Source organism: Crocodylus siamensis, chromosome 15, assembly GCF_052110815.1.
Source record: "Crocodylus siamensis isolate JL-2025a chromosome 15, ASM5211081v1, whole genome shotgun sequence".
NCBI classification, from domain to species: Eukaryota; Metazoa; Chordata; order Crocodylia; family Crocodylidae; genus Crocodylus; species Crocodylus siamensis.
The window spans coordinates 26,100,527-26,227,125 of NC_143409.1; the positions used below are offsets into that span (position 1 = coordinate 26,100,527).

The window sequence follows — 126,599 nt, forward strand, 5'->3', positions numbered from 1 at the left end:
CCTGCAGGCCTGAGCAATACTCTTATCCTCCTCCCTAGTCGTTTGTCCATGTTTCCACCTCTTGTAAGCTTCCCTTCTTTTGAGCTCACTGAAGAGTTCCCTGTTAGTCTTAGGCCATACTTGCTAGTCTTTCTGCACATTGGGATAGTTCTTGCCTGCACTCTCAGTAAGGTTTCTTTAAAGCACAATCAGTTTTCCTGCTCTCCTTCCCCCTAAGACTGGCCTCCTAGGGGATCCTGCCCATCAGTTCCCTGTGTCAAAGTCTGCTTTTCTGAAGTCCAGGGTCCTTACTCTGCTGCTCTCCTTCCTTCCTTCCCTCAGGATCCTGAACTCAATAATCTCATGGCCTCTGCTGCCCAAGCTGCCATCAATTTCTATGTTCCCCACCCATTCTTCCATTTGTGAGTAGCAGATCAAGAGCATGGTCACCAGTTGGCATCTCCAATGCTTGCACCAGGAAGTTGTTCTCAACATGTTCCTAAACCTTGCTGTGCACTACTGTTTTACCCTCCTAGCAGATGTCAAGGTGATTTAAGTCCCACGTGACAACCAAGGCCTGTGATCTGGAAATTTCCACTAGGTGTCTGAAGAAAGACTTATCCTCCTGATCTGGTTAGCTCAAGCAGACATTCATCAAGACATCACCTTTTATGCTCTCTCCTCTGACCCTAACTCAGAGACTTTCAACAGGCCTATCTTCAGTTTCATACTGGAGCTCTGGGCATTCAGAAAGTTTTTTGTTTTTTTTTTTTATATACAGAGCAACTCTTCCTCTTCTCCCCTGCCTGTCTTTCCTGAAGTTTACACCTATCCATAACAGTGCTCCAGCCATGCAAGCTATTCCACCAAGTCAGTTATTCCAGTCACATCATAGTTCCATGACTGTGTGAGGACTTCCAGTTCTTAGGCTCCATACATTTGTGTATAGACATCTGAGGTAAGTAGCCGATTGCCCTACTTTCCCAGGAAGAATGAGAAGGTCTCTTCCTGCCTCTGCTTCCTTCACGTCACCCACTTCCTCACTTACCTTAGGATTGTGAGTAGTAGTGAGGTGGTGAGTTAGGATTTTCTGCCAAACAGGTACAGCTTCTTTAGGCCTTTGTATTTTGCAGTGTTTATATGAGACTCATCTGTTTTCTGCACTAAGATGACCCATGAGCATAGGCTGATATGGCTCAATAAACACTTCGAAAGACATGAGAAAAATCTCTACTTGAAAAAGGCAAGGGTAGGTACCCTGGTGAGGGGTAGGAGCCAGTTTCCACAAGGAACAGATCTGAGGTGTTTTGTGCTCTTGGTCCTTAGGTCATTTCTCAGTCCTCTGGCTACATGTCCAGTGGCCTCGGCAATCCTTCTGAAGATGCTGAAGCTGAAGGTTGCATCACTTGTAGCACGTTTAATGCCAACCAACCAGAATGGTTATGTGGCTCCTTATTACAACCATTCTATTCCATTATAGGGCTTGGTGGCTCCCTCTCTTTTCCAGTAAGACGACACTGAGCTGCACCTGGAATTTCTGCCTTGAAGCTGAAGGTGTGCCAGTACTGTCTGCCTCCATGTCAGCAGAATCATTTTTGATGCCTGTGTTGACTTCAGTGCCTAGGTCTTACTGGTGAGATCTTCTCTGCATGTGTGAACATCATGTAAAACTGTTTCCCAAGCCTATTAATAGCCTCTATTGTTTCAGCAAATGAAGTTTCAGTCAATTGTTTTGTGACTTGTTTCTCCTCTAAGAGAATGATCAGCATACTGAATGAGCATGTATCCTGCATATAATTGATCCAAAAAAGCTTTACTTATTCTACAAAAGAAAGGAGGAAGCACAAAAAAGTTAGGATTTGAAGCAACACTTAGATCCATCACTTTGAAGAGCTCTTTAGAGTGGAAGTGAAGTCTGACTACCAAAATTAAATAAATATATGAATAAAATAAGTCCAGATAGATCACTTCATTTGCTATTATTTTCCACAGATGCAACTCATTTTGAAGGGTTTTTTGTTTGTTTGTTTTTTGAAGGATATGGACATTTAGCAAGGGCTTAAGTCTGGTTGGTTGAATACTTGCCTGCCTTCCTCCCCCTGTGACAGGCAGAAAAAGGGAAGTAAGGAAGAGCTGCAGGTACCTTACCTTTGAACAGGAGTGCAAGTAGCACAGGATCTTGCATACCTGACATGTATGCACACCTTCAAATGGATTTCACATGGATGTATACATTATACATGCACACTGAATCAAAATAAGCTAAAAAAGTTTTCTTTCATTTTTTTTCACTATGCTGAGAAATATAGCTTTGGTAGGAACAAAGGAAGCCAAGGGGGTGGCATAAATCTTTATCCCACAGAAGATTCAACCTGTATCATTTAAAAACAACACTAAAAAAGCATTTTTTACAATAAAGTCAGTTTGAACAAACTACAATAGCCTGTAAGCACAGGCAGGGCCATTGTATCATTTTTGCCGGACTTACGGTATTAAATAAATGAAACTGCACCTTATCCCTAGCTCAGTAAAATTTTTCCATCTGAAAACTGAAAGCAAAATTATCTGGAGGCCATCTCGAAGAATCGTTGTTGTAGTTCTTCTACAGAATTTAGCTTCTATTACATATTTAGGCTTGGCAGGATTTGATTTTTGTTAGTACAGTGTTGATAAACATCAGTTTAACTTCACACTTGCACACCACTGGGAAAAATATTTCCATTGTTATTAATCAAAATTTATAGAAAGAGGACACAAAAAAAATTATAGCTGATGAAGTATGTGATGACAGGGTGAGCAATCCTACAGATCCATGCCAACTGTAGTTTGGACTGCAACTCCCAGAAACCCCAGGGGACTGGGAACAAAGGGCGAGTGGACACAGGACTAATAGCAGCTCTGCTGCTCAGCTGGTGGCAGTCCTACTGTAGTTATAATGGGTCACAAAAGAAAATCTATAGAGGAATACTGCAGTGAATACCCTTAGAATTAAAAATGGTTAAAAGATTAGCAAGGAAGATGAGATTTTGTACTACAGCTTGTAAGACAGAAGTCACCTGACAGACAAATTGCGTTACTGAACATATGAACAGTCAGACTCATTTGAAATTAAAAGTCAAAGACAACACAAGCTATGATGGAAGCCTGCTTGGGAAGAATGAGACAATGGAAGGAAGCAGCAGTGGATTTTTCTCACTATCTGGTATGCGTGTTGTGCTTTGAGGCAATTACAATGAATGCAGTCCTGGGTTCAAGCTATTTATTTGTTCTGCTTTGCAAATATGCACCAACAGCTCACACTTGCTTAGAACTTCATTAGCTGGAAGAAAAATACTTGCCTTAAGTTATTGCCCACCACCAAGCAGTGATTATTGAGTGGTGAGAAATTTTCCTTAGTAATTGATGAAACCCCCAAGCTTGCAGAACAGCCAGCAATTAACACCCTTGCAGTAGTCTACAGTGATAAAAATAAGTCTGTAAATAAAATTCTATTAAAATCCACTGTTGTTCTTCGACACAGGGGTCACGTCAGTTTGTATTAAACATGTACGGCCTAACACGGGGAAACTGTACATCAATCAACAGTGACTCTGCAATGTACATGCAATGCCTAGTGAAAGATTTGGAAGAAATGCATTCACATCTGCTGCACATTCCATGTATTGTTTATCTTTTTTGCATGTGGCCATTGTTCATGCATTAAAAACAGACGATTTCTGTGACATCACAAATCTCTAGCACATTTTCCAGCAAGATTTAAACATGCCAACAAGCAAAGGCAAGTGTTTTTTTTACAGTCTGTGCCAGCAACAATGCATGTTCATTGGATTTGTGTGCGTACCCTCACCTCCCATGTTGTGCAATCTTGCTGGTTTTCCTGGCTTGCTGCAGCAAAATACATCCATACACATTGGGACAGTGTGACAGACTTTCTTACAAAACAACCAGACAGTCACTTCAAAGATAGCGGCAAAACCATGAGGGATGGTCAAGGATGATGGAAACCAGCAAGAACTGTACTGCAAATGATCTTTTGCTTGTGCATTTTGGGATAAATACATGCTGTTCATTTGCAAATGGAAACAGATGCACCCCCAATATATCACACTGATTCTCTCTTTAACAGCGATCTACAAGCTGTTGCTGATGTAAATAATACTTTGAAAAGAGTGGAACTTAGGGCAATGGGCTCTAAATGGCAGCCCCTTTCATCTGCAATGCATGCTTTTGCTTCAGAACTTCAAAGCAAACTGAAAGCAACCATATTCTGCAAAGTACCAGACGGACTCTGTGGATTGGGATCCATCTTTGCTGATGGTAAAGTGTTTGACCCATTAATCAAGGCTCAGATGTCACACAATCATAGTGGCTATGAAAATATTCTGCATATTTTCTCTTTCAAGGCAGAACAGTTCAAGCATGACTGACTTGTACATGGCATGTGAAACACCCTGTGATAGCAACATAACAGCATTTGATAACTGGAAAGTTGAGACCCAGTTAGTTACTGACTGTCTTGTCTGGTGTGGCATTACATGCACTCACAGTGCCAGACGCTTCAGTGTCTGTGGAAAGATCACTCAGCTTGTTTAGAAAAGTTCAAGACAAATGTTGTATGTGCCTCTCTGAAGACCAACACAGACAGCTCAACATTTTGTGCTACAATTAAGACAAACTCAAATTTTGAGAGCTTTCAAAATCTGAATTAGTCTGTTGGATCTAGCAAGTTAACCGTTCCAGTTATGGTAAAAAAAAAAGACCTGATATTTTTAAAATACATATTTTTTAATTTTAATTAAATGTTACTTAATTAACAGAATGGTTTTAAAACAGTACGATTTATTGATTTATGGATATTAACTTTTTATATTTTCACATGCAATTTTATAAGGCTTTTAACAGCATACTGTCATTAATAAATTGTCTGCCCCCCACACCTCTAATTTTGTGCAATCTTGAAAATTTAAATTGATAAAAATAAAAATCTTAAAAATAAATATTGGTATTATTATGCATTGAAAATGATAAAAAATAAAAATCAAATTCTGCCAAGCCTATACATAATTAAATAGCTATCAGACAATTTAACTCTAGAAATAAAAGGAGTTTGGGTGAAAGCACCAGGAATCACTTCTGATATTGAGAGGACCCTGTCTCATAGCAAGAAAATAGAAGCAACTGGGACTGCAGGCCATGTTTTAATGCTAACTATCAACATCCTGTGCAGTAAATACCTTCCAGAAAGGTAACTCAGTTATCCTCCAGTTTCTCCACTACAAAACTACAGGTCAGAATCCTTCCCTCAAATGCTTACCAAAATTTCAGATAAATAATTATGGCAGAGGTGTCAAAAATATTGCTTGCATGCTGGAACCAGCTCACAGAGCTATTTTATCTGGCCTGCTGGGCTACTGGAAAAGGGGTGGGAGTGGGGGCGGAGAGGAGGAAGAAGGAAAGCATGGCCTGACACTGAATGGCCATTGGTGGCATAAGGGTGAAGGAGAGCTGCACGGACACAGCCTTGTTTGCTCTGCTGTCACCATCCTCACCACTGTCCCCACTGCCATTCTGGGCTGGATCCAGCCTTAAAAGGAGTCCCGTAGTCTGGATCCAGTTTAGGGCACAGGATGAGTTTGACACACCTTATTTATGGTATTAAATCACAGCCACTTCTTTAAATCTTCTTTTCTATCAGGCAAAAGAGGTAATGAAATTAATTTTATTTCAAAATGTAAGTATACTCTTACTGTTTTTAAATCTCTACTTTCTATTTGCATTGTTACTACATTTCTCTTCCAGTTCTTTACCTGAAGGCTCTTGACAAGATTTGGTGAATCTGAAGCACATCATTACACAAAGCAGTAAACTGAGTTTCGACTTCCTTCTACCTTTCAACTGGAACAGGTAAAAGAAGAACAATTTTCTATAATTCTACGTTAGAGTGAAACTTGATCACTAATATGGTAAAATAACCATTTTTATAAATTATAATATATGCAACAGTTTAAGGTGTCAGTAAAACACACTACTTGGATTGACAGATTTGATTTGCAGCCATACAATGACCTATAAATAATGGCATATTCTCACCTTTTGGTGTTACCGCACACTGAAAAACAACCTTGAAAAAAGCACATCTTATACTTTAAAATGTCCAACCCCACGAAAATTAAGTACATTAAAAAAATCTAAAATAATACATGTCTACAAATAGCAACAAGTATGAACAGCTGACAAACTGGCAGTTTTCCTCAGAATTGGCCTAATCTTAAATTATATGACATAGCTACTATCTGTGTAATCTGAGCACTAGTTTTCTTAGTGGATATGGAATTAGATTTTACTAAAATAAAAAGCAAACATACATATTACATTGCAATTATCCATGTGGCTGTCATTTAAACCCTCAGCCTCTTTGAAATAACCATTAGAATAGTAAATAAACCTCACCAAAAAACAGCATGCTATTTTACGAGTGTAGATGTATTAGCTTTATGGTGGCTTGCAGGCACAAACAATTAGATTAAAGTCCTAGAAAATGAAACGTTTCACCGATAAGTATTTTCTGCCTTTTGTTTTCATCTGGTGCAACACTGAAAACATCAGCAAGCTAATGTGGGTGGCTAGCTTTGGTCAATAAAAACTTTGATACAATATTTTTATTTTAGTGTTTCAGAGCTGGCATTGTAATCCAATAAGCCAAAGCAATACAACATAAAGAGCCTCTTAGAGTTGGTCTATAGACATAAATTATGGAATGAAAATAAGGTTAATTTCTTCCACAGCTGTATTAAAGAGAAAACGTGTAACCGTCAGTGGGACTAGGTGTCTAGACCATATCATTACTTTGCCATTTTTTATCTCAGTTGCTTCTAACATTTACAGTACACTTTTTCAGGTCACACAGGAATCATAAAGCATTAACTTCTTTTTCTAGTGGTGTTGAATCTCAAGTGCACATTCTAAAGCTAAATGATCGGCAATGCATGTGGCTTTAGCAAATAAGCTCACAAAGCACAACATTTAAAGATTTATCAAAAGATCAACAACTAAATATACTCAGGCTTTAGTCTAAAAAGTAAAATTACTAAATACTTTATAAATCAGCAACAAAACTGCACTGGGGAAAGCTTACATTCTAACTTAATGAACTTTAAGGAAATGCAAATAAATTCTATGCCCTGGCTTGATGGTAACAGTTGGGGCAGTACTTTTTACTAATCAAAATAAATTAATAAATTATATTTATTTTGAAGTATCAAGGATCTTTTGGCTCCATCCTAAGGATCTCAAGGCTCTTCTATAGCATAGATTTTCTTCAGATTCACCAATTACTAATGTTACCCATGCACCTTTTGGTAGCATTTCATTTTCCTTTTCTCTCTCTCATTTTCTGAAAAATTAAATTTGGATTTAACTTTTTTCTTTTAAAAAGTTTTATTTATTTTTTAATCTGATGATACTTTACGTCTGTTAGAGAAGACAAAGGCTGTGTATATACATTCAAATAATCTGGGAGAATTCTCTCAGGTTTGTTCTCCTTGTAAAGAAACTTGCACAGAGCTACCTGTACAGACATTCAAATAACAAAGCCCTGAGGAGTGGAGAGCCTGCACTGTGCACACATCTCATCATGCTCTGCAGGCTTCCATAGTATGCCTGGCAACAGATCAAAGCAATGCATAGGGCAGCCCTGATTGGCTGACTCAGACTGCCCATGGCTGTCCTGTTTTTCCCTACAGTACAATGGGGAATGTTCTGGAACAGCAGAATCCAGTGAGTGACACTCTCTCTCAGGAGGAGGGGAAGAAGCTGGAGGACCATGTTCTTTTCTGAGAGAAGCCATAGTATGTATAGACATTTGCTCACCCAAGAGAAACTCTCCTGGGAGTTATTTAACAACCCTGGTTACTCCCAGGTTATATTTTCTTCTGGAATAGCCATTTTTACTCTAGAAGAAAAAGCCTGAACACCTGTACACTTGTGGTCTCTCCTGGGAAAGCAGCGACTCTCCCAAGAGAAAATGAATGTATATACAAGGCCAAAGTCTAAACAGTCTGCCTGCTTAGAGTCTCCCTATGCCTGAGGATGGGTGTCCATGCCTGCAAGCTTGCAAAGAACATTTTTTCCAACTTTTCACTTGGTTTAATAAAAGATATTACATTTACCCAAAATAACTTTGTCTGCTTAAACAGTTCACCTTGCACCCAGAATTAAATGTTGATGACAGTATTTAATTTGATTTGTTCCACATTTTTAATCAACACTTAGGAAAAGTTCTGCACAAGTGACTTTAGCCTTAACCACCCAGATAAGGTGAACCTCACACCAACTTTATAAGGGGAAACCTGAATCATGAATAATATAAATGTTTTGACCAGGTCACACAATAAATTGAGGGAAGGTTTCATAATAGTAGTTACATGCTTTAAAAAGGAGAGAATCTGGTGATTCACAAATGTGTATGTAAAATATTATTTAGGTAGATTAGTAAGGCAATAAAACAAAGGAAACAAATGTATTAGGGCACCAACAAAGACCTATGACAAAACTAAGACTTTATTATAGCTGCAGAAAGTTAAAATTGTCTCCAAATCTTGATAAAACGAGAGTATCTGAATTTCACATAAAGCTCACGATATATCTAACTTATCTCCTGTAAGAAGTACTTCACTCTTGAACAAGAGCACGTAAGTGCCACCTTCTTGTTTGCTTGGAAGGGCTATAGTCTGAGATGGTGAGTTGTTTAACCCTGAGTGTTACATTCTGTATGCAGCTGGAATTTCCACTTGGATCAAAAATCTACATAAGCCCCATAACCAATGCTTTTATGTTAATATCTTGCTATATACATACAGGTTACCAAAATATTACAGATCTCTAATACAAGTTTTTTTCCTCCACCTTCTCAGTAGGGGAGGAGGTGCTCTTAAATTTCAGTCATTTTCCCAAATTAAACCTATTTTAAAGAGCAAACTTTTGCATACAAGTTTGGCACATCACAAAAATGCATTTAAAAACAAACTACAACTTTCAGCTAAATCTTTTCTAACAGCTATACATACTAGTCAAATTATACATCTTGGATGAAGCAGAAAAACACACTAGTAAAATTTTCCCTTAGGTTCTGTCTCCACATAGCTTTCTAGAGTGCACATTGCTCAGACACCCCTTCAGTAACATAATGAGTCTTCTGACCTGATTAAACAAATTTTATCCCACCATTACTTACTAGGATACTGTACTTATTTTAGACTCTAAGTAGAATCACCAAACAAAATTTAAAAAACCCAAATAAACCAGGCAAGGACACTCGCATCCTGGACCTGGTTTTCACAAGTCTCAAGATTAATTGTTTCTTTTAGAGTCTAAAAGCAGGAGTAATAAAAAAAAAGAAAAGAAAAACAGTCTACAATGTAAAATAACTACCCTTCCTAGCTATTTTGTAAATATATATAGGAGTTGCCAAATATTTAAAGCTTTTATCATGTCTTGTCATAGTTAGCATTTTTTTAAAGTTCCAGTTCCTTGAGTAATCAATTTACAAGAGTTTCTCACCTTTATCAAAGGATACATAATAAGTTAGAAAATGTGCATTAGTCAAAGCTCAAAAAAGGCAGAAACTTTTATTATTAAAAAAAAAAAATTCTAAACTACTGGGGGGGGGGGGAGGGGAGAGTTGGGTTAGAGGCACAATCATTCGGAATTGTACGATTCACTTAATACTGAAGCAGTGCCTAAAGGCCTATGCAATGAAGCTAGAAGCTTTACTTATAAGCTAGCTATTCTATGCTTTCTAACTCAAAAAGACTATACAGTTCATAACAGACAGATAAGTAAGATCCCATTGAACCAGTCTAGTAGAGCAGAGGCACCAAATGACTAGGAAGATTTCCTCTTGTAATCTCACAGGTAGCATACCTTGTCAGAATATAGAAGGACAAAAATGATTTCTATGTACAGGCACTTGTGCATTTAATTTCAAACTCATTATATACACCATTCACTAAATTTAGGATAAATGATAGTTCTGCAGACAGAAACTAAAATATTTAAAGAAATTGTAAGACTGCACAAGGTAATCTGAAAATTAAAATTATTCACAAAGACAGTATTTTGTTGCAAATATTTACTCAAAAAGTAATATTTACAGCAGTGTTTAATAGCTGTTCAAAACATTTAACATTCATTAAAAACAAAACAAAGTCAAAGCATTCTAAAGGATTCAAAAAGAGCATTTTAATTAAGTTTGTTAATATTTCAGAGCAAGCTACTGTTAATCGTATTATGCATTCCAATACCTTGCTGCTAGCTACATAGCAAAAAAAACCAAAAAATGTTTTTCAGCAGCCATATTCTTGTACATAAATTAGACTACAAAATGTCCTGAAATCAAATTGTACATCTCTGCTTTATATGCCCTTGATTTTTGTAACAGTTAGCAAGTAGCAGCTGCAAAAATGGCAGAATACATGCCAGTCTGTTTCCAGTTCATTTCATTTAAGTTTCTACATTAAACCATACTTTGGTTTGACTTACAGGCCACTCTTATGGGTCTACCACTAATTAAAATCATTAAAACAACAGTAATGGCCTAACAGCTACAGTACTTTGAGCAGTATGTCCTACTTTATACAATGAGTACATCAGGTATTTCTGCACAGCTTGCACACTGAAAAATCCACAAATATATATTTATATTGTAATAATTCCACTTTCACTGAAAGTTTAATTAAGATAAGCTTACAGCCTGGCAGAATTACACCTGTACAGAGGTGCATAGATTCATACAGTTCTGGCTACATGCTTTGACAAACAGGAATGTGACGTCAAATCCAAAGTGGGTTTATGTTTATCCAAACTCTCAGTAGACCAATGCACCATTGTGTGAGCATGCTCTATTTCAGCACTACAATCTCATTTACTTAAAACCTTGCTGTTAAAAGGATTCCTGCATAGGGACTATCTCATCTTTTCTCCTTGGCTAACAGCAGATCACCTTACCCTAGGAAATACCACTGGAAAATATTTGTTGTTTCCATTTTTGAGTGTCAGCTTAGGAACACATTCTCTTCCAATCTTTCGGATACATGTGAATACATGCTATACTTTATACATTTAGAAATTCAGTAATCTAGGTTGTATATTTGTATAAACTGCCTTCTTCATAAAAAAAATTGCTCTCTTCTTTTTCTGTCAATACTCTGATCACCATCAATGAGCATACCCATCAAGAATGGCTCAAGGCATTGTTACCATTATTTATATTAAAGCTGAATAAAAGTTAATTTATATTTTCAGCTTTCTTCATTGTCATCTGTCTGGTTTACAGTTGTCTCTACACTGCTGGGACTGCTTCCTTTAGAACAGTCATCCGTTTGTTCAGAAACCAGTCCAGTTTTCTTTGATGAAGATGTAACATTACCTTTTTGAAGTATTTCTGTAGCTTCATGCTCTAGTACCTCTGAGGGAGTCAAAGGCTCCAAATGAATACTGCCTTGTTCACTAATGTCAGAACTAACAGATTCAGGTTCATCTCTTTTTCTTAAAAACTGCTCAAAACTAACATCTTCACCCAAAGTCAGTTTTAAGTCCTTGGTGTTCACAGTTGAAACTGTAGTTTCACCCAAGCTATCCTCTTTATTCTGTTCATTCAAGATGGCATTTTCTGAACTTGGAGAAGTTTTCAGTTCAGTTGTATCACAAGTATGCTTTTGTTTTTCTCTTATTACTTGATCACTGTTTTCTGAATCACAACATGGTCTTCCCTCACATGCTGAGTTCTTCAAGCAAGTGTCCTGGAGCACTATATTGGAGGCATCTTCCGTATTTGACATTGACGTATTTTCTTCAATCTTTTCCACTGATGAGCCTTTTTCACTTTGATTTCCATTGCATTCTTTTGCTTCCTTTGAAGTGTCATTTGCTTGGCTGCTGGAAAAAAAACCCCAAATAAACTTAGCATTCTTAGTTAACATAAAAGTATTTTAATATACAGGTCCTACACTGCAAAGTGACTCTCTATAGAAAAGACACAGTAGAGTTTCATATTTATTTTGTCTTGCCAACTTACATAGTAAAATATACTCTATTATAAGTGTTTCCTTCTTTACAGCCCTGCAAATTAAACCTTACATGTAACAGGCTAGTTTAGGGGTCAGCAACCTTTTACTAACAGTGGGCGGCAGACTGTATTCCAGATGAAGGCACAGGCCACCATACTGCTTCCAGCCATTTCAGATGTCCCTGTTCTGTAAAGGGCTGCTCTTTTCCCTCCCTAATGCAGTGTCAGCCAAAAAAATGTTCTGCTATAAAGTGTGGAGAACTAAAATTTGAGTGGATAATTTGCCAGTAACATTGATCAAAAGCTGTAGTGAGGGTGAGATGAAGCTGCTGGAAGGAACTGGTGTGCTGTTAAGTAAAATGTGGAAAGAGGAATGTGGGTTGGATTGGACAGTTGGGGTCAGCACTCTTAAAATACAGACTGGATCAGACCCTTGTGGGTCAGATCCAAGTTCTCCGTGGGCTCGATCCAGTCTGCAGGCCATAGTTTTCTTTCCTTCTTGCAATATAATACCCATCATGAAGATATAGCAGGACAAATAATGCCCTTCACTATACCCGTGTACTTCCATTTCTTTTTTTCCAAACTGCAATCTGTGAGACAACCTATTCTATTGCATAGTCTCTACTGAACTAATGCAAATCTAACTATTTTCAACTTATTAAACAATTCTGAAGGTGACAAACAAAAAAGCCTGCTCATGCAGCATCTTGACCAACTGGCTCTGTATAATGCCATCAGCAACAGAAACTTGCTTTAATCATTAAAGTGAGCAACTGTGAACCTCAATTCCCACAAGCAGCAAAACATTTTACATAGTCACTTTTAGGAGTAAGACTGTATTTTTAATTAACCCAAATATTAATGATGTAAGCAACGTCAATGAACAACTTACATAATAAATCACAAGTCGTAGCATATAAGACGAATCTTTAAAGGGTATTGGTTACACCTAGTTTTAATGTATCATTTAAAAAAATAGTATATACTCTTCTAAAATGGCGAGAAAAATCAGAATGCTCCAAACAAAAACTAAATTATCTCTTCAGAACTCAGTTTATATAGGAAGTCAAACACCAACAGCACATCTGATTTTCTAGTCCTATCATTCAGTTTAATCTGGTCATACATACTGATATATCACTGATTTAAGATACCCTTGTAAAAGTGCTTCCTATTCGTTATGGGACTACTCGCTTCATTGCTATACTTGCAGTGAGGAGTTGTATTCAGAACTTTTATTTGTTCAAGAAGCTTCATTTCTAATGTTTCCAGACTGGAAGAAGCCCACACTACCTGAAAATGTTGATTTGTGATAGATAAGGAAAAAGGGGAGATGGAAAACTTACACAGCTGGACTATTTGGAGGTTTCTCTCAATTCAGTTTTTTAAATTTTAAATTGTAAATAATCTCCGTATGGCATGCAGCCAAGGGATACATGAGGCATAACAGAATAATAGGAAGTATTTTTGCATTAAAAAACATTTGTATAATGTATTCAAGGAGTTTAAAAATGAGTTGAAACTACTTTTAGCTAAAATCACCTTTAATATTGGCTAAGCAATCCAGGTAGACCATTGCTAAACCCTTAAAAATAACTGGCAGTATTTGGATTGGTTGCCTAAGTCTAGCTAATACTGTTTTAGCATGAAGTGATTTAAAACCAAGTTTTAAACCTCTTCAGGAAACAGTTCAAATGCAGACCAACACCAAATGGCTTTTTATTTGTCTAGACAAGTATCAGTTTAGGGTGTTGTGGTTCTCCTGAAACAACAGATAAATAAGAAATAACAGTTTTTCTGGTATTTTGTTTTTATAATATTTGCAAACTGCAAATCCACACATATTATTTTACAAACTTTGCAACAATTTCATTGATCCCCTGTAATAAATTACACTGCAGTCTAGCTGAATGCTAGAAGAAAATAAGTGTTATTTTACCCTGGACACTACATATTACACCAAAATTTAGAAGTTGTTCTACTTTCAAACTTTAAGTTAAATCATAAATATCTAATCAGCTTGTAATTTATATTGCATTTAAAGGCAATAGGAATTTTTGTGCATAGTATAAGCCTGACAGAAATTCAGCGTTCAAGAACATTTTTTTGAAGTCTAGAAAAAAATAAGAGGCAATCAGAATTTAAGTTTCCCTATACTGTCACACCAATTGTCTCATTCATATTCTGGAGGAAATTATTCAAGAGGTAATTCAGCCTTCCTGCCCAACAAATCATCTTCTGCTGAAACTGTCAGACACATTACTACTTATCTGCCTTTACATTTGTATATTTGAACACCTTTATACATTTAACATTCAGTTTATTTTAAATCCATAATTACAAAATAAAAATAAAAAGGATTCCAACCCTCCCAACTCTGCCAAGGCACACTAGGAAGAGAGACAGACCTTGTAGAAGCTAAAGGATGAGAAGTTCCAGTCCAGGTTCTTCCACTCAGAATGCCATGGCTAAGGATATTAAATGTCCCTTAGGATACTAGATTCAATGTACTTATTCTTCAAAACATGAGTCAATATAGTAGAAAAGAACAAATGACTAGGCCTGTGCAAAGTGGCTAGTATTCACTTTGGATTCAGATTCAGCCAATTTGGGGGACACGGATTCGATTCAGTGATTCGAATCACTGTCCTGAATCAATTCGGCTGAATATGATTAAGAGATTTGGCTGCTGCAGCCAAATCTCCAAATCATACAGGTCCATCTCCTGCCTGCTTTCCCAGACCCGGGAATGGCTGCCCTGCCTGCCCCAGCTCCCAGCACTTGGGAGAAAAAAAAAGCCCCAACTCACCAGGTGCTGCCCAGTGGGAGGCCGATCCCTGCTGCTCTCCAGTGCCCTATGCCGTGTGGGGGGCTCTACATGATCCCCCGCCCACTGTCCCAGCCCCCGCATGGCTGCCCTGCCCACCCCAACTCCAGACCTTTAAAAAAAAAAAAAAAAAAAGACCCCAGAAACAAAAAAACCCCACCACTCACTGGTTTCTGCCTGGCATGGGGTGATCCCCACTGCATGAGCCCCTCCAAAACCCCAAGGCTGCTGCAGAAGCCGGGGAGTCCAGGGTTTTTTTTTCTTAAAGAGCTAGGGTGGGTGGGGCAGCCATGGGGGGACTGGGGCAGTGGGCACGGGTCAGGGGTCTCATGGCAGAGCCCCCCCACATGGCGTGGGGTAGTGGGGGGAAGCAGAGATCACTCCTTTGCCCAGTTGTACCAGGTGAGTCCAGGGTTTGTTTTTAAATGGCAGGAAACTGGGGTTGGGTGGGGCAGCCATGGGGCGGGGCTGGGGAAACAGACGGGGGGCTGGGGGAGCAGGCAGGGGATGGGGGTCCCCTCATGGTCCCCTCCCCCCTCTCCAGTCCCCTCCCCCCACAACTTACCAGCATGGAGTCTAACTAAAGCTTCCTGCTGTTGCGGGCAGAGGACTGCCTGAATCAAAGCTCTCCAAATCCTTTCTGAATAGATTCAGAGAGCTTCGAATCAATTCGGACCTTTTTATTAGTACTCTGATTCAATTTGGATTTAGAGATTCAGCCACCGAATTGGGCCGAATCTCCTCCACATCAAATCAGCACCTGAAGCTTCACACAGCCCTACAAATGACCCACTTTCTTTTGAAGATACTTTCTTTGGGAGAAACTATAGTGCAGCTTCCCAGAAACTCAAAATCTCAATCTGATTGGATTCAGAAAAGACACAAACAAAGAGGCAAGCGTTTTATACTCACAAGTTCTTTCTTGAAATCTGTTCAAGGAATCATATTGTAAAGCATGGAAAAATGACTCAAGACCACAGAGCCCAAGGTGATTCTGTGTAATACAGGGGTGGGCAAAATGCAGCCCAGGGGTCAGATGCAGCCCACCAGGCCACTCTATCCAGCCCACGGGGCCCCTAAAAAATTTAGAAAATGAATATTTATCTGCCCTGGGCTGCCTGTCGTGCAGCCCTCGATGGCTTGCCAAAACTCAGTAAGTGGCCCTTTGCCCAAAATAATTGCCTGCCCCTGGTATAATGGTATTAAGGCAGACGAAACTAAAAGAGATCACAATGGCAATGGTCAAATGTCCCATCATCAGGAGCATCCTGTCAACCAACAAAACTAGTCTAATTATTATGCTACATCACGGCCTAAAACTAGAATTGAAGGATCAAGAAAATTTGAGGACTCAAAATGAACAAGGAAGTAGACCAAATCAAGCAACTTGCTACTTATAGGCCACTTAATTATGGAACTTGAAGAACAGTGTCACTTACAAGCAAAAATTAGTACAACAAATGCAGATTAGAAGACAGGGAGAAGCAAATATATGATATACAAGTGATCATTGTACCAAGATTAGAATAACTTTATTAACTTGGGCTGGATTTGAGCAAGTGATGAGGAAATCATAGACCCTATAGTTCCTGAGCCACCTAGTTCAATTTTTATGTAAGCATTTTAAGTTAAATTAAAATTTCAGAGTTGTTGGGTCACACTGATATGTGGCCAGAGGAAGAGAGAAAGGCAAGGGAGAATGCTTTGCTTGGACAAGAAATTATTCAGCTACTATGTTAAAGCTTACAACAAATAGCTGACTCTTTAAAAATAAGAAATCACGAATTGTGTTGCTATAATTAAGCTAGATCTTTCTGGGAAATAGGATTTAAAGGCCTGACTTCAGGACTAATGTTGCATAACTGTTTATGCAAACCCAGGTAACAGCAAATATTTGACACCTAAGAATGTGATTTTTGATGTAATACATATTTCATACAAATAAACTCCAACTGTGGGTCTGTAGTTAAAAGTTGATGGCATAATCCATGTCCTGAATTACTGTTTCACAAACTGACATTCAGACACCACCAGAATTCTAAACTGCAGCAGTATTTTTTGTAGTGTAGTATGTTACAATTACCCAACAAGTTCATATTTACTTTCCCAAAGAGGAAAGAAGTATCTTTTCACAATGGTGAAAATACAGCTTTGTAAAAAAGCCATAAGTAATGCCCCAAACTTATACTGTTTAACTGTAGGAAGTGCGTTCCATTTTTCTGAAAATACTGTTAACTATTCAGATGCATCATTACAATAAATAATCCTCCATTCCAATATTTTGTACAGTTTATGTGGTACAATTATTCTGAAAGCCAACAGCCTAAGTTCCACATGTCTTGCTGAATAAATGTACTACAGCTGCTATTTGAAAATTACTTTTTCTTATAAAACTCTACTTTATGCAAAAACTAGTTAAAATATTTTCTCCTAATTACCTGAAAAATAACACAGCACAAGTGTTATTTTATGTACTTGAATTTCAAGAGATGCAGCTGTTCCTTATATTTACCTTTCAAAAGTTGATGTTTCTGTTTTTCCTTCAGATAAACTAGATCTTGATTTTTTCTGTAATAATTAATGATATTTTTAAATTTTACATCCATAACCGATTACACTAAAATGCAGTAGACAGAATTTTACACTGTGATTTCTTCAAATCTGCAAGTTATCGAAATCCAGTGGAGATCTTTGTATAGCTGTTTGCAACCAGTCTTTCACATTAAGGAACAAATTATTTTTTTTCCCTTTTTTTTTTTAATTGACACATTCCTGGAGCCCTCATTCATATGAATAATCCCAATGACATCTTACTTGAGTAAGGTCTGCAGAACTGAGTACTCACAGTTGGTGTACTCACATGTTTGGTGAAAAAAGAATCAGGAGGACTGCTGACAGTCAGGCAGTGATTAGTAGAATAGCAATAAAAGCAAAATTAAAGTTAATGCAATATAAAGTATTACACAGACCACTGAATAGTGTATGTTGGAAAAGTTATCTGATACGCAGGACTTGCACATAAATTTGTAAAGCTCTGGTTGTGAGTGCTTAGTACAACATTTCTACAAGAGAACCAACTGCCATCCATTGTAACTTATGCTGTTACACAATTTTTCATCAGCAGACAGTATAACAAATGAGTTATTCTCTCTCATATAAAATAACCAATTTTAAGATGTTAAAAGAATGGACAAATTACAGTTTGCTGTCTGGAAATAGCAAGTTTAATTAAAGCATCTGCTATAAAATAGATCCTACTAAGTTTCATCTAAATCACTGAAAAAGCAGGGCTTAAATGTTCTCCAACTATCAAGAAAGGGGTGAACTGATAGCTGATTTCTAAGAGTCATCTCCCTAGATTTTGACTGCTGTGCTGTTCTCAGGGAAGTCTAACTAGCCCATCTTGGTTCTTCCCAAGCTCCTGGCTCCTAGTTTCAGCTCCACTTCTGGTCTCAGACCCCCTGCTACTTATCAATCCAATAAACAGCACAGACCATGCACTGTAATTTACAAAATAGCAATCAGTCCAGGGCACAACAGAAAGTTAAAAAGAATCATAGATGATGCTGAAATGGTACATCACACCTGAGAACTACTGTTTCAGGGCTCCTTCAAAATCAGAAAACTAGCAGTGAATTGGTCTAAATTTCATTCATATTTTGAATTAAGTGCATCTTCTGCAACCACAAAGACAAAGAAGTTAATGTTCATGTTAAATGAAATCAAGCTCCAGGAGCCCATGGACAAATTACAAAGCAAAAACCTAGGTTCTAGAACATGTGGGGCTCCATCATACCACTGAAAACACATTTCTATACATTAAACAAAATTCAGTCTTTAGTAGAAAAACAGTGGACAACTATAAGAAAAGACAGCTAAAGCAAAGGAAGTTTTGCAAGGCTTACTTCAAGGAGCTCCTTTTACCTTTACCCCACTAGAACAGCTGTGCTCAACACCTGGCACACGGGACTTCAGGTGGGTCTGGAAATCTGGTGGCAGAGCAGTGGTGGCAGAATTGACTGCTGCTCCAGTGCTGCCAAATTTCTGGACCCGTGGGGAGTCCTGTGGGCTGGATAATGTGGCCCTGTGTGCTACATCATGCCAGTGTGCAGTTGAGTAGGCACACAGAGTTGCTCTGCACTCAGATCCAGGTGTATAGGGTTGGGCTGACACACGGGATTGCAACCCCAGACCAACCCCACATGCTGATCCCAAATTGGATCTGGCCCACAGATTAACGCCATACCACCCATCTGGCTTGCAGAGCCAGAAGGCTGAGCACCACTGCATTAGAAGATGGATTCCCAGCTTTCCCAAAGAATCATACATCTGTCCCCAAAACTATCATTTCCCCTTAGCCTGAGCAGGGAACTAGTGCTGCTTATAAAAGGAGTACCTACATTGTATTTTGAGCAAGAAGTGCACAACACTGTAAAATAAGCCTCACTCATTTGTGCCCACTCCAGGTACAATCAGGGCTGCACCAAGCTGGTTTCATCACAAATTTATAAGCCTGGGCATACTTGTAGGTTGGTATTATTTCTTTGGCTATATGCCAGTCTTGCTCAAAATGCTGTGCAGCCATTCCTACAGAAGGCCTATGCTTGGCCAGAGTTCCTCCTTTTCCACTCCCTGGCAATATTTTGGTAACAGCAAACTGTCTTTTCTGATGAAAAGGACAGACAGAAAGATAAGTTCAAACACCAAACTTGCTCAGAGCTCTGCAAATCAAGCTGCAAGAAAAAAATCTGTAAAGTGTTGAGAGTCTGGAATAAAAGTGGGTGAAGTAGATGTGTGCGCTATGATAACCTTCAGCTCCTCTGTATGCACAGAACAATCATGTGCATGCCTGGGAAAGGCTGTTTAAACTGGGAAACAAATGACTGATTTTCCTCAGTTCCCTAAAAAAAAAAAAAAAACCCCATAAAAAAGTGAAAAAAAGGGGAAAAAAAATAAAATGACCAATTCCCCTTAAGATTTAAGTAACATATGCAACACAACTAATAATAGCTTCATTAATCAGATACATAAGTACACTGAGTACCTGAACATAACCTGGAAGTTTCTGATGTAACGAATTTACATAACCTAATTGTCTCTCCAATGTCATGTCATTTTGTAGCAGAAAAAGGACAAGACTGGGTTCTTCATATCAAAGATGTGTTCTGGACATAATTATATAGCAGTATATACATATATTTAAATAGAAATATCACAGTCCCTCAAACAATTCTAGATGTTCAAAAATATTTTTATTCAGATATCTTTACACTATAAAAAATATTACCTCAGATTTAGCTTCTCTCTCTCTAATGGAGATTTCAGTCTTTAACCTAGTGGATAATGAATTAAGATTCAATGTTTTCAAATACTAACATTAATATTAAAGAGAGGTGAAAAATGGACAAATATACTTAAAATAAGAAAACATCCTGGCAACTTCAAATTAACTTTTATTGTTGAAATGCATTTTAATTTTGCTTAAAGTCTATTTCATATTTTCAAAAAGACATCTCAACATTTAAAAACATGTATTGTATACACACTGTAAAATTACATGTTTGTTTCATGTAATCTGTGCCTCTCTCACTGAGTGAAAAAAATTCTACAACTATTACTTCCAAGAAATCATTCTGGCTATGCTCATTGATTCTATTTGATGATAGATAATACATATATGCTCAGTGTTAGCAACCTTTTATATAATGAGGAAGTCAAGATATTAGCATATTAAAGTACTTAAGATTTTTAAAAACTTGCAACAATTTAAAAATTAAATCCGCACGTTTTTTAAAACGATTTCTCCATACACACAATACCAGTACTACCAAGTAGTCTTTAAACAGAAATTGAATATTTCCATCTTAAATTGTAGAATCTACTGTATCCAATACCCAGAAAAATCATGTGTGGATGTGCGTATGTGCATACATCTTCTTTGGAATACTGTACAATGTTGAAACTGACCTCTAACTATCACTTGGAGGATATTCTTCACCCAAAATACCTTCACAAGCACAATCCATACATTAGATTAGCTATAAATTATTTAAATTTATTGACTTCTAAAACCACATTAATTAAACAGCTTATCACAACATCACTGTGATTGATTTTCTGTGTTTATATAAGAAAATGTTACTGCAGAGATAGCAAGAAGTACATCACCTGTAAAACCTTGTTAAGTCATCAGTTTCAATATAAAATCTAACCTTTCAGAGGCTTTTTTTGTTTATAAAATTGCTTCTGGTTGTACATTCTTTGTTGATGCTGCATTAAAGTCAATTTTAATTTGCTGAAGTATGGTGCTATATCTATCACACCTGACCTGAGTAATAATGTTATTAATCAACAATTAAATGATTCATGACCTCAGTGGGGTTTAACGGCTGTTTCTACCATGTACATTATACTTAGCATAAGAAACAGATGTATTGATTTAAATTTCATGACAGATATCACTAACGTTAGAAACGATATAATTTATTGTAACTGCTGCTTTTTTCTTGACTAGCCCAAGAGAAAACCAGCATTAAACATCTTTCCAATAATCTTTAATATTCTCAGTGAACACTTTGTAAATAATGCCTGTTAATAACATCTTCATAATGTTAAAAATGACTTTGCTAGTGCTATACAGAATCCTATGTGATCATTTTAGCTATTATATTCTAATTTATTATATCAAATGTAGCATGCTCATGTAAGGGAACAAAAGATCACTTTGTTGTAGCACCTCTGTGTTAGCATAACCACAACGTATAACTAATTAACAGTAAGGAAAAAGTAAATCAAATGCCAAGGCTGCGTTCAATAAACAGACACCTAAACCACTTTTGGGGTCAGGGATTTAGAACATTCTTAAATATTTAATCATCAGTATCAATACCAATACAAGATAAAGCTACAGCTAACATTGGTTTATTTTTCTGCACTGAAATCATTAAAAAATGAGTATAATAAGCATGTTTTTCATAATAACTCATGTAAGAGACAGAGCAGTTAGACAAACAAGTTGAAAAGACCAGTCTTTTCAATTAATCTTGCATAGTCAAAAATCTTGGCATCTGAACAAGATTTTACTGGAAACCTTGAAGTGAAATGCAAGGTTTGCCATCAAATTCAATGCAAGAAGAACAAAATGTGGTATCTGTTCATTATATCCGTACTCCTTATTAAATCACGCTCTCATGGACTTCAGTAAACTATGCATTTAAGTACCTTAAAACTTTACACTTCATTTCTTCAGAAAAATTTCTGAAGTCACTTTTTCAAAATAGGCAACATCTCCCCTCACTCTCTTTGTTGTCTAGCAACAGGGCAGACACCCTCTGATTATCAAAATTAAATAGGACCATTGGGAAGCACAACTGACTATGAAATAAATCTGCTAAAGAGAGGTTGCAACTTCAGTCCCATTAAGAAAAATGAGATGACAAAATTATTTTTCAACTTCTATAAAATAAACTTTCAGTTCTGAAGCATGACCATTAACCTTAAGAATATTCTTCAAATATTCTTCAAAAATATACTATATACACAATTTCAGCAAGTTTTAACTATGGATATTTTGAAATCTACATTATTCTGCTATGATAATCAGGGGGAAAAAAGAAGCTTAATCACTAATAGTTCTTACAGATCCCATTTTAAAATTAATTTTGAATTAATATACTTGTGTATATTATTGTTCTTTACTCAAGAAGCAGTGTTAACACGAAGGAGAATGTTATATAAGGCTCATATATAACAAAGAGGTTAAATCCCTGCTAGAAGTGCAAATTGAACGCAATCTAATTATGCTGTTACCTTATTACGAATATCATTACAATTACTTCATCGTAAAATCTATTTTTTTAAATATACACATTATATTTATACACATTCACATATGAGAAATATATGCTATAAATGGATCATAGCTAGACTCATGAATTTGAAAAGTTGTGAAAAGTCATTTACTTTGGATAGTACTAGCAACAGGAACCTGACACCGACAGAGCACAGACAAAAACATTTTTACGATGGTACGGCCAGCCTCTGGTACTCTAAAGTATTCATTAACAGAATGAACAATGTTGAGCACATTGGTTTCAGAAACACAGTTTCTATAGACTACTCCCCATTTTATTCAGGGATAAACTAACTGTTGGCTAGATTCCACCAAGCTGAACAGCACAAGTAGAATTTAAGATGCTCTAGCTAACCTTATGCAGCACATACTATTATTAGCATTAAAGATGATTAAACTATACTTATATAGCATGCATTCACACTTCATGAAAGCATTTATATAAAAACAAGAATATGTCTTTTAGATGTACATGGAAAGTTTGTGCATATGTGTCTAAATCTAACTTAATATACCTGCTTATAACAGTGACTGTTCCAATCTTTTCCCACAACTCGAATGTATTACCATCTTAAAATATGACAGACTCATTCCTTATTGGCCCTTGGGGGGTAGACTGGGTACCACGCTAACACATTAATAAGGCTGGACAGGCAAGGGCAGGGACTGCAGCACTAGTAACTGGTTTAATTAGCATGGAAGGTCATTATTCCAACCCTTTGGCTGGAACAGCAATTATACAGGGAGCATGCAGCAGTCCTGTAGTACAACTCCTGGTTGATCTAAGTCTCTTCAATGACCCCCGTTCTATTCACACACTATCCAAACGGTCAGGTCTTATGCAGATGGCATTTATTCACTATCATGGGCAAATCAAGAATGCATGTAAACGTTTATAATGTCAGGACCCTAAATAATACAAAAAGGCCCAGTAAAAAATTAAGGCAGTACAGCACTGTAGCAGGGCACTAAGGTGCCTGCTACTGATAATGGTAACATGGGCTTAGTTGCCACTCAATAGGGCAGCACAGGTGTGAGTTGCTAACGCAACTGATTGCGTCAGCTGGCCGGAAGGGGGCAGGGCCTGGCCGTTATAAACAGAGGATGCTGAGGCCAGAGTTCAGTTCCCCTCTGGCAGCCTAAGGAGCAAGAGCTCTGCTACAGTGAGCAGGGCGGTGTTGTGCATTCGCGCGGATACAGGGTGGAGAGGACCCTGACAGGGATCAGAGAAGGTTAGCCAGGTTGGCTTAAGATTTATGTTGTAGCCGAGGGGCTTTGAGTTTCTGTTTGGGTTGATAGTTGTAATTACAAACCGGAGGACTGGGCGAGGCTGTAGGGGTGGAGGAGGCCTCATTAGGAGCTCCCCAGTAAGGTGGGGGTGTTCCTAGCGCCACAGGAGGCGCTGCATTTTGGGGTGTCCCAACCCCGGCCCAGTGCGGGCAGCTTCGGGAAGAGCTCAGTGTTGTGCGTAGACAGAAGCCCCAGTGAGGCATAGGCCCAAAAAGGTGGGTCTGGGGGCCAGGTAAGGCTAAGGCCGCCTGAGCCCCAATCGGGAGAAGCCCAGTGGGCATAGGACCCTAGAACGGGTCTGGGGGCCAGGTAAGGCTGAGGCCACCTGAGCCCCAATTCAGGGAAGCCCGAGTCAGGCATAGAAGGCCCCGGTGCGGGCAGAGAGCGCGAGCAAGGCCCCGGTGCGGGCAGAGAGCGTGAGAGGCGCGAGCAAGGCCCCAGTGCAGGCGGAGAGCGCGAGAGGCGTGAGCAAGGCCCCAGTGCAGGCGGAGAGCGCGAGAGGCGCGAGCATACTGGAGCAGGCCCCGGGAGAGGGCGCGTACATTGGATACTGGAGCAGGCCCCAGGAGAGGGCGCGTACATTGGATACTGGAGCAGGCCCGGGAGAGGGCGCGTATATTGGATACTGGAGCAGGCCCCGGAGAGGGCGCATATATTGGATACTGGAGCAGGCCCTGGAGAGGGCGCGTATATTGGATACTGGAGCAGGCCCCGGGAGAGGGCGCGTATATTGGATACTGGAGCAGGCCCGGGAGACGCCGCGTATACTGGATACTGGAGCAGGGCCCGGGAAAGGGCGCATATATTGGATACTGGAGCAGGCCCCGGGAGAAGGCGCGTATATTGGATACTGGAGCAGGCCCCGGGAGAAGGCGCGTATATTGGATACTGGAGCAGGCCCGGGAGACGCCGCGTATACTGGATACTGGAGCAGGCCCCAGGAAAGGGCGCATATATTGGATATTGGAGCAGGCCCGGGAGAGGGCGCGTATACTGGATATTGGAGCAGGCCCGGGAGAGGGCGCGTATACTGGATATTGGAGCAGGCCCCGGGAGAGGGCGCGTATATTGGATATTGGAGCAGGCCCGGGAGAGGGCGCGTATATTGGATACTGGAGCAGGCCCCAGTGTAGCAACAAGGCCGCGAGAGAAGCGAGGGAGCACCCATGAGGGTACAGGTGGGCAATTGGCCAGAGCCCCAGTACAACAAGGCAGGAAGGCAGCCTCCCATTAATAATATTCCACCAAGACATGGCGGGCGAGATAGAGGGTGCATTCAAGACCCGAGTTGGCACAGGTAGGTAGGGGTGTTAGGGGAGGTCACAGCACCCCTAGAGGGCACCCTGCCACAAGCACCTTCTCTGCTATGGTTAAAATGAATAATTATTTCTCATTTAAAGGCTGGTTATCATAAATGTGCTATAAGTCACATGCTTATGCAGACTGCCTTGAAATTTTTTGTGCCTCGTGAAAGCAGAGAGACAATCAGTGATCCAAATTTGGGATCATTTGATCAGTGGTTCATAGGACACAGTATCTCCTGCTCAAAAAATCCTCAGAATTTAATACGGACAGATCCTAACCACATTTCTGTGCATACCTGGGGCTCTACAGCTTCTAATAGCACCCAAAATGTTCTTACAGTTCTCACTCAGCATCTCAAATACTGAATTCCATCCACTGTTATGCTCAGGAAGCAACATTGTTTAGCTGTCTACACAGATACGTGTCTAAGTCTCATGTGCCAGTGTGCATGCACTAAATTGCCAAGAGGGTTTATAGCTCACCATGATCCACATGTGCCAAGTATCTCAAAGAGACAGTGCTGCTGCCACTGAATCTGAGGTACACTCAGACAATGTAAATTAAAATCCTATCAAGCCAAAATCCTAGAAAGATCTGAAGGGAGGTTTCTAAAACTAGCCTCTCAGAGGCTTTTATTTGGGGGAAATGTAATCTGAGTATAAAAGATAAATCAGGAAGTGCTCAAAATATTTTCAAAAAAATGCAGGCTAGATAGAAAAGCTAGGCAGCACCTGAGATTAGTGTGCTGTTAGTAAAATGTAGACCAAATCGCACCTTTGAAGACTAGATCCAACTTCTTTGTAGGCTGCATTTGGCCTACAGGCCATAAATTGCCAACCCCTAGCCTAAACAACTACTAACACATATGACAAGCGTCTTTTTCACTCCGGCAAAAAAACCCCAAATCCAGACAAAATAAAAACTTGACTAATGCCCCATAGTAATCTGGCATTTTTCCAGAACATCAACTTCTGTGACACTCAAAGCTCTGAAAACTAGGAAAATGAAAGTAAAAGTACACACTCGTGGAATCTGACTCTTCTCTCTTTGAGAAATGCCCCAAGTATGCTTACATTGGATAGATTCATATTCTATTTTTGTAAAGAGCGAATACTGTTCACAAAACAGAGCAAGACAAGTGAACCAGAGTTCTGAGGCAGAACTGTTTTTAGCCAAGTTCTGGTAAACACGAGCTACCTGTTGCTACACCTGTACTAATATACCGAGCATACTGCCTACATAGTACCAAATTTTCCAATCATTTCATCCCCCATCTACTTTTCTCTACAGAATTCCATCCACACTAGAACTCCACGAGCCATCACTGAGCCAAGAAGCATCCTTTCATCACCCCTTTTTGCTCTCCATGACAATAAGCCCTGGGTGGAAATACTGATACAATGTCCAGACTTCAGTGCTGAAATGAGAAATTAATTCCACGTCCCTCAAAGTAAACTTGCAACTTTTTCCAGCAAGCCAAAAAATGGGAAGGGTGGCATCCTAAATCCATCTGTCCTCATATTGTGTTCAAAGGTTTGCCACAATCTAATCTAATCCACATCCCAGATTCCCTCATATGACAATCGCAGGTCTTTTAAACTACCACTTACCATTCAATACAGCCAATACCTATTAAAGTAAATGCAGCTCAATCACACAATACAGTATGTTCAGACATCTGCTCTCCCAGGGCTTTTTTTTCTTCTGGAGCGGCCATTTTTACTTTGGAAAAAGAAAGGCCTGAACATCTGTACACTCAAGCAACTCTCCCAGAAGCAGCCAAATGTTTGTACATGGCTGATGTTAATACCCAGTGGCTACTGTTAGCTTGCAGAGCAGATTTACGTTTGATTTGGCATGTGGCTTTAGGGGAAGGACTTGGCTTTTAGGAGGTCCGCTACTGAAAATGTAGGTAGATAAGATACTCTTAGTTAATGAGGTTCTTCGTCAGTGAGTATAATCCGATCTCCTGCCCTTAATAATTTTTTTGGTACTTTGTCTAGTTGTGTTTCAATGTGTTCCAAGAAACATGAAATCCACCATTTAAGAGATTATTCTGCAATCCAGTAAATAGCCCAACAGGAATATCAAAGATCACAATTTACCTTTCTTAATTTAAACATTGTAATCATGCTTGTATCTTACTGGAAACAAAGAAAGGAGAGGAACTCCAGATGGTACATCATCACAATACTTAAATTAATATTAAGGGCAAGAAAAATATTAATGTATTAGCTCTTTTAATTTTTTTCTTTGAAGTCATTTCATTCTCCTCTTGAATACTTTTGATATCTCATTTCCCAAGTTTTCTTATGTCACCATTGCTACAGCATAAGAGACACAGAAACGAATTTAAAAATATACCATGGAAAGCAAAGTTAAGCTACTACCCTGGGACACGGAGGGCAAGGTTTAATTCCAGTGCTTTCTGGGCAAGTCACTTAGGGCACTGACAGGTGCAAGGGGGTTGGGGGGAACAGCAAAGACAAAACAAATTTTTTACTGCAAAAATAAATTGAACCTGGTTCTGCAGTATTTGTATAAATCAGGCACTTCAACGGGGCTTTTTGGCAATTTTATCTAAAGCTGACGCAATCATCCATTAACAACTCGTGCCCCTGGCGGCTGAGGAGGCACGGCAGTGGCAGGGTGTGGCAAGCACCGACCAAGGGTCAATGACCACTCACAGCTACTGCCAGCAGCGGCAGCAGTGGGCAACAGTGTCGGTGGCACCTTTTTGTAGGGAGTGCACCACCACACTTAGGGGGTGCACATGCACCCCTGTGCACCCCCTATGCGTTGTCCTTGCAATCATCTACAGGGAACCCTTGCTTAACGCTGTTTCACGTAGCGCTATTTTGCTATAATGCTCATTTTAAATTGATATCTGATTTCACTTAGCACTCAGCTACTTTCATTACAACACTTGTGGTTGCCACCCTGGGTCATTAAAAACAACTGCAGGCACCATTTTGGGTTGTGAAATACTTTCAATTTCACTTAACGCTCATTTTTCCAGGAACCAATTAAGAGCACTAAGTGGGAGTTGCCTGCATTAGATAAAAGTGCCATAAAAGTCCTGCTGAAGATCCCAATCTATACAGATGCTGGGTGAGCTGGGTCCAACTAATGCAATGCCTCTTTTGGGCATGTGCTAGGTTTGCTGCAGGGTTGTGTGGAGTCTGAAGTGCCATTTTTGGTGCGGTTTTTTTAATGTCCGTAAGCAGCCTTAGCCTCTCTGAAAACATCCCCATGGCACAGTGCCTTGCTATACACAGATATCTAACCTAGGTCTGCACAAGCTAGCTCACATACTGGAACCTCTGTATGGAATAAGGCAGTACCATGCAGAGAAAATCCTGTCAACTTGCCATGTCTGAGCTCCTGAAAAAGAAACAGTATAACTCAATTTGCTCAGGTATAATTCCTTAATGTTTTTTGAATCATATACCACATTTTCTGGCACATGCAACACATCTGCATTTGACACATGAATGATAACTATGTTTCTGGTCCTAAGTTTTGACATTACACACAAAATGACCAAGTTTTTTTTTTTGTTTGGAATATATAGGTTGCATATGACTCCTGCATTTCCCATAGTTGAAGCCATGAAAAATTAAACACAAGATCAGAACATTGATTCATCTACTGTTTCCACAGAGGTAACTATGATACATTACAGAGAAAGGGGGGCAATAAAGGCTATAGGAAATAATTATGTAATGACCTGCCCATAAGGGATATTTCTTTCTAACATTCATCAGCTGGTGGCTGAATTATGCCTTAAGGCATAAGGATTTGCCTCCCTTTTGAAATACCCCCCCATGATATCGTATTGTAAACTATGAATGGTCTCCTTATACATGAAAATACCTAATACTTCTTGCAATCCTACTAGAACTTGGTGACTCAAAGATATCTTGTAATAAAAGTTTCCTTGTTCTTGATTCTTGGCATTGGCCATCTCCTTATTGTTGATTATCTGAAGCTCTCTGGGAGAGATGACATTTTTGTTTAACATACAATACCTAAAAAAACCAATTTAGGGTTGAATAAACTCATAATCCTCATTATGTGGTATCCTGTAGCTCTGCCAGTGTAATTGGGGAATCTTATTTCTAAGGTTAAAAAGAAGTACAAAACTGCAGACTCTTTTTGAAAACCTCCATAATAATAAAAAAGTAAAGAAAGACATAAATATCATTTATTTTTCTTTGCATGTCACATTAAAGAAAGTTAATAACAAAAATAAAACAACAAATTAATTCTGCTTTATTCTAAATTTCATATAGTCATAACCTAGTTTAATTCAAATTAAAAAACCAAACATCAAAATAACATTGCCATAATTCAATAAAGAACAGTGAGGGCTCATAATACATTAACATCACAGGTACGTTGAAACAGTGTTCCCTTTGATTTTAGGCTCGAGTCCAGGAAAGAGAAATTCCAATGCTTCAAAATCATGCACCATGTATAACCTTTGCCAAGTTGGACAAAAATCTCTTAAGTATTTACTATTATTAATTATATTTGCAGCAAAAAAAAGAGCTGAATACAAATCAGAATTAAAACCACAGAGTCAAATGGAAATCACGGAGCATCTGGAGCTCAATCTCCTTAAAATTTAAGAGTTCATATTTTAGCTATCTCTGATTACTAAAAATTACATTAATTTAGTTTAAAAATGTTGAAAAGAAAACTTACTCAGATACATGCTCAGCAGTTGGGCAACCTAGGGAAACTGGAATAAAAAATAATTTATATTAATATACATCTTTAAAAAAAATCACAATATCTTAACATTTAATCTGGAATGATACTATCCAACAGCAACTACTAATGTGGTTCATCTAAATCTTACATTAAGAAGGACACTCCATGTACTTACCATTCTCTATAATAACTTGGCAAGTATGAGTATGGCTTTCACTCAAATGCGTGGCCATGTTATCTAAGCCAGAAACATCAGTTAGGAAATCACAATTAAGACATACTACAGTCACACCCCTGGAGAGGAAAAAGTAAAAAAAAGTGAATAGCTCAATGCTATTAAAGGTTACCCCTGCATTTTCCCAATAGTTCTGGCCTATGTAAATTTAGATAATACAATGGGCCAGTGAATATACTTTTATATTCCTATATGATTATAGAATGGCCTTAAACTCACAAAGATATTCTTGCTTTTTATTTGTACTGCAGTAGAACTTGGATATCCCCACCCACAAGCTGGTGAAAAAGAAAAGCAGATAGCTGTTCTCATTATATGCTGCTAAATCAGGGACAGGCAATTATTTTGGGTGGAGAGTCGCTTACCAAGTTTTGGCAAGCTGTTGAGGGCTGCATGGGTAGCCCCGCCCCCTGACAGGTGCCCTACCCCTAGTCACCATCTTGGGACTGGAAATCCTGACCCTATCCTCTGACCTTTGCCACCGGAAGTCCCTCCCCTTGCCCCTGGAAGTACTCCTTTGGGGAAAAGGGTTTGCCATCTTAGGGGACAAATTACATACTAAAAATCAAACACCCATAATAATATATTTTAATTTAATTTAAAAAATATTTTGTCCTGATTAGTGTGTTTGTTCTGTATATGCGGAAGTGACTGCATATGGGGGTTTGTGGGGACGGGTGGATACATGTGTATGGGTATGGATGGGGGTATGGAAGCCATGTAGTGTAGAGTGGCAAGCCAGTAGGCAGACAGGAAAGTGGGGAAAGCAGCAGGGGTAGGTGTGGGGGGGAGCGAGCAGGAGCATGGGGCCTGCACCAATGTCCTGGGGCCAGTGCTGGCAGGGCCCAGATCGGAGTGGGGGTGTGGGCTGGCAGGGGTCTGTGGAGCCGGGCTGGACTGCACCAACAGGGAGAGGGGGGAACTAACCCAGTTCCATAGAGCCCCTTCTAAGTGGGACCCCACACTACTGCTGCCCTACTCTGGGCCCCACCAGTGCTGGCCCTGGGACACTGGCACAGGCCCTGTGTTCCCACTGGCTCCCGCATGCCTTCTCAATCCCAGTGTCCCTGCCCCAGCACCATGGTAGAGGTGGGGACCAGCACGCAGCCCTGACCCCACGTGCCACGTCCTCTCCAGGAACAAACTGGTATTCAGCACAGTGGGAAAAGCATCCTCACCCCCTCCATGGCTGGTGCTTCCTTTATGCAGCCTGTACAGGACTGTCCTGCCTCTCCACCATGTGGCAACGTAGAGCAGACACAGGCAGCCCCACACAGGCTCTGAGCGGCTGCAGCACAGGGCACTGGCAGTGGGAGGGGGAGCAGCTGTGGCTGCTTTTCTTCCACACGGAGCACCAGTTTGTTCCCTGCTGCCGTTACTAGCCTGGGCCCCAGCACCAGCTCCGGGCTCACCTGTCAAGACTGAGTTGTATAGCAGCAGCTGTTGGGCAGAAGCCGCTGCTCGGCATGGAGGAAAGTGACCCCCCTGCTCGCTGCTGCCGGACAGCATTTGCTGCAGCTCCCCCCTGGAGCCTGTGTTGCACTAGGCTGTGCTGCCCTGTGGCTGCTCCACATGGCCACTGTTGCCACGCTTGGCAGTACAGAGACGGTGGTAAAGTTGCCACACCACAGCTTAGCACAGCACGGGCTCTGGACAGGCAGCCACAGAAACACTGCCTGGTGATGATGAGCCACAGGGCTGCTTTCTTTCACACCAGCAGCAGCTTCTGCCCAGCTGCTACTACTGCAGCTCAGCCCCAGGAAAGCAGGGAGCTGGTGCGGAGCCCAGGCTAGCAGTGGGGAAATGAACTGGTGCTCCGCGTGAGGCAAAAGCAGCCACTCCCCCTCCGCATGGCCAGTGCCCCCAGCTGCAGCCACTTGGAGCCCATGCGGGGCTGCCTGTGCCTGCTCTCCATTGCCATGCAGCAAAAAGTCAGGACAGCCCTACAGGGGTTGCGAGCGGCTGCAGCAGGAAGCACTGGCCACGGGGAAAGGGAGCAGCTGCTTTTCCCCCTGCACTGAGCACCAGTTTGTTCCTTGCCTGCTGCTGCTGCTCCGTCCAGATGGGTGAGCATGGGGTCAGGGCTGCGCACTGGTCCCCACCTGTACCATGGGGCTGGGGCAGAGGCACTGGCAGTAAGCAGGTGCGTGGGAGTCAGCAGCAGCCAGGCCAGAGTATGGGGCCCATGTCAGTATCCCGGGGCCAGCACTAGCAGGGCAGGAGCATGGGGTCCCAGCCAGCAGGGGGTGGTCTGTGGAGACAGGTCTGCTCCCCCCTCTCTCTGCTGGTGCAGTTCAACCTGGCTCCACAGATCCCTGCCAGCCTACCAGCCCACTCTGGGCCCTGCTGGTGCTGGCCCTGGGACATTGACACAGGCCCCAAATGCTGCTCACTTCCATTCTTCTCCACCCCCAGGGCTCAGCAGGAGCTGGCCTGGCCCCGAGGACTGGGGCGATCCCCATGGTCCTCCCCTATCTCCCCTGAATTTCCCCTCCCACTTCTTACCTGAAATTCCCATACTGGTCCAGCCACGAACAGCCCCATGGTCCCAGGACAGAAGTTCCTGCTAGACAGGGGCTTCCAGCTGAGTGGGTAGGTCCAGGTGGACCCTGCTGTGGCTTTCCCTGGGTCCTACTGCCCCTGGCTCCTGTCATCTTTGACAGGAGCCAGGGGCAGATGAATATTAATTTTCTAAATTTTTTAGGAGCCCAATGGGCCAGATAGAACGGCCTGGCGGGCTTGAATTTGGCCTGTGGGACATATTTTGCCCACCCATGTGCTAAATTGATCATGGGTTGCTCTCCCACAAGTGGCTTCACTTTCCTCCCAAAACCATTTTTACTTCCATGCTGCTTCCAACTTGTAGCAAACCACAAAATCAGGAGTTCCTCTGTTTGAGTTTTGACTATTGGGCTCACAGAATACTACCTCAGCAACTGGACAGTAAAAAAACCCAAAAACACCACAACCCTTAAAAATGCAACTGAAAATAAGAATTACCTCAGCACTTCTGAATGTTTTTTATAGATCCAAAATCTTTTACTTGGACGAGCACTGTGAAAACTAGAGAAAGGAACAAAGGTTATTCTTTAAACTAATTTTTTATCTACATAGGAAATCTTCTGCGGTGAAGTATTCCAAAGAATTATCACTACTATAAATGGCCTCCACTTTGTTTAAAAACATGAAAGTAAAGGGATTTTAATGCACACTCTTTTATGCAGAACTGCACTGTTCTGCAGTGGTAGTTTTGATACAGAATTACAAAAAAGTTACAGGTCCATGTACCATATAATCTATTCCAAAGGCAAAAAAGTAGACCAAAATTTTTTTAAAAATCACTTGCATTAAGTATTCAAGATAAGACAAACAGTAAAAAACAGAAACAAATAGAACTTCAAATACATTGAAACTATAGATTGAAACTCCCTTATCCTTTTCAATGCATCTATTTAATAGGCCTGTGCGAAGCACTTAGTATTCACTTCAGATTCAGGTTCGGTCAATTTGGGGGACAGTGATTCAGTTCAGTGATTCAAATCACTGTCCCGAATCTATTAGGCCTAATTGGACCCCCTGCCCACTCTCCCAGCCCCAGCAATGGCTGTTCTGCCTCGCCCCAGCTCTGTTTTGTTTTTTATTTAAAAAGCCCCAGACTCACCAGGTGCTGCCAGGTGGGGGGTGTGATCCCCACTGTACCCCACTGCCCCGCACTGTGTGAGAGGCTCTGCCACAAGCTCCCTGACCCCCACCTGCTCTCCCAGCCCCCCTGCCCCCATGGCAGCCCCACCTGGCTCCAGCTCCCACCCCTTGAAAAAAAAGCCCTGCACTCACTGGCTCCTGCCAGGCAGGGGGGAGGCGCTCCCCACTGCCCCAAGCTGCAGGGTGGGGCACTCTGCCATGAGTGTCCAGAAGCCCTGAGGCTGCTGAAGCAGCCAGTGAGTGCAGGGCTTCTTTGTTGAGGTGTTTTTTTTTGTTTTTTGGGGGGTTTTTTGGTTTGTTTGTTTGGTTTTTTTTTTAAGAGTCAAGAGCCAAAGCTGGGCAGGGCAGCCATTCACGGGGCTGGGAGAGCAGGCGGGGGCTGGAAGCTCATGGCAGAGCCCCTGATACAGTGCAGGGCAGTGGGGATTGCCCCTGCCTAACAGCAGCCGGTGACTAGGGGCTTTTTTTTTTTTTTTTTTTTTTTAAGAATCAGGGACTGGGGCCGGGCAGGATAGCCATGGGGTGTGGGCCTGTGAGAGTGGGCAGGATTTGGCCCCCTGATTTGATTCAGATTCAGAGATTTGGCAGCTCCTCCTAATCAAATCAGCACCCAAAGCTTCACACAGCCCTGCTATTTAATGAACTGTCAGTACTTTTCAGTCACAACTAGGAGTACTAACAAATTTAGTTTTTAGGATAAAACCACTCACTATCATACAAGTCATAATATGTCATTACCACAGCGTTAAAGATAAAAAAGCTTTAAATTTTTATTTATATATGAAGCAGTAAGTAATTTGTTGAAAAACAAAGGCCCGAGAAGGTATTCTGAACTTCTGAGAAGTGTTGTTATTTTTACACTAATTACAATAATTTAAATAGCTGTTCTCCCCCTTACTAGCTTACCAGTCTGCTATCTCTACTACGCCTCAGAAAGTCAAAGTTTCTGGGCTATATATTCATATACCGAGCTTATAAAAATTTTTTTTAAAGGTGGGAATATATTCTTCATGTAAAAAACCAAAAATGAAAATGCAATTCTTATTTTAGGACAACCTATTAAACTACAAGCCACAAGAAGGCATGAATATGCCTGCTGCTGGCAGATGAGACTTTCCTATTAATTGTCTAGGAACCAACAACTTTATAACACAAGCAGTCACTTTAATCAAGCCAACATGGACACTTATACCAGTGATATGAATCTGTATCTATAAGTATCTAAGTACGCACACAAACAAAATGTTAAAAGAGCATTATTAAGGTGCCAAATTCTAGCATCTGACAATAATTCAGAAATGCTAGAATTAAAGCCATGCTGTATTAAATTGAACTGTCAAGATCCATGCCTCATTCAGTGCACACATTTAAGTGCTTACTTAATGTGTAGACATTCAATATTATGTTTTACTCTCTTTTGCTCAATGCTCAGTGTTTGGTCCTTTGGTGACCAATGATACCTTGTCATAGAAGTTTCACATGTATTATTACCTGCACACCAGTCTAATGTTGCACAGAAAACATAACTATTAGTTTCCTCATCATAGTATAAAAGTACTTCACAAATATACTGTATTTACTCAAATATAGCACACCCCTGATTATAAGATGACCCCCCTCAATAATTAGATTCTATATGTGGATAATTTATCAATTTGATATAATTTTCCAGGTACAGATTCTAATATTAGATGTCTGCCTTGAAGTTGTCCCCCTCCCACTGCTACAAGCAGGGAAAATAAATCTGGGAGGTAAGTTAATCCCTTTGTGCCATTCATTTCCCCCTTCCCCCGCCCTCCAAGTAATCTTCCCTACTCCTTATTCTAAGACCCTTCTGCCCCTGAGCAAATGGAAGTAAGGAACAAATCTGAAAAAAACTGACCCTGAAGTAAACATAGGTGTAGCAATTTGCATATAGTACTCATAGATTTAGTTCACTCAGAAACTATATAACTTATTTGTTTTGGAAATTGCTGCAAATTGTAGCACAGATACAATTTGTAAACATACTTCTAAATAGCACTTTAGCACCTACTTGCATATAATACAAACTATGCATGATGTTAGTCCAAAACCAAAAGGCTCATGATTTACCATACAGTTCACTGGGCTGGGGTGGACTGGGCCCCAGCAGAGACAACAATGTTTGAATTTCTGGTAACCCCACAGCTCAGCACTGATCAGTATGTTTGTGTACTCCAGATACCCCCCAACAAAGGAACCACGTACTAATTAGCCCCCTATTCATGACTGGAACTGGGTGCTTTTGCCAAGAGTCCTGAGATCCTCCAAAAATTTATATGCAGATGAGGCACAAGACAACCTAGTCTGGCTTCATCTCATGGAGGGTGGGGGCCAACTAATCATGTGCAACAGGCCGAGAGAGGGGCTGAAAGAGGGATTCTGCGTGAACTATTTGGGCCTTGTTTGTTGATATTTGCCAGACATTTAAGGCTGGTAAAAAACAGGAATCACTGGAAAGGGGAAAGAAAGGCACAGGTCAGGTGTGGGAAGAAAGAGGAAATTGAAATGTATGTAATGTAGTAGCTCAGTATGATTTGAAAGAGAGTCAACACTAAAGGGGAATGTACTCAGTGGGCACCACCATACATCTTATTCAGATAGGCAGCACTGACCTTTTCTTATGGTAGGTTCCCATCAGCATCTCAGCCTTTTGGTTAAGATCAAATTGTTGTGCAGGGTTTTCTACATACTCTGCTTTTTAAGTGTCATGCCCCTCCCTCCCTTTCCCACCTGCCCCACACTTGGGCTTAGTTGGGTGTATGTTTCATATGCAAATTATTTGCATTCCCACCCCTACCACCATCCTCTACTATGTAGATCCTGCTTGGGTCTTTCTGTATTTTCTTGTCCTTTGAACTTTGTCATTTAAACTTTAACATTTTCTAATAAATTAGATTTTTGGCACTAAAGTGGAGGTTGTCACAGCTGACTCTGGCACTCCTGGTGCCAGTATGGTATTACAGTACCTCCAGGCCTGCTGCAGTGGCTCAAAGATAGGGAATGTATATGCAGTCGAGTTGCACCTTATGCGTATTTAACTTACGCGAATTCAGCTATACGCGCTCGGCTGCTGGGGCTGGCCACCAGGTGCAGGCCGGGGCATGGTGCGTAGCGCTGCGCTGCATGGTACTGCCTGCATGTGCCGCAGCTCGCTCACACTCAGCTGGTTGTCCTGGCGGGACGACACAGCAGAGGACAAGAGGGGCGAGGAGTGCAGCAGGAAGGGTGATTTCAACTATATGCGATTTTCACCTTATGAGCTGACTTCAGCACATAACCCCTGTGTAAGATACGACTCTACTGTAATGTGGTTTCTATGTATGCAAATCTAGAACAATGGCTTTTTCACCTATGTTGACTGAGGAAATAATACCTTGTCTTAAACTTCAGTAAATACGGTAAATAATGAATTTCCTTCCCTAAACCACTTTTTTGTAATAAGGTAGTATTACTTTTCTAGATGGGCAAATGAAACAAAGGGAGTAAGGAAAATATCCACTTATTTTGGGGACCTTATTTGAGATACCTACATCTTGCCTTCATAATACAGCATTTGCTATCTTCAAAGCGTAAGTCTTACTGACATCAGTTTTAGACATTTCTGCAAATAAAACCTCAGAGTCTCATGTCAGAAATGCAAAAAATGAGACATTCTCATTCGCAACTGTGAAATTTGACAAACATTACACAGACAACGCAGCAGAAATAGTGAAGCAATAATATTTTCAGGACGCCATTCAACTGCTGGGAATTATCAGACCATCCTTTTTCCTGGCCACCCTGACCTTCCCATCAATACAGAGGACCCTAATTATAACATGCACCTGACATTTTTAAAGAAGAATCAAACTAGTGGATTTAGTTTCCTATCCTCTATTAATATCAATTTGATAATATTAATTTAAAGGGAGATACCACTTTCTCTCCTTCAACACCATGTGAAATACAAAATAAAGCTCATACAAACACATAACACACCATTTTATATGTTTAAGAAAAAATTAGAAATCATGACTTAAATTTTGAAAAGCTCTTACCTCATCATATGATTCACATAGGCTTTGCTACAGCTAGTATTATATCTGCATAAGCTACAATGGACATATGTTGGAAAGTGACTTGCAAAATCTTTTATTTCTGAGTAACACTCAATGCATTTATGAACTCCTAAACGATACCTAAACAATAATAAAAAACACAAAAAATACTGTTACCATTAATATATTAAGATGACATGTATACTCTCTCAAAATTCTAATTTTAAGCCAATATTCAGCTTGTCTAGACAAAAAAGGAATTCTAAAAATGTGTTAGTATATTTTAAACTATTTAATGTCTAGTGAAAATCGTTAGCTCAAATATAACCATATTTTGCTCTAATTACATAAGAACGTAGTGATTTTAAAACCTATTTAAGTTACCTACAAGGTAAACTCTAAAAAGTTATCTTTCATGTCAGACCAACCTGATTGCCTTTTATGATCAGGTCACAAAGGGAATGGATACAGGTGTCGCCATGGACATAGTCTTTCTAGACTTCAGCAAGGCCTTTGACACCATCTCCCACCCCATCCTCATTAAAAAAACTAGGCGACTGTGGCATTGATGCCTACCCAGTCAGATGGATTGCAGATTGGCTCAAGGGTCGTACTCAGAGGGTGGTGGTGGACGGGTCATATTCGACCTGGGGGAAGTGGGCAGCAGAGTCCCCCAGGGCTCGGTCCTTGGGCCTGTGTTGTTCAATTTCTTCATCAGCGATTTGGACAATGGGGTGAAATGCAACCTGTTTAAATTCCCTGATAATACCAAAATTTGGGGTGAGGCAAGCATGCTAGTAGGGAGGGAAAGACTGCAGCAAGATCTGGATAGGTAACAGGAGTGGGCTAACATAAACAGGGTGTGTTTCAATGCTGACAAGTGCAGGGTGCTGCACTTAAGCAGTGGAAACCAGCAGCACACTTATAGAATGGGAAACTCCCTTTTTGAGAGCGCAGAGGCAAAAAGGGATCTTGGAGTCATTACTGACTCCAAGATGAACATGGGCAGACAATGCAAGGTCACGGTTGCCAGGGCTAACCGGACCTTGTCGTGCATCCACAGGTGCATCTCAAGTAGAGCCAGGGAGGTGATCCTCCCCCTCTATGCGATGCTGGTCAGGCCACAGCTAGAGTACTGCATCCAGTTCTGTGCGCCCCATTTCAGGAGGGATGTGGACAACATTGAAAGGGTCCAGAGGAGGGCCACCCGCATGATCCGGGGACAACAGGGCATACCCTACAATGAAAGACTGAGGGACCTGAACCTGTTCAGCCTTCACAAAGAGAAGGCTGAGGGGGGACCTGGCGACTAGCTATAAACTCACTAAGGGGGACCAGAAGGGTTTAAGGAAGACACTGTTTCCCCTAGCGCCCCCGGCATGACAAGGAATAATGGACACAAATTATTGGAGAGTAGATTTAGATTAGACATCCGCAAGAACTACTTCACAGTTAGGGCAGCTAGGAGCTGGAACCAACTTCCAAGGGAAGTGGTGCTGGCTCCTACCCTGGGGATCTTTAAGAAGAGGCTTGATGCCTACCTGGCTGGACTCATTTGAGTCCAGTTTTTCTCCCGCCCAGGCGGGGGGTCAGACTTGAAGATCTACAAGGTCCCTTCTGACCCTACTTCTATGATTCCTCCTTGTTCTCCACACTTCATTATGCATAAAAAAGCCTGAGGCTTTCCCTCTACCCCTGATGCTCATCTCCCTCAAAGTCCTTATAAACTTTAAAAAACAAAAACCACTAAGCCTTAAATTAGGAATACTAATTGTATTGTCCCTAATCTTGCCAGAGGTTCCAGAAGTGTAACTAATGAGTTTCATATCTTTGGAAAAACTCCCCTGCACTGAGAGGAGGGGCAGTGGGGGGTGAATGGGGGGAAGGGTAAAGGAAGAGGAGGAGGAAAGTGCTGGAGATATGGCGTACAGGTAAGGGCAGAAGGAAGAGGGCAGTCCTAGAGGACCTAATGGGGCAGGGATCCCTATCCAGGTGGGACAGGGATGTTCAAGAAAAGCCTAGAGGGCTGTGTGTGCAGGAGGAAGGGGATGTGCCATTCAGGCACTCCCAAGTCAGCCCCCAGACCTGGTATGAAATTTGCCCTTCCTCAGTTTCACTACTGAGAGATTTTGTTGGGCATCTCAGAACATGAACATCATGAGATTTAGCACTTTAACTGAAAGGCTGAGGCTCATAATCTTTAAATCCTTTATACCAAAGATTATTCAATTAAGTAAAATAACAAAGAAAAAAAAATAAGTCTTAGACTAATCATCCCATCTTCTCAACCGCTATGCTTTCACTCTCCACTTCTGGAATAATTTGTTATTTATGCAATCATCAAAGACCTTCTAGGACAGACAAGACTTGAACATACATCTTTATCCCCTCGCAAGTCACTAATTAATATTTAGCATTTTTAATATTTAATGTCCCCCAACACACACACAGTAAAAATCTAAATTTAATAAAATGCTAGTCATTTCCATGTCAGCTATTCTTCTATTGCCAAGAACCACTGCCACCAAAACAAGATTAACATACAAAGGGTAGGGGCAATTGTATGTTTTGGGGCCTTTAAAAGGTGGGGGAGCTGCTGCTGCTGCTTGAGAATGAGAAGCAGCTGTTACACTAAACCTGCTACCTCTGCAGGATCCTGTAACCATGTAAGCTAAAATCACCCTAGCTCTCACCTTAAATGAATCAAGACTTAAAAGTTGGAATAGTTTTGCTGCTTTTGTATGCCTGTAGAAATAGTTTTCAATCTTTTTTCAAAATATGAATGGATGCGTGGACCCTTTTGGAAATTTCAAATGGAGGCAAAGATCCCTCTGAATTGTAAGTATCGGTATTTGCATACTTTTGACTGATCACAGTAATCTTTTGCGGACTCATTAGACACAATTTGCAGACCCCTAGAAGTCTGCAGAGCACAGGTTGAAAACTACTGCCCTATCGAATCATGCAGATATAACAGTTATTCCCTAACAGCTTGTATCAGTATCGTTTAAAAGTGGTGTAATTGTTGCATGTCTATAACTAGAGTTTCCACTAAATTTATTCCCTCCCAACTGAACATCACAGAAACCTCTGTATTTTAATCTTAATGGATCTTAATAAACTAATCTTTAATTAGCTTTAAGTATATTAAAGATATATTTTAAAATTAAAGTCAAATATTTTTACCTTAGATTATACAATGCTGTATTTGCAACTTTATTTTTTTTTTTGCTGGTGTTGCTACTGTTGGTCCATGTGTTTTGCTTCTTCGGTATAGTTGACGGTTTTGATTTTGACTTTGTTTTATTTGAATTAGATTTGTTATGATTTTTAGTGTTTGTATTTTTAGTTTTAGGAGACAACTGAAATGTGGAAGTGCTTGTGCTAACTGAAGAAGTAGCAGATGATCCAGACTGAAGAGGTCCAACAGAAGCTCGAATAGTAACCTAAGAAACACAAAATAAAATAGAATGTTTTTAAAAAAAAGGTTTTAAAATAAATGACCCTATTTTGAGTTGCTTTTAAATTTCTGAAACTCCAGCTTACATGGGATCAAGTAAGTCTTTCATGCATCCTGCAGAATCTGCTCAAGTCACTGAACACAACAATAAATAGCTATTGTTAGGAAAATGTTGCTTCACAAGAAATGGATGCTGAATTATATCATCTTCTACTAGTTAAGGAAGTCTTCTGGTTTTTGCCAAACAAGGAATATGGGTAGCAAAAAGGTAACAGAGCTGAAAGTTCTAAATAAATTAAGCATAACTTTTATTACCGAGTCTTCATGCCATGCCTTTTATTTAAAAAAAAAAATTATGCCATCATCACTGAAGTTTGAAATCTTTCCTAAGGGTTTATTAAAAGGGTATATAGTTGCCTACAGGCGCACTAGTGAACTCAGACTGGTGGGGTGGTGGAGCATCCCACAGGAGCAGAGGTGGGGAGGGGGTGGTTTACAGCCACTCCCATGACACGCTCTATCACCCCACCAGTCTGAGTTCACCAGTCGCACCTGGCTGCTGAGCAAAACTATGAAGTACAATAATTACACAGCTTAAGAAACATGGTTCAAATCTAGTTCTACAGGGACTGAAAATGAGAGAGTGTGGGTATATCTACACGTAAAATTAATTCGCGCTGGAGTTTATTGTTCCTGGACACAGCATTTACATGTGTACTTGGAAATGTAACATGTTGAAACAGGGTGGTACAAACACAGCTGGCAGGGGGCTCCAGGGGTCAGTCTGTCAGTGTGGGGCTCTTCCTGCCTGGATCAACATGCTGCAGAGGGGCTGGCTGGGGCATGAAGGTGCTATAGTACAGAGCTAGCTGGCAGACAGCCCTATACATGCATTGTGACAGAATAAATAACTCCATAGCAGAACAGTACTTCTATTGAGTAGTACTATCCTATAGCAGAGTTAATTATTTTACTCCAGTCTAACAGCACTGCTTGTGTAGACAGTGATGCTTTACCAGGAGGGTAGCAGGGTAGTAAAACACTGGAACAGGTTATCCAGACAGGTGGTGGAAGCTCCATTGTTGGGGGTTTTCAAAACTGGGCTGTAGATGCACACAGTATGGTCAAGTTCATCAACTTCCTCCAGATCTATTAGCTAACACCTATCAATTCCAATAGGTTTTCCTCACATGGAGTACAGGTTTTCAGACCTTCCAAAAGTGGGTATTAAGAAAGAAAAATTGCTAATCCTACAGGGAAATACTCATCTAACTGGCTAGTTTTCACTCATTCTGCTTCTTCTTGAGGAAGCTCAACCAGAGCTGCTACACATACCAATCAAAATATACAAACACAGAACTGTAAAACTAACCAAGGAACAGCAACTTTTGTCCCCTGCTTGGTTGTTGCCATTCCCCTCCATACCCCATGCAAGCTGAGAAAAAGTGAAGATTCTTTGCTATTGATGCTATGTTCTATACAGCCAACCAAGCTTGAGTCCATGTTTTTTCCTCAGGAAAGAAAAAGAAAGGCAGAGCCAGCAGTTTGACAAAGCCGTAGAGACACACCTCATACCAAAAAAAAAAAATCATGGTTGGGCTACTATTTCTGTATGTTGCAATTTACACATATGCAGCTGTGGAGAAAGACATGAGATTCAGAGCAACTTTAGGAAAAGAAGATAGTATTAAGTGACATGGCAGTAATACAATATTCACTGTCATGGGCAGGGAAGCAGAATCTCTTTCTTCTTTTCCTAAGTATTACTCTACCCAGATAATTTTTCCTACTTTTCCTTCTATTTATATTAAGTAAGCTTACTTTAGTTCCAGGAGGCAATCCTTCTAATTGCTTAGGTTTTCTAAAAGTCCGATGATGCTGAGTCTTGTGATCCATTTTCTCTTTGCATGTCAAAAACTGCAGTCTGCACTTAGTACAACGGTATATTCCTTTTTTCTTTTAAAAATGGAAGACAATCTATAGTAAGCAGGAATCTTTTGATTAACTGAAACTCCCGTATTAACTTATCCTGAGTAATTACAACCCCATTATTAAAATTAGAAAGTCAATCCCTTAATAATCCTACAAGCCAAAATACTGTAAAACAGACCAGAAAGTGAACGTTTGTAAAGTGCTTTGAAAACGTAAAACACTTTTGAAATGTAAAGCACATTACATAAGTACTATGAAGTTGTACTACCCGGGTTATCAGTTTGAAGATATCACAAGTAAAAAATAACTACTCAAGGATCCTATACTGCTCCCCTTTGATTTAGTCAAAGTTTTGTCACAGACTTAAAAAAACCCATCTTGGGCAGCATAACGCATTGAAGTAATGAGATAATACATGCATTCTTTCACAGACATGCAATGATGTTTAGTTGTGTAGCTACTTTCACTGGTAATAGAGGTTACCCACCAAAAATGCTCACATGTCAATGCAGAGGAGATCTCTCAATAGAACAAACTGTTTATTTACATCACTCCAAAGAAAATGAGTCAAAATTTTAGAGAGCAACTTTCTCTCCTTATTAATTTATTCACTTGTAATATTTTCAAACTTAGCTATTCTCTCTATATCAATGATTATACAAACGACTAAATACTAAGATATTTTCAGAGTGGATGATACACGTTAATATTACATGTTGCTTTTTGGCCATATTTCTAGAATGTGAAGGGACAAAAAATAACTGCTTACCTGATGCTTCATATAATGATGCATGTATGGAGCTCCAATTTTTATCACTTTGAGACAAAATGGACACAGCAAATGTTTTGTGTTTTCATGAACAGTTCTAAAATGGGTTTCTACATCTGAAAAAGCTGAGGATCTATAATTGCACACCTAGAGACAGAAGCATAATTTAGCCTAATGAAACCTTAGCTTGATTTTAAAATGTTAAATCAGGGAAAAAGAGCAGCTCAATACAAAACTGAACACTCTGAAGTACCTGGCAAACATATGGCATTTCACCTGGCTTATGATTGTCCTTCATATGTTGCAAAAGAACTTGCTCAGTTTCAAAGGATAATTCACAAATTTTACAAATAGCTGAAAAAGAAAGGGACATAATCAATGCACACACCTTTGGGTTTGGAGACAGAAAATGGAGCATCATGTATAAATGGCTATGCACAGACATAAAACAGTGCATATGCAATATAAAGATATCTTAAACCTGTGGGGGCCAACCTTTTCAGCAAGTGTGTCACAAATTAGCCCCACACCTTCCCAAGTGCCACTCCAATCCCCTTTCCCTGCTGAATCAACTGCTCTGCTTTTTGCTCCCTGCCTGATCTGCTGTTTTGTTTCCTTCCCAGTGCTAATTGCCCAATTTGCTGCTTTGCTTTGAACTTACTGCCCTTTCTGCCATGATACTGCCTGTTCCTTCCCCAATCTTCCATGGGCCATGCACAATGGCTGCCCATGCCACTTGTCTTACCTAGGCCACCTCTGCCTTCAACTGCAGATTCATTTTGCTCTCAAAACTAGGAGTACTGCAATGAGGAGGTCCTGGCAAAACCCATTCAGATTTCAAACTACAAGAAATCTGGCAACAGGAATTCCCAGTCACATTGGACTGGGACAAAAGTTGATAAACTAACTGATGATCAACCTATCTCACATTGCAATTTTTTTTTCATGCAACAATGGTTTATCATGTCAGCTTTTACTCCCAGACTGCAAACTGCTAAAAAGAAAAAATAATCTAAACTGTACAAACACCGATTAAATATAAAAGCAGCCTAACTTACTAGAAGATTCGTAAGGGGTGTGTGTACTTTCAATGTGGCACTGCAGCTGGAAGGGTGTGGGAAACTGACGATAACAGTGTTGACAGGTGGTGTGGCTTTCCCAACTTTCACTGCTCTGCTTCTCAAGCTCTAAGTGATGTTTCATGTGGTTCATAAACCTATAAATGATAGGGAACAGGTGCATAAGCTATGTTTAAACAAAAGCCATACGTGGTGAAGTCAGCATGCAACATATAAAGTGAAGCCGTCAAAATGTTGTAAAAGCACTCTTAAGCTTTCCAAAATTATAAGAAATACGAGTACTCGTTACAATTCATTTGAAGTGTCACAATTTTCATAAACTGACGATGAACTGAATGAGATATCCTGAATATTAAGTAAAACATCCTACATATTAGGCAAGCTACAGTATTGTTATTTAAAATTTTTTTATAGCTTTGCCACTGATATAATCGCCATTTAATATGGAGCAGCAGGAAGAAAAAAATAATGAACAAGTCAACCTGCCCCCTTCCTCAAAACTCACTGCCCTTGAGTTCTGTAGAACTAAATCTATGCAAAGCTTCGGTCGCTGATTCAATTCGGTGGAGATTTGTGGCTGAATCTCCGAATCCAAATTGAATTAGGAGACCCTTTAATCTCTCTGAATTGAATCGGAACCCTCCGAGTTCATTCGGAAAGAATCGGGACACAGACACAGCTTTAAATGTTTTTTCTACATACTTCTAGGTACCAGGCAGCTCATGAATGCTGCAATGCTGGGGCAGATGGAATGTCCCACACGAGTGCCGGGGGATCCCCAGTGTGCTCTGCAGCAGACCTGGATCTAGGCCAGAAGCGCTTCCAATCCACTTCCAGTCTGCTGGGGAGTGCCCTGGAGGGCCACCCCGCACCCTTCCAGCTTGACAACTGGTGCCTCCTAGGTCTGGCAGGGCACCCAGCATCCCCCCACACCTGATTACTGAGCCAGAGAGGTGTGCCCCCGCCACGCACTTGGTGGCAAACCCAGAAGTGAACTGGAAGTACTTCCAGGTTTGCCACCAAGCACATGGAGGCCTCTCCCACCCATGCTCCTATGGGTTGCTCCATCTGCCCCACCATCGCAGCATTCACAGGTGGCACCTGGTACCTTGAGGCACACAGAAAAAACATGTAAAGCTGTGTCTATGGCCGAATCGCTGATTCTCCGAATCAGCACTGAATCTTCCGATTCGCATTCGGCCGAATTGAAATTGGGACAGTGACCTGAATCAACGAATCGAATCACTGTCCCTGATTCGGACCAAATCAGAATCCGAATCAAATACAGCCCATTTTGCACACCCCTGTGTAGAACTGCAGCTTCACAAGAAGCCTGAAGCTATCAAGCGTCAAAACTGGATCAGCAGTGAGGGTATTGGTAGCTGAATCCAGAAACCTCCTCCATCAACTCTGGAAATTCTAGAAGTTTTCGTGGTACAACATATCTTCAGGATAGATGATAATTTTTGAAGCTTTCAAAAGAAAGAATGTCACTACTCCAAAAGCTTTAGTGCTGTTATGAGATTGCCAATGATGTATGTACAATGAACATCCTAATAAAAAGGTCTGAAGGAGCTAGCCTAAAGATCAATATAGAAGGCATCTGATCTATAAGAAGGCTAAGCCACTTGGTATTTCCCTTGATGATAATTCTAAGATATGCTTGATGCTTTCCACACTTTCAAGAAAAGAACCCTTGCTACACATAGCCTATAACTTAAGTTTTAGAATCTAAGAGAAAGAGGAACCCCCTCATAAAAAACAGGAAGTTCATAGACAAGTCAATTCCTTTCCTTATGAGCAACATGGCAGAAATGGGTTTTTAAGAGAAACTTAAATGTGGAAAAAGTAAGTACTAATGCATAAATGCACTGGTCCACAAGAGCACAACCTAGGAGTCATCAATTTCACTATGAAGCCATGGCACATTCTTGGAGTTTTAACATGAGCCGAGAGGAGAGCAAAAGTGCTTAATCAAAGCCCACAATCCATCAATCAAAATGGTAACCATCACCTAATATAATCATCACTCCCAGTTCTCCTCCACTTCTAAACCTCTGAAGTACAGGGGAGAAGGAGGAGGTGGCAGAAGTGGCAACAGGGGTGTGTATTATTGATCATATCTACATTTCAATCATTCTCTCTCAAAGGTATCCACAGGTCCTGAAGGTAGGAGACCTACTCTAGCAAGTCAGGCTGTGTAGTCACGCTAGTCATAGCTAGTAGTAAAGGTTACAGACTGGTAAATAATGACAAGGATAAGTCAGTTCTTGGAGGTATTGCAAAGGTGATGGTGGTTGGCCAGCTGAATATGAGCTCCAAATCTGAAGGCAGCTAAAACTACTTACAGTAATATGTACTGTACAAGTATGTACAAACAGGGAAATATTCAGGGGAAAATAAGGAGTTGGTATTATTACTGTATATTAACTTCAGAAGACCATTACTGGAATACTGTATCTAGCACATGTGGATAAAATGGAAAGGATTCAGAAAGAGGCAAAAAAAAGGGTATACAAGAAGATTTGGTTTCAGTTAAAAGTTAAAGCAGCTCAGCCTTTTCACTTTATACTAGCAAAGGCTGAAAGACAACTTACAGTCCAGAAAGACCTATATCATGAAAAGATTCCTGAAAAGTAGAGGGTTATTTAATTAGCAAACAGACACATAACAAGATTCAATGGCTGAAAGTTTAAGCTAGACAAACAGACAAAAATTAAGTGCATTTTTTCCCCATTAGCTTGCTTTGGAAGAGACATTCCCATGGCACCAATGGTAATCCACAGTAGAAAACAATTCCAAAAAAGTTAACAGGAATCCATCCAACAGATTGTATAAGAACATCCTGGACAGTGGGGGGGGGAAAAAAAAGAAACCTTGATGTTGGCTCAGCATCTAAGGCGGGGTGGGCAAAATATGTCCCACGGGCCACCAGGCCATTCTATCTGGCCTGCAAGGCCCCTAAAAAATTAATTATCATCTGCCTGTAGCTGCCTGTCAAAGACGACAAGGCACCAGTGGAAGCAGGACCCAGGGGGAGCTGGTGGCAGGACTCTGCAACTGCAGCAGTAAGGCCCACCCAGCCCTGCCCCACCCCAAACCCTCCCCAACCAACCGGAAGCCTCCACCTAAGCAGACTTCCAACCTTGCAACCCTGGGGCTGTTTGCCCCCCTCCCTCCATCCATCCAGATGTGCAACTCAGCTAAAAATTCAGAGGGGAGGGGAGGATGCAAGAGACTGCTCCAGTCCTTGGGGCCAGGCCGTGCCGGCTCCCACTGCCCTGCAGCCCTGGTGATGCAGCTGGGAACCACGTGGTGCTGGAGTGGCTGGTGAGTGGGCAGAGGGTGGGGAGAAGCAGCATCAGCAGGCAGGAAAGCAGGGATGTGGTGGTGGAAGCACCAGCGAGTGGGTGGACAAGCATGAGCGCAGTGACAGCTAGGCAGGAGCATGGGGCCCACGCAAATGCCCTGGTGCCAGGGCAGGGCAGCAGGAGTGTGGGGCCTGGGCTGGCAAAGCCCAGCAGGGAGCCAGGCTGAGCTGTGTCATCAGGGAGAGGGGGGAGGCTGGCCCAGCTCCATAGAGCCACTGCCAGCCTGGGCCCCTGCCAGCCAGGCCTGGCCCCAAGGCACCAGCATGCTCCCACCCAGCTGTCTCTGTGCTCACACCCGCCCACCAGCCACCACTATTTCCTCACCTGCTGCCACCGCTTCTCCCCACCTCTACCCCTTGACAGCCATTCTGGCACTGCATGTTTCTTAAGATGCATCACCGGGACCACAGGAGCCAACACATCAAGAGCTGACCTGGCCCACCCTGGACCCTGCGATTCTTGGCTGGCTCTGTGCAGTGCCGGCCAGGCTAGGCCAGCTCCTGCTGCATTCTGTGCTCTCAGCCGTGCTGGGAACAACAAGTCAGGGGGAAACGGGGAAGTTGCAGCAGCAGGCAGGAAGATTCGGAAGCAACAGGAGAAGGGCAACAGTGGTAAACAGGAGGAGAAAGTGGTGGCAGGTAGGTGGGAGTACGGGGCCTGTGCCAGTGCCTCAGGGCCAGGAGTGCAGAGTCCAGGCTGGCAGGAGCACTGGCAGGGGCTCCAGGCAATGAGGGAGGGAGGAGAGAGCAAGAGAAAGTGCACACGAGAGAGAGAGAGAGAGAGTGTGAGTGAGTGAGTGAGTGAGTGAGTGAGTGTGTGTGTGTGTGTGTGTAGAGTTCCACACCCACACACATACCCCCCTCACACTGCCATACATGCACAACCCAGACCCCCGATATACCTCAGCCATCCTCCCACTCCACACAAGCCACAACCCTCCCCAGCCACACAGTCTCCCCACAAATCCCATCCCCACCCACACCACCACACCTATCCAACTGCCCCACAAACACACCATGTACCCACAGCACCCCACAAACCTATGCCCACCCACCCATACCCTCTACCACATAAGAGTAAGACTTTATTTTAGGCTCTTATACTGGCTGGTGCAAACAAAGTCAAAAACATTTTTGTAAGTTTAAAGTGCACCAGTCAATTCTGGCTAGAAGTAAAACTCCAAGATATGCATGTTTTGAAAACACAATCTGTTCACTAAAAAATCTAAAATATGTTATTATCAATTAAGTTCATTAGTAAAATCAAGAATTTTGTTTAATAATCTTTTACATAAAAATATTCTTATGTTTTAGGACCATTTCCTATGGAGTATTCTCAAGAGGATATCAAAAAAGAGAAGCTCTTATTGTACAGTAAAAGCCATTATGCCTACAAAAAGAAAACTTTTTTCAATCCACATCAAATACTGTTTATAGTTTTTACGATAAATTGAAAGGAAGGAAATGCCACAGCGAACAGCAACTATAAAACCATGAGAGTAAATCCTTTGAAGGTCTGACAGCATACAATATTTTCCAGCTGCTTAAAAGACAAATTACTAGTGCTTTTACTTGTGACTTAGGTTTTAAGTGTATGTAATAGTGATTTTAATGCCTGCAATTACAAGAACCTTTTGTTTTATTTTAATGATATGGGTTTAATATTAGCAAAAATCTGTTCATTTTAACTTGCAGACTGTGCCCTTTGAAAGCATAGTCCGTCTTTCAGCTTTACATTCTGCTACTTCAGCTTCCTTATGAGAAAGAACTATGACCTTAACTGCCAAAGCAACTGTGATACAAAATGGCCTGCCTATTAAAACAGCTTACCAATGTTTTTTGCTGTATTTGAAAGTGAAGTTATTTAATCAAAAGAAGAGTTCTTACATAGGGTAAACCACCAACTATTATTCACTGAGGATCCCTAGAGGGATTTATAGTGAAATCTACTGATAATGTCATCAATCTGGGTGGCACACTGTAAGGAGGTAGTAATGTCCTGCTCTTTTCATTCCCATAGCACCATAACTATCTTATTACAATTTACTATAGTTTACCTTTTTAACCATTTTAATCTGTACAAAATTTAACTCCCAACATTCACATGAAGTAGAAAAACATCTGATCTTACTTAAGACTGTATTATTTTTATATTAGTTCTCCACAGGAGAAACAATTCTGACATCACAATTTAAACATATATTCAGTGACTAAATTACAGAAGTGAATGAGTAGACAGATATACCTTATGTTATTTTTAAGAACTTTCAGACAGCTGAAGCACTTAAAAGTTGTATGAGTCTTCTGTTCCTGTTGTACCTGCTGGACATCGCCTTCATGTTTTCCATAATAAAAGTCATTAACTAACATAATCAATTTTCCTTTCTCAGATTCAGGAGTATTACTTGGTGAACATTCCGTTTTGGTCATTCCCGGAAAGAAATTATTTATCATATCTGGACAGCAATACTGAAAGAGACACAAGTCTGAATTACCAAATTGTACTAAACCACTAGTTTTTTAAGAATTATCAAAATAAAACAATAAAGACGACATCTGCATTTCCATTTCATTTAAATTTGGAATGTGTTATGCCTTTGCTCCTGAACAGATATATAATCTAAATGGTATGAAGGCAGTTAACGATTGGAAAGGTTACCTAGAGAAGTTGTGGAATCCCCGTTCCTGGAAATTTTCAAGAGCAGGTTAGAGAGACACTTGACTGGGATGATTTAGTCATAGAAGAACATGCCCTGAGCAGGGGGCTGAACTAGATGACCTCCTGAGGCTCCTTTCCAACCCTACTTGCCTATAATCCCACTTTTGCATTGAAAGTTTGTAAGTACATACGGGTGAGATTTAGATTAGAAAAGGCTTGACAATTTAAATCTGGTATTTTTTTTCTCTTAAGAGAAGCATAGATCACAAGGCAGAATTAATATCTTCTCTTACACAATGGCTAAAACCTTTTGAAATAAACACTACAACTTCACTTTCTCAATCTCCATTTTTTTCAGTAAGGAGCTACTTGCCTTCCCAAAGTAATAATTTAAATTAAATAAAACATCTGCCTTGCAAACAACATAGTTAGCTATAAAGCATGAATTTACTGTGAACTATGGAAAAAGTTGTAAGCATTTTTTATTTTTGGTTTATTTTATATTTCATATACGTTTTTTGGTTTATTTTATATTAAAGAAAGACATTCTGGCAAAGGAATTGGTTGAACTGATCAGAAAGGATCAACAGTACCAACACCAGAAGTTTCTTCCAAATTCTGCTGTTGAATACAGAAATGGGAAGCCACAGCTTCAGTTTCCCTATCTAAAAATGGAGACATTTACATATCAATCAACTGTATTATAAAACTTAATATTTAGAAAGTATCAAATTCTTTGGAGAAAAGGTACTATACAAGTCTTCAACAGTGAATAAAACCAGAATGTTACAGAGGAAAGGTGTTCCTTTTTGCTAGATACAGTGCCTACTTGTACAGTACTAATTTCTCTGACCTTGGCTGGCAATAGTCTTATTTTCTGTTCAAGAAAAAAAATGGCAGATTCAATATATTTATCCTAGCTAGAGTTACTGAAGATGTGTATTCATTCTTAAGAAAAAAAATCTGATTAGTTATAACCACACAAATCCTCTTTTTTATAATGAATTTTAGCACTGAAACCACCAAATAAATATAACTTCTGTAGGACCGAAGTTGAGGCACAGATCAAAGTCAAACAGCTGTACTTGATTATCTATATATTAAATATATCATTTTTGATTATGCTTTAGATTTTTGGCTGGGGAAGAAGAGGAACAGAACAAATTGCTCCATTTTGCAAGCTGCATCTATTTGCTTAAACTGTTTCAAGCCCCTGAAAACACCATATCTTCGACTGTAGACATACAGGGCTCAGTTCTAGAACAGTCCATATTATTTCCATGTGAGAGCTGAGGATTATCTAATGCCATAATAAGAGATATAAGGCTGTCATAGAAATGGGATACATGTAACTACAAGATTTTAATACAAGATGAAACATGCACTTTTGAAAAAGATCAGAAACAATGGGGAAAAAGTGAAAATTTCTCTTAATTTGCTCCTTTTTCTATTTTCCCCTCTTCCTTGGGATTGGAAAACATTTTGCAACTCGGAGGTCTGGGCCCTTGGTTAAAATATTCAAAAGATAATCTATCAACTTCTTAAATAAAATATGATGTCCCCTTTCATAACTTTATTTAGTTTCACAAAAGTTTGTAATTACTTTTCAACAACTCAAAAATCTTTTACCTTCATGTGGTTTTTTAAAGGATCCATAAGATTAAAATGAATATTGCACTGTGGACAAGCTCGCGGAAATGGTGCTCCATTTTTAACACTGCTTGATGTAGTGTTAGCATCTGTAAAATGCAAAGAAAATTTTATAAATCCATATTCACCATCACAAAATTGATTATAATGAAAATATATGATCCCACAAAACATATAGTTTAAAATAAACTATATTTTAGCTGATGTGGCAGGGGTCGCAATCAATAAGGACCGAATTCCAACTTCCGTTATAATTACACTTCCTTTTTCAAATCCCATTTGGGTTGAATCTGTTTGGTCAAAGTACATAGGTGAACAACTTGCACAAAATCTTAGGATAAGTCCAAAATCCTACGTAAGAGTGTGTGATCAATGATCTGTTTATTAAAGCCCTAAGAAAAGTCTTTGTCTTCTTTCTGTACCTCATACAACAGCATTTAGGAATTTTTTTTTTTAATTCTGAAAGCATCAATTCTCAGAAGAACATATACAAAAAGTTTTTCTATTTTACAGCACTTGGCACCCTACATCCCACAGAAGTGTGGCTTCAGTGGCAGCCAGCCTCCCCATGCTGCTAGAGAGCCAAGCAGCAGTGGCAGCTGGGTTCTAGCACCTGCCCACATGTCTGACCCAAACTGGCCCTCAGCCTAAAAGGTTGTCAACCACTGTTGTATCAGGATCTGAACACCATTCCACCTGATAATTTCAGAAAGGACTTTTACTGTCTGGTTCTCAACTAGGAGAATAGGCCTGTTCAGTTGCATCATTTCCACTGAGCGAAGGTGTCTAGGGGCCTTCTAAAGAGTAAGGCAGTGTCTCATATACCAGTAATGAGCAAGTAGCATTTCTCTTACGGATGTATTAGTTAACAGATAGCAAACAAACTTTATTTAAGCTTTATGATAGCTTATCTTTTGTGATTACTACTTACAACTGGGATCCCAGTTCTCTTGGAGCCACCAAAAATCAGAACCAGGAACTTAATGGAGAAAAAAAAAATCTCTCGTGTATAAGCAGTGCATGGAGGACTCCATGCTGGGTTATCAATTTAGACGTTAGGAAATAAGTAAGGGAGAAGTTTTACATATGGATTATTTGGCATTAAATTGTAGCCTGCCAGACTATAAACAAAAATCAAAAACAGTCAGTATAAATACATCCAACATATAAGTGAATGAGTAAGCATACATTAGTAACCACTTGACAGCCAAGTGGACTATCGGATCATTTCCCCCTCGCCCCAATTCGGTCCATGAAGTGACATGGATTTAATGGATTCTCCCTTGAGGACAGCAGTACTTATAAGATTCATAACAGGCAGAAAGTCCTTTTCAGTGGATGATCATTGCAAAAGAACATACCTTAACAAGGCTGCAAATTTTTTCTGTTAGTTTTTATAAAGCATTTTAACAAATTACAGTTAGGGACAAGCCAAGTAAGGAAATTAAGTCTGTAGCAAGACCTGTTGTTCTGTGGTGCCACAGTGCTAGATTATGAATTTTCTACATTCATACTGAATTACTTCAAGAAACTGTCATAAAACCAGATTTTAACTGAACAGCATAATTATTCTTTACCTACTTGTTTTAATAAAAATAAATCTGAAAAATCTTTCTGTACATTTTAAGCTGCAACTTAATTTTGTTTGCCAAGGATCCAATGTGGCCTGGAAGAAATTTTCTTGCTGTAACATTCAGAATTACTGGAACCACCTCTTTCTAGTTGGGGTGAAAAAAAGGCTGTGGACAAGAGTTGCAAATAAGGGGATCATGTAATCACACACAACAGCTCAAAAAGCTACAAGTAGTATGAAAACAGCTCTTGAAAAGTTCAGCATCCATTTTTACTTTCTTTGGCCAGGAGACTGAGGTGGAAAAATAGCACATCAAGTTCAGGAATCTGTAACCCAAGTGAAATCTAGTTGCTTGGGAAACATCTAGTTATGCACCTATTCTATAATTCTATTTAAAACAGCTAGAATAAGTTACCTCTTTGGGGAAAAGTAGGCTTTTTAAAAATAAACCAACACCACTACTATTAAAAACAGAAAAAGGTAAAAAGTAGGGTTTTTTTTAATATCCTGTCCAAATGTCAAATTCTGCAGCTAAGGAGTTCCTGAAATCTTATCAGTCAGTTCCTTTCTATAAACAGTCTATGTTAATGTGATGAATTAAGGGGTATTCAACATTAAACAGTCACATCCTCACAACTACTGAACCTTTTCTCTTGGCTTGTTTTTATAGAGAGAGTTAAAACAAGCTAAATCTGAAGACAACACATACCATAATTTATATAAATTTGTAAGATCTCCATTTGCATTATATATAAATATTAGAAAAAAATGTTAACATGAAAAGAGATTTTTTTGAGGAATAAGCACAAGGGTCAGGCAGTGTTACTGAGCTACACAACCTTAATTTCTGAGTGTTGACTGTTTAGCTTTAACATTGCATTAGTACTAGCTTTTTCCATGGAACAAATACATGGATTAACAGCTAGACCATTGTGAGTCTACCCTACCTTTTGAAGATACATTTTGAGATGGTGTTACTGTTGGAGATTTAACTGAAGGTGATACAGCTGAATTGCTTCCAGCACCAACCTCATTAGGCTTGGCCTTTTTTGGAGTAACATTGTTGCCTTCGGAAGCAGCAGGACGCTTAGATACAAAAACACTCTCATTCAGACCTACAGTGGTTTAAATTAAAGAACCTCAGTTTGTTTGTTTGTTTGTTTCACAGCATATTACCAACATCTTACCAATACCTACTCTTTAATGGATGGATAAGCCTAAATAACTATAAAAACTTGGTTTATACAATAAGCCGTTTAGAAAGTAAGAAAATTATGTCTGACCAACAATATTCTGAAGTGAATGCTGTGTAAAGAAGTAATAAAAGGAAAGTGAAGGCCCATTATTTGTAACTCTTCACAAACTCATGCCAGGCTGCCTTTGAAGTTGCTTGTCTTTCCGTTTTCTCTTCACTGGCTTACTTTTTCATGCTTTCTCACAGTCTAATTATGTGAAAATATCAGTCTTACCCCTGCCATTTAGATCTACCTTTCAAATTCTCCTCAAACGATAAATCTTTCACTCTGTCTTTACTTCCACTGCCTCTCCTCCTTATTTTGTATTCACTTCTGGTTTAATTATATAACTGTAAAACACTGAGGTCTCAGTTAGTATGCAAGGTATTTTATAAAACAGAAGTTACATTGTATATAAATTCTAGTAATCCATGAAATGGTGTTGCCCCGGCAAATAAATTTTTACCCTTTTAGATAAACTGAATTAACTTCCAAACGTTTAGTGAGACCTGCAGCATACAGCAATTTGCTACTACGATATGGAAACACCAAATACATGTGAGACCAATGACCTGATTTTTGGAGCCACAACAAAAATCTGTGCATCTCTCTCCCAGTAGTATGCTGCACTAAAAAGAATTTACGAGACACTGAATAACAAAACAAATGTTCAGTGCAGATAAACCAGTTTGAAAATAGCTGAAACTAGTTTAAAATAAACCTGGCTGAATGTAGTATCAGACTTAATTGATTTGGCTCAAACCAGTTTATGCAATGTCTGTCCAAATTCCCCCAGCATCCCAGCATGCTCTCTGGGCTGGGCAGGACTCTCTGCTCCACAACAGGGCTGATCCCTCCCCTCTGCTCCCTGGCTGGAGCTCCGGCAGAGACAGCAGGGTCTGCCTGGCTTCCCCCTGCCCTAGCCCTCACACCCCCCTCACTGCTTGCTAGCGCAGATCCCAGGCTCACAGACCCTAGGCATGTGATATGCTAGCTAATGCTGCGCGCGCGTGCATCCGTCCAATTGCACTGGGAAAGGCAGACAGAACAGTGACTGCTTAGGGCTCTTTGGAGCTAATCAACAGGTCAGCCAGGAAGCTGTTTAAGAACAGTTTGAATTAATGGAGAGAGGCTTTTGTTTTCCTGATGAGGTGATAAACACTGTTATCAGCGCCCTGCTGGCTTGCTTGCTTGCTTGCCTGTCAGTTTGCTGCAGACAGTATAAAGAAACAGGGAAGGAGATACAAAAGCTCGGTATCATCAACAGATGCATGCACTGCACACCTCCCTTTGCCTCAGAGTGCTAGCAGGGTGCTGAGGTCTGGCAACACTCCAGCCCCTTGAGCAGCCAGCAAGTGCAGGCAGACCACTCTAATCAAAGCATCCTGCTGGGGCATGACCATGCCCCAACTCTGCTCAGCTTCCTGTGGAAAGGAAGAGAGGGCTGCTCTAGCACCCCCTGGCTTCTAGCCTGAGCCATGCAGGCATGAGCCTGAATTTCCTCAGTCCAGAGAGAATATCTATCCAGTTACAAAATGTTTCAGCCTAGCAAGGTTAGACTAACCTGAAAAGACTGAATCAATTCAGGCTCAGGCTTTTTGAATGTCTGTCCCTAGCCTGAAGAACTAAGTGGAGAACTATCTTGTAGCCATCCCGGTAAACAAATAATCCAGGAAAAGAAGTGGGCACGATGGAGAATCCCTACATGCCAAGCAGTTCCTGGGCGCAAAACAGCTACTTGGAATCACTGTTAATTAACAGAATAAGACTTTTACCTGCTAAAAACTATAATGTGGACTGGCCTGAGAGATACTACCACCAGATAAGGAAGCTTAAGAGAAGAACAAAAAATAGACCTTTCCACGTTCTCAAACTTCACTTAGATCATACTTCTTGGGTAGAGTTTACAATCTGGCAAGCAATACTTGCAAACAAATAAGGGATAGCTATTCTTAAGCAAAACCGTTATAGAGTTCACTTTCCTACGAAAAAAGGGAAATTAAGATTTCACTTTTACACAGTAACATCTACATACACACTGTAATTTGCAATATAAACATAGATAACTTGCATTCCATATCATGTTAAAAAAATGCAAGACGTATTGCACTAACTATAAAGGTTTCACAAATATAATAGGAATGCTACTAAAAATATTTTAATCCTTGGGAGAATCACCCACAAAGAAAAAGATTTTTTAGTTAATTTTCAGCTTTGTTATTAGACTTTCATTTAACCATCATGAAAAGCCCTGTTTTGCTTCTAATGATTCAAATGCTGTTTTTTTCCTGAATGTTATAAATTAATGGTATTCAACCTCCAGCTTGCGGAGCCATGTCATCTGAATTGCAGGGCTACCCACAGGTCCAGGAATTAACACTGCCATGTTTCCCCTGCTGCCCAATTTCCAAACGCTGGAGCTAGATGGCATGGCTCTGTGCACTGGATCAGTCTGGTGTACGGGGGTGGGGCCATAGGTCCAATACAGTGTGCACCAAGCCAGGGCCATGCACCAGACTGCCTGACTCCACACAGGAATTGGGCCCAAAGGTTAATCACAGGCCCTGGATCCCGTTTATAGACCAACCCTGAATCACTTATCTAGACCACTACCTAGAAAGTTTGGGCACAACTATTATATGAGAATATGCTGAACACATATTTCTAATGCACACTTCTGTCTAAAGTAATTTAAATGATATCTGGGCAAAATGAGAAATAAGGTATCACTTAAATGACATCTAGGCCAGTGGTTCCCAAACTGTGGTAAGCACATGACCTGGAAGTGGTTTGCAGAAGGCTGGGGGGAGGAGCTGTACACACAGAGCCCAGATGCAACCTACTGCACACAGCCTTCTGCACAATGGCTGTACTGCATCCTCCGCCTACCCGGTGGCAGCAGGCACATGCCATCCCGTGCAGCTCTGGAGGCAGCAATAGCATGGTGCAGAGCACAGGGGCAGCCCACTGCTTCCCGGGGTTCTCTCTCCTCAGCCCACTTTCCCTTTCCATACAGCAGAGGGGTGGGGTCCTGTGTGCACTCTGGGGTAGGTGTGCCCCCAGATCCAGGCAGAGATGGGCTGCGTGCTGTGCTTTGCACTGTGCTGCTGCTGCCACTGCCTCCGTACCTGAGGGACGCCACGTGTGTTCTGTGTACTGGCCAAGCACATCTGCCTGCCTAGCGGCGGCAGGCAAATAGCATCCTGCACACTTCTGAAGGCAGCACCATGTGGTGCAGGGCCCAGTGCGCAGTTCACCTGCGCCCATGCACCGAACAGGGGCACGTACCCCCCCATGACTGCCCTGGGGTGCGCCCAGCGGGTGGAGCCCCCCATGTTCCTGGAAAGATTCCTTTGTGCCGGCCGTGTCATGTGGACAGGGTGAGCCAGCCTAATGGGAGAAAACCCCTGGGGAGCAGTGGGTTGCCACTGCACTATGCAGTGCGCTACTGCTGCCTCCTGAGCTGCACAGAATGCCATGTGCCTGCTGCCACTGGGCAGGCAGAGGACACAATGCAGCCAGCACATGGCATCACCCAAGGCTCCTGGGGCAACAACAGCATGGTGCAGAATCCAGTTTACAGCAGGCAGCCTGCCTCTGCCCCATGCAGAGATTCGGTGGGGGGCACCTGCCCACACCTCCCCCAGTGTCTCTGGATGAGCCGCCCGCTGCTCCATCCCATGATCCACCCCAGCCTCAGGGTTCCATTCACCCCTGCACCTGCTCCATTTCATCCCTCACTGTAGGGACCTTGATCTGCCTCTCTCCCCTGACTTACCTGCTGGGCACTGTGTGTTTGTATGTGTGTCTGTCTGTCACTCTCAAGCCACAGCTTGTTTTATGATTACTAAAGGTTTTGATGTTGTTTTAATTCATGGTCTGTTGCCTATGGGTATGAAAAATTTGCTGGTGGTACTTAAAGCTGGATCATTTTAAACTGGTGGTACTCAGTATATTAGAGTTTGGGAACCACTGATCTAGGCTATTCATTGGTAAGTGTTAGGTTTTAGTGCTTCTGTTTACTTATACCTTCACTGCTAACCACTTTTGTGAATCGGTCAGCAATGGCTTTTGTGCAGCTGGTACAAGTTTATTCTTTTTTCAGTACCATGGAAGGTATTTGTATAGCAGGCCTGCGGAACCACAATTGGCACTATTCTTGTAGGTGTAACTAACGGATGCATTTGTGTAACTGGTGTGGCAGACTGAACTGCCTGAGTGGAACTTGCTGCAAGAGTCATGTACATCAGAAAATTACTTTTAAGCATTTATATAGTTTGTAATAATTCCCACCAATATAAGAATTTTTAAACACAAATCTTGTGATGTGTTCTGGAACCCTCCCCCCACAAACACATTACTAAAATATTTTGCTATACTCAAAGGCAAAATTTGCAAGCAATTCCAATAATGTTACACGTAGGGAACAGGAGAGCACAGGCACTGAAGTTGGATTGTTATCTGTGGTTCTGCATTATAAAATTCTAGTATTTTATATTAAGGTGGGGGGTTTTTTGTATAATACTATTACCCAAATCCATGGTGACTTCAACTTTCATACAAACTCCCTGAATTAGATTCTACACATGGAAAATAATATATTTGTTATTAATTTACATGTATTGGAGTCGTCTTAAATTCCTCCTCCCATCCCACCACTGCAGCAGGGACAGAAGTGGGGGGCAGGAGGGTGAGCAGGCAGCCAGACCCCTACCCCATTGCCTGCCCCCTCCTCCATGACTTTCCCCCTGCCACATGTCCCCACCCCAAGGCTGCTGCCTTTGACTCCAGCTCTAAACCAGTGCAATTAATAGAAGCAGCTTTGGTCTCAACTGGACCAGGTCAGGACCAGGGCTGGGGCAGCTCCCCAGATACTGTGCAGTCTTCTTTACCACTCCCCTGACCCCACAGTCTCCCCCACACTCTTCTCCTCTCCCCTCCCCCTGCAGTCTCCCCTGCGCTTCTCCCCCACATTGTGCAGCCTCTCCCGCGCTTCCTCCCTGCACAGTCTGCCCCACCTCATAAGCCACCTTGAGCCACCTCACCCTAGAGCAGGTGGTAGCTCTAGTTCCAGAGCGAGATCCAGGGCTGCAGCAGCCATTGGCTTCCATTTCATACTTCAAGCCAAGATGAGGCTTCCCTCCCTCCCCATGCTGCATGGGGAAAAGCCCTTGCCTTGGATTCGAGTCAATATGGTTATTAATTTAAAATATCCGAACCTGTTTGTATCAGTAAATAACAAAATTCAGATGTATACTGAAAAGCAATTGCAGCTACACCATGAAAAGTATTTAATCTAAATAATTCAAATACTAGATAATAGCTAGTGAAAAAAAGCAACTGGTTTATCTCAGCAGCATGCCAGTTAACAGGACAATTATTAAATGATATAGTCCTATATCCTTCTAATTCTTACAGATATGCTTAACTTTGATTTCAATAAGACTTGTCAAGGTAACAGGGCTAAAGACACACCTAACAGGTAACAGGATTGAGCCTATCCCCCTGATTTTAGGAAGCAATTTAGCACAAGTAAATTCCAATTAAGCTGTGCTTAGTGTTTTCCTCAACAGGGATGCCTTCCTGAATTGGGAAATAATGTAGTGGGAGATTAGGGAAGACACTTGTGAAATCTGAACTGCCAACAGTCACCTGATCATAACCACTTTAACAAAACACTCACAAATACAGCTGAGTTCTTCCTTACAACCAGTGACTAAAATGAGTTCTCTCCAATTTACACCAGTATGAAGGGAGAATCAACATGACAATCTTAAAACAAAAACAAAAAAACTCCAACCTAGAGTAAGGTAAAAGGCAAAACAATGCAGAAAGGGACATATATTCCTTGATTTTTACAAATACAAACAAATATTTATGTTGGTAACAAGAATGTTTCATTTTTTCTATTTAATATTAATTACCATTACTCAATGATGTTACTATAAACAACTCCAACTTAAACACATGTTAGTATTAAGTTCTATAATACATGCAACATTACGTTTCTAAAAACCCCATGTGAAAGTCTCCTTATTTTCTTCAACAAAAGGCAAGTACATACCCATGCTTCCCACTGGATAGAATACTTGGTAAACAAAATTAACTTAAAACTTATTCTAGGACTTCAGATACTTAAGTATAAATTACCTATGACAGGGTACTTTTTTAAAAACCAATTTATATTAACTCTAGAAAAGGTCATTGCTGTTAATTCTTATCAATTAATATGAAGACCCATGATTATTTCTAAATAATTAAATCCTCAAACAAGGCACTTCACTAATTTCATCTCTTTCTGATAGCCTGAGAACACAAGGTTCTTTTAAAAGAATCTTGGCAAGCTGATAGAGCTAAATGTTCAAAATTTCCTGCTGTCTCTCCCTCAGTTTCATTGAAGATTTTGTCGCAGGGAGCATTAACAATTCTATGAAATTAACTGCCTATTCATATTGACTTTTGGGTCTTTATTGCTGCACATACCATTCTCAAAATTAAATCAAGCCAGCTCACTCCTAATTTACTTGTTGTTTGGTTGTCTTCAATAGGATTTTCTTGCTGTATTCTGGACACGCCTACACGACATTGTGTTGTGAGAGAGCCAGCTGTCTCTCAAAGGCCAAAAGGTAACTTTGTTCCCTATGATTAAGCAGGCGATTTAAAAATTCCTGTTTTAATCTATATGACTTTATAGAGACATATATACAAATAGCTAGGTAATGAACTGCATGAAAACACCTCAGTTCAGAATCCTGGTTGGTGCTGATGCAACAAAAACGCATAAACATAAGTCGAACTTTTAAATATGCAAATAGTCCCACTGACTCTAATGGAATTATTCAGATGCTTAGAGTTCACTGAACATTTTACAAGATCAGGCCCTTATCAAAATTACAGAACAAATTACTTATTTCATCTAGAAAGAATGTGGGGTAAGGTGGGGAAGACTATGTCAACAGTGTGTGTAAAGATACAGGAAAGAGACAACCTTTTGGGATTGAATGACAAAAGAATAGAAAATGCCTTAATTACAAGCATGAAACCACCACCGCCACCAATGGATTGTTTTAATTCTGTCTTACTCATTTTACTTCACAACACCTGATTTTATTGTTATCTTGTGAAAGGAACAGAAACAACGGCCAAATACAGTTTAGCGGTAATCAAATTGTAGTATATCCCATCCATTCACCCACAATGAAACTCCACCTGTGCAGTGACCAGAAAAACATTAGCCGTCACAAGTGACACTTGAAATTTAAAGTTAAATTTAACAAGCAATACAGTAATCCCATAATTAATAATTACAAATACAAATACTATTTAGCCACAATAAGCAGTTTCTGATTCAGCCAATTATGCATCTAAAAATAAGTAATTTTCTTTAAAAAAAAAATTGGTGGCTATAAAACAACAGCTATTCTTTCCCCTCTTGAGTTTCCCAAAATGGATCTCTTTGATCTGTCTACTCCAATTGCTATTTACAGCAATCAGGAAACAAGGAATGACATTTAGGAATCCACTGAGCAGATTCAGGAAGTTCTTTTGGCACTGCTCCATTGCCTCTTACTGGCTGACAGGCACTTTCATTGATGTTAGTCAGAGTGTTGTATTTGCTGCAAGTAAGCCTTCCCCTACCAAAAAAGTCATTTCCAGTGAGCCTGCAAGTAATTTTTTCATGTAGACAATCAGAAAGCTATATCGGTTAGGTTTACTATATAATGCATCTGAGTTTATAAGTGCAAAACTTTGAAGCATGATGCTTCATCGTACTTTCCTGAATACAAACCAATAATAATCTTATTCATAAAAGACAACTAACTGCACTATCTTCAAAAATCTTTAAGATGATAACTCCAATAGCTGCATGAGAGTTACAAGATACTCTACATTTTAATTTTTTGTTTTTAACTTATATATTTATACCCACCTGTTATATTTATTTCTGTTCCACTCTGATATTGTGGAGTTCCTGAGTTCTGTCTCAAGCCAAACAATATCCCAGGCGTATTATTTGGTACAGCTTGTGGAGAATTTATAACATAGCCCTAATTTTCAAAAGAGAAGAGAAAAGTTTGACACTTAAATTTTATAGGGTACTTTAAAAACTGCAGGTGAAAAAAAATCGACATAGAAATGCAAGTTGTTTTTGCAGTATCATACATTTGCTTTTTTAAAGTACATATGGATGCAGAGAACACACCTTTTCTAAACAGTCATTTTATAATCGCCATAAATACTAACAACGTAAATCCTGCTGAGAGCTACTTGACCCAACTAATTTGTGGGTAATTTGTCTATTCCTGTGCTGTCAGAAAGGCAACAAGGTCTTAAAAATGTACAAACTACTAATTTAGGCAGATTTGATAATCTTTCTAATAAAAGTTGAATTCTCTCTCAAAGCAATGCTTTTTCCCCTTTCTTACTTAAATTCAGACACTTACTAGTTATTTCTGAAGATAGCAAACTGCATTTAAAGAACTGAAATTAAAACCCTAGAGCAAGATCAGCTTTTCCTTTTTCCCTTCTCCTTTTTTTGGTTTTTTAAAACCTTCTTTTCTCTACTGTGCTTCCTGATCATCTAATAGCACCTGGAACCAATACAAGTCAAGATGCAGAATCTGTAATAACTACTTAGGGTAAAATACAATAGAAAATGCTAATCTGTTTTCCAGGGTTTTAAGATTTCATTTAAAATATATGTCCTTCTAGCATCACACATAACATTTAAAAATACAAACCAATTTAACTATTCTTCTGCATACCAATTCAAAAATGTTAAACTTTAAAACACTCATTTTTTTCTAGTGGGTTATTTCTAAAGACCAATGATAACCACTTTCTCTTAATAATATACCATATGAATCTGAAAAATAAAGTTCTATTGCCATGTCCAGTGTTACTGGTCATTCATGCCTCATTCATCCAAATGGCCATTCTACATAAATTTGAGAATATACACAATTTCCAGAAGCAGCATAATGAATTAAGAACATGACAAAGATGAGTTCATTTTTAGTTTTAACTAGATGATGCTGTAAGAAAAATAGGCCCTGGCAAAATATAATCCCCATCAAGAACTGCCCAATATTATTTCCCTTTCCTCAGCATACCAATTTCACATAAGTATCTGCATGTTTTTTTACTGCTGGTAGAGACAACTTTTCTTTTACAGAGCTAGTTTCTTTAAAGAAGAAGGATATCAAAAAGCAGTGACAACAACTTGGATTGATAATGGACTAAATGAATAGAGTAAGGTAAAATAAGGACACAATTAAGAAGGCTTGCCATAATAAGATCACCACATGAGGTGGCGCTTGACTTGGGTCTCATGTCTTTCCTTCCACAACTTGTGCCAGCACATGTGACGTGCTGCTGGAAGAATCAATAAATGATGCTTCTATATCTGGGCATCCACTATGAAATTTCAATGGAGTTTTTTTTCCACCGCAGAGAGGGAAAAAAAGTGACCTCTCTTCACTCCCCCCGATTCGCACTAAGAAACTGAAACACGGATAATAGTAAATGCATTCCCTAAATAACTTTTCTGCTTAGTCAAATTATTTCACATTTCAATACAAGTATCTCATAGATGATCTCCTACTCAAAGCTGTGCCTACCCACACAAAAAAGACTACCCTGTAGTGACTATAGCAACCACTGTAATTTTTACTACCAATTTTTACCCACCATGTTGATTAAACTTCTTAGGAGAAAATCTAGTTGACAGTGCTAACACAAGTATGACAATAGAAGCCTCATCTAGTCTAGGGCACTCATCAGTACAAATGCAACAAAAGAAAAGGATTTTTTCTTGTAAATTCTTTCTGTAATCCCTGCAGGAGTTAAAAAAAAAAAAATCTCAAATTTACACAAATCACAAGTCATTCCCTCCTCTGATGAGCCTTCTCATCCAATCTTACTAAATTGAGTCTGATTTTTAAGAGCAGCTGAGGATGCAAATGTTATTTTGGTTCTGTTAAAAATATTACTAGCAGTTTGAGAAGTTTTAAGAGCATTATGTCCCATCTGTTATCAATCTAATAGTATTCTTACCCTGCTGTCACTGTTCACGTTAATTTATCCATGGCATCTTTAAGGTAGTTACCCACATACAGCTAGCAGTGCAACTGTGGCAGTATGGAACTCAGCACTAGCTGTAAAACAGGCCAAAAAAGCTAAGAACATTTTCAAGCAGTCAGTCTGTGCTGAATTTTAGGTTGGGATGAAGGACTCTGTATGCTGCCTGTACAGGAAAGAGGATAGACTAAATCATCAGCTAATGTAAAAGCTCCATTTTAAGTCTGGCTTCCTCTGTCCTTATACGAAAGCAAGTAGGGCTGTGCGAAACTGCTATATTTTGTTTCGGTTTCGGATTCAGCGTTTCAGAGGGACAACGATTCGTTCTGGTGTTTCAGATCACTGTCCCATTTCAATTCAGCCGAATCTGTTTCAGAGTTTCAATGCTGTTTCGGTATTTCAGCCATAGGCTATAATAGGGAATCACTAAAATGCATTTAACGTTGTCACTTCTTGCCCGATTCAGGTGAAAATTGCAGGGATGGTAGCCCCTTCTGAGGGCATGAAGCCAGCCAAGTTTCACAGAGATAGGTGCAGGGGTTTTTGTGAAACTACGCCTCAAACTGTTCAAAGCAAAACTTGTATTACTTGCCGGCAGTGGCAGCACGCTGTCATCCTGCATGCAGATCCAGGGCCCCATGCCCCCTGAGAGGGCTGTGTCAGACTGCTCCCAGGGGACACGGGCCTCCAAATCTATGTGCGTGATGACAGCAGGCAGCTCTCCCTTCCCCGGAGCACTGGAATTGGAAGGGACCTCAGGGACAGATCACAGACACTGGCCAACTACAGATGTCAATATCAGAGCAGTCCTCCCACCCTCTTGCCTCCCTCTTCTTAGTTTCTGTTTCCCTGTAAGCCCTGCTTCGAAACCCCAAAATTTTCTGAAACGTTTAGGATAGTTTTGTTTAATTTCAGAGATGTTTCGGAGCCTTCCGTTTCAATTCAGATTTGGTGTTTTGGGTGCCAAAACGGGCCGAAACACCTCTGAAATTTCACACGGCCCTAAAACCAACATTGGTACTATTATATCATGGCTATATTTTATTCTTCTGAACTGTTATTTGATTATTCTGGAGAAAAGTCAAGGTGATTTTACTAGGTTAACTGCTATTGAAGATATTTTGCCAGAAAAGAATGTACAAAAAGGTGTACTGATATTTTAGAGCTGTTTGTTCTATTTGTAAGTGTTTTTTCATCCAAATTGGTTCTGTCATTTGATCTGAAGGGATCAGTGTCTTCTAATGTCTTAGAGGCAGCCACATCTACTGAACGGGCACTTCAGTGTGCATTAATAACAAGAGATATGTTAATTATAATGAAAGATTTCAAAGACATCAATAAAAAAAAGAAAATAAAGGGTACAACCTGGAGCTGGAATTATGAATGAAAAACAGGGCATGATTTGATAATATGAAGTGTATTCTACCTACACACTGCTATGGAATTATTTCGGAATCCTGAAAAAGAAAGACCACACTAACATCTAGAAAAAAGATGAAAAACAACCATAAAGGACATCATAACAAAAAGGAATGCTGACGTTGCTATTTACTCCCTACTCACAAGAGTCTTTAAAATGAAGTTAGTGACCTAAAATTACAGGATGGTATTAAAGACAAAACATAATGCAAGGAACTGAAAGATTTAACTATCCAAAACTTATTTCCCAACTCACTTCCATTTACGTTGTTCATTTATTTTCAGTTTACTACAGGGTAGTCTAACACTTAAGTGGTCAGGGGCCCTGCATGCATTGCTGCTCCCTCCCTGCTGCATGCACAGGGGCTCCCTCCCTCACATACACACTCCATGAGCACAGACATTGCCCCTCAGCATACCTCCCACTTGGGTACTCTTCTTGCCCCTGAACTGCACAGATGCACAGTGCCCCACCTTACCTTCAGCTGCTCAGTCACAGGCACCCCTGTTACAGCACTGTACAGGTGAACAAGGTCATCAGCGCCCCCCCGGGCACTGTGGGCTATGTGGTGCTGCCCAACCTGCCCCATTCCACCCCTTAGGGTTGTGTCAAGCAGCAGAAGCCGAAGTAGGGAAAAGGAGTCCTGAAACTCTGGCTGCTGTTGCTGAACCAAAAGGGAAGTGGTGGTCAGGTGGGAACCCAGGGGCTACATGTTAGCCCTTTGTGGGCCACCAGTTGGACAGTGCTAGCTTAATACATTCATACTAATTAAATTCACACATCTTGCATCCTGAAATACTCTTCAGCAATACAGTTTAAGAATAATAATAGCAAAAGAAAAAAAAATTTTTATGCATTACAAAATACAGGCATTAGCTCATTTGTAATCTAGCATTATCACATATATATTTGAAATTAATACAAAATTGTGGACATCAATCTATAATTTATATCAAAATGAACTACAGCCTCATTTAAATGCCCAGACTATTAGACTATTAGTTTGCTCCCTAAGATATATTCTTATGTTTCTTCAATTTATTCAATCAGGAACTTAGTTTAGTATGCTGCAGAACACTCTAGCAAAAAACATTTTTAAAAGGAAATTAAAAAATTACATTTCAGAAATAGAACATATGTTCACCACATCCTATATGAAGAATCTGAATTTTACCGAAGTCCAAAGCCTTACATAGATATAGAAGCTTTTACACACAACTGTGGGTGTATTACTGTATGTAAGTCTGAAAAATTGAAGCTTTAAGTTTTAAGCAAACTAGGCAACTTCAAAATGAAGTGTAGCACAAAGTGAATGGAATATTTAGCTTCTTGGGAGAGAACTTATGTATCATAAAAATGTTCCTACAAATGCACTTTAGGGGCTCTAAGTTCTTAAGTGATACAACATATAACAAGGAACAATAACTTTCTCAGTTTTGGATGTTACTTATTTAACAGAAATTTAACCTTTAGTAGCTAAAACTATTATATAATATTTTACCTGATTTAATATTACAGGTTGTGTTGTTACTGTAGCCACTGGCCTAGGTACAGGCTGAGTCATTTCAGGAATCGTGGTATTTCTTGATACTGGCTGTGTTGTTACTGGAATCGTTACAGGTCTGCTAACAGGTTGTGATATTCCAGAACTTGATCTAGATATCTGCTGTGTTGATAAACATCCCGTACCAGGTCTCTGCAGTGTTTGTGAGGTTCCTGAAACATTCATTGGTCTAGACAATGGTTGACCTGTCACAGAGCTAGTTGTAGGTCTCGATACAGACTGAAAGACTGAAGAAACAGGCACGGTACCAGGACTGGAGGCAGGAGTCGCATAGTGTTGACTACCAGGCTTGAATGTAGTAACTGTACCTGTTACGCAGAATCACACAGTAATTATCATACCATAAATGCAATCATAAGTTTCATTAAGTTTTTCTTAATTACCATATTAGGACAATGTAGTACCTCTACTGGGTGCACCATTCTGCATTCCCGTTCGTGATGAGCTCAGGTTGACTCTGTTCAATATATCTGTTAAAAGTTACATGCGTCTTAATTCCAGTACTGAATTACTAAAAGCTGAACTCAATTTTAATAAAAACAAAAATGAAAAGCAGTAAATACATTTATTTGTTATGCTATCATAAGCCACTAAGAATTGTTCACTTATTAGCTGGAATGCCATTTCTAGAATACCTGACAAACCAAGCTGCACACAATCTCTCTTGTACAAACAAGGAACTAAAGATACCATCTTCTTGCAGTTTTAGTCCCTAACAACCTTATTTACCAAGTCATCTTTAGCTCTAGTTCAAGAAGATTAGAATGCACAGCTCTCACAAATGGATTTCGTGATTAGCTGTGATGGCTATGAAGACAACAATAACAGCCAGAAACGAATAAATTTATTTCTTATAAAAGTTGCCCAAGTACTGAAATGATTCTATAAAAAGGAAGCAAATTGCGCCCCCAACTAGCTGCTGATTAAACATATTACTCCAAACACAAAGTAACATACAGTAGGAGGAATAATGTGAAGTACTTATTCTAAATTAGCTGCATCAGCTCATCATTATGGACATCTCAAGGAATACGTTGAATAAGCCATGTTTCTGTATTGTGAGTAAATAAGAATACACAATTTATTTTTGTCATATTATTTTGTATACCTGTCTTGTGCAGACCAAATCTTTGACTGTCATCACAAAGAAATCTTTGATGCTGCTAGTGGCTTTTGTTGGGTTTTTTTAGTCTGGTCCCCTTTTCCATTCTGCTGGATTTTAAGACTTACCAGAATTCCCCGTATTCCAGGTGAACATTCTTATTCCAATGGCTTGACAGTATTTTCTTCTTTATTTCTTATGGCTAATGTGGTCACTCACACAATTAGCAGTGATGGCAGGTGTTCTTCTGTATTTGTTTTAACCAGGACAATAACTTCTGCTGTATTGATAAACATCCAGCACCCGGTCTCTGCAGTGTTTGTGAGGTTCCTGAAATATTAATTTGTCTAGGCAATGGCTGACCTGCTACTGAGCTAGCTGTAGGACTATATTTTTTTAGAAGTCTGGTTAACGAAGTACCTTCAAATTATCCCTTCCAATGTGCAGTACTTCTGGTTGGTTAAGAATGGATTTAATTTGCCATTCTATATCCACTGGTACAGAAAAGTCAATACTCTCCAAGGTTCCCCAATCTTACCATGATTTGATTGCACTAAATAATTCATTATCGGTAGATTTGACAATGCATTTGTCATTCCCTTTCAAGATATTAATATATTAAAATATGTATTCATTCAAATGCCCAGCTTCTGGATACCTCACTCTTAACCTTTTGCCAAACTGAACATTTACCATTTTTAAACAGAAATTCACCTTTCAACTCATATCTTCCTTTTTGTCTGAACAGTCTTCTTTAGGGAATGTTGTGTAAGGTTTATTGAAAGTCTCAAACTATGGCAGTCATCCCTTCCTTACCCATTACTCAGTTCATATATTCAGAACATTCCAACTAGAGAAGTACCATTTCCCCTTATTAGAAGCTGCATTGCTTTGTCTCTATCTTTACTTTGACTTTCAATTAAATGCTTCAAGCAATTTTTCTAGTATTGAAGACAACTTTATTACATATAATGCCTAATACTTTTTCAAACATAATTTGAAGTTTACTGCCCTCCAATACACCAGTAGATTCAAATGAGAAACTGATTATTTTTGTTGCTGCTAAGTTACTGTTATACATGCACATTCCTGCAGCAATACAAGTGAGCCAGATCGCCCTATCTGATCCAGGATGAACAGTTGGAACACTTTTGCTACACTTGTCCTACTACAGAATCAGGCAGAGGTAACAGTGGCATTGTAACAGCTTGTATTGGTATCCTTTGATACTGATACAACTGTTCCATCTGTCTCACACCCAAGCATTACACAAAATCCTCCTCTCTAGAGTGGTCATCCCAATTTTTAAGCCTGTATGCTCATTTCTACTTGTTCAACTAGGATTGGTTTCCATTTTCTGGTAGCATAAGAGTGATTTAGTAGCTGTGCTGGCCCAGAAATTATACAAGGGGCAAGGATTTCTTAGGGTGATATCTTTTATTAGACCAACTATGCAGTTGGGATAGTCAGACAAGCTTTCAAATGCAAGACATTTTTCATCAGGTCACTTGTCATTTTCCTTTCCATTTTCTGACAGATACCTGCTTGGCTCAAAAAAGCCCCTAGAACCTCATGTTTTATTCACTGATCTCCTTCATCATCTTTCGTTTTTGTTTGGTGTACTGCATACTATGTGCCTCAAATTTTAAATGTAAACAACATGGTTCTTGAAGCTACTATGCATTTATTTCTGGCTTACAAGACTTTGCAGTCTTTGCATTCATGGTACTGAAGAACAGCAGTCTCTCTTTTGTTGAGAAAAAAAATCACAGTATATCCTGTCATCAAACTTGTGTCCTTATGACTCAATCTGTATCCTTACTGATTCTACCACATGGTCCTCTCCACCCACAATTCTTACCTTATTAATCTAAGAGATCTTTTAAATTTAGCAATTACTTCTTAACTCCTGTGAGGTAACCAGTCTTTCCTTACTGGTTGCAAGTACTACCTATGCTATTTTAGCATGTTCCAGTAACATTATTTTGTCAATGTCATCTTCTATTGCCAGGCCTTCCAGTTCCCTTATATATAATACAGGAACTCACACACGTTTGTGTGCGTCTGTTGGAGAACCTAGATTGAGAACCTATTCTCCAGTATTTGTCTGTGATACTTCAACTTTTCCTTTAGTGTTTAGGTGAAGATTTTCCAACATTCGGTCTCTGACATTTGCTTTTACTGTCTTTCCTACAAGTTGCCAGTGTCCAGGTTTAATGCTCATTAGCCCATATCAACCTTTTTCTAGTTTAATTAATTCTCCAAAACTGATGATTTTCTGCACCTCCTTACAAATTCCTATCTGTAAAATGCCAAAGGGATAGAAATATAGGCAGCTGCATTTCACTCAGAGCCTAACTAAAGAGATTCGAAACAGTTTTTTTCTAAGCTACTCTGTGGACTAGTAGACAATACAGCTCAGGCATTTGTGTTTTTCCACTACTTCTGCCACAAATTATGACATTATGAAATGTAATAATTCTCTATGCCTTAGTTACTGCATCTATGAAATGGGAATAAAAACACTCATCATCAGCCCCCAAAGGCACTGGACAAGAACCTACCAAATAAAAGCAGCTAAGTAGTGAAAATTCTGACTGGTCAACAGAGAGGCAGGAATCAGGAAATCCTAGGACCCAAATGATTAAACAACCAATTCAGATTAAGAAACACTATTTACTTCAAACAGGTTACTCAAATGAATAACAATTACTTTTAGGCTTAAGAGGAGGAGGAAGAGGCTCTGTAGTTAATAACACATGGTTTGCATACCTATTGGAAAACAATAACCTTAGCTAAACACTCTGGAATTCAAACCTAGCACTAGCTCAGGGCATCTTTTGAACAACTAGATTGCTTTCTGGCCACCATAGTTCACAAAGTGTGTTTTTACTTTTAGGCAATTTGGGGCACGCACGTGAAAGCGCGCACACATACATACTTCACATTCCATGCACCTAAAACATTTATTAGATCATACATGAGACATATTACCAAAAATAATAATATGATCTCAGGATGAACTATTTAAAAGAAAAAAACTCCATGAGGGTCTATGATTGAATCACTTCATAAATCTACCATTTGTAATTTCAGCATGGAACCTTGTTTTTCACTGCAACTACATATGATCAAAACTTTATTTTTCAGGTCCTGTAATAGATTAAGTATCTTTAAAGTATTTAATAAAAGCCAGAGCTGTCCAACATCACGGCACCAAAGGGCCAAAGCCTACAGACCTGGGGGCCCACACACCATGGGACCCACCCCCTGCCCTCTGCCGCATGCAGCCCAGCTTCCCCCTCACCAAACACACAACACAGCATGTACAACCCACCTCCATGACCCCCCTCCACCACATCGGGCCACACATGAGCATCCTGGCTCTCCCCTGCCCCCTCCTAACTGCAAATATTATGCAAGCAGCCCACCTGCAGCACAGGCAGCCTAGCTCCTTCTCTTGTCAAGCTTGCAGCTGAGCTCCATACCCTGCTGGGGGCACAGCACTAGCAGTTCAGCCCCTCTGCACCTCCCTCTCCTAAAAGCAGAGCCAGGAACCAGAGGCTGAAGGCAGGAGGGGGAGCCTGGAGACCCTGGCAGCCACAAGCACAAGAGCTATGGGTAAAGTGGCTGTCAGATGGGAGCCAGTGAGTTGTGTGTTAACACCTCAACGGCCACACGTGGCCCACCAAATGAACAGCCCTGATCTGAGCAACGAAACATACTGAATACTGTTTTCAAGAAATAACCACTTGTAATCACAGCACTTAAGTCTGCTACCAGTTCCCATCCTGCTTAGTTTTGTGTTCAGCAGTTGGAAAAACAGGGGAAATTATGAGAAAACCAAACCAAATTTCCATTTACTGTATTAAGTGCTAATCTGGGATGTTGGTCAAGGTCCTCCCTTATTCCCCACAACATTCTCTTACAATATGTACAATATTAGCTGCATTAATTGCTGCATTCTGTATTAAAGTGATTGCTTTAACCACAGCTATGTACCTAAAAAGCATAATCCTTTATGAAAAAGGGAATAAATGTGTCACACTGAGAGCTTTGTTGCTGTTTCACAGTGATTTTATGTCAAATTTATTTAGTTTACAAAACAGAAAGAGGGATAAGCAAAGGTGTGTTCATTCTGGCTTCCCAATCACCAACACAAAGAAAGTTTCTGAAATTTTAAACTTTACTTTAAACCCATGTTGATAATATAAAAGCCAGAAGATGATTAATTCACTCTCTCAGAGATATACTCGCTCTATCTGCCATGTAAGTACGTACTACGTTACAAAGGAAATAAATTTATGGAAATAATTTATATTTACTCAAATACAAGATGAAGCCCCCCCATCCTCCTCCACCAATTAGCATGGGGAAAAAAGCCCTTCATCTTATATTCACATACAAGAAAATCTCATTAAATATACTGTCTACCATTAAACTTCTGCCAAAAGTAGCATGTGCTCACCAATGTAAACCAAGTATGAAGCTGACTAAACCCAGCCAACACTGAGTGCAATCTGCCTCACCACCACCTCTTCTTCAAGTCATGACCAGGCACTATGTTGAATACATTTCAACTTCCTTTTCACTCTCACAGCTGAGCTGTGCCTGAGTCTTTTTTTCTTCACCAGCCTTAAGTCTGGCAAATATCCCAAAATAGGGCCCCAAACAGTTCACCCAGAATCCCTCTGTCACCCTCTCTCTCAGCCTGGTGCATATGATTAAGGTAGAGCCAGACCAGCTTGGCTAGTGCGCCTCATCTGTATATAATTTTTTAGAGGATCCCAAGACATGCGATAACACCCAGTCATGAGTGGGGGCTAATTAGTACATGGCTCCTGGGGGGGGGGAGGGGAGGGGGCGTTGGATCTGGAGTGCACATTAATACATTGAGCAGTGATGAGCTATGGAGTCACCATAGCTTGAAATGCTGTTGACTCTGCTAGGGGCCAGCCCAGCTCAGTGAACTGTAGAGTAAATTATGAGCCTTTTGGCTTTACAGTAATATCATGCATAGTTTGTATTATATATGAGTAGATACAGAAGTGCTGCTTAAACGTGTACTTATTTGGTACCTGTGCTAGAACTTGAAGCAGGTTCAAGAAAAACAGTAAAATTCACCAATTCTGGATGAACCAAGCCTGTGGGTACTATATATGCAAATTACTACAGCTGTGTTTAATACAAAGTCACTGTTTTCACATTTGTCCCTTGTTTCCATGTGCTTAGGAAGAGCAGGGTCTGACAGTAAGGAGGGGGAAGAAGGGGCTACCTGACCTTCCAGACTTATTTTCCCTGCTGTAGTAGTGGGAAGGGGACAATTCAAGGCAAACCTGCAACGAGTAGATTCTACACTTGGAAAATTGTAACAAATTTATAAATTTTCTATAGATAAAATCTAGTTATTGTGGGGGGAAGGGTATCTTCATCACTACCACTGCCTCTGCTTGCATCTGTGAGGTTTCTGTCCAGGCAGCACTGCTCACCATCGAGGCTTCCACCCAGGTCCAGGTTTGGCACTGTGGGGACTATGACTTGCAGGTTACTTCTAGTGATGATCAAGTGGGGGAATGCCTGTGGTGTGAGCTGTAGGCCTGTGCAAAGAGGCAAGTATTCAATTCCTATTCGGCCAATTCAGAGGGACGCTTTTCACAGACAAGCCTATGAACTTCACTTCATCAACCTCCTAGATGCAAGAAACTCATGGACTCTGATATAGACATTGGGTTTATGATGCACTATAACCTGCCTGACATCTGACTCCCCAGACACCTCTCCACTTTTACCCGATACATCCCTTCCCCCCTCCCCAAGCCTGTCTCTCATCCCCTGAGCTGAGCTGAGCTGATCCGAGCTGCCTGCCTGTTCTCACTCTCACAACTCCACTGCAACCAGTAAGCCTCAGACCTCTCAAAAATCTTACATGTCTGGGCCTTCCCCAGCCAGGACTGTGTGTATGCACCTCATATGTTGTTTCTATGTCCCTTCCCCAGAGCACTGTGATTGGAAGAGAATTCAGGGAAAGATTACAGTCACCAGCCAGCTACAGATGTCAATATCAGAGCAGTCTTCCCCACCCCCTTCTCAGTTTCTGTTTCCTGCATGTCTGCACTCTGAATCTTTTCCAAATTGATTCAGACCTTTTAATAGGTCTCCCAAGTTGATCTGGATTTAGAGATTCAGTTGCCGAATCAGGGCAATTCAGCTACCAAAGCTTTGCACAGCCCTAGTGAGTAGTACCTTCTGGTGGTCTCTCTCAGGGAACAGGCAAGACAGCTACAGGAGGTGGTGGTGAGGCTCTGATGCATTCTCAGTCATGCAGAGTTCATTGATTCAGTGCTAGAGGAGACCTCTGGGACTGTGAAGGAAGAACTGCCAAAGGCAGCACTAGAGTGTGGGGGAGTGTGGGAAAAGAGATGAGATCCACCTGAAAAAGAGGAAAGAGCATCTTTGCAGACAGGCTCACTAACCTAGTGAGGAGGGCTTCAAACTAGGTTCCCCAGGAGATGGAGACCAAACCCTTGAGCTAAGTGAGGAAGTGGGTGACCTGGAGGAAGAGCAAGCAGGAAGGGGCAACAGGAGAAGTGTTCTAATTCTTCCTGCGAAATGAGGGCAATCAACTAGTTACTTTAGATGCCTGTACATGAATGCATAGAGCCTGGAAAACAAGCAGGAAGAATTGGAAGTCCTTGCACAGTCAGAGAGCTATGACATAATTGGAATAACAGAGACTTCATGGGACAGCTCGCATAACTGGAGCACTGTCATGGATGGGTATAAACTGTTCAGGAAGTATAGGCAGGGGAGAAGATGAGAAGGAGTTGCACTTTATGTAAAAGAGCCATATGATTGCTCAGAGCTCCAGTATGAAGCTGGAGATAGGCTTGTTGAGGGTCTTTAGGTTAGGGTCAGAGGAGAAAGAAGTAAGAGCAATGTCATGGTATGGGTCTACTACTGACCACCAGACCAGGAGGAAGTGGTGGATGAGGCTTTCTTCAAACAGCCAGTGGAAATTTCCTGATCACAGCCCCTGGTTCTCATGGGGGGCTTCAATAATCCTGACATCTGCTGGGAGGGCAATATGGCAGTGCGCAGGCACTCCAGGAAGTTTTTGAAGTATTGGGGACAACTTCCTGGTGTAAGGGCTAGAGCAGCCAACCAGGGCCTGGAGTCTTCTTGACCTGCTGCCACAAAATAGGGAAGAATTGGTGGGGAATGTAATAGTGGATGGCCACTTGGGCAACAGCAACCATAAGATGACTGAGTTTAGGATAATGAGGAAAGAAAGGATGGAGAGCAGCCGAGTAAGGATCCTGAACTTCAGAAAAACAGACTTTTGACTCAATCATAGAACTCATGGACAGGATTCCCTGGAAAGCCAGTCTGATGGGAAGGAGTCCAGAAGAGCTGGCTGTATTTGAAAGAAGTGTTACTGAGAGTGCAGGAACATACCACCCTGATGTGCAAGAAGATTAGCAAGTATGGCAGAAGACCTGCTTAGCTTAGCAGGGAACTCTTCAGTAAACTAAATCACAAAAAGGAAGCTTATCAGAAGTGGAAACTTGGACAGATAACTAGGGAAGACTATAAGAGCATTGTTTGGGCATGCAGGGATGAAGTCAGGAAGGCCAAAGTGCAACTGGATCTGCAGCTACCAAGGGATGTGAAGGGTAACAAGGGCTTCTACAAATATGCCAGTAGCAAGAAGAGGATCAGGGAAAGCGTGGGTCCCTTGGTGAATGGGGAGGCAACCTTGTGACAGAGGATGCAAAAAAGGCTGAAGTGCTCAATGCCATTTTCACCTCAGTCTTCACAAGCAAGGTTAGCTCCCACAGTACTGCACTGGGCAGCAGAGTTTGGGGAGGTGACAAGACAACAGTGGAGAAAGAACAGGTTACAGACTATTTAGAAAAGCTGGACAGATACAAGTCTACGGGGCCGGATGGGATGCACCTGAGGGTGCCAAGGGAGTTGGCTAATGTAATTACAGAGCCCCTGGCCATCACCCTTGAAAACTCACAGCTTTCAGGAGAGGTCCCAGATGGTTGGAAAAGGGCAAACATAGTACCCATATTTAAGAAAGGGAAAAAGGAGGATCCAGGGAACTACAGACCAGTCAGCCTCGCCTCAGTCCCTGGAAAAATCCTGGAGCAGATCCTTAAGGAATCCATTTCTAAGCACTTGGAGGAGAAAACAGTGATTAGAAACAGTCAGCATGGATTCACCAAGGCCAAGTCAAGCCTGACCAACCTGATTGCCTTCTATGATGAGCTGACGCTTTGTGGATGTGGGGAGACCAGGGGATTTGGTATACTTTGATTTTAACAAGGCTTTTGATAGTTTCCCACAATATTCTCGCAGGCAAAGCTAAGGAAGTATGGGCTGAATAAATGGACTGTATGGTGGAGAGAAAACTGGTTGGAGCATTGGGCTCAAAGGGTATTATCAACAGGTCAATGTTTAGTTGACAGTTGGTATCAAGAGGAGTGCCCCAGGGGTCAGTCCTGGGGCTGCTTTTGTTCATCAACAAATTGGAAGATGGCATGGGGTGTATACTCAGCAAGTTTGCAGATGACACTAAGCTGGAGAGAGTAGTAGAGATGCTGGAGAATAGGGCTAGGATTCAGAGTGACCTAGACAAATTGGAGGATTGGGCCAAAAGGAATCCCATGAGGTTTAACAAAGACAAGCGTGAAATCCTGCATTTAGGACAGAAAAATCCCATGAACCAATACCATGGGAGCTGACTGGCTGGGCAGCAATTCTGCAGAAAACGACCTAGGGGTTACAATGGACACTAAGCTGAATATGAACCAAGGATGTGCCCTTGTTGCCAAGAAGGTTATCGGCATTGGCCTGCATTGGTAGGAGTGCTGCCAGCAGGGCAAGGGAAGTGATAATTATCCTCTATTCAGCAGTGGTGAGGCCACATCTGCAGTTTTGGGCTCCCGCTATAAAAAAGATGTGAACAAATTGGAGAGAGTCCAGCGGAGGGCAACAAAAATGGTGAGGGGACTGGGGCACATGACTTCAGGAGAGGCTGAGGGAACTGGGCTTAAAGGAGAGAAGACTGAGAGGGGATTTAATAGCAGCCTTCAACTACCTGAAGGGGGGTTCAAAAGAGGATGGGTCTAGACTGTTCTCAGTGGTGGCAGGTGACAGAACAAAGAGCAACGGTCTCAAGTTGCAGCAAGGGAAGTTTAAGTTAGATATTAGAAAGAATTTTCTCACTAGGATGGTAGTAAAATACTGGAACAGGTTGCACAGCCTCTCTGGGCAATCTCCATCCTTGGAGGTTTTTAAGACCCATCTAGACAAAGTCTCATCTGGAATAATCTAGTTGAGGATGAACCCGCTTTGAGCGGAGGGATGCAACACTAATTTTCTATGATTCTATATTTGAGTAAATACAGTATTTTTTTAAAATCAGTTTAACTGAAGTGATTTGGTCCAGTGGCCCTAGTTCAGTAACAGTAGGTTAAAAGATAAGTGCAACAGGCCCACATTATAGGCCCTAGTTTCTGGAGTTTTACCAGAATTTCTATTTTTAGTTAAAAAAAAGTACCTCTCCTCTCTCTCATAATCACAAATAGTCTGGAAGCTGCAACCAATCAATGTAAAGACTTCTGCCTGCAGCGATGTGAAATAACATTCCCAGGCAGATATTATATGAAGCCTTATTGTGATGCACTGACTGCAGACTAAGACCCATTGATGTTAGACTATTAATAGCTACTCAATTGAAGATGCTATGCTTGACAGGAGGAAAACACCATAGTTGTCTCAGCCTACCAATCTTCAAACTGAAGGAGGTCCTTGTTCTCATCACTGCCCCTTCGAAAGGACCTAGAACCACTGTTGCCAACTCTCCTGTTCCTGAATGAACAGTTCTAGTGCTGTTGCTTCTAAGGGACAAAAAACGGCTCCTTAAATGTGGGACTAGAGTACTAGATTGGAACCCTAGGGGATGTCAGATCACAGCAAGATCACAGCACGTACAAGGTCTCAAACTGCCGTAAACCAGCCCCATGTTTGGGTCTAGAGGTCAGAAACTTCTCAACTATGGCCTGATTCTTTCTACAGTTTATTTTAATGCCTTGGGTAAATTGCTTACCTAATCCTTTCTCTTACTTCTTCCTTAGTTGCAAACTGGATATTGGCAATAGAGGATCAGTGTTTATACAGCACAAATACAAATATATTAAACATGCTAAATATTTTAACAGTGAGATATTGAGACCACAGTGAAAGCCAATGCAAATTATTTTTGTCCAAATTTCAGATGCATTAGCTGCACTGACTTATTTTGAATTGACATTTTCATACACTTAGGTTTTTATTACTTAAAGACGCTTAATTTTTTTAAGATTTGTTTGGAAAACAAGACCATACAATGCCTCTAGACAACTGCATAGTTCCTTGGGGTATAATCCAAAGCCCTCTGAAGTTAACTGGCCCTTCAATGGGCCTTGGGTATATCCCCAAGCAGGAGGATTTCCCTTCAGTTACATCTGGAATTACTGAGACTAAAAAAATAAAACAGATTACGAAGAGGTTTTTTTCCAATCCTGTATCACTACTGTTTTAAGCTGAATGGGAATACCATATTGGAACTCTCTAGACATAAAACAATGCAGTGGGAGTAACAGAAATGTTGCTCCAAATCAACCAAGAACCCAACATTACAATACACTATAAAGTCATCTCTTCACCAATATACTCAGCATGGTATGATAGTACAGTCCTTTTCATTCATGCCTTATTACCTAAAATGATCATCTTCATTAACATTGTGCTTTTAACCCATGTTTTTCAAATAACTAAAAAAAAATTAAAAACCAAAATTGTTTTAAGACTGTTTGACAGATACCTCATGGAGTATTTGATGCAAAATGAATTTGTATCCCAGTACTTTTAAAAGAGAGCCTAAACTGGAAAAAGTATCTTTAGTTCTCCAAAATATTTTATATTCCTGCAGGTAACTTGTTATCCCAAGTTTCAAACATCCAAGCATGAACTTTACATTCTGAAATAAAATACCACAATTTCTCACATACAATCTACCCTGGAATATAATATGTACCTTGTTTTTTAAAAGGCAGAATAAATATTTTTTCCCCAAGAGTCTTGGCTGCATAGAGCAGGGACATAGCCCAGGCTTCATCTGACTCACTCTCCCTTTCCTGCTTAACTAAAGATGGAACTCTAGCTGTTGTTAAAAATTGGTCTCCATGGGATGGATCTATGATTCTGAAAAGAGCTAAAATGCCTGTAATACTGTAAAATAGGAGGAGAGAGACCAGACGCAGCTACCAGACAGCAAAATTGCCCTAAGAAAGGCTAGCTTGATTAGTAGAACCTGAAGAATACTGACAACAGGTGGTATTAATATCTCTGAAGTAAAGAACAGTGAGATATTAAGTCAGTTGATTCCCTTGCAGGTGCCTGAATAATAATGCAACAATTGCTGCACTTTGGAGCAGGAATCCAATCTGGGTGCTTCTATCCCAGTCAGAAAACTAACTACTGCACTTAAAGGCACCCCCCCAGTTTTGCGGGCTAATTTCTGGGAAAAAAGTTAAAGTTATGTGTGAAAAAATTACAGTAATGATCTTTACCTATAGCATAATACCAATGCATCTTTAATAATAAAATAAGGATTTGTATAATATACGAAAAATACTAAATAGTAGCATTCAACCTATACCGTTTGCTGTGCTAAACTAATTGTAAAGTGATATAGAAAGAGGGACATTACACACAAGGAGATAAAAAAAAAATCTTAAGAAAAACAGTTTCTCCTTTACTTACCTGCCAAAGTCCACGTACAGGACAAACATGAAATTCTGACACAGCTGATCACAACACAATCACCTAACTCACTCCCTGCACTGCCTGTGTTAGGAAAAAACTACAGAACTTGATGAACATACACTTATCAAGTGAAATTCATGAATTTATTAATAATAAAATCTTATTTCTCAGAGGCCTTTAAAGTGATTATTTTAGACACTTTCTCCTGGTTATGTCTTTTGTAAAATACACGAGGGAATGTGGCTTTATTGGAATGAAGTAGTGCCCAGACATTTTAAACTGTCTACTATTCTGATACCTCCTTTTCTCAATGACTCCATGCTGAATTAAATCTCCTAAGAAAACTCCCAACTATAATAAAAGACTGAGAATTGCAGTTATAATACTGGGGACTAAAATTAAAACTGTTTTTTTTTTCAGTTCTGGGCATAAGCAAGGTGTTTCTATTTCAAGGAATTAAATAAAGTGCCCTTACTTTAAAACTTTAGGGACTAAAGCCAACTTTAGGCCAAAGAAACAGAAAACTTTGTTGTACTTGTATCCCAAGAGACGTGGTATTTTAACTGAACAACAGACAACCAGGAAGAAAAACAATAGAAAACATTGAAGGAACTTATTAAATCTTAACTTTACAGATGGCACAAAATCCAATCTTTTCAAAACAGGGTACAATATTACTTTCATTCTTCATCAGACCAGAAAGTATACTTCATATGATTTGTTGGGTTTTTTTTTTTTTTAAAGTTATCTTACATGTACTGGTGGGTTTGGAGCTTGAAATCTCCCCAACAAAGATGGGCTCATCATCATCATCATCTTCCTCAACTTCTTTCACTCTCCTTTGCCATGGTTCTAGCTCCTCCTCCTCACATTCCATAAACAATTCTGCCATTTTGATACTAGATAAAAAAAAAAGACAAATATAAAACATTTTCACAGAAAACCAAGTAAAGGAAGAAGTGTCCCAACTTCCAACAATTACGATTACTAAACTTGATGCTAATGCTACTACAGGAAACTTCCATTAGTTGTACATTTTGTAAAGGTGAACTGAAATTAGTTAGGGATTAAAAGTCTTCCTTTCTCTGTTAATATTTCTACAAATTACGGAAAGAATATAATCAAACTTCCACTGATCGATGGAATTGGTATGATTGTGCCTAAAACGCATATTAAAACTTACCAGGGTCCACTTCCCTTATACATTGTTCCTGTTACCTTCTCCTCCTACTCATTTATGCCAGAACAAAATCCTTGTTTTGAGCTCCTAATCTCATCCGCTTTTAAAGCCATTCTTAAAAATCAACTTCTGTCTTGTTTTCCACGTACTTCAGTCTTATGGTCTTTACTTGAAATACGGCATTCAATCATTGCTAGACTAGGTGGAACTGGCATTCTTACAATGTGTTAGGTGCGATTCAAAAAAGGCAAATACTGTGTGAAAAACGAATAAATAAACTGAAGCTATGGGGCGAGTAAAAAGTGTTAATAGATGGAAACAGACCCATTATGAATGGGAACAAATCCTACTGTGATGACGCATAATATTCCCAACATAAAAACTGGGACTGAGTTTCTGCAACAATATAGGATGTGTTCTAGTCACATTTAAAAGCAAAGGTTCACAAACTTCGTGAAAAGCAATAGGTGTCTGTTCCAAGTAATCTATAATGATACTTGCATATTCTGAAGGGTTTCAAGAAAACTAGAATCGCAGAAATGTAGGATTGGATGTGACCTCAGCAGGCCATCTAATACAACTCCTCGTTCAAAGCAGGATTGTTCAATGAGTAAACCATCTAATCAAGTGGCTGTCTTACCTGCACTTAAGGGTGTCCAAAGACAGGGTCCCCAACCTCTCCAGGTAGCTTATTCAAATATTTAACCACCCTCAGTCAGAAGATTCTTCCTAACATTGAACCTATTGGATCCAAATTTCCGACTGCAATTTGAGACTATTGCTCCTAGTCCTGTACTTTGCAGTCACAGAGAAAAGTGTATCTTCATCATCTTTATAACCCCACTTTATGCACCTAAGAGTGTTATCACGTTCCCCCCTCAGTCTTTTATTCAGACTAAATAATCCTAGTTCTTTCAGTCTTTCATCACAGGCCATATTTCTCAGGCCTCTATTTCTTCTCACTCTGTTGGACTCTCATCTGTGCACATATCTGATGAAGTATGGGGGCTCAAACTGGACAAAGAACTGCAGATGAGGTCTCACTGATGCTGAACAGAGCGTTATAATCACTTCCCTTGATTTGCAATTGATACTTCTAAGCTACTGACCATTTTTGTAACAAGAGCACCTACTATTCAGCTTATGGTCCACTATAAGCTTTGGGTCTTTTTCTGATGTTCTGCAGCCTAGCCATTTATTCCACAGTCTGTTTTTGTGCATGTGATTGTTCCATCCCAACCACAGGACTGCACTTATCCTTTCTGAATTTCATCTGATTTTGGATCATTTCTCCAGTTTATCAAGGTCATTCTGAATCACAGCCCCACCCTTCAGGGTTTCTGCAACTACACCCACTTGGAGGCACACGCAGATTTGCCAAACATGCCCTCAATGCCACCCGCCAAATCATTAATGAAGATGTTACCATTAATGAAGACACCCAGGACAAACACTTTCAGAACCCCACTCCAAATACCTCCTCCCACATAGACATCAAGCCATTATTACTTGTTGAGCACTATGATCCAACCAGTTATGTATCTACTTTACAGTACTTCCACCTAATCTGTATCTCATTAGCTTACTGAAAATGTCATAGGCGACTGTGTCAAAAAGCTTGCTAAAAATCAAGGTACATCATATCCACTTCTCTCCTCATCCATATCACCCATCTTCTCACAGAACGCAATCCAGTTGGTTAGATGATTGGTTCATAATGAATCCATACTGTCTGCTCCTGAACACCTTCACAGATTCAGAGATTGTAAGGCCAGAAGGGACCTAGGAAGATCATCAGGTCCAGCCGCCTGCACCAAGCAGGAAAGATAACTGGGGGGCAGGTGAACCCAACAAGTTGACAGTCTAGTCTCCTGTTGAAGATTTCCAGGGCAGGTGATTGCACCACCTCTGGAAGGAGCTCATTCTACCATCTGGACAACCTGACTGTGAAGACATTTTTCCTCATGTTGAGCCCAAATCCATCTTCCAGGAGTTTTTGGCCACTACTCATGGTTTTCCCCTCAGATGGTCTTGTGAACAGTTGTTCACTAAGCCTTTGATGTACTCCCCTAATGTAGCAGTAAGTTGCCACCAGGTCCCCTCTCAGCCTTCTTTCCTTCAGGCTAAAGAGTCCCGTATCCCTCAGCCTTTCCTCATATGGCTTGCCTTTTAAGACCCTGATCATAAGGATGACGTTTCTTCGGACATTCTCCAGCTTGTCTACGTCCTTCTTAAAGTGTGGTGCCCAGAACTGGATGCAGTACCCCAGCTGCAGTCTCAACAGTGCTGAGTAGAGCAGAAGAATCACCTGCTTGGTTTTGATGAAGATACATCGACTGATGCATGTTAAGAGTATTATTTGCCCTACTGGCGATAGCGTCACACTGCTGGCTCATGTTCACGGTGTGGTCTATTATTATCCCCAGTTCCCTTTCATTGGTGGTGCTAGTCAGTTTGTTCTTGTTCTCCTCTAGGTTCTTCGCAGTAACCTCGATAACCTGCTCCCTTCATCTTTCCTGGCATTGAGGTAAGTCTGACTGGTCTTTAATTCCACAAATCTTCCTCCTCCTTTTTCTTAAAGATGGGTATTATATTTACCCTTTTCCAGTCATCTGGGACCTCGCTTAACCTCAACAAGATCTCAGAAAAGATAGTCAATGACTCTGAAATTCCCTCAAATAACTCCTACACTACTCTAGGATACATCCCATTTAGCCCTGCTTATTTGAAAAACTCAGGTTCTCCAAATAGCCGCTAACCTATTGTGGGGTCAACCCTTTTAGCAGGCATGCCACAAAGTCCCACACGGCCTTCCCCAAGTGCCACTCCGATCCCCTTCCCCCACCCAAACCACTGCTCTCCTCCCTGCCCTAACTACTGCTATTCTCCCTACTGGATGTACTGCACACATTTATCATAACCGATTTGTACAAATAGTGATAATGAAAGTTTTTGTATTAATTTTTTTATTGCGCAACATGGCATAAAGAAGCCTTTCTGAACAGTGTAGGAAAATAATTTTAAATTATTTTTGCCATATGCTGACAAAAACATTTTCTGTACCTAAAAGTAGAGGCTTAAAGGATAAATAGGGAATAGATTTTTCTAGTCAAATGATATTTTTATTGTGTTGAAGAAAATCGCCAACAAAACAAGTTACCTTACAGAAGACCAGGCCTTCATTAATCTGTTCAGCTGCTTCAGAAGCAAGCAGATGAGAATCTCTGGTAAAGGTGTTACTGTTCTGTTTCATAATACAACCTGTATGAAAATGTTTTTATCCACTAAAAAAAGCTTTCATGTTCTTGGTGCGATTTCAGCCAATACATGAGTGCACTAAATTATACAAGTAATTGAATAAAGAACAGGTTCTTCAACTAACTTCTCTGCTCAACAAAGATTGTGATCTCCAGGAAAGGACTCTTTGTATTCAGGGAAAGATTATTTGTGTTTTAAAAAAATCCTCAACATACATGTAAGTGAACATTTTTCAGAAAAAAAGGTAATGTTTCATCTCATGTGAATGTGCCATTAAGGGGGAGCAGGGAAGGCAGAGAAGAGTAACGTTAGAATACTGGTATTGTTCAGGCTGTCCTGCTGCAGTAGAACGCATTCAGTTTCTTCCTTCCATGGTGCTAAGCTCATATAAGCTTTTTCTCCTGGTGATTTCAGTATCCACATTTAACTTAGAAACATTTCTAGATGATCTCGTGATCACCACAACTGTTGTGAGCTCAGCACATTCCGCTAGGCATGCTTTGGGATGACACCTCCAATCACAATGGCACCATTATCTCTTGCAGTTTGAAATATGGATAAAGTTTTGCTCAAACTACGTATAAGGGCATTTTGGTGGTCTACCAATGAAGATTAACGCACACTCTTTATTTCTCAGTTCTCTTTAAAAATCTATTATCTGTGGCTGACTAAGTCGATTCATTGTTCTGAAACACAGATACTGTAGTGTGTAAGTAGGTGTCATTATAGGTATTACTTGCATTCTTTTAGTAGTGGTTATATTATTTCTAACCTCTCCAATACTGAAAACTGCAATTACAAAATTTTACACCAATTCAGAATCTGTTTCTTTTAGCATTTCAATCTGACTTTAAATTAGGGCATAGTAATATGACTGACCTGGTGACATTAGCTTGTAATCTCTTAAGACTGAACTATGGTCAGTCATCCAAACCATTTTCTTAAATGTAGAAGTAGCAGTCAATTATCTTGTTTTCCCCCTCCCCCAATACGCATGCCAACTATGAATGGAGTGAACATGTTTCTGAGATTCTTGGTATAGCCGATCACAGAAGCTAGCTTTAGAGATGCTCTTTTTTATGCTGGTTACTGTAAGACTATTCTCATCAACCTTTTGATCAGCAAGGGAAAAGAAAATACATAAAAATGGATTGTCATGTTTACACAAGTGATGCCAGCTGTTTCACCCCAAATCATCTGACTAGATATACTACGTTTCTGACATTTGTTTGTCCAACTTGAAAACCTGAATCTTAATTCTGAGTACAGAAATAATGGTGTTTACTGGATTAAAAATTTGGGAACAGAAAAGTGGAAGAATCTAGAGAACAGTGCCAAGATTGCTCCCCCTTCTATTATAAATGAAATGCATCCACCCTTTATTTAAAAAGTTTTTCATTTTGATGTGCTAGGGAATCTCAAGGTACTCCATCATCACAGTGGATTTCTTGCTAGAACCATGTCCAAAGATAGCTAAACATCTGTATCTATGTGGTCCAGGCCTAGTCTACACGACAGTCATCCCCGCTTTTGTGAACTCAAGCCTAGATTACTGCAATACACTGTATGTGAACTATTTTTTAAATCATTCCGAGGCTTCACATTCTTCAGCTGACATTGCACTTGCTCAGCAGAATTAACTACATAAAAGTGTACTAGTCATAAACAGTAAATTAGTCAAGTGCATTGTTAAAAACAAAACAAAATCACCACTCTGGTCACACTTCAGGATTTGATTTTGGTCTACATATGTGAAAAGCTAACAATAAACTACTTAGATTGCAATGTCAAAGCACTCACTATTTAAGAAATACTAGATTTGTCATTGCCCATGAAAATTTAATTCTGATCACTTGCTTTCTTTTTCAAGTTTTCTCTTTTAAAGTTTATTTAGATAATGTACAATTAACAGCAACCTCATTATGTTCCAGTAGTGACTGAATCCTGACTCTTCGCTACTGAAGCACAAACTTCTACCACATGAACTATAAGAATAACCTCATTAGTTGATAGTAAAAGCTATTAGTCCAGAACAGGAGTGAAGAGCTACTGGGATCTAGGATGGACATAGTCCTCTTTTAGCCTCATTTCTACCAGCCTCTCCTCCTCCAACAGTAACTGAGCAAGCTCCTGCATCAAGTTGTTCCTGGGAAGCAGAGTTGTGAAGGGCAACACAAAACCTCTGGGATAGCGCAATAAGAATAATATGGTCTCCTTCCCACTTCCCCGAGGAGTTGAGGAATCATGCACCATGTAGATAAAGAAGAAAAAGGGAAATGGGCTACTTTCGCCACATGCTGGTCCAGAAGGAAGAGGCAAAAAGCTGAGCATTTCCCACCCTACAGTACTCATTAGGGATACCCATTAGGCCTGTGCGAAGCAGCTACTATTCGCTTAGGATTCGGCTGATTCGGGGAACAGTTATTTGATTCAACGATTCGAATCACCATCTTGAATCGATCTGGCTGAATGTGATTCAGAGATTGCGCTCCTGACAAACCTCCAAATCAGCCAGGCCCATCCCCTGCCCACTCCCCAGCCCAGCAATGGCTGCCCTGCCTGCCCCAGCTCCTGGCACTCTGAAGAGAAAATAAAAAAGCTCTGACACAGCGGGTGCTGCTGGGCGCAGAGGCAATCCCTGCTGCCCCCCACTGCCCAATGCTGCATGGGGGGCTCTGAACGAGCGCACCCCAACTCATCCCCCACTGTCCCAGCCTCCCCATGGCTGCCTCGCCCACCATGGCTCTGGACCTTTAAGGAAAAAAAAAAGGAGAAAGCCCCGAACTCACTGCTTCTGCTGGTAGGGGGCAATCCCCGCTGCCCCGCACCATGTGGGGGGCTCTGCATGAGCCCCTCTTAGCCCTGAGCCTGCTTCAGGGGCAGTAAGTCCTGAGGCTTTTCGGGGGGGGGGGGTTCTTAAAAGGCCGGAGCTGGCCCAAGCAGGGCACCCGTGGCAGAGCCGCCCCCATGCAGGGTGGAGCAGTGGGAATCACCCTCACACCCGGCAGCACCCGCTGAGTGGGGCTTTTTTTTAAAGCACCAGGAGCTGGGGTGAGCAGGGGATGGGGCCTGACAGGGGTCTCCCCTTCCCCCGAGCCCCTCCTGCCCCACCCCTAGTACTTACCAGCTCCAAGTCTGGCTGCAGCTTCCTGCTGCAGCCACCAGGAACTGTCTGAATCATCAAAGCTCTCTGAATCTTTCCTGAAGATTCAGAGAGAATCAATTCAGACCTTTTAATTGGTCATAGTATCATAATACTTAGGGTTGGAAGGGACCTAAACAGATCATCAGGTCTGACACCCTGCACCGAGCAGGAACGGGTGCCAGGATCACATCACCCCAGCCAAATATCTGTCCAGACTCCTCTTGAAGACCACCAAGGTAGGAGAGAGCACCATCTCCCTTGGGAGCCCATTCCAGAGCCTGGCAGCCCTAACTATAAAGTAACATCTCCTGATGTCCAGCCTGAACCTTCTAACAATTTATGGCCATTATTCCTACTAACCCCAGGTGGTGCCAGGGAGAACAGAGCCTCACCCAAATCCCGCTGGCCCCCCTGGTGAGTTTGTAAATGGCCACCAGATCCCCTCTCAGCCTTCTCTTGTGGAGGCTGAATAGATTTAGACCCTTTAGCCTCTCTTCGTACGGCCTGCCCTGCTGCCCCTTGACCATGCGAGTGGCCCTCCTCTGGACCCTCTCAATGCTAGCCACATCCCTCCTGAAGTGCAGCGCCCAGAACTGGACACAGTACTCCAACTGTGGCCTTACCAATGCCACAGAGAGGGGAAGGATCACCTCCCTGGACCTGCCTGTGATGCATCTGTAGATGCACGACAAGGTGCGGTTAGCCTTACTGACCGTTTCCACGCATTGGTGGCTCATGTCCATCCTGGAGTCAACAATGACTCCAAGATCCCTTTCTGCCACCGTGTTAACAAGAAGGATGTTCCCCAGCCTATAGGTGTGTTGCAGGTTCCTTCTCCCTAGATGCAGCACCTCGTACTTGTCTATCTTGAATTCCATCCTATTCTCATCCGGCCACCTCTGTAACCTGCCTAGATCTAGCTAGATTCTGTCCCTCCCCTCCAGCGTGCCCACCTTGCCCCACAAGTTGGTGTCACCAGTGAATTTGGACAACGTTCTTTCCACACCCACATCCAGATCACTGATAAAGATGTTGAATAGTACAGGCCCCAGGACCGAGCCCGGGGCACTCCACTGCCCACATCCCTCCAGGTCAAAAACAATCCATCCACCACTTCTGGGTGCGATCGTCTAGCCAACTTGTTACCCATCTGACTGTGTAAGCATCAATGCCACAGTCACCAAGTCTTTTAAGAGGATGTGGTGGGAAACCGTGTCAAAGGCCTTCTTAAAGTCCAGGAAGACAACATCCACCCCGACACCCTTGTCCAGGGTTTTTTTTGATCTGATCATAAAAAGAAATCAGGTTAGTCAGGCAGGAACTGCCCTCAATGAACCCATGTTGGTTACCCCTGAGCATTACCTCCCCTGCTTGGCCCTTGCAGATGTGCTCGTTGATCATTTTCTCAAAGGCCTTCCCAAGCACCGAGGTAAGACTGACTGGCCTATAATTGCCAGGGTTCTCCTTTCTCCCCTTCTTGTAAATGGAGACCACAATGGCCCTTTTTCAATCCTCTGGTACCTGACCAGTGCCCCACAAGCACTCATAGAGCCACGCTAGAGGCTCCGCTATGATCTCTGCCAATTCCCTCAACACCCCCAGGTGAAGAGCATCTGGACCTACTGATTTAAACACATCCAGCCCCTCCAAATGTTCCCTAACTAGGTTGTCCCTGGCCCTAGGCATGGTGGTGCCTCCCCTGGGTCCATCTGCAATTCTTGGAGGGGAGATGTCCCGGTCCCTGTTCAGGAATATGGAGGCAAAGAATTCGTTAAAGAGGTTAGCTTTTTCGCTTACTGCAATTACCAGATTGCCAAGCCTATCCTGTAGGGGTCCCACATTACCCGGAACCTTCTTCTCACTTCCTATGTATTTGAAAAAGAACTTTTTATTATCCTTAAATCTGGTCGCTAGCCCTACCTCCATCTCTGCCTTGGCCTTCCTAACAGTCTCCCTACAGTCTGAGCAAGAGATGTAATCCTCCTTGGTGACAGCCCCTTGTTTCCACTGTCTGTACACCAGTTGGTCCCCCCCCGATTCAATTTGGAGATTTGGCCATCAAATCTCCTCCAAATCGAATCACCACCCGAAGCTTCGCACAGCCCTACTACACATCAGATCCACCAGAAAGAGAACCTAACTTGATTCACCTCATTTGGAGGATTTCTTGTAAATTTTATTAGTATGGAGGCAAAAATGTATCAACTTTTGACGTTGTGCGCCAGGTCTCTCTCTCTCCCCTCCAGACTTGATCATGATTGATAACTGAGTGGATATGTACTATATTTGAGGGGTTTAGCTTTTATTTGACTTGTCTGAAGTTAATATATAACACCTACTGTGAATCTACCAAATGACCAGATCTTTTAAGAATATCTGCTCCCACTTCAAAGTTATTTTTAGAAATAAAGACTGAAAAATCAGCGTCTTAAAACAGAAACTTAAAAAATAGGGTGCTTCTCTGACAAGTATCTTAGATCCTGCTGCATAATTTTATTGCAATATTGTGAATTAATTTAGAGTACAATTAATCTTGTATGGTTTTCCTTTTAATTAATTTAAAGTATATCATACATTCCATGAATCTGACTCTAGAGCTCAAATATGACCTGGAAATAGTACCCTTCATCATCCAAATAAAATTTCAAAGTCTGGCAAAGTAAATTTAAACCACTGGATTACTGGTTCTCAACATGAGGCTTGTGATAAAGTCTTTTGAAGTCACAAGCACCTTACTCTTCCTATTTTGCCAAATAACAAGATAAAGTCCTGGCATAACAGACATCGAGAACCACAAAATCATATATACTCAAACTCTACATATAACGATAGATTTGAATCAGGATAAAAACCACTGTCTAAAAAGTATTAAAAAATTCAGAAAATTGTACATTTCAAATATGTTTCAAGTTCTCTTGTTGAATGACAAAGCTTTTTAAGAGCTAAAGAAACATTGCAAGAGCAGCATGGGGCAAGAAAAAAAGCATTGTTTCTTTTTGAAGTATTTGCAGCTGACACTGCTATGCTTTTAACCAATAAAAGTAAGGCTAATTTGCTACATCAACTTTCAGTGTGATACTACTCCACAGAACATTACTACAACAGCAGCAGCCTTGCAACTGCAATAATTAGACAAACTAATAACTGACATAAATCAGAAAATTAAATTATCTTATGGCATAAAATGAAATGAAAACCAAGTTGTTATTTCTCTGAAGGACTGTTACATTTCTAGTACCGTAGTTACTGTCAGAGTTGCAACAGGCTTACTAGAAAAGATGTTTACATCTTTACTATTTGATGCTATAAGTGTATGAGTGCTGACATCCTTAAAAGAGACAAACTAATAAAATTCAATATTAAATGGGAAAATGTTAAATAAATCAGAAGCGTACAAGAAAAGGAAGGGGAAGGACTTATGTAAAAAAGTACTCTTAAATGTACATAAACCAAGACTATAAAGTGTCATCTCTGCATTTAACATTGGAAGCCACAAAAATTTAAGATGCTGAGAACCCTCAATGACTACATGTTGAGTTATGAAGAATTTCCAACCTGCGTAATTTCCCAGTGCCTAGAACTCCCAGTGCTGAGCAGATCCTGAACTGATTCCCTTGTATGAAATTAGGAAGCATGCTTGTAAAGAGAGTGAAAGCATCTACTTTGCCACCACAGAGCTTTTCCAAGTGGCCTTGTCCATTTCCCAGTTTGACAGGACATTTAGTAAAATTATCTGTGTGATATTACAAGCCTAGTTATTTTGTTTTAATAGTTGTTTTAGGAGACCAGCTAGATTTTACACCCTTGTGGCTCAACTTAAATTAGCAGCCAACTTACATCTGGGCACACTACTCCAGTTGACATGATTTAGATTTACGTATGACAGCCTGCAGCATCACGTGGACACTCCACATTAGCAGTGTTTTTGTGTTTGCAGTGGGCCTTGAGTTTGTATCTGTGACACGTGGCTTGTGGAAACTGAGGTCTGAGTCAATTGTTGAAAAGGCATCAAGTATGTACCCCGAGGGTGAAATTCCCTTCTTGGGACACCTCCCTGCCTGACAGAGCGAGCTCTGCCTGATGAAGGGCTGGGTCAGCTTTTGCATACAAGCCTGAAGTTCACACCCCCAAGCTAGCACGGTGTGAGGCCAGGAGAGAGCCAAGCCCCCCCGCAGCAACGCAGCTCCTGCCTTGCCCGGGGCCGCGCACAGCCTCAGCCTCCTCCCCAATGCCCTCAGCGACCCAGGTGCTGGGACTCCGCTCTGGCGTCAGGCAGACGAGGACGAGGGTTGTCCGAGGGGCGGCCGGCCTGCTCAGCTCACCACAGCGCAGCCCATCCGGCCCTGCCCCCGCTCGCAGCTGCACAGGGGCCCCGACGGCGGCCACAATCACGGTGGGAAGGCGGGGGGCGCGGTCCCTGCCCGGCAGGCTCCGGAGAGGGCCTGCGCCCCCTTCACGCGAGGCTCTACGGCAGGCCTGCCAGCCAGACACAGAGCCCGGGCCAGGGCGGGGGGGCTACAAGGCCGCGCTCCGAGCTAAGATGGCGTCGGTCTCGTAGGCGACAATCCCCCCGCGGCCCACCCGGCGCTAAGCAGCTGCAGCTCCCTCCGCACTGGAAGGCCCCAGACAGGCCGTCCCGGCGGGGAGGGCACAGCAGAAGGCGCGGGCCGGCTTACCGTGCTGCGCGTGTGGAGAGGCCGCGGCAGGCGGGCTCGCTCACTTCCTCCCTGACTGACTGGGGGAGGGGGCGGCTCTGGCGGAGGATCCTCACATCGCCGGGCCGCGGCGCCCCACCTCAGGCAGCTGCTGCTTCCGCCGCTGCCGCCACCGGCCGGGAGGGGAGGGGAGGGGAGAGACCGAGGGGCGGGGGTGGGGGTGCTGAGCCCAGCGCGGTGGCTGATGGGAGGAGTGCAGGTCAGCCCCATAGAGGCGCCTTCTTTCCGGCCGCCATCGAGGCGGGGCCGGGCCGGGCCGGGCCGGGCGGCGCGGGGGAGGTGCGCAGAGCGCCGCGCCATGTGCTGGGCCTCACACCCTGTGGGTCCGGCCTCGCCTTCAGGCCGCACGGGCCGTCTCTTCCCAGCCAGAGGCGATTACTTGTTGCTGCTGCAGCAGCACCATGGTTTTTTTCTCTGCGGGGCCACAGGCAGGCGGCCCTCGCACACGTACACAGCTGGCCGGGGCTATGCGGGCACTGAGGGGCAGCGCACGAGCTGAGACTTTGTCCGCGCCGCGGCCCTGGAGAGCGTCCAGAATCGCAGCGAGCTCGTGGCGCGAAAAGCAGTCCCGAGTCACTCTCGCCGCACACGGCGGAGGAGGCTGGTGACCACCGACCCAGACTGCTGCGCACATGCACTTAGTAGGCGCCTGCCACGGTCAACGAGGCCCGTGGCGCACAGGAGATACACACCAGTAGAGAGCCCAGGCTGTGATATTTACCATTTCCACCTCCTACAGCCACCAACTGCCTCCCGTCCCCTAGCTCCTGCACAAATGCTTATTCCTCTCCATGGGAAGTTGTAGGTAGGTAAACCCCACATCAGATGAGCTGCAAGAGCCCCTTGCCTAAACAAGTGCAAAATACAAAATAATGACGTGTATAGTATTACATACACATTTTTGTGTCACTCTGGCGCATTCCATAAAATGCAGATTAACAAATGTTAAGCTCCATGAGTTAAGCACTGGGCAGATGCATTGAAATCATGAGTTTACAAGGCCCTAGTTCTACAACACAATCCTATTTCCTATCCCTCTACTTTTAGAGAGGAATATCTGTTTCCAGATGGTTCTTCCTATTATTGGTTATGGAAACTTTTATTTCCAAAGAATTTGGAACATGCAGGACTGAGAGATTTACATCGTATCAATTCAAAGTTAACTGCACACAAAATTATACTTTCTATTCTCTTTCTTAACTTCACGCATTCTGAAGACATACTGGTGGTGATAACTTGCAGTTGCACAAAAACAAGCCTCTCTAGCTTTGTTTTGTATATGGGCATTTTCCAGAAAAAGAATTCAACACAAGCTTCATTCTTACGAATTTAACCCCCAGAGAGCCAAAAAAGATCTGACCAGAGAAGCACATTAGTTAACCTGAGAAATATTCTGTTCATTTTTATATGCGTTACAACTTTGAAAGACCAGACAGTCTTCAGGATATCAGAGAGGAAAATTAAATTCCTAAATCCAGATTAGATGCTCTTCTACATCTGCTTGGAATGATAGTATCCTGTCAGGAGGTAAGGTGGTAATGAGGTGACAGAAACTCAGCTGGATGTTGGGAAACTGGAAAGATACATCTTTTCTGTATTTTTTTAATCAAATTGTAGTTATTAAAAATAAACCATTAGAAATCCAGATTATTATTATGCTGTACTTTTGCTGTCCTTATTAAAGTTAAACATATGCTTGTACATGAAACTAGCTGGGGAAAGAAAAAAACCGTATCTTCTCAGGTTTTACACCAACTGTACACTAGAAACAACATTGAAATAATATCATTAATACTGCAAATATTTAAAAGTTAAGAAATGCCAGAATTAAAATTGATGGTGTAACCTTAATCTGTACCATTTGTACCTTCCCCCCACCTCTTTGTATATATGTAACTAATGTGTAATCATTCATCATTTTTTCCATATGACCCCTACCTCTCTCAGCATATATGCCTGTGAAAAGGTGGGCCTGGATTCACCCTTTCAATAAAAGACAAACTCTGTTCAGAGGCACTCTCCCCAGGTCCATAAAAGAATAAGTAAAAAAAACAGGTGAAATAAAGGCACTAGGGACTCTTAGTAAAAGGCCCTACATCTTGGTGCTGGGCTAGGAAATGAGCAAATACAGGTGTTCTTTGATATTATTCAGAGGTAAGTCTGTCTGGATCTTGGCTGAGCAGCTGTAGCTGGCTATAGGTTTCATAGAATAGTAGTCAAATATCAGGGCCAATAAGGATAAAGAATGCAGATAGCCAGGAAACACCCTTCCGTTGGACTTGCATCTGGGAACAGTGCAGCCTTCATCTCCTACATCACACAAGCAGAAATTATTGATGTGGACAACTTCTTGTGTCACGTTTGCACTACAGAGTCCAACCAGATCCTGCCAGCTGAAGATCTGTTGCTATAAGTCTGGTGACAAGAACCAGCATCAACCTCCAACACACTACCTGTGCAGGGAATTGTGGCTTTAAGCAACAGGGATGCAGCAAGGAAGCTTTCATCCTCAAATGCCACAATACCCAACTGTGGAAAATAACTCCTAGGTTTTAATGAGGTTCTGCCACAAACACAACTCAAAGTGGTATCGGGGAAAAATCTCTTGGATAAATATAGAAGATACTTGTCATATCAGAGTTCTTAGAAATAGCAATGGAAGCCATATGAATGCACAGCAGGCTCTGTCCATCCTTTCCCCACAGGAAGACATTAAGACATCAGCTTCCCTAGTCAAAAGATTCTTCCACCTTCCCTGAAAATTGCAGAAACTGTTGAATCTTAACCAGTACCGAATTAAAAGATACTGGATAAACCCTGCTCACAACTCTAGTGGTCAGAAACCCTGGCCTCTACCTTGATCCACCCGAAGAACAGATTTATGACTGAGGTAGACACCCAGCTACAGCAGTAGACTAAGTGTCCATGGTCACCAACTATCCAAGGGCTTTGTCAATGATATATTGATAGACGATAGCACCTGTCATGGTTTCTCTAATCAAAGTTGACAGGTTTGGTCAAGATCCAACAAAACTTGACCTTGTATATGCCACAGAGTTGCATTGCACCTAGAAGAACAACAGTGAATTTGGGATGAAAGTAAGCACTCCCATATTCCCTTGAGATATAGTGATCCACCCTATCAAATAACATTTTCCTGCTCAAAAAATGGAAGTGACACATCATTCCCACATACTACAGGTTTCCCTCGCTTTATGCTGTATGTGCATTCCTGGAAAACTCTGCATAACTTGAATTCGCATAAGGGGAACCCACTTTACAATATAACAAATAGGAATCCATTCTAAGGCTTTGTACTGGCCCACAGACCCATTTCTACCACTTTTACAAGGCAATTTTGGTAGTCAGCAACAGCAGACGGTATACACAAGCACAGGAATGTTAAGCTAGCAGGATGCTTAGAAGCCATAATGGGGATGGCAACTACAGAGACGTGTGTCACAGACAGTGAGCAAGGGGCACAGATCTACACAGGAGACTATTTCAGTGTCCATCTCTCCCACAATGCACATACAGAACCTGCGTTAAAGCGAGGGAAACCTGCATATGGAAAACATCCCAGATACAAGTTGTCAAAAGTTATGTAAACTGATCTCAGACAGCGGTCTGTTCTGGAGGGACCTGTTTCAGCAAGGGGGTTTTTTGTTGCAACTTAAAAGGTATGGCTGTTTGCAGACAACACCCCCCCCCCCATGCTTTATCGGAAGAAGCAGCATGTTAGTTGGATGCGCATTAGTTCATACTTCTCTGCAGCATCTTTATAGATCAGGTGCTTTAGTGGGGCTTTTTTGGCAATTTAGCTAAAGCTGATTCAATCAGCTAATACAGGAGTTTTCAACTGGGGGTATTTTGGAAGGCCCCAGGGGATATGCAGCAGTGCCACGGAGAAGCCAGCAGCACTTCTAGTTTTGCCACTGCGTGCCATGAAGGGAACCTCCCCACCTCATTTGTCAACTGGCCACTGGGGGACCCTCCCCCCGCTTGTTGACTGGCCGCCAGGGGGCTTCCCGCCTTTCAACCAGCCGCCGGAGGTACCCTGACCAAAAAACATTGAAAATGCCTGAGCTAATAGATAAAAGTGCCAAAAAAGCCCCACTGAAGCACCCAATCTCTACAAATGTCAGGTGAGCTGGGTCTGAGGTGCTGCCTCTTCTGGGCATGCACAGGGCTCAGTGCAGGGATGTGCTGAGTTTAAAGTAAGGTGCCGTTTTGTGGGGAAGGCAGGGCAATTAATGCCTGCAAGCAGCCTATATGATTTGTAGGGCTGTGCAAAGCTTCAGTCCCTGATTTGATTCAGCGGACATTCGGCCCAATTTGGTGGCTGAATCTCTGAATCTGAATTGAATCAGAGGACCCTTTAATCTCTCTGAATCAAATCAGAACCCTCCAAATCAATTTGGAGAGATTCAGCAATTTGGACATAGACACAGCTTTAAATGTTTTTTTCTATATACCTCTAGGTATCAGGCAGTTCATGAATGCTGTGATACTGGGGCTCATGGGGTGTCCCACAGAAGCATGGAGAGCTCAGGAGCACACTCAGCAGGAGACCTAGAAGTGGACCAGAAGCACTTCCAGTCCACTTCCAGGTCTGCCAGAGAGTGCGCAGGGGGCCCACCCTACGCCCCCCCGGCTTGGCAGCTTTTGCCTCCTGGTTCTGAGGGAGTACGTAGGGTCCCTCTGCAGCTGATCACCCAGCTGGGGGAGTGCAGGGGGCCCTCCAGTATGCTCCCTGGTGGACCCGGAAGTAGACCGGAAGTACTTCCAGTCCACTTCTGGGTTTGCTGCCAAGCACTTGGGGGGCCACCCGTGCTCCTGTGAGATGCTCCATCCACCCCAGCATCACAGCATTCACAAGCCACACTGGTACCTTGAGGTATGTAGAAAAAATATTTAAATCTGTGTCTGTCTGAATTGCCGATTCTCTGAATCAGCATTGAATCTTCAGATTCAGATTTGGCTGAATCAAATCAGGGACAGTGATTTGAATCAACAAATCGAATCACTATCCCAATTTGGACTGAATTTGAATCGAATAGGGCCCGCTTCACACACCCCTAGTGATTTACCCGTAGTGATTGTACTTTTGTTACTGGAACTTTGTGGATCTTTACATACCCCTAGTGATTTACGAGCAGCAGTTCTAGCTTCTTCAGAGCTCTACCTTCTTCAGCAGCAGACTGGATACAGCCCAGCTGTACTAAGGTGCTCACTGCTGGCCAGGACTCAGCCCAGATAATGGAAAGGTCTAATTTAAAGAAGTCACTTGATTTCCATTCTAAGATCCATAGTTGCTGATGCAGAAGCCCAGCACAGCATCTTCTGACAGCCACAGTATGTCACCATGTCTCAATATAAGTAGAAGGAACACAGGTCCTAAGGGTGGATGAAGGGAAGACATTTTTATGTCGAGATGACAATGGGTATTTCTATAGCGGTGGCATACCAATTAAAAAAAGTCTCAGCACCATTTACAAAATCTGGGAGTCAGCACAAACATGACAGGCAGATTTCCTCTTTTGCCAAGCTCCAGACTCCTGAGCTTAAATCTCAAATGGGCATGGATCACACCATTCTGCTGCAAGGGAGGATACTCCAACAGGTCTGGCCCTTCAAGCTTTTGCTACTATGCGCTCAGCAGCTGAATGGTCAGCAATGTGATTCACCAGGACCAGGTCAGAGCCACAAAGTTCCAGTAACAAAAGTACAAGGTCAAAGACAAAAAGTAGCATAACAACATCATTTCTAGAACCAGAGCCCTTGAACAAATAATCATTTGTTAGCTGGGTCAGCTACTATCAAGCCCAGGGCCCCTAGTTTTCAAATCACTCTGAGGCTTCTGTCTACAACAAAGGAAAATATTTTGAAACTTGCTACCAATTGGAGGGACATGGATGTTAAAGGCATAGAAATCTCTCCAGCAACTAGTAGCTCCTTTGCCAAGAAGACAAGGGGAATACTACAGTCCCTTTCAGAAACCATCTCCTTAGTTGGCTCCACTAAGCTTCCCAGCATGTGGCAACTGGGGCACGGCAACATCAACACTGGTCTCTCTCAAAAGGTGACAAGGGGGGGAAACCTTACCCAGAACAGAAGGAAAGAGCTGCATCCATCCCATGTGCTTCCTTTTAGCTTTTCACCTAGCTCTCCCAAGACCCCAGACAGTCTTCCACTCTGTAGTATCAGGAAATGAAATGAAAGCTGCTGGAAGGAGTAACCTAGCAGGATTCAGTAGCAGCACCTTAGGGGCCATATCTCTTACTGAGTTTACTTACACTTTTTTGCTGTCTCCTCTGCCTCCAAAGCCTCTGCAAGATGAAAATCAACAGAGTCCACACATTTAGCTAGGTGTAATAAAAGAACATTTCTAGACCCAAGAAAGACCAGTCTTCAGGGAAGAGGCTGGCTTACAGGATTAGTCAGTGGGTAAAACATTGGTGCTCTTGACTCTGAGGGGCAGTGGGCAGGACATGGGGCAGTGTTTATGAGCATATCCTTATTCCAAGTAGAAGAAGAATTGTGCCTTTGCCAAATAGTAACTGACCCTTTACAGGGCTCCCTGGAGGGACACCAGAAAAGATCCTGATGCCTTTAACATCCAACAGTTGGATGTTATTTTTGTGGTGGTACAAGCAGGTTACAGGGGTACTTATACCTTAACAAGAGAACAAGAAAAAAAGAGTTCCCAAAAGGCAAAGAGGGAGAACATGAGGTAGTGCTGAAACATACATGGATGGAGCAGAATCTGTACCACTTTAGGTTCTTCAAATAGACCAACAGAGGCAAAAATGCCACCCACAAGATCTCCCTCTTGACTACGTTTGGTGTAGCTGCCTTTGTTGGTCAGGAGGACGTATCTTTTGCAGGCACTTACAATATCTTAGGCCTCATACAAACATTTCAGATGCCTTCATGTGAGACAAGGCAGCCATCAGGAAATAGCAGATCTCATTCCTTCTGGTGAGATTGGGAAAGGAGATGATAGAATTAATGGAAATTACTAGCATTATGGCTGCAGAATACAGTGGAAACAGATTATAAGGCTGTCAGTTTAAGGAAGCCACTTGGATATACATCCTGGGGGATAGGGTCATGGGTGCTTGTTGGAAGTCTAATAAGAGGGAGTACAAATGCAAGTACCCACAGTGGACTGTTTCTTAACCAGGCTTTGTCTTTACCACTGGAAGGTGGAATCCTAGCCCTCATAGATTAGTCCCCTGCTTTTGCTGATGATGTTACAGTGATCTTCATATTCTGGGTATTGTTACTTTCAGACATGTGAAGGTTAGAAGTAGCAATTTCCTTTTGTTAACAAATGTCTGCAAAAAAAGGGGGTTAGACACAACGGCCCCAGAGCGCCTAAGATAAGGGCTACTGAAGGGGGGATCCAAAGACTATAATGTAATATCCTCCCACATACTCTCATTACCAAAAGAAAAGACTGTTGATGGAGAAGCCTTCGTGAAAGCAGATTAAAGATTTGCCATGAAAGTTAGCACCTAAAAAACAGCTGAAGTGATAGGAAAGAAAGAGAACACCATACATCCTCCTCCTACAAAAATAGGGTACCAAAACAAGGAAAACAAAAAAAAGAATACTTGAGGGACAACATAAGGGATCCATCCCTTCTGGCTGTACTTTAATACACAGGGAAGATAGGGACACAGGCATAACAAGACAACCAACCCTATATACAGACAGTCAAAAAGCCTGAGGCTGAGTAGATTCAGTCTTTGCAGGTTTGTCTAAACTACACAAATTAAACTGAAACAGAAGTAAACTGATATTTACCTTTGATTCAGGAAATGCAGCCACATGCCTACAGTGGCTCAGACCAGAAGCCAGGGCATGCTAGAGCTGGGCTCTCTAGCTGTGTGTTCACTTCTTTTTCCTGGAGTACTGCGTCCAGTTTTGGGCCCCACAATTCAAAAAGGATGTGGAGAAGCTTGAGAGAGTCCAGAAAAGAGCCATGTGCATGATCAGAGGTCAGGAAAGCAGACCTTATGACAACAGGCTGAGAGCTATGGGGCTCCTTAGCCTGGAAAAGCACAGGCTCAAGGATGATCTGATGGCCACCTATAAGTTTATCGGGGTGACCACCAGTGTCTGGGGGAACGTTTGTTCACCAGAGCGCCCCAAGGGATGATGAGGTCAAACGGTTATAAACTACTGCAACACCATTTCAGGCTGGACATAAGGAAGAATTTCTTTACTGTCCGAGCCCCCAAGGTCTGGAACAGTTCACCATTGGAGGTGGTTCAAGCACCTACACTGAACACCTTCAAGAGATAATTTGATGCTTATCTTGCTGAGATCCTATGACCCCATCTGACTTCCTGCCCCTCAGGCAGGGGGCTGGACTTGATGATCTTCCAAGGTCCCTTCCAGCCATAATGTCTATGAAATCTATAAAATCCTGCTGCCCCTGAGGTCTCTGGTATTTGTAGTCCAGAATTACAGCAGTAGGACTTTGCAGGGTTGCTTATCACTTCTTCTTCCAGGTACCTCTGGGATTCGTAGTCCACAGTCACAGGTGGCAGTATGTTTGCTCAGGGGGAAGAGGTGTTTAATCCCCCTCCCTGGCCTCACACCCCAGCCAGGGTTTGCCTGGGTGGGGCAGCACCTCCCCCTTCTCCCCCCCCTGTAGACTGGACTTGCCCCCCAACCCCTTCATCAGCCAGCCCTCACTGCTCCATCTAGGGAGCAGAGGAGCAGGGCCAGACCTGCCCTCTGGAGCAGACAGTGCAGGACTCCAAAGCCTACTGGGATGCTGAGGGACTATGATTTAACTTGAACCAGATAGTTTGAACCAGATCAGTTAAGTCTGATACTACGTTCAACCAGGTTTATCTTAAACCAGATTCAGCCATTTTGAAACTGGTTTATGTACACTGAGCTTTAGTTCTGTTACAGGTTTAAACCAGTTTCTGATCATTTAAACTGGTTTATGTACAACTTCTGTCCCTAGCCCAGTAGTCACCAACCTGGGGATCCCGATCAAGAGGTAGGTCCCAGAGCCTCTTTGGGTCGAACATGGGCTGGAGAGACAGCTGGGTGCATGCACATGCACACACCCAGCACCTCCAGCAGGTCAATCTGTCGGGGAGGAAGGGGGTAGAGGCCAGATCAAGGAAGGAGTAAGCAGGAAAAGAGCAGGAAGGGGAAGAAGAATACACACAAAAAAGGGAATGGGACACCAAAATGGAAAATAGGTTTTACCACAAGAAGGGGATGAGAAGACAAGAGGAGTCCGCTACCTGAGCAGAACAATGCAGAGTTGCGATAGTTGTACTACTAACATCATCATTCGCAGAGTACACCCAGCAGCAACAATAAGGATGGTGCCTGGGAAGGGAAAAGGGAACAGTGGCCCATTCAGAGTACAAACTGACACTGCTGTGGGAATGTATTGAGGATGTGTAGTTATGGTGGCTTCTTTGTTCAACCAGTCCAAGCCTCCTCCTAGATTCTTATTTAATCTCAGTAAATTCAAGCCAACTAAACTCCAAGTTTCCCTCGCATTTTTCCCCCATCAGCTTTATTCCCCAATCCCAGTCTCACCCAGCCAATCCTTATCTTAGTTTACTTCCTCAATTTCTTTTTATTTGTCTAATCCACTCCTTTCCCTCAGTTCCATATTTGCTCCCTCTGTATCTGTATAAGAGTGCCACAAATTTTGTGGTCCCTATGGGCCACTGTGATCACACTTCATGTATATTCCCTGTTCTGAATTTCAATGCCAAACCTCATTTGAGTCTGGAGTAATTGAAATAGTCCTTACAGATAAACTGAGCTTCATCTGAGCTACAGTATGCTCAATTACTCTATGAAGTTGATGCACGGTTGAAGCTAATCAGACACTGAGTAGTCCTTTGAGGATGGCACATACTGTCTGGTCAGTGCTAGTAGCAGTTAGTTCAAGCATGCTCAGAGAACATAGAATTTTCAGAGATTTTAGCTGCTAACATTTAAATCTCTTATGTGTTTCTTACTGTCTCCAAGTTTTCTAATTTGGACAGATTTTCATGGGGATAGCAGGAGGCACATCTACAACACACAAACTACTCTTGCCACATTTTTAGTTCATTCTCTAAAATGTGGGGTAGGAGAATTATTAATAAAGAAAGCATACCAGAAAAAGCCTTATTCTCAGAAATGGCTCATTCATTTTGAGATATTTTCTGAAAAATTCAGGCTGAAACAGGTATCTGGCATGGAGTGTTCAACCTATATGATTATATTTTGAAAGTGTATGAGCAACTAGAAATGGTGTTGTAATGGGAAGGCAAATATTAACAAACAGTGCTACCGTTGTTGCACAGAACTAAAGAAACCTCTTTTAAACTTCTGTGATTTTGGCAGTTGATTTTGAGAACTATGAGCCCTTACTTTTATTAATGCATAATTTTATTGAGGAAAAACTTACTGGAAGACAGTGGATAAACAATTATTGAGTCATAGGAATAGTGCATTCTTGCAGATCCTCTGACGAATAGACTATTTGGGGTTACCTTGTCCTGCAAGGTGACTATATTTTACTGCTGTTAGATGGAATAGGGAGTTCCAAGATGCAGTGACCTATGGCATGAAAATTTTGCACTTCACTCTGCTAGGCAGCATGTTTGGTTTTTGCTACATCTAGAAAGTGAGGATTTCAGTGAACCCTTCCTGTAAGCTTACAGAGGAGCTAAGTCCCAGTGAAACACTGGGAAAGGAAAACCCTTTAAACATGATTACAGGCTATGATAATATTTTGTGCAATTAGATTGCATGCACTGTCAACTATGATCATAAAACTGATCTTGAAACCTGATTAATCTAAAACTACCTCATTTGTAATTTACTGCCCTGTTACCTAATTACCAGAGATCTTCTTCCACCCCTGCTAAAGTTCTACTGTTAGTCAGCTTTTGACAGAGTTTTATTTTTACTTCTTAGAAAGTGAGACTATACTAGAGAGATCATGTGATTGTGATGTCCCTCACTGGATAAAAATGCACATAACTGTTTCAGTTGCTTGCACATAGGAATCAATAGATTGAAGTTACACCAATAACTAGGGGTGAAGGCTCAGTCAACTGTGTGCAGGTGTAGATGAATCCCACTGGCCCTGTGGATAGTCAGCTCTGACAGCTGTCAGAGCTATCAGCTCACTCATTTTGAAAACTTCTTTAGCTCACTAAGTTGCCTTCTGCATGCTCCTCTACTGTCACACTTCATAGAAATGTCTTTTAACTATAGACTATCTGCATTTCCTTTAAAATCATCTAGTGTCCTGCCTATTTTATGTTTGTAAACCAGCTGTGAATTGCTGGTTAAACTCAAGTCTGCCCTTTCCAAACCAATCCCCACTTATCCCAACCTTATTTACCAGCATCATGCCCCTATATATGTTCTCCCCAACAAAAAATAGCCCTGAGAAACTGCCAATCAGCTGGTGAATCACTAATGGTTTACCAGATAATACTTTCACTGACACCCTACAACTGAATTGGCTAGAGAAGCAATATATGAACACCTTGGAGCACATCAATTATCAATTTCTGTCTTGTGGATCATCCAACCTTATCTGGAGGTAGAGATCTGGGGGTCATGGCATAATAGGGCATATTGCAGTAAGTGAACTAACATACTAAAGAGGTACTCTAATCAGGGATGCTGTAAAATGACAGCTACGTTATTTAAATTGGTGCAAGCCAGCCCTTAAGACACAAAAACAAATCTTGCATTGATTCAGGGTGACTGGAGTAGAGCAATCAGTATTAATCAGTTATCTGTTTTATCAATTATTTTTCTACCATACAGCTGATGCAAGAAGACAATGTTCTCAGTATGCTTATCCATTTTCCCCATGCAAGAAAAAAGGGACAAATAAACCAACATCCCCATTCACCATATTTTACCCGGTGCACCTAGAAACAACACTCCTCCTAGTGCAATTGAAAACTGATGATTGCATTCCAGCCTAAAGTAATTAGTTCTAATTAGACAATACCTTTAATCCTTAACAACAGCCAACTAATGTAGCTGAAAGGCAGATAGTTTTCACCAAGTTTTTATTCTTACACTTGCAAATACTTTCAGGATCATGATTTATATTGCCTATCAAAAAAAAAACCAAAAAACCCAAAACACTCAAGTACCTGAAATCCAAGAAAAGGAGTTTAAACTGAAAAGGAATCTAATGCATTGAAGCAAAAAAATTCACTCAGCTGGCTGTGCTTCTTCCAGTCTTCTGCAGGTTTCTGCTGCAGTCTGGGTCAGGAATTCTCAAGCTGTTATGTGCAAAATTAGGATGGGGAGAGCTAAGTCTCTGAATCACTAAGATGAGTCCCAATTCCTTGTCACTCATGTAAACCTACTATTCAGAGTGGCTGCATGTGTAAGCATGAGGCAAGGCTCTCACCCTCATTCTGGTACTCCGAATTGTTTTGGTGTTCCCCAAAGGGAGAACCCCAAGCCAAACCAGCTAGAAATCAGTAAGAACAACATGGACATTAAAAAAAAAGAGAAAGAAATGGTGGGGGGGGAAATCACCTCATATATACATATGGCATAAGTTAAGTTGGACAAATAGTTTAATTGTAACAATACTGTAATAGTTACCAGAAAAAATTACTTGTCAAGTGTTACTAAATATGCCAGTATAGGAAACTTTGACTGCAAGTATTTAATCCCTCCCACCAGGGAGACTATTATACTTTTGGATATTACTCAGGATTGTGCAATTAATTTAAAGCTTCCTCTACATGTAACTACTTGATGGTGAGTTGTAGCAGCAGACTGCACAAGTTGCTGCAAACTTCCCAGAGCTGGGTACCTGAAGTGATGATTTTAAATCCTTATTTAAGGATTGAGTAGAAGTAGCCTGGTTTGTTAAGGCGCTGGGCACTTACAGTTTCCTTTGTTATCCACAGCAGTTATGGGTGCTTGAAATTTGCTAAAGAAATCAGGTCACTATTTAGGATCTTAACATCAAGAAGTCAAGTTTTTAAATTGGCTTAGAAGCCAAGCCCACTTTTTGGTTTGACACTTGTGAGAATCATCAATAACTCCAGTGAAAACCACAGGATTACTCCCATGAGTGAGGAAGATCAGACCCTCAGTTAACTTATTTTGAAAGGATGGGAGAAACTGAAGAAATCTTTTGAACTAAACCCAAGCCAAGGTTAAAATGTTAGTAAAACCATTTGTTCTCAGTGCCTCATGAAGCACCCAGCTGCACACATACCTTCACAGGGTGTATTTCTCACATTTTTTGCTCTCCTTCCATTGTGTGTTTCTTTTTGTCTATTTCTTCTTACCTTGCTCCTATCATACTTCTCACTAAACCTTCCCTCCATCCCTGGACACACTGCTTTCCCCCCAAAGCGAGGAGTACTGCTGTTGCTGCCTCTTTTGGTCTTCTCCGCCTCTCTCCAACGGTCATTCCCAGCTGCCATAGAACCTCCTGCTCCAGCCTTCCAACAGTTCTTCCCATGAAGGGCAACCAATAAACATTCACACCCAGGCAGAGAAGCCCATGTAATGCCCCAAATGCCACATAAGCCCTTTAAAGTGGCAAGAATAGTCTCCTGAGGGCACTCTGCCCAGCAGCCTTTTTGCATTTTGTTTAATGAAGGAATAGAAAAACAAAGAGAAATGAGCAAATACCACAAAACTTTTGGTAGATAAATCAACAAACTGAAAATTATGATTCAGCTGGATTCACTCCCATTGTTTTCACTCCCTCAAACACCAATGATTTAGTTTTCTTCCAAAATTTCCTTCTAAAAAACAAAATTTTAAGCTTGGGTTCTTGAGCATTCAGACATAAAAATACATCTCTAAGATATGATTTTGATATCTTATGTATAAAAAAAGGTAGGTTTAGCTTTCAATGCAAAGCAAGACTTCAACCGTTATTTTATCCTCAGCTAAATCTGTTATTATTAAGGTTGCTGACTAGGAAGTGGGCAGTTGGGACTTGGCTCCTAGAGAGCCACAGCCCAGCAGACCATGAGCAGACCAAATCAAGAACAGACAAAGTCTAGACTAGTGTCAAGAATCAGGGCAGACAGATCAGGAGGCTTAAGTCTATAACAGATTGAGGCATGAGTGGTCACCCTAGGTACATCTGTGAGCCAGAGAGATCACAAACAGGAAGTAGGAATTTAGATCAAAGTTGTTAGCCATGGTACCCAGAACATGGGCAATCACCAAACTAAAGCCACAAGCCAGGGGTCTGCACTGGAATCAGGTGGCAGCAAATCTGGAGCAAATGGATCAGCAGGTATGACCCAAGGAACAGGAAGCTAAGCAAGACCCAGAGAACCAGGACCGATCAACAGAAAATAGGAATAAGAAGCCAGAAACCCAAGGCTAGACTATAAAGGACATCTGCTTTGTTAACTAGCCAACTGGGTATTTAAAGGGCTGCTGCTTATAAGCAGGCAGGCATGTTCATGCAGGCAGCTGCAGCTAACTAGAAGTTATTAGACTGTTGGCAATCAGGGCTACTCATATAAGCAGGGCAGCTGGGGGCAATTTAGTCTGCCTGTTGCCTTGACTCATGACAGTTATTTAGTTTGTGAATTTAATTTTTAAATAGGTGCTCTTAAAATGGGGATTAGTGGGAATATCTCAGGAGTGAGAATGGGTCTAATACATGGTCTGAACCATCTTGAGAGAGTCCTTGGGAGATGACAAGTCCTTGAGTGGTGGTTTGAACTGAACATACCATTGCATTATTTTTAATAATATTAAAGGTGACCTAGTCACAGGTTATATGGAGACACTGTAGAAACTCCGTCACAGGAGGTTTTGTAAGAATGGGACAGAAGTTCATCAAGGATGGTCCTACTATATCTAATCTTGTCTTAGGGATGAGGAAATGTTAGGTCACAGGAGTCAAACATTTGGTCCACAGAACATCTCTAGCTGGCCCACTGGGCTACTGGAGGGCACTGAAAGCTGGGCCCTTTGGCACCTTTGGGGATGGCTATCAGCAGTGAGCTTGGATTGCACCTGCAGGCCATCTGCACTCTGGATCAGGCCCATGGGGTGACCCTGCACATGGGATCTAGCCCACATACTGGCCCTATATTATTCGAGCTGTTGGGGCTGCATAGGTTAAACACCAATGGTATATATCATTTTTGGTCACCTACCACACATGCGTCTTTCACAAAATCAGCACTTGCCACTGGAGCCTGTACTCCTGCCACCCCAATCCATGCCTCCCTATAGCCACCCCTGCCGGACTCTGTACCTCCATTGTCACTAGGCCCCGTGCTGCTGCCACTGCTGTGGTGACCATTGCAGCAGCCCTCATGCCCCATGTTGGATTTGGCCTGCAAGTAACCCCATGGTCCGGATCTGGATCTGGCCTGGGACCCCAGGCAAGTTTGATCTTAAGCCACTTCCAGCCATTCGTATTTCTACAAAACTCTAGAAATGCAGTGAATTTGGACTCTCCCTAATATGTGGTCAATATCTGAGAGTCTGGGAAGTGCATCTGGGCAAAACAGTATATTTCTATTTTGTATATCAACAAGAGACACCTAGCAGATGGAGGTATTCCTACTGCTACTTAGGAATTCGCATTGCTACTTAGTCATAGCTTTGTTGAATATTATTTTTCATTCTTACAGGCACTAGATATTTTGCAAGTACACATGTGCCTGATATGGCAGTCATAGCTGCTGCAAATATTTTACATTTAGAAGTGGAAAGCTTGAAACAATATGAATGCACAGATTCTAAATGAACAGCTGCAGAAAGCCAACATGCTATTTAACACACATGTAATTAATTTGAGTACTCCACTAGATGTGTACCTGTAAAGCTGATAGCATTCAGTCTCCTAAGGATTGTTGTTACTTATAACTTCATACCTTGAGGAATTTGACACAAGCACAAACACTTCAGAGTGATCTACTGTGTTTATAGAAAGATTACACAATGTTTTCTAGGTATATTTAACTTGTTTATATTTTATTTTATTTTTTAAAAACAATGTGCAAAGACTAACATACAGTATAATACAGATGTATAAATCTTCTATCTCCAAGGTCCTAAAGTTCCAAAATGTGCCTCCTGTACACTAGGCATTTTTCACAATAGGTTGCCTTCTTTCAACAAATCAGCATGCAGAACAATAAAAGCCAATTAAATCATACAGGAGTCTAATTCTCTCTGCAATGTACACGTTCATCTCCCATTTACACTAATGGAAACCACTCATTCATTAGCAGAAAAAAATACCAAAATGTTTTAAATTACAGGAAATGGTCTAACCACGTTAAAATAAGGTGAGGAAAAAAAAAAAAGTGGTACTGCTACATTAGTCTTTTTACTGAAGGATAATACAAAATATTTAGTTTAATATAATAAATAATTTTGAAGTTCTTTCATAATAAAAGTTATTAATTCACTAATCTAATCTTAATCAGTCACTACCACAAAATAGATAGATGAACATTTTGCAAAAGAAAGAAAGAGCAAACCATTCCATTTACCTATTGCAACACCTCCTAAAGTTCTAACATCAAAGTGAAAAGGAGTTAACCTTCAGAAAATCTACTGAATTGCACTTAACCCAGAGTTTTTACAGTACTACCATATGTATTCCTGACTGCAGAAGAAAAAAAACCAAGCAAATAAATATTTGGTCTAGGTTTTATGTCCACTTCTGCTCAATTAAGTAATTCAGCAGTAAAGAACATTGTTCCGCTGGGATAATGCCAGACATTGTTTCAGTCCTTGGCTGGAGTCTTAAACAGCATGAAAAGTGGCTCAATAACAGCTTAACATATGCCCCAGAGAATCTTGTTTAAAAGTGACACAGCAGGACTTTTCCAATTGAGTAATATTTATAGACATATTTTTAACACTTATAGTAAAATATGTTAACAGTTTTAAATCGACTGCAGGAGTTGTCTATGCATGGCAATTATTTGGGTCTCCCATACAAGAAAAACTCTACCGCCAGATCACTTAGTTAGGAAGATAGATGATCGCTCCCCATACATGGTGATAATAGATAAAGGGAAGAGCTCATCAGCTAAAGGGGGAAGGCACTGTGTGCTATATTTCTAAGGCACACTAACTTCACATCAGAAAAATATTAACAAGTATTCAGCTGCAGTCTTGCCTACCTCTGGGAAGTGGAAATTCCTCTTGTAACAGTTCCCTAATTTCTGGCTTGGAAGTCACTTGAAATTAATCAATCTGGATATACAATCCCCAAAGTAAATCAGGGGGAACAGAGAGCTAAGAAATATATGATTAGGCTGTATTGCCTAAGAAGGGATTCCTTCCTTATTTATCCTGCATTATAGCTACCTAGATTTAAACTCCAGGCACCTAGGGTAACACAGGGATTTTGCAGAGGTTGCTTCTCCCTTGGGGCAAGTAGGTAAGCATGTCTCTTTTTAAATATCCTGTCTTGAAGTCATGTTCCAAATGTAATGATATGAGGAAATTCTGACAATAAATGAGAATATGTAAGCCACAGGAACAGATCAGCTCCTAAGCAACAAGTATTCTCGCATCATACAAAATAACCTAATAAAGGGAGAAGACATGATAAACACAAATAACTTTCCCATAGTAGAATGCTATTCAGTTTCCTCTGAGGTGTCAGCAGCTCTGGGCAAGTCATATTAAGTAAAGGAAATGTCTCACTTTCAGATTTTTAGATGTTTCTGTATTCTGTCCAAGGAATGCTGTATTTGCCTCTCAGTTTTTCTCCATAAAGCTAGAAATGAGGCTGCTTTCCTGGCATTATCTCCATAGCTATGATGCAAGTCAGGGAATTATGAGTAGGACTGTGCAAATAATTGATTTTTTGCTCTGGCTGCCACACTGGAAAAAAGTGTTAAAAATTGAATCAACCTTAAAAAAATTCTGCTTTTCTTGCCAAAACAAAAAAATCTAAAGTATTTCATTTGGGATACTTGTAACCAAAGCCAAGGAAACAAAATACTAGATTAAAAAAACTGGAGGAAGGGAAGAAGAATAGGTATAAAATTCCAATAGTTCTTTGGTTCAAGAACTCACCCAAAATATAGGAGCGCCAGATTAAATTCCTTTTACTAATTCTCTCTAAGGGGAATAGGATATACAATTTAGGAGAGTGACCTAACCTGTCATATTATAGAATAATTTGGGGTTAATTCCTTTCCATTTTTCCCACTGATGCTGTTCTCCATTGTATATACCAGCGGTATTCAACCTTTGGCCAGTGGGTCAGATCTGGTCTACAGAACCTTCATCCAGTCCATGGGTCTTCCCACAGGTTTGGAAATTCAGCAGCAGGGGAGCAGTGGCAGCATCATCACAGCTCCCAGAACCACTCTCTAACTGTCAAATTCTGAACCCTGGTGAGCTCCATAGGTTGGATGAAGTGTACCAGATTGCAACGGTGTGCTGGATCAGTTTGTGGCCAGATGTAGTGTATGGTCCAGTACGTGGGGTGAGACCACAGCCATATCTACCACACAGACCTGGGGCTTGCAGGGTCACTGTGCAGCTGGATCTGGCATGTGGGAATGGGCCAGCACACTGGATTGTACCAGCAGGCCAACCCCCCTCTGGGTCAGGCCCATGGACTGACCCCACACACAGAATCTAGCCCACATACCAGCCCCACACTATTCATCTAGCTCACAGGGCTGCATAGGTTGAGTACCACTGATATATACTATATTTACTCATCTACCACACACATTTTTCCTCAGAAGATCAGCCCTCCAAAATTGGGGTGCATCTCAAGCAGCAAAGATAATTTTCTACACTGGAAAGAAAGAAAGCACAGAGACACTGTAAAATTACTGTCATGCTTTCCCACCCCTGTCAGGCAGCGAGGAGGGAAGTAGCAGAGTTCACCCTTCAAGGTCAAAGCTATAGTGTTAACCCTTTCACAGTCACTGTGGAAGAGGCAGTAGCTTCAGGCTTTCTACACTGCAGATCCTTGACACTAGGAACTTTGACTGCCAGCTACCTTTCCTCCATTCCCTTTCTTTAAAGATAACTAGGTCAGTACCACAGAGGGATCATGAACTGCATGCTACTTAGTCCAGAAATATCTTTGTTCTTCAACCAAAATGTACCTGCAGTGATAGGTATTTCATCAATGCTGATAATTACATAACGCTGTAACGGACAAAGAATCTGCTTGCTGTGTGATGTTCCTGATGGAAAAGTCCTATACAAACTTACTAGTAAATCACATAATTTTGGAGGAAATTTCTGACTTTCTACTAAATTCTATAGGCTTTAGGATTCATATCTAACATGACTTATTAGATTCCATAAGAATTTCAAGCAAGTATTTTGTTTGACTTCAGATGTCATTTTAAAATCAAACTATTTTTTGGTTTCTTTTAACAATGGATTTAAGAAAGTGCATACTCCATAAGTTTTCTGATTTCTGGGGCAAGGATCATCAACTTTGTTACATATCTATATGATAACCAGAATGATGAGACTCTGATTCTCTGAGACTAGAAGCATTACTAGTAGACAAATGACAGACAGTAGTAATTCTGAGACAGTTTTCATATTAAACACTGTTCAATAGAATTTAAATAAAATAAGGGATTCATTCCCACATATCTCAATATTATGTATTATACAAAGTTTCTTAATCAACCATAAACAAGTTTCCAGTACACTCACTAGAATAAATAGCTTTATTTTTGCTTTAAAACAAGGAATGGAAAGATGGATCATCCTGCTCCTCCCTCTCAAAATCCTTTGCTGCTGTGTTCTCTCTTAGCCTGTCCTGTTACCATGTTATCCCAGCAGCCATATGTCTAGCTGTCATTGTTGTGTACTTGCAACTCTGCTCACTTTTAGTTGGAAGAGCTGCATATGGAGCACCCCCACACACAAATAATTTAAGTTTTATAGTGAATTTAGCTGTAGGGAAAGGAACACACCTGACAGCTCTGTTGGGTGATATAATTTATTCACTCATACAACAAGTAAAGTAGTGGCAGAAGCAGTGCAAATTTTTCATTAGTGTCTTATGACTGGTTTGAATTCTGCCTTTAAATGGCTCCACATTTCCTTGAAGTCACTGGAAGCATGCCATGTTTAAATATATAATTTGGTCCAATGACTATTTTAAAAGAACCACCTCTTGGGGTTCTTTCTGCAGGTCCATTGAACATTGGTTTCTCTTCTGAGATGGTAAACCAAAATGCTGACTGATGAAAATGAAAATCCTTATTAAAATATCCAAGTGCTGCGCAAGCAGCAATAGAACCTTATAAAGAAGGTGGGTCAGTATTGCCTCTATTTCACAGGCAGGGAACTGAAACAAGTGTTAGTGACCTACTCTATGAACAGTTAGAGCTAGATCCTATTCTGCCTGTTAAATACCTAAGTGGAGGAAGGAAATTGTAAACTAAATGCAATCCCATTCCATCCAGTTTGAGTCCCTGAAAATCCATTAATGCAACTACTTTTGTAATATACTTTCATGTTACAAAGTATCCTTAAGACTAAGTCACAAAATGGAATGAGGAGGAGGAGGCCCCATCTGACTTTTGTATTTAGTTTTTTTCAGGGATTTGAGCAGGCTGGAATAGGATCATATTTAGGTGCCTAATTCTAATTAAGCACATGGCCCTTAATATCAAATATAGGACTAGAATGCCAATTCCTTTCTCCCAGTTCTGTACCAGGCCCTTACTCCCATGAGCACCAATTGCTTGAGTGATAATCTTATGATATGAGCCAAGATATGGAATCAGGACACCAAAAATCTCCTTACTGTACAAAGTCAGTGAAGGAACCCAAAATCTAAACCAACACAAAGAGTAATTTCTTGAAGATGCATGAATGCTGTTTAATTTGCCAAGGAAGATGGTAAACCAAAATGCTGACTCATGAAAATGAACTGAGACCCTGTGGGTCAAGCTTCAAGGAGGGCAGGGGGAAAGGGATCTGGTCATAGGGGTTTACTACAGGCCACCACATCAGGAGGAAGAGCTGGATCTGGAATTCTCCAGGCAGCTGGGGGAGGCCATGCGTGCAAAGGATGTTGTGGTCATGGGGGATATGAATTACCCTGACATCAACTGGGAGGAGCAGTCGGCCAGGTCTAGCCACTCACAAAGGTTCCTGACGTGCCTACAGGACCTACACCTCATGCAGGAGGGTACTCATCCCCACTAGGGAAAACGCCATACTGGATCTGGTGTTAGCCTCTGGGGATGAGCTGGTGGGGGAGGTGCTCGTACAAGGGAGGCTAGGGGACAGTGATCATAAAATGATCCAGTTTGCTATTCAGAGAAAGGTGGGGAGGGTAACTAGCACAGTGCAAATGCTTGACATTAGGAAAGCCAACTTCGATGTGCTCAGGGCAGTAGTCAGGGAGGCACTCAGAGCCCAGGGGGTAGTCAGTATGGGGGTCCAGGAAAGGTGGTCTTTCCTCAAGGGGGCTATCCTTGGGGCACAGCAGGATGCAATTCCTCTGTGCAAGAAGGCAGGAAAAGGGTCCAAGAAACCTTCATGGCTGAGCACAAATATCCAGGCTGGCCTGAGGGCAAAGAAAAAAGCACACTGGCGGTGGAAGCAGGGGGCAGGGACCAGGGAGGAGTACACCACCCTGACCCGAGCTTGTAGGGATTTGGTGAGGAAGGCTAAAGCAGCACTGGAGCTTAGATTAGCTTCTGGGATTAAGGATAACAAAAAGTCCTTCTTCAAGTATATATGTGACAAGAAGAAGTCTCAGGGTAACACTGGACCCCTACGAGGCAGGGCAGGGCAGTTGGTGATGGACGTGCGAGAGAAGGCAGAACTCTTTAACAAGTTCTTTGCCTCCGTGTTCCTGTCCGCTGACAATGGGGTGCTCTTGGGTGACAGCGTAGAGAGGCCCAGGAAGGATGCGAGTCCCCCGACTGTTAGTTCAGACTTAGTTAAGGATTACCTGGAGGGCTTAGATGTGTCCAACAGGCCCGGATGACCTTCATCTGCGGGTGCTGAGGGAATTGGCTGGTGTCATTGCGGAGCCATTGGCGCAGCTGTTCAAGGACTCCTGGTGCTCAGGCCCAAGTCCCCGAGGACTGGAAAAGGGCCAATGTGGTCCCTATTTTCAAGAAGGGGAGGAAGGAAGAGCCTGGCAACTTCAGGCCAGTCAGCCTCACTTCTATCCTGGGGAAGGTCTTTGAAAAAATTATCAAGGGCCACATTTGTGAGAGCCCTGCAGGGGAAGTGATATTGAAGGGTAAACAACATGGGTTCATGCCAGGCTGATCCTGCCTGACGAACCTGGTCTTTTTCTATGACCAGGTAACAAAGAGCTTAGATGGGAAGAAGGAAGTCGATGTCATCTTCTTGGACTTCCAGAAGGCCTTTGACACAGTGTCCCACCCAATTCTGGTGGGCAAGCTGAGGGACTGCCGGTGTTGACAAATGCATGGTCACAAGGGTGGCAAACTGGCTCCAGGGGCGCACCCAGAGGGTGGTGGTGGACGGGTTGATGTCGACCTGGAAGGGCGTAGGTAGCGGAGTCCCCCAGGGCTCGGTCCTTGGGCCAGTGCTGTTCAACATAGTTTCATAGTTTGTAGGGTCGGAAGGGACCTGAGCAGATCACATAGTCCGACCCCCTGCCATGGCAGGAAAGAATACTGGGGTCAAATGACCTCAGCAAGATGTTCATCCAACCTCCTCTTAAAACACCCTCAGAGTAGGAGCCTGCACCACTTCTCTTGGAAGTTGGTTCCAGACCCTAGCCGCCCTGACCGTGAAGTAGCGTCTCCTGATATCTAACCTAAACCTACCCTCTGCCAGCTTGTGACCGTTATTCCTGGTCACTCCTGGCAGTGCTCGGGGAAACAGTGACTTCCCCAATGCCTGCTGATCCCCCCTGACTAGTTTATAACAGGCCACAAGATCCCCCCTCAGCCTTCTCTTTTGGAGGCTGAACAGGTTCATGTCCCACAGCCTGTCCTCATAGGGCCTGCCCTGTTGTCCCCTGATCATACGAGTGGCCCTCCTCTGGACCCTCTCCATGCTGTCGACATCCCTCTTGAAGTGCGGTGCCCAGAATTAGACGCAATACTCCAGCTGCAGCCTGACCAGTGCCGCATAGAGGGGGAGGATCACCTCCTTGGACCTGCTCCAGATGCATCTGTGGATGTATGCCAAGGTGCGGTTGGCCTTCCTTACTGCCTCTCCACACTGCCGGCCCATGTTCATCTTGAAGTCAATGATGACCCCCAGATCCCTTTCCACCTCCGTGCTGATAAGAGGGGAGTTCCCCAATCTGTAGGTATGGTGCCGGTTGTTCCTCCCGAGGTGCATCACCTTGCACTTGTCTGTGTTGAAACCCATCCTATTCTCGTCTGCCCACCCTTGTAACCTGTCTAGGTCTGATTGTAGCCTGTTGCCTCCTTCCAATGTACCCACGTCCCCCCACATCTTAGTGTCATCAGCAAATTTGAACAGGGTGCTTTTTACCTCCTCATCCAAATCGGTGATGAAGATGTTGAACAGTGAGGGCCCGAGGACCGAGCCCTGCAGAACCCCACTGCCCACATCCTTCCAGGTTGAGAAGGACCCACCCACTACCGCCCTCTGGGTGCAGCCCTCCAGCCAGTTGGCGACCCATTTGACTGTGTGGGTGTCTACACCACAGCCCCCCAGTTTCTTAATGAGAATGGGGTGAGAGACAGTGTCAAAAGCCTTCCGGAAGTCCAGGAAGATTATATCCACTGCTACCCCTGCATCTAACGATCTGGTGATCTGATCGTAAAAGGCCACCAGGTTGGTCTGACAGGACCTTCCACTGATGAACCCATGTTGGTTGCCCCTAAGCATGCAGTCTCCTGCTGGCCCCTCCTGGATGTGTGCCAGCATAATTTTCTCGAACAGCTTGCCTAGGATCGAAGTGAGACTAACCGGCCTATAGTTTCCCCGGTCCTCCTTCCTGCCTTTTTTGAAGATGGGGACCACGCTGGCCCTCTTCCACTCCTCTGGTACCTCACCAGAGCACCACGAGTGCTCATAAAGTTGTGCCAGGGGACTTGCAATGACCTTGGTCAGTTCCTTTAGAACTCTAGGGTGGAGATCATCCGGGCCGGCTGACTTGAATACGTCCAACCCCTCCAGAAGCTCTCTAACTAAATCCTTGCTAACACGTGGCCCAGGTGTGCCTCCCCCAGGGCCCGAGGGGGGCCCAGCAGGGAGGTGGCTGTTCTGGTCCCTACTTAGGAAGACGGAGGCAAAGAAATCGTTAAACATGTTAGCTTTGCCGTCTGGTGTGACGACCAAGTTACCCATGTTGTCCTGCAAGGGCCCCACATTACCCGGGACCTTCTTTTTACCCCCTATGTATTTAAAAAAAGACTTCTTATTGTCCTTAATCTGGGAAGCTAGTCCCAGTTCCATCTCTGCCTTGGCCTTCCTAACTGCCCCCCTACATCCCCGAGCAACTACAGAATAGCCCTCTCTGGTGGTAACCCCTTCTTTCCACTGGGTATAAGCCTCCTTTTTAGCAAGGAGACATTCCCAGATTCTTTTGGTGAGCCACAGAGGCTTGCGTGCTCTCCTGCTCCCTTTGATCCTCGTTGGGATTACCTTCCTTGGGGCTTGGAGGATCGTCTCCTTAAGGAGCGACCACTCTCCTTGGACACCTGGCTCCCCTCCCCTCCGGGACCTCAGCGCTTCTCCAACTATCCTCCTTAGCTCATTGAAGTCTGCCCTCCTAAAATCTAGGGCCGCTGCCTTACTGCAGGCCTTTGCCACCTTGCGCTGGATGGTGAATTCCAGCAGGCGATGATTGCTGTCGCCCAGGTGGTCGAGCACTCGCAGCCCCCTCACCAGGTCATCACCCGTGGCCAGCACTAGGTCCAACAAGGCATCCCCCCTGGGTTAGATGGAGGTCCTGCACTCTGGCCAAGAACCTACGTGAGCGTTCAGACCTGGCTGACTGTTCTTCCCAGCAGATGTCCGGGAAGTTCAGGTCCCCCATGACAACCACATCCTTAGCTTTCACTACCTCTGTGAGCTGACCCAAGAATTCCTGGTCAAGCTCTTCTCCCTGGTTGGGAGGTCTGTAGTAGACTCCCACCATTAAGTCCTTTCCCCTCGACTGCCTTGTACTCTAACCCAAAGCACTTCAGAGTGCCCCTCCCCTGACTCCTTGCTAATTAACGAGGATGTGTATTCCTCCTTAATATAGAGTGCCATGCCCCCACCCCTCTTTCCTATCCTGTCCCTCCTGTACAGCCTATAGCCCTTGACATTGACCGCCCAATCATGCGTTTCATCCCACCATGTTTCCGTAATCCCCGCTATGTCCGGGCTGGTATCAGCCAGCAGGAGGGTGAGTTCCTCCTGCTTGTTGCCCATACTACAAGCATTTGTGTAGAGGCATTTGAGGCCTGCTGTGGGTGTGGTGTACTGACCCTCTAGTCCCAACGTTACCCTGGCCCCTCTCTCTTACCTGTTTGATCGCTTCGTTCGTCGGTCTGGGCTGGGCTGTAGTTGTGGGTGCTGTTTGGTCTGGCAGTCTGATGTTTCCTCTGCCCTCATCTTCCCCTTCCCCCGATGAGCCTAGTTTAAAGCCCGCCGGAGGAGGTCCGCCAACCTAGAAGAGAACACATGCTTACCTTTAGGGGAAAGGTGGAGCCCGTCTTCATTAGTGACCTGGACGAGGGTGTGCAGAGCACCCTGTTCAAGTTCGCTGATGACACCAAGCTGTGGGGTAAAGGGAATACACCGGCAGGCAGGGACCGCATCCAGGCAGACCTGGATAGGTTGGAGAAGTGGGCGGATCTGAACAGGATGCGGTTCAACAAGGACAAGTGCTGGGTGCTGCACCTGGGGAGAGGGAACCAGCATTATGTTTATAGGTTAGGGGCTGACCCTCTCGGCAGCACAGAGGCAGAGAGGGATCTTGAAGTCATGATTGACTCCAGGATGAATACGAGTTGCCAATGCGACGAAGCCATAGGCAGAGCCAACCGCACCCTGTCATACATCAACAGGGGCATCACTAACAGGTCCAGAGAGGTCTTGCTCCCCCTCTATGTGGCGCTGGTCAGGCCACAGCTGGAGTACTGAGTCCAGTTCTGGGCGCCGCACTTCAAGAAGGACATGGAGAACCTGGAGAGGGTCCAGAGGAGGGCCACTCGTATGGTTGGGGGCCTCCATGGCCAGCCCTATGAGAAGAGGCTGAGGGACCTGAATCTCTTCAGTCTCTGCAAGAGGAGACTGAGGGGGGGATCTTGTGGCTGCTTACAACCTTCTCAGGAGCCAGCAGCAGAGACTCGGGGAAAGTCGGTTCACCAGGGCCCCCCTTGGAGTCACCAGGAACAATGGCCACAAGCTGAGGGAGGATAGGTTTAGGTTAGCTATTAGGAAGAACTACTTCACTGTAAGGGTGGCCAGAGCCTGGAATAGGCTTCCCAGAGAGGTGGTGCTCTCATCTTCCCTGGAAAATCTTCAAGAGGAGACTGGACAGGCACCTGGTTGGGGTCTTATGACCCCTCCCACCCCCAGTGCTCCTTCCTGCCCCTGGCAGGGGGTCAGACTCAATGATCTGCCTAGGTTCCTTCCGACTCATTGATTCTATGAGCACATATATCAATTGCAAGCTATTGTTTATTTAAATAAACAATTTACACCACTCACCTACTTGCAATATGCAAGCTGTGTTGGTATGCACAGATATGAAGAAATTCATATGCATCATCCATCATAATAGAGCCCATATTTGGTAAAGTGTACACCAAGTTTGTATTTTAAATGTTACATCTGAAAAAAGTATATAGGCACAGGAATGGATAATGATCCTGATCCTCTTTGTAAAGTAGTTTGAAATCCATGAATGAAAAACACTATATAGGAAAACTACTTATTGTTCCTGACTAGGTATTGGAGGAAGAGACTACTATCTGCCATATCTGCCATGCTTCATAGCAAAGGACAGCTCCACAGAGCAGTTCATCATTCTGTTCCAGACATCGCTTATCAAATGGAATACCTGGATTGTCTTCAAAACATGACAAATACTAGTTCAGAAGGGCAAGAAAACAAGATCACCTAGATAGAGATAACAGTTTAGATCAAAGACATCACTTTGATCTAAAACTTATCTAAAGGTGTCAAGCAATGCATCTGACTCCAGGGGCTATTAGCAGTACAATAGACCACTGGGTCCATGGTACTTTCCCATTTTCATCCGTTCAAGTTCATCTCAGTTAGCCCCAGTGGGGCTAATTTGGCCATCACAAATTTTGTCCCAGGTCCAAGACAAAAAACTATGGTCACATATGACACCGGCATCCTACAAGTGGAAAAGGACAATTCTAAAACTCCAAGACAGAATGCAACCCTTAACTCATACATACCATTGTGCAGCCAAGTACGTGTTTTACAAGCTTCTTAGTCTCCCTTTGACACATCTGATATTGACTGTTACTTAACTTTAAAGCAAGATTGACTGATCATTGGCTTATACATGTAGAGCCAGGTTTTTTATTTATATGCATACCATTCTTCCATGTTTGAAAATGATTTAGGAGGTTGATGAAATATTTGACTAGCTGAAAATGACATCACATATCAAGGATCTACAAGGGTTAAATGGTAGCCCACCTAACTGAAACCCTAATATGAAATAGATCCTTTGATTGTACTAGTCCAAACTTTTAATAAGAAAGCTTATACATTTAACATAGGGTGGTTTGTTGGACCTCATGTAGCTATGAGAAAAACTAAAAAAAAAAAAAATGTAGTTGTTACTAGTTAATTTAATTGTTAGAAACTTGGAATGTGTCCAGCTCATCACTTCTAGCATGTGATTTCACTGGAAAACAATAACACTGAATCAAATCAACTGATCTTGCTTTTATTTAGACAGGTGGAATGCAGATATTAAACTACTGTAATATACAGATGCCTATCTGAGGTTGACAGCATTTTTAAATATGATATATATTCATATTTTCCAAACTGATGTGAAAGCTATTCACATACTTTACTACAAGCCAGGATTACTCACTAGATCTGTCAATCCCCAAAATTAGTTTTTTAAAAGACCATGTAAAAGTCAGTAAAAAACAGCTCATCTTTCTGAAGGCTGAAGACAGACTAATATTTTACTTTTCAGGAAAAGATAAGGATGAAACATCAGGAAGCAGTGGCATAACAGAACAGTAATACTTAGAGGTAATACTTCAAGCTTTCTGTTGAGTATTATTACATTATATGAGACTTCCACACAAAACTGAGACTCAACAAGTTGCCTGTACTGCAGATAATTTTTAAATTAAATATTTGCTGAAATTTAACCAACTACTTTTATTAAGATATCTTGTTTGGAGTGTAATTAAACCCTTAAGTTAGTTTTTTTGTATGAAAAAGAAACTAATCTACAGATACAGTGCATTGGCAAACCATATAGGAGGGGCACATGTAAAAAATAGGCACTAACTATAACAGCCTCTAGTGGCTTGAGCTACAAGAGCTGTTCTTTTAGCTCAGCAACAAAGTACTCATCAAACAAACTACTAGTGATGTAATTTCTACAGCAGTTTCTCAAACAAATTTTCTATTTCTAAAACAATTCACAACAGCAGCCATATTCACACTTAACCATTTACAGTTACATAATTTGGGACCAGATCATGCTACCTTGAAATTAAATGCAAAAATCTAGTCGCACTTCAAGCCTCTCTCTCTCTCTGGTATTTTTTGTTTAATTAATTAGCCCTAGGCCTAGCTGATGCATTTTTTTTAAAGAAAATAAATTTTAGAACCAGTGTACTTGAAAGGAAAGATAATCTGTAAGACCCAAACAAGGTGCTCAAGTGATATTGTTAGAAATTAGCTGTTTCACAGATACCACTTTTTCATCAACAATACAGTAATCATTAGTCTTTAAAAATCTGTTTGAACCAAATTCTATTTACAATATTCATCTCAAACTTAGGTATGTTACCAGTCTTCTGATTAAAGAGTATATTTAAATGAGGCAGCCCTATGTAGTATATTTTCACATATATTTGTTCTGTTGAAAGTCTTCTTCATTTACATTTGCTTTCACACTTAGAGAGTGGTACTACTGCAACATGTGTGTTTCTCTTAGTGGGAAACGTTAAACAGCATCTTCAGTCAAAAGACAGTGAGCCTCACTGAGAATTAGTCCAGCAAAAGTAATAACCTGGTACTTTAGGGCATGTGTAGATGAAATGGGGGACCTAAACTGAAGCTGTGGGTTTTTAAAAAACACCACTTCAATTTAGGGCCCTTTAAACCCCTGTGTCATGCACACACCCAAAACTTACCGACCTTTTCAGCAGCAGGAAGGGGAAGGTGAGCTGCCAGTGGGCAGAGCAGTCCCTGGGCTGTGGGAGTGGGAGGGGCTGATGATTCCTTCCATGGCAGCAGTGTCCCTCACCTCCAGGTGGCACCTGGCTTCAGCAGTCCCAGGGGCACCGCAGCTGTGGAGGGAAACACTGGGCCCCCATGCAGCTCAGGCCAGCAAGCTCCAAGGGGGGAAAAAAAAGTATCAGGCTCCCCGCTTTTTTTCCTCTTCGGTGGAGCCTGCTTTCCTGGGCTGCTGTCAGGCTGTCTGCACCGGCTTCCTGCAAAGCCCCTGAGCTGCATGGAGCCCAATGCTTCGCTCCACAGCTGTAGCACCCCAAGTCATTTAAGGCGCATTATGCCCCCGAATTTGCTACAGTGGCAGGAATATGCCACCAATGTGTGCAAACACCAGGCCTCAGTTCTGCAGAGGGATACTTATAAGGAAAAGACTACTTCTATGTGAATCCATGAAAAGGACTGGACCTTTGGCAGATCTTATGCATGGGGTTGTCTCATGTATTCTACACAGTTCTGAGAAGAGCACTTAAACAAAATTTGTCATTCTGTCACAGTTCTGTGCCCTTTTGCACACTCAAATTGTAAATACATGAACAGGATTGTACTATGTTATAGCTAATCTATTTTCAAACACTACTATGAACAATGCTATCAACATGTATAAAATTAGTCAAGAACGTAAACTTACCAACCAAATGTGTGCATGTGCAGGATCACAGCTTTCAACTTCCATACCTTCCCAAAGGATATGATGGTAAGCTTTAAACCTGGAGCTGATTTAGACATAAAACATCATTCAAATACATGTCTAGATGCAGGGAAGAGATATAGTTAGCCATGTGAGTTTGAAGTCAAGGAAAAGGCAGAGTAGATTTGCACCTTATAGACTAACCAAAGTGCAGTAGATTTCTAGCATCTCTCTCTCAAATAACTATTCAGAACATAACCTTCAGTCTAACTGTGAACAAGAAAGGATACGTTTACTGTTTTTCTCTCTATAGCGTGAAGCCTGACGTGGGATTAGGGCCTGAGGAAGATTTTACACACAAGTAGAGACAGTGCAAACAGAGTTTCCTTGTTCAAATGAAGTCCCTGATTCTGTGCCATTATAAGACACTAGGGCTGCCTATACTGCTCAGTGGTGGGGGGCACATTTTAATTAGAGCAGTTCCCAGACCGCTGCTCTAATTAAAACAGCTGACTGTTTTAAAACAGCTCACTTAAATGTGTGTATTAAGCTCCCACACATTTCAAAATGGCCACAGAACACGTTATCTAAACCTTTTCAAATGAACTTTAAATAAAGTGCCCCCATGGCCATTATGAAATACATGGGGGCTTAGTACACATGATAGTGAGGCAACGCTGGAGTGTTCCTATTAGAACATGAATGAGCACATCTATAAGCACCCTAGGTGGATTTTTATTTATGCTATACATGGGGATCTCCATAAATCAGAGGAAGTTCCCCCTGAAGCAACTCCTTTAAATTTGTTTGTTACAGTGCTCCACCCTCCTACCCCCCCATTCCTGATTGACAGAGGGGCCCAGTTGGCCAGGCCATTTTCCGCTGTTCCCCACTGATCAGTAGCAAATGGCCCAGCTGGCCTAAGAGTAAAAAACAAGAGATTGTTATTTTATCTGAACTAACTTACCAGTTCCTGCATTTATCCTCCATCTCCCCCACTACCTTCTGCTCCTACACCTCCTTAAAAAGACAAGAGCTAAGGATATACTGTATTTACTCAAATCCAAGATGAGGTTATTACCCCCATTTAACATGGGGGAAAAAGCCCCTTGTTCTGAATTGGAGTATGAGGCAGTGGAGGGGGAGGCAGCTATCATAGCTCCAACTCAGGGCTGGAACCACAACTGCTCCCAGCCACCTGCCTGACCCCTTCCACTGCCTGCCCCCACCCCTCTTTCCACCATTGCCTCCCTCACTGCCTGCATCCATACCATCTGTTCCCCCACTACCTCCCCTGCCACCTTTCCCACACTGTCTGCCCCCTGTTCTCTTACCACCTGCCCCTTCTGTCACTGCCTTCCCTACTGCAGCAGCATGAGGAACAAATTTAAAGAGAATCCCCAATAATTACCTTCTATACATGGAGTATTATAAACATTTTTAAGATTGTCCATGTATAGAATCTAATAGTTGGGTGGGGCAAATCATTTAAAATTCAGGGTTTTCTTGGAATTGGGTATGTGGTAGTGGGGACTGGGCAGGATTGCCCAACCCTCTGAGAAGCTTGCAGGGAACTACAGGAGGTAGACTGATATTGGTGAGGGACCTGGAAAATTTACCTGCCAGAGAGGGAGTGCATGGGTTGGCATAGCACATGGCGCAGCTGTGCCGCTTTATAAGACCACTGTCTGCATGCCTGGGTGGTGCCCAGCAGATTACCACAGCCCTGTACACCACTGTGGCGTTTAAAAGGCACTGAGGAAGTGCTGGTCAAGGAGGACAGGAAAACAAGCACTGGGTAGGTGGAGTCCAGTGGCAGAGCAGGCTGATAGGCACTGGACTTGTGTGGCACCCGTGGAGCAGAGTCCCTCTCAAGTGTAGGCACAGGGGACCAGGTACCCTCCATGCAATTTCCCCCCTCTCCCTTCCCTTCCCCTCCACCCCCATCTCCCTTAGGGGTGAGCATGCCAGATAAGGCAGCACATTTTTGCCTTTTTTTTTTCTCCCCCTTTTTTTCTTTTTGGTTCTATCATTGACCCTCCAGGTCTCAGAGGGAGGGCCTCTACCCCAGTGAGAGAAGGACTAAAAAGGCCTGAGAATAGAGGCAGAGAAAGCCCCAGACATACCTGTGCTGCAATGTCTAGCAGCTGGATGTGGAGCCAGACTATGCACCCTCATCTGTATCTGGGTGAGCCAGGACAGTGGCCCGGAGCAGCAAAACCAGCCAGAGAGCCTTCAACACCTACACCTGGCAAGTGGACTGGGTGTAGGGGAGGCACAGCCCCAAGTCAGCTGCCATGGTAACATGAGTACTCTTGTAGGAAGCCCATTGAGTATAGCACTGAATCCTCCTATCTTTAGTAAGACCAGGACATGGCAGGCGAGTAGGCTGGGGGCCTAGCCAGGGTGCTTGCAGCCTAACCATCATCAGAACTGCAGGTGTGACAGGGTAAATACAGTATGTTTCTTTATTAGGGGACCCTAATTCACATCAATATGTTTTCAAAGTCAACAGCT

At 41.9% G+C, this 126,599-nt stretch overlaps 1 protein-coding gene across 8 annotated transcripts; it reads right to left on the reverse strand.

Annotated features, from left to right (window-relative positions):
• Positions 1-9,656: 9,656 nt before the first annotated feature.
• Positions 9,657-94,213, reverse strand: ZNF280D (zinc finger protein 280D). Of its 8 annotated transcripts, none has more exons than XM_090029938.1 (20): positions 94,007-94,213; positions 82,501-82,646; positions 69,233-69,298; positions 68,766-69,136; positions 63,695-63,812; positions 55,477-55,644; positions 52,936-53,045; positions 50,893-51,116; positions 45,257-45,414; positions 44,452-44,552; positions 44,199-44,345; positions 43,319-43,453; positions 41,224-41,483; positions 38,038-38,178; positions 33,275-33,337; positions 30,215-30,333; positions 30,031-30,067; positions 20,161-20,206; positions 17,386-17,441; positions 9,657-11,910 (listed from the first exon to the last, which is right to left on the reverse strand). In XM_090029938.1, the coding sequence occupies exons 2-20, from the start codon at positions 82,637-82,639 to the stop codon at positions 11,277-11,279; spliced, it is 3,093 nt and encodes a 1,030-aa protein (XP_089886064.1). In that variant the 5' UTR covers positions 82,640-82,646; positions 94,007-94,213; the 3' UTR covers positions 9,657-11,276. The 8 variants fall into 8 exon arrangements, with proteins under 8 accessions (XP_089886064.1, XP_089886063.1, XP_089886065.1 ...); XM_090029937.1 differs by having other exon boundaries at positions 9,657-11,913; XM_090029939.1 differs by lacking the exon at positions 69,233-69,298 and having other exon boundaries at positions 9,657-11,913.
• Positions 94,214-126,599: the final 32,386 nt, after the last annotated feature.

Excerpts from the sequence above, each read along its gene's own strand:
- ZNF280D (XM_090029937.1), bottom strand. The coding sequence starts at position 82,639 with ATGGCAGAATTGTTTATGGAATGTGAGGAGGAGGAGCTAGAACCATGG. Across the intron at positions 55,645-63,694 it reads AACAGAAATAAATATAACAG|GTCTGAATGAGAGTGTTTTT; the intron begins GTGGGTATAAAT and ends AAACCACTGTAG. Across the intron at positions 20,207-30,030 it reads ACTGCTGAGCATGTATCTGA|GTTAAAGACTGAAATCTCCA; the intron begins GTAAGTTTTCTT and ends ATTATCCACTAG.